At 37.1% G+C, this 129,978-nt stretch overlaps 5 protein-coding genes across 11 annotated transcripts; 4 read left to right on the forward strand and 1 right to left on the reverse strand.

Moving 5' to 3' along the window:
* Positions 1 to 3,047: 3,047 nt before the first annotated feature.
* Positions 3,048 to 45,701, reverse strand: kcnn2 (potassium calcium-activated channel subfamily N member 2). The gene is made up of 9 exons (XM_067399413.1): positions 44,901 to 45,701; positions 43,496 to 43,591; positions 25,289 to 25,707; positions 23,835 to 23,976; positions 23,651 to 23,761; positions 21,227 to 21,354; positions 11,426 to 11,434; positions 5,868 to 5,937; positions 3,048 to 3,390 (listed from the first exon to the last, which is right to left on the reverse strand). Exons 1-9 carry the CDS (start codon positions 45,684 to 45,686, stop codon positions 3,115 to 3,117), a joined length of 2,037 nt encoding a protein of 678 aa, XP_067255514.1. The 5' UTR covers positions 45,687 to 45,701; the 3' UTR covers positions 3,048 to 3,114.
* A 3,294-nt stretch (positions 45,702 to 48,995) lies between these two features.
* Positions 48,996 to 73,882, forward strand: smarcad1b (SWI/SNF-related, matrix-associated actin-dependent regulator of chromatin, subfamily a, containing DEAD/H box 1 b). Of its 3 annotated transcripts, XM_067399415.1 has the most exons (23): positions 49,394 to 49,844; positions 51,543 to 51,660; positions 58,195 to 58,354; positions 58,453 to 58,501; positions 58,672 to 58,769; positions 60,039 to 60,137; positions 60,234 to 60,312; positions 62,068 to 62,486; positions 62,579 to 62,775; positions 62,885 to 62,975; positions 63,092 to 63,191; positions 63,278 to 63,337; positions 63,541 to 63,616; positions 63,994 to 64,129; positions 64,326 to 64,457; positions 66,016 to 66,111; positions 66,315 to 66,432; positions 66,517 to 66,632; positions 69,447 to 69,635; positions 69,975 to 70,093; positions 73,225 to 73,407; positions 73,487 to 73,602; positions 73,686 to 73,882. In XM_067399415.1, exons 1-23 carry the CDS (start codon positions 49,796 to 49,798, stop codon positions 73,745 to 73,747), a joined length of 2,862 nt encoding a protein of 953 aa, XP_067255516.1. In that variant the 5' UTR covers positions 49,394 to 49,795; the 3' UTR covers positions 73,748 to 73,882. The 3 variants fall into 3 exon arrangements, 2 of the variants coding, with proteins under 2 accessions (XP_067255515.1, XP_067255516.1); XR_010896323.1 differs by lacking the exons at positions 73,225 to 73,407; positions 73,487 to 73,602; positions 73,686 to 73,882 and having other exon boundaries at positions 69,447 to 69,781; positions 69,975 to 70,072; XM_067399414.1 differs by lacking the exons at positions 49,394 to 49,844; positions 69,975 to 70,093; positions 73,225 to 73,407; positions 73,487 to 73,602; positions 73,686 to 73,882 and adding an exon at positions 48,996 to 49,066 and having other exon boundaries at positions 69,447 to 69,919.
* A 774-nt stretch (positions 73,883 to 74,656) lies between these two features.
* ska1 (spindle and kinetochore associated complex subunit 1) lies at positions 74,657 to 80,945 on the forward strand. Of its 3 annotated transcripts, none has more exons than XM_067399420.1 (7): positions 74,657 to 74,747; positions 75,450 to 75,539; positions 76,383 to 76,507; positions 76,729 to 76,832; positions 77,002 to 77,142; positions 80,345 to 80,514; positions 80,786 to 80,945. In XM_067399420.1, the coding sequence occupies exons 2-7, from the start codon at positions 75,452 to 75,454 to the stop codon at positions 80,932 to 80,934; spliced, it is 777 nt and encodes a 258-aa protein (XP_067255521.1). In that variant the 5' UTR covers positions 74,657 to 74,747; positions 75,450 to 75,451; the 3' UTR covers positions 80,935 to 80,945. The 3 variants fall into 3 exon arrangements, with proteins under 3 accessions (XP_067255521.1, XP_067255523.1, XP_067255522.1); XM_067399422.1 differs by lacking the exon at positions 74,657 to 74,747 and adding an exon at positions 75,142 to 75,221; XM_067399421.1 differs by lacking the exon at positions 74,657 to 74,747 and adding an exon at positions 75,143 to 75,363.
* A 671-nt stretch (positions 80,946 to 81,616) lies between these two features.
* Positions 81,617 to 90,195, forward strand: slc2a11l (solute carrier family 2 member 11, like). Of its 3 annotated transcripts, none has more exons than XM_067399418.1 (12): positions 81,617 to 81,704; positions 81,902 to 82,000; positions 82,252 to 82,412; positions 84,353 to 84,477; positions 84,566 to 84,695; positions 84,881 to 85,020; positions 87,019 to 87,209; positions 87,472 to 87,582; positions 87,714 to 87,815; positions 88,863 to 88,938; positions 89,048 to 89,175; positions 89,568 to 90,195. In XM_067399418.1, exons 1-12 carry the CDS (start codon positions 81,624 to 81,626, stop codon positions 89,784 to 89,786), a joined length of 1,563 nt encoding a protein of 520 aa, XP_067255519.1. In that variant the 5' UTR covers positions 81,617 to 81,623; the 3' UTR covers positions 89,787 to 90,195. The 3 variants fall into 3 exon arrangements, with proteins under 3 accessions (XP_067255519.1, XP_067255518.1, XP_067255520.1); XM_067399417.1 differs by having other exon boundaries at positions 84,881 to 85,029; positions 89,568 to 90,190; XM_067399419.1 differs by lacking the exon at positions 81,617 to 81,704 and adding an exon at positions 81,736 to 81,826 and having other exon boundaries at positions 84,881 to 85,029; positions 89,568 to 90,186.
* Positions 90,196 to 93,049: 2,854 nt separating this feature from the next.
* Positions 93,050 to 112,982, forward strand: nt5c2l1 (5'-nucleotidase, cytosolic II, like 1). Its single transcript, XM_067398107.1, has 19 exons — positions 93,050 to 93,192; positions 96,683 to 96,756; positions 96,843 to 96,960; positions 99,843 to 99,938; positions 102,035 to 102,126; positions 102,211 to 102,268; positions 103,154 to 103,247; positions 105,471 to 105,524; positions 105,642 to 105,725; positions 105,854 to 105,895; positions 106,031 to 106,132; positions 107,276 to 107,342; positions 107,441 to 107,611; positions 107,700 to 107,751; positions 108,915 to 108,980; positions 109,354 to 109,414; positions 109,569 to 109,745; positions 110,906 to 110,992; positions 111,198 to 112,982. Exons 1-19 carry the CDS (start codon positions 93,155 to 93,157, stop codon positions 111,279 to 111,281), a joined length of 1,617 nt encoding a protein of 538 aa, XP_067254208.1. The 5' UTR covers positions 93,050 to 93,154; the 3' UTR covers positions 111,282 to 112,982.
* Positions 112,983 to 129,978: the final 16,996 nt, after the last annotated feature.

The following is a 129,978-nucleotide window of genomic DNA, read 5'->3' on the forward strand; positions in this document are numbered from 1 at the left end:
TGCACATGAACTTTAATGACATCCCATTTTTAATCCGTAGGGTTTAATATGGAGTTGGCCCACCCTTTGCAGCTATAACAGCCTGTATTCTCTTGGGAAGTTTATGGGAATTTTTGACCATTCTTCTAGAAGCGCATTTGTGAGGTCAGGCAGTGATGTTGGTGAGAAGGCCTGGCTCGCAGTCTCCGCTCTAATTCATCCCAAAGGGGTTCTATCGGGTTGAGGTCAGGACTCTGTGCAGGCCAGTCAAGTTCCTCCACACCAAACTCGCTCATCCATGTCTTTATGGTCCTTGCTTTGTGCACTGGTGCGCAGCCATGTTGGAACAGGAAGGGGTCATCCCCAAACTGTTCCCACAAAGTTAGGAGCATGAAATTGTCCAAAATGTCTTGGTATGCTGAAGCATTAAGAGTTCCTTTCACTGGAACTAAGGGTTCAAGCCCAACCCCTGAAAATAACCCCACACCATATTCCCCCCTCCACCAAACTTTACACTTGGAACAATGCAGTCAGGAAAGTACTGTTCTCCTGGCAACCACCAAACCCAGACTCGTCCATCGGATTGCCAGACAGAGAAGTGTGATTCGTCACTCCAGAGAACACATCTTCACTGCTCTAGAGTCCAGTGGCGACGTGCTTTACACCAGTGGTTCCCAAACCTGTCCTGGAGGACCCCCAGCCCTGCACATTTTGGATGCCTCTCTCATCTAACACACCTGATTCAACTCATCAGCTCATTAGTAGAGACTGCAAGACCTGAAGTAGGTGTGACAAATAAGGGCAACATACTGCTGGGGGTCCTTCAGGACAGATTGGGAACCACTGCTTTACACCACTGCATCCGACGCTTTGCATTGCACTTGGTGATGTAAGGCTTGGATGCAGCTGCTCGGCCATGGAAACCCATTCCATGAAACTCCCTACGCGCTGTTCTTGAGCTAATCTGAAGGCCACACGAAGTTTGGAGGTCTGTAGCTACTGACTCTGCAGAAAGTTGGCGACTTCTGCACACTGTGCACCTCAGCATGCGCTGACTCCGCTCTGTGAATTTACGTGGCCTACCACTTTGTTATATTCTCATTCTAGAAAGTAATTGATTGAGAGGGAAAACTGTATACGCCCCTGAGTACAAGATGAGTAGTCAGTATTTTGTGTTCTGTTTTCAGAAGAGAAGGACATTTTACAGCCTATATCTGCTAACCATTATATATCACATAGACAGCTTCAAAGCTTAGCTAACTTAGCGACATAGCCAAGGGACTACGTCATGAAACATATAAAACATCAATGCTCAAACACACACTTTTCTGTTAAATAGTTTTGTTTTATTGTTTATATTCATTTTGCATACAGTATTTAATCACTCATAGTTTCTATGTTGGTGAAATTGCTGGATCCACCATCATTTCGTTAGGTTCTCTAACCCCTTAATGACATTACACTCTGGGATGTGTTGTTGCTGGGCCAGGTTATGAAATGCACCAATATATCCAACATGAACCCATCATATATCTTTAGAATCTAAAGTGCACAGATCTATCAATAACATGCTATCAATAAATGATAGTAAAGTACGGTGAACCGGTCATATTCTCTTCTACAATAAAGTCTTGCAGTAATCAATTCTTTGCATCAGACAGACATTTGTGTTCACATTCAGAGTGGTGTGAGACTGATTTACTGGAAAATAAGCATGAAAGTCCTTTATTTTGATTTGTGCTGTGGATTTGTTTAACCTTTAACACAAGTCTGAAAAAACAGAGGCTGAATTCACAGGATATGAATCCAGAGTCCAGACATCCCAGAGAAATCCATTACAGTACTGTGGTACGGTTCAGCTTACTGGGAAATCATAAGGTTTTCCAGAGGACCATCCATTTCCCTACTTTCTGCCCATTTTGAAAGCTTTGGTTCTACATTCCACTTACACACTCAAACACAGTTCTTTACTACACATCCTTCGAGAAAGACATATGCATTTGGAGGTGTGCTTGTCCTCATTAATATACAAAAATAGGCATTTCCAAACATATACAAGATAGTTGCTGCTCTTAAACAGATCTACAAATAGATCTATAAATAGCATCCAGTAGATCTCTTCTCGTTTTGAAGACTGCTTAAGTGTAGAGCACACAGTGAACCGAGAGAGTTTCCTCTCAGCTATTCCATAGAGATACGTCAATTGCCATTGGTACTAATGGAGAGTTTGAAACGTTGGTGCAATAACAGCAGCGATCTAACAACTACATTGTAAGCACAGTCATTTCAGTTGAGGTCTCGTTGCTGCCCTTGCCGTAGCCTACACAATCATTATCGTTGTACATTCTGGCCATTATCTTATGACTAAAGGTGTCTTTTTATTTGAATGAGCAACATAAATTCATATTATAGTCAGTAAGCATTGAAGTGCAATGATAAAAAGTGCAAGTATAGATTCAGATGCATTCATTTCGAGAGGAGTAAATTGTTCGCAACATGGCCCCTGGAATAGTCACTTTTAGAGGCCTAACAACAGAAGAACACTACAGCTGATGCCGTTTCTAACCTAAAAGATATATGCTTTCCTTTGAGAGTGTAAATCTAGGGTTTTCGCTATTTGGACAGGAAGGGGAAGCATTCCTCATCTGCCCATCTTGGGAGCAGACATGCTATTAGTTCCTCAATAAAGAGTTATTAATGCCTGTTGATTCAAGGAACAGGTCAGGTCTCATTCACATACGCAGAGACAGACAATTCGGTAGGAAGCACTAGTCGGGCACCATTCAGTGCCTTTTGAGGTCATCACATTGCTTTCCTGAATTAAGTCCCCCGGAAGGACTTGCTCACCTGATCTTTCCATCATTAGTTACTGAGAAAAGTCTCTCTGTGATCCTGTCAACAGAGAAACAGCATCATTTATTGATGTAAAAAAAAAACAAACAAACAAAAAAAAAACAAATAGACAAGATATGTGTGGAAGTTATCCATTTCAAACGCATTATCCCCCGTAACCTCTGATGGAGTCATCAGAATTTGGATAATACTTTATTGAAACCATAAGGCTTTACAGTAAAATGCAACTTGGCCATATGATGGCGAAAGTCTTCTCCGAAGATGCCGGCTGGGCTGGCAGCTCTAGCTGCTCTCGGAAGAAGTGGGCGGCGCGGTGGAAGACGATCGGCGCCGGGAGACGGACTGCGAGCGCTCGTTGCTGTGTTTGTCGTATGGCTGGAGTTGCACCTCCAGGAAGTCCCGGTGTTGCTGGCTGATCACCTGACTGATGAGGCCTGGAAGCGCCTGTAAGTTGCTGAGCAATGTCTCCAGTTTGGTCTCCAGCAACGCAATCCTCTTTTCCATGTCCTCGCCTCGCTCGTTCAGGTCCGAGACCAGGTCGTACATGATGTTTTGAGTCTGAGATGAAGCCAGGAAAATGTTATAATTAACAGAGATTCATAAATCATTGGTCGAATAGCCTGGTGTTATAAGACTAGAGTTGTGTGGTCTGTATTTTCAATTGATAACAATGCTAAAATACAACTTTCAATGGGATAGTTCATCCAAAAATGAAAATTCTGTCTTCATTTACTCACTCTCAAGTTGTACCAAACGTTTCTTTGTTTTTCTGTTGAAAACAAAGGAAGATATTTTGAAGAAAGTTTGTAACCAGGCCACTTTGGGGTACCTTTGACTTCCATAGTAGACTAAATGAATACTATGGAAGTCAATGGTGCCCCAGAACTGTTCAGTTTCCAACATTCTTCAAAATATCTAAGGTACAAACTCATACAGGTTTGCAACAACTTGAAGGTGAGTAAATGATGACAGAATTTTCCTTTTCGGGTGAACTATCCCTTTAACTGCGAGGAAATGCTTGCTATTTGCTCACACGAAGGTGTGGAGAATGCCGATGATCATATTGACAGATATTTTTTAAAGATTTTCACTCTTTTGCCAATATTTTTTCAAAATCGATACTCAGACAATAATCGGTCTGACCAATGTTTACCAATATGCACAAAAGCTTAAATATCATTAAAAAAAGTGCAAATATCAATCAAACCCATTATCGGCCTCTGCACCTTAACAATGCATACTGCGTAAAAATATTGGGTCAGAAGATAAATGGCAACGTTTGGTGTGTGTGTGTGTACATTACAAAATAATGTATTTAATGTGGGGTTTTTTGGATAATTACACATCTTTTTTTTCTAATAGCCATTTTGTCTCAAATTATAAATGTGTAACAGTAATTAATAATTAGCAATTATTTAAAATGCATATTATGTCTGTTGTAGTCTCATTTAGCTCATTTAATTATGTCAAAAAGCAAAAATAAAACAATAATAAAAACCCAGCACACCGGTTTTCATACACTTAAAAAATAAATCGCTATCAGTCATAAAAAAGCCATATCTCTACTAAGGTGGTCTCTCTATTTTTAGCACATTATTATGTGGTTGCTAGGGAGTTTTTTTGTAGTTGCTAGTAAAGTATTCTGGGTGGATGCTAACTGACATAAATTAAAAGAGTATAAAACTGATGATCTGGTCTCTAGATATGGCTCAGCTCTTCTTTACTTTAATTCAGTGTGTTTTTTTTCTCCCGTTTTATTGTCCACCAGGTAAAACTCATAAGGCTGATGGCTTAGAAAAATAACAGCACACCTTTTCTCAAAAAGCCACATGATTTGAATCACTAATCATGTCTGTAGTACAGACAGTGTGTGACAGTTATGCAATGAAGTTTAATACTTAGGCTTAGAGGTTTGTTCAAATCCCTCACCCTAAGTATGTGCAACAGTGACACTTGCCTTAGCAAACACCACTAAATATGAAGAAACTGTCTTAATAATTTCTTTTTAAAAGTGCTAAAGAAGATGAAATGGAGGAACATGAAAAATCAGAAACGGGTCACAGAAATTGCAGACATGCCGTATCAGGGCCTGCGGGCTGTCTGAAGGTTGCAGAAGCACTGCAGCTGCTTAAGTTATTTTAAGCTGCATTATAGGATTCATTGCCACTGCTTGCAGCTGCTGCCATGATTAATGTTATACCGCCCTCTGATGGTGAGAGGCAATTACGGCAATGATAAAAGGAGGCAGAAACCAGTATGAGTCATATCACATCACGCTCCGCCTCAATGTCACCCTCTCCGGTTTCTTTAGGAGGTGCGGGACAGGAGGGTAATTGGGTAACACTAACTAATGACTCTCATGACAAAACCCAGACAGAGGTTGCTGGGATATGACCACTGCGGATGTTTGAATGTCACAGCTTCGGCGTGCAAGCGTGCGTGCGCTCATGCGAAAGGCTGTTCAAGCTGACTCATCAGATCTCAAGTGTATCCCTTTCCCAGGTTGTGTGGGTTTTGCAGAGTCAGGCTGGCAGCATGCCTGGTGTTCCCCAAGGCTCGCTCTTAAGTCCGACTAAAAAATGGGCATAAGGGAAGTGCAAATGCAGCGCTTCAAATTTATCAGGCTATTTTAACATCTCAGGTATCCCATCAGTTTTGTTTTTTTTTTCCTCAGGAGATGAAAGCTTTTCCAGGCCATTAAGCAGCATGATGAATTGTGCATAGCAAGAGGGAAATAAATAACAAAAGCGAACGTGAAAACATTTCGTAAAGGAAAAATAATAAATTAACTAACATCAACCATATGCTTAGTTGCTCTTTGTAAGAAGACAAATAATCTGTACCATATACAAAAACCATATTGTAGACAAAACATAAAGAAACATACAAGCAAATCACATTTTGAAATCTCGTCTGTTCATTTGACACCTGTAGACTTACAACACATGTGAGCTTTAGAATTTGTACCTAAACACAAACTGACCTCCTGTTTTTCCATCATGCATTAGTCAAACATTCACTCAAAGGTATCTTACCTTTGCAAGGTCCACTAGAGAGTTTGCTTGGTCATTCAGCTTGCGTTGCTCCATTTTTACACTTCTTAATCTGAACACAAGACCATTCAGAGCCCAATAGTGGCAAGCGGTCAGTATAAAAATCTTTTGACAGGTTCTCCATTCACAAGCCACACATTTCGGAAGCACTCCTAGGACATGCACAAGACATGAGGAGAGAATGCAGGGATTGAAGGAGGACTGAGGCGCATGCAAGTAAAAACTTCAGTGGGAAGAGGTTGTGGGCGAGGAAGGTCTCTTCATTTTTGAGGGATATTCTTTTCCACACCTCTTTACAGGAACAAAGCAATGCTGTTACAACATCCAATGGAAATTATGAAAATATAATGACCTTATTTTTGCATACAAAATACACCAGGGGCTCTGATGAGAGACTTTTTGGTTAGTGAGGTAGGGATGAATTATAGATTAGAAACCTTTAAAAAAAAAAAAAAAAGTACAGAATTGACTTACATTTCTTACAAAATATTTACAAAACTTGACAAAATTGACAAACCAGTCACTTCTAGTCTAAAAAGATATTTAGAGTTTAGTTTGAAATTTAAGGGGGGGGGGGGGATGGTGAAAATCATGTTTACCGTAATAAACTTATGGTAGAAGTCTATGGGGCCAGGCAATAAATGTTAAAATATGTACCCCCGGTTTCACAGACAAGTCTTAAATCTAATCCCTATACTAAAATGCATGTTTGAGCGGTTTTAACTGAAAGTAAATTGCACTGACATATCTTATAATATTTTAGTGCCACTGTTTTGTCTCAAGATACGCACCAGTAAGCCCTGTGAAATCGGGCCACAGTGTATTAAACTTTAAACAAGTTAAAACAACTCAAAAATTGCTTACTAACCTTGTTTATACATAGTTTTATCCATTATTTAATGACAATTTACAACCAGTGAACCTGGTAACGTTCAAATTATATGTGTAAGGGTATGAAACAACATTCAAACATATTTACATTTATTTATTAAAGGGGTCATGACATGGATTTGTTTTATTATTTTCATTTGTTCCTTGAGGTTGCCTTATAAGGTTGATTACGTTTTTTTTCGCACAAAAAATTCAATATACTGTTTTTAAGGGGCAGATGCTTTAAGTAGTAAACTGCTACTGTTATGATTGAAGTGTTTTGAAAACATTACCCATATAAACCGCCATTTACAGACAAAACATCGTAAAATCATTTGGTTACTGTTTAAGATGCAGCTGCTGTCAGATCTAATACAGTTGGCTGCTTCATCTTTCAACAATTTTTGTGTGAACTCTCCATTGCTGTGCCTTGTTTACAAAACAATCTGCAGTCAAATGTTCTGATCAAACACCCGAGATCCGGGACGGAATTAAAATAAACCATCCACATGTTTTGATGCTGGGATCCTTCTGCAGTCTGTACAGAGATGCAAAAGAGCCGTTTAAACTGGACGCGTCAAAGCAAACGTTTTTTTTTTACTCCTAAATTTGTCCTGTTGCAACAGCACATGGAGTAGATCAGAAACTGAAAGCGTATCTGTATACTGTATCTAGTGTGGACAGTGATTATAATGGGTTGAGTAGGCAAATGTCAGCCGTTAAGCGACTGAATGCCAGTGGGCGGGGCCTATGGTGCGATGACTATTTGTCGATGTCCTGCTGTGCAGCCAATCATATGCAAATGTATTTGCCTGTGTGACATCACAGATCCCGTAATATGAAAATGAGCCGTTTTTGGAGCTTGATTAAAGAAATGCTTTGTTTATAACAATGACGTTTTAAGCTATGAAATTTGCAGGATGTTTTAATGATACAAAGACCTCTTTTATGTCCAAAAATGCAATGGAAATTTAATTTCTCATGTCAAGACCCCTTTAAGGCGTGCTTACAAACAATGAATGTCATTTCATGTTAAATTGCTTATAAGAGAAATGAACTAGTACTTTGCTAAAAGGATGATTTATGAACTTTGTAGTTAAAATAACATTTTTTTGCAGTGCTTTAACAAAAATTTGAGCTTCACATTCTGCTTTTAAACCCTTCTGAATACCTTGCCCCATATACTTCAATTGTAAGTGCATTGCTGTAAATGCAGTATTTTTCATTTATTTTTTTTTACAAACTGAAGAACAGTTTAAATTATTTTTTGAGATACTCGACTGCATGTCCATAGAGTGTCATTTGTTTTGAACCTGGAACATTCCTTTAAAATAACGACCAAGAATCCTGATGAATATTGGTTTTGTTATATTTTAAACTGATCACTGCGTACTGTACGGAAGTGGAGATAAACAGCCTTTAAGAACTGAATACTACATCACACAGCTTTGTAAACCAACCCTCTCACTCAAATCCATACTACTAGCATTAATTATTCATCTCCATTTAATTAGGTTTCATAGGAACTACTTATCTTCACTATACATTAAGTGCTTTCTTCTCTCGTTCTCAAGGGCACTGCAAACAGCACTCTTGCGAGACGTGTGCAAGTAACACACACAAATTGCGGTTTGCAGTATGTTTCCAAACTCACAAGGGAGAAACACAAGAAAGCGGAACTCTGTTTTGGGGATTGAATCACAGCTGGAGATATTTGTAATCATTGCCGAGAAAGAGCAACAATTAGCAATTCATTGTGGAGACTGACTGACGCATTAAGCTCTGAGTAAAACTCTCTAATTAAACTGTGAGAGTTTGATGACACAGATCAGAGAGGAGAGAATATGGGCGGCCTCTGGGGACTGGATGGTGATTGGCCCAGATGTAGCAATTTCCGTCCCGGAGAACTGCATTAAGAGTGTAGTATAATGATACAAAGGCTGCAATTCTGCTGCCAACCACTGGAGGGCGCAAAAAAGCACCACATGTCTAAGTCTGTCCAAAGATTACTGAATGAATCAAACAAAAACAAGGCCAGATCAGATTATTTACCACTTATTCAAAAAAATAAACAAGGAATTATATTTTGTATATAGAAAATTAAACCTGCTTTTAGGACCATTAACATTGATTGGATTGACATTTTTATCACTTTTTGCCCTCAAGTTAATCATCAACTTACATTTATGTATATATAATATAAATATTTTTTAAATATTTATATTAATTAGAATGTTATAGTAAAAGTTATTCAAGTAAACAAAAGTTACAGTAATTACGGCAATAATAGATTTTGTTTTTTATATAACATATATTTATTCTTTTAACTTATATTTAAATATATTATAATATAAAATAGCTTGTCAACAAAACAAAATTTACAATTATACAATGATTATTTTCAGTTTAAATCAGCATAAAGGCAGTAATATATTTTCTGTTAAATTTACTGCACATTAAAACATTTTTATAATTGATTTTGTGTGAATTTTTTTTTATTTGAATCAGCATAAATTAAAGCCAATAAACTAATATATATATATATATATATATATATATATATATATATATATATATATATATATATATATATATATATATATATATATATATATATATATATATATATATATATATATATATATATTGTCCCATTATAGAAGTAAGAAGAAACTGTCATGAAAATAATGTTAATTAATGGTCCTAAAATAATTAGAATTTTCTTTAAGTAAAACATAAATCATTCATTTATTTTTTTGTGGTGAAATATGACTGGAACATTCCCACAGCAATGGGGAACTAGGCACTTCATGTACTCAAAAATAATTGTTTTTATTTTTTAAATTCGTATTGTTGAAATACTGCTGTACAATAAATATGTCTAAAGAAAATGGCTCCATTAAGGTTCATTTTACAGTTGGATGACCGATAGCGTTTAGAGAGAGAGAGAGACGAACTACATGTCATCGTTAAAGACATGAAAAGCTTTTCAAAGCAAATATAACTAAATCTAATTTATTTGGAGGGCCTTGCACCACATTTCTATGTCTATTGTACTAATGCATTTGGCAAGCGTCCGGTTTTGACATCACGGGTACATTAGAGAAAAGCGGCAGCCTACATGCTGTACACGAACCAAGTTTCATTCATGAGGCTCTTTCTGTTCAGTGAGACGGGTGTGTGGTGAACATAAGCTCCTGCTGGGGCAAAGGGAGCAGTGCATTTTGGGATAAAAGTCGTCCAGAGGCTCCCTCGGGCACCTGCTGACCTTCGCGTCTGAGAGCTCTTGTTTGCTCGTACGATCCCACACCGAGACATTGAGCTGTTTCTGTTTCTTTCTCCCTGTGTGCATTTTCTTGCAGTCAGTCTGATTCACCACATGCTGGTCTGGGCTGCAGTGAAAAATTGAAATCATTCATAGCAGTGCTGTGGAGCTGAAGCAAACTTCATGCACGTTTGCCTCGCTGCATAGGCTTCGTGAAATAATTCAGCATTTGAAAATGCCACAGCTGACTGCGGCCGGAGGAGATGTGAGGACACGTCCATTAGGACTGGCAATATTCAGAAGCTGATTTATCCATATTATGACTAAGGACTTGGTCGTTGCCTTGGCTAACATCTGCACAGTTACCGGTCATCCAACTGGGAAATGAAGGGGTGGTGGCAGGGTGTCTGAAGGGAGGAGGGTGGGATATGCGGAGACAAATGTTTTTTCAGGAGCAACTAGGATTCCATGAGCCCAAAGATGCTTACGGCCGTACGAAACAGATTTGAGAAACAGGACATAAATTAAACATTTCAGGAAAAGTCATTCTTCGACTCATGGAAGCAAAGTAAAGTTTTTAATCAGTGTCTGTCTGATTAAACGTCCCAAATAATCACATTCATGCAACAATGGAAAGAAAACACCCTCTATTATTGATAACTGGAATTCACTAAATAAAATGCTAATGTATAGCTGGTTTAGTTTGTCTGTGGCAGTGCTGGTTTTAGGACAGAGCAGCTAAGGAAATGCCGAAAATGCTTATTGAGTGAATTTCACAAAATCTCCAGGTCACATTTCGGCTCAAAATCAAAAGAAAAAATACATAATTTTGTAACATAATTCAGAAATTTGGCATTGTAACATTATTTTCATGATATTCATTTAAATCAAGTTAGTACAACAAATACTATCATAATATATATATATATATATATATATATATATACTTGACACTATAGTAATGCAAATTATATACTTTAATGCCATGAAAATACTTAAAAAAACACTTTAAAAAGTCCTAAAAATAGGCAGTGTTAGCAATATATAAATTTTTCTTTCTTTCTTTTGATTTTAGAGCAAAAACCTGGACATATTCTTGACAATTTCTACCAATTAACAATTGTGCTAAATGGTCAAAAAGTTGTCCTTAATTGATTCTAATACTCTTCTTGTTGAAAAAAGTTTTTTTTTTTTTTTTTTTTTTTTTTTTAAATATGTGTAAGTAAAACATTTAATAATGCCTGATACACTTCAAAAATATTTGTAATTTTTTTTTAAAGAATGAATTTCACTTATCAAATGAGGGCGCGTACATTTTTTTCTTCTAAGGTCATTAGATAGAAATACAAGCTCTCATTTGCATGCACACAACAAATCTGTATCTAAAGGTGAGGCGAAGACTTACTTTCGAGCTCTATTGCATTGTGTTGACACAAACAGGAAAAAAAGGAAACATAAAATAGACAAATGAATTATCACAACAACAGTTAAAATGTGGCATGATTATTGTGTTCAGATCTCCCTGCAACCTCCATCGACACAGACAGTAATCAGGTGAACATCAGGTGAACATTGACGTCCCCAAAATCCCAACAAGTCCTTTCAGCACAACATCCGCAATCGTCCATCCTATTTGCCCTTTTCTGCATTACCATTTTCTAGATTAGCAAAATTAGAGTGTTTCCGACCAAAAACATTCCCTTTTGCTATGCCTCATGACTGCTGTTGTTAAACTTACCAAACTTCTAAGCTAAACTTTTAAAACAAGTAGTTAGCTACTAAAATTTACTTTCACCCATGAAACCACATTAAATTGCAGTAAAATTGCTAGATTAACTTTTTTTAGTAAATTTACCATATTTTCATTCACACATGCAGCAATTTTCTATCTTTTATCCGTATGGCTGTTAAAACTCAGATGTCATGAACAAACAAATTTACTCTAAAAAAAAAAACTCAGAATCTATATAAGAGGCTGTTTACACAACACCGTTTTCAACTAAAACGGAAAACTTTTTTTGTGTTTTGGCCGTGTATTTACACGACAAAGGCCTTTTGGGGGCTTGAAAATGCAAACTTTTGAAAACAGGTTTCAAAGTGCAAGTTTTTGGAAACAATTTCGTTATGATCTCCATGTAAACTATAAAAATGTGAGTTTGTGAAAAAGGACATGCACATGCATATTATGTGTTCAGTCTATAGGCGCATAGTGTTTCTTTGCAAAGTGACATTGCCAACTACTGGCCTGGCATGAATAATACAGCGTTTTTAGTCATTTTCACGGATCCGCATTACACAAAAAACGTGAAGGAAAAACATCCGTTTATAGTACATTGTTGTCATGTAAATATGCCCTAAGGGATTCATAACAAAGCAATTAACTAAATATTAAAAGAAAGACATCATAAAATGACAAAAACAGCAATAGGCTATAGCTTTTAATAGCTGTAACGAAGGCGGGACTCAGAGTAAGATCCACATGCGAAGCTTTATTAAATGTTGAGCGTGGTCGTACAGGCATGGTCAAACGGGGTAAACAGGAACATCAGAGACAGGCAGGATCGTAGTCAGAGAACAGGCAGTGGTCAAAAGGCAGGCAGCTATCAATCACAGGACAGGAGAACCAGACAGGGATCAGAAACAGGAACCGGAACAGACAGGATAAACAAGACAAACGCTTGGAAATGTTACACTGGGAAAACAAGACCTAGCAGTGAGGTGATGTGTGTAAGAGTCTTTTATTGTCCTGGTAATGAGCTGCAGCTGGGTGTGGTGATTAGTGATTAGTGTTAAGTGTGTGCAGGTGAGTGGCAGAGAGGATGATGGGAGATGTAGTCCGGGAACTGACAGGAACAGACGGTGATCATGACATAACGCCCCCCTCCCGGAAGGCGCGTCCTCGCGACGTGAAGGAACAGCTGGGGGGGGGGGGGGTGCATTGGAGATCTAGTAGCAGCCAGGAACGGGATCTCCAATGCAGCCCCTGGAACTCGGGCAGCCACGGCGGGTCAGGTGGCTCGGGCGGCCACGGCAGGTCAGGTGGCCTGGGCGGCCATGGTAGGTCGGGTGGTTCAGGCAACCACGGCAGGTCAGGCGGCTTAGGCGGCCACGGCAGGTCAGGCGGCTTGGGCAGCCACGGCAGGTCAGGCGGCTTGAGCAGCCACGGCAGGTCGGAGTCCATACATGGCCTTAGTGGCCTACAGTCCATTAATGGCCATGACAGCAGTGGTTGAGCAGGGTCCCCACCCACCAGCTCCCCACCCCTAGGTATACTGCCCCCCCCAAAAAAGTTCTTGGGGATTTCAGCGGGGCCCGTCACAGGTTCATGGGCAAGGAGTTCGGGTGGCGCCAGCAGGGCAAGGCGTGTGGGTGAAGCTGGCAGGGCAAGACACCTGAGTGGCGCTGGCAGCGCAAGGCGTTTGAGCGGCGCCGGCAGGGCTGGAAGCTTGGATGGCGCCGGCAGAGCGAGGAGCTCGGTAGATGCCGGTAGGGCGAGAAGCACAGGTGGCGCCGGCAGGGCTAGGAGCACAGGTGGCGCCGGCAGGGCGAGGAGCACAGGTGGCGCCGGCAGGGCGAGGAGCTCAGGTGGCGCCGGCAGGGCGAGGAGCTCAGGTGGCGCCGGCAGGGCGAGGAGCTCAGGTGGCGCCGGCAGAGCGAGACACCTGGGCGGAGTGGGAGAGACCTCTGGAGTAGTCTCTGGACCCCCAGCGGCCTCTTGAAAGGCTTCTGAGCCTTGAGGAATTAAAGAAGCCTTCTTCCTCCTTCTCCTCCTCTTCCTAGGGTGAGGTGAGGGTTCACCGGTTGGAGTGGGTTCTGGAGCAGACTCACTGGCTGAAGCAGGTTCTGGAGCGGACTCAATGGCTGGAACACCCCCTACATCTTTCAGCACTGCAGGGGCGGCCATCTTGCCCGTGGGCACTGGCAAAGCAGCCATCTTGTCCATCGCATCCAGGGCGCTTGAGAGCGTTGCAACCGACGGACTTGAGAGCGTTGCAACCGACGAACTTGAGAGCGTAGCGTCCGACGAGTTTGAGTGCGACGCGGCCGGCTGGCTTGAGTGCGACGCGGCCGGCGGAGGCTTAGGAATGCCAGCCGCTCGTGCTGAAATCAGCGGTGAATCAGTCACACTGGAACGCAACCCTCTCCGCTCCAGAACTGATCTAGAGACGTGACGTTGCTCTGGGCGATCAGCGGAGACGTGACGTGACTCTGGGCAATCAGCGGAGACGTGACGTGACTCTGGGCGATCAGCAGAGACGTGACGTTACTCTGGGCGATCAGCGGAGACGTGACGTGACTCTGGGCGATCAGCGGAGACGTGACGTGACTCTGGGCGATCAGCGGAGACGTGACGTGACTCTGGGCGATCAGCTGGGACATAGACTGGTGTTGTTGTAATGGTGGCCGCCATTTTGTGAATGTTCTTTGATGCGGCGTCCATTACGTGATTTACTATGGTGTCGCATTTCCCCGCGACACCCACAGTAAAACGTGAACCAACGGTAAGCAGGGCAAAGTCCAAGAATTCCATAAACGTCCCTCGGGGACCATTGGCGATTAAATAACCCTTAAGAGGTTCATTTAGTCCATAAGCAAAAAAGTCAATGAGGGCACAGTCCGGTAAATCAGAAAAATGGGCAATGTCCAGGAATTTCTGGATATGAACCTCCAGGGTGCAGTTACCTTGACGAAGGCTGACCAGATGTGTTGCGGGATCCATACTGGGACTAGGACGCCCAACAAAGCTGCTGGATCTGGGTGTGGCTAGGTCTTCTGTAACGAAGGCGGGACTCAGAGTAAGATCCACATGCGAAGCTTTATTAAATGTTGAGCGTGGTCGTACAGGCATGGTCAAACGGGGTAAACAGGAACATCAGAGACAGGCAGGATCGTAGTCAGAGAACAGGCAGTGGTCAAAAGGCAGGCAGCTATCAATCACAGGACAGGAGAACCAGACAGGGATCAGAAACAGGAACCGGAACAGACAGGATAAACAGGACAAACGCTTGGAAATGTTACACTGGGAAAACAAGACCTAGCAGTGAGGTGATGTGTGTAAGAGTCTTTTATTGTCCTGGTAATGAGCTGCAGCTGGGTGTGGTGATTAGTGATTAGTGTTAAGTGTGTGCAGGTGAGTGGCAGAGAGGATGATGGGAGATGTAGTCCGGGAACTGACAGGAACAGACGGTGATCATGACAATAGCATTACACTATAAAAAAAAGTAGCTTGTAACTAGAAAAGCTAAACTATTTTGAAAATTGACTTTCAAAAAATACTACTGAAAAAAGGAGTTTAGCTAGTGGCTAATTAAAAGTAGCGATTGCACTGCACGACTTTTCCATTGTTTTTCTATGTAAACATGTACTAGACGGACATGTTTGAAGGTTGCGCTCATATCCTTTTCAGTGTCTCGTTGCGCTGAAGTTCAACTTTCTGTCTCTAGACCTTTTTTTTTTTTCCATTTCACTGCCCTGCATGTTTTTTAAGACAAAAACGCATTCCGATTTACCCCTTACTTTTCAACACAAGTAGCTCCGCCCCAAACTCACAGCATTGGTTGAGGCAGATGTTGACATACTGGTTTTGAAAGCACCACAAATCCATAATGTTTGTACTCTTTGGATACTCAACCTTTATCTTAAACCATAAAGTAAATATTTTAATATAATCACACTTAAAAAAACTTTAAAAGTCACATTATAAAATTTTAAAATTTAAAACTTTAAAAACACCTTAAAAAACAGCAGCTTATTACTGGAGCGTGTCAGATTGTGTCTGATCTTCATTAACGCGGCAGATGCGCTGTGTGTCAGTCTTGTGCCGCTCATTTAGCTAACGACTTCCTGGCCAAGTGTGCTGATCCTATGGACCCCATTGAAGAATAAAGCAGGGGCTTGGTGGCACAGCAGGTGGTGCATGGGATGCCGCACACACAGGCTTGAGTTACAGCTGGCACCACCCACGCAACCACCTTCCCCTCTCCTCACGCTCTGCACACGCATACCATGGACGTTCTTTCCTCGTCCCCAAAGCCACCACTCGTAACCTTCATCGTGATCCCCATCATCATTGCCCTGTCAACAGCGCATTTGCTTATCGCAGCCCGGCACCTGTTTCCACATCAAAGGACAAACAGACCTCCAAAAGCATGATGTGTTCCTTATTTCCTGTGTGGTTTCAGCATGTGTAGGACATCTAAAGCGTACCTTGGCCTGAAGATGGCCTGAAGATAATTTCAGCGTTATACTAGACTTGCTATCCTAGAACTAATGCATGATAAGAACGGCTTCGTTCAGTGGAAATCGATCCTAGTCGTCCTCATTATGCAAAACGGCATGTTTTCTGTGTTAAAGGACAAACGCCGTAGCCATTAGGGAAGATGGAGCCAACTGGGAAGTTTTACATTAGGCCTGCGACGGCAGTTTCCTGTCTTTATGGGTTTGGAACTGGGCCAGGCGCTCTTAAAACATAAAGGACACTGAAAAGAAACAAGGAAAACGAATTAAAGAAGAAGATAGAAAACCACAAATGTCTGTTAAGACTGGCGCGCGCACACCTGACCAGCTGTATTGATGCTCGCATATAGTCTAAATGAAGGCATGTGAACACATATACAACCATAAAAACACAAGAGCACACACTAATGGTTTTTCAAGAGCTGGAAGCAATTTGACCATTAATCTGTGGTGTCGTCATGTGTGAGCAGTAGCTTGTGGTTTATGTGCCCTGACTGAACATTAGCCGCTCGCCTGTATTCCCTAAAACTCTGCTCCAAGCAATCTCAGACTGTTTTCTTTCAGCTATGCATGCACCTATAAAAAGAGTCAGGACATTGTGTGAAGTTTCCCTCGGCGTTATTAGTTGTGATGTATCACGCAAACCACAGCCCGACAGCATCTAATTCCATCTTGTGGCAAGAGTGAAACAGAGCAGACTGAATCACAAGTTTGAATACATTGTTTCTATCATTAGCAACTTTACATTATGAATCAAGGTGATTGAGTTATAGAGGAAAAACAGATTTGTTATTTTTCTGAAGAAAATTTTCACTGCCATGATGCAAGGGTGAGTTGTTCTAAGTATCTTGATTAATCATTCTGTTTTCAAGTCTAAGGTCTAAGGTTTGCAAAGGTCTAAATGGTGGTTGCTAGGGGTTCTGGGTGGTTGCATGGTTGTTCCACGTGGTTGCTAGTTCTAGGGGTTGCTATAATGGATGGTAGCTTGGGAATTCTGATAGATAGATAGATAGATAGATAGATAGATAGATAGATAGATAGATAGATAGATAGATAGATAGATAGATAGATAGATTTTAGCAGCCATTGTGCAGTTAAACTCTGCATTTCATAATACTGCAGCTGTCTACATGCACAAGAGGCAAGCTATTATTAGAGCAAGTGGCAACTGTTTACACTTGTACAAGCATGCCAAGTGTGCATGAGTGGTCATGTGACATGGGTTTTCAGTCGTGTAGTGTCGACGGAGATCGTTTCTGAAACGCAGTGGAAACGCCAGTATAGACAAAGATTGTTTCATTTTAAAACGCTGTAAAAACGAAAACACACTAGTGTGAAAAAGGCTTTATGTTATGTTCTTGCTATGCCCATTTTATATGAAGATACATATTCTTGAAGATACATTAAACTCCCCGTAATTAGTTGCCTGGCAAGTCCAGAATGATATATTTTCTACAAGATACAATCAGATTTGTTTATTTCAGTGACGCAAACAGCGTCACTCTAGTGCAGCAAAAGTCCCTTCAATATCCGTTGGTAATAACACCACGTATTCTCAAATTCTTACCGCAACAACGACACAAGTCATTAACATCGCTCTCTCTAGCGCTAGCCATGTTAAACTACTCTCTGTTCTTGCCAAAAAACTATTGTGCTTGCCCGGGGCCGTTTATTTACTTTTGTCTGTTGACTCTCTTGTCGCTTTGCTAACGTCATATCCGCCTTTCTCTGATTGGTTTACTCCGCTTCCTGTTTGCTCGGATTTGCTCCGCCCTAGAAATCGAATTGATTCAATGGCGACCACACTCATCCGCTGGATTTTCCAGGCAACGTAATTAGCACCTTGATTGCACGCAAATATTTCAGCCCATTTTCGCTTGTGATTAGGGCTGGCCGATATGGCCAAAAAATTATCACGATAAAATGTTTTATATTAGTCTATATCGATAATTATCATGATAAATATCAAATCTTATAAATGGTCGGATAAATGGTCCGTGTGGCACAGTTAAAATAAGTAGTTCCGCTTTTGGTGCGTAACATTTATCGAACTCTAGTTATCATTCAATCATCAAAAATTATATCGCGATAATTATCGTTATCATTTTATTGCCCAGCCCTACTTGTGATACAGACTGAAGTGCCTCGTGAGCATATAACACACATTCTACAGCCCTTAATCTAACTTCTCCACATACAGCACACCTCATATGGTTTTTAATCAATGCATGAATAGTAAAAACAGAACATTATCTGTGCCTAAACTCTGACTGGGTGGGCAAGACAGACGTTAAGTGGGCTCAGCCAACCCCTGCCCATGCCTAGATCTGGCCCCTTTCTAGGTGGTTGCTGGGTTGTTCTATGTATTAGCTAGGGTCTACCTGGTGGTTGCCAGGGTGTTCCATGTGGTTGCTAGTGAATCTGAAAGCTTTCTAGCTTGTTAGAAATCTAGGTCCGTTCTGGTGAGTATGGAGTTGCAATGTGATTGCCATTAAATTCTAGGTGGCTGCTATGAGACTAAAGGGACATTACTAAGTGGTTGCAAGGAGGAGTGTTCTGAATGGTTGCTAGGATGCTGCCGAGTAGAAGGATGGATGTTGCTAAGGTGTTCTGCATTGTTGCTACAAAGATAAGGTGGTTGCTTAGTGGTTTGTTTTAGTAAACACTGATGTAACAGAGGCAGAACAAATGAAGGGAATAAGAAATTACAAATGAGATGAATGTTTTCTGCAAATATTGGTGGAAATTTTTATCAATGTTTTTCATTTTTCCGATTTAGCTAATTATGCGTAAAGAACATCTTTCAATAATGAATATTTGTCTTCATGGGCATGGTTGATTTAGCTAATTATAAAGACCAATGCGAGACAAAATAAACAGAAGGGATTCAATACTCTCATCTAAATGCATGAAACGTGTCCCCTCAAGCTCAAAACTGCGACCATACATTTCAAAGCTTAACAGCACAAATAAATCTTATCGCTGAAAAATGATTTAATGTTTACTTTATAGCTAGCGTTAAAATGGTCACAACACTAATGTTATAGAGCAGATGAAAAGTGGACAGAGTGATGAATAAAGTTTAAATGAGGAGAGAAAACAGAGAAAGGAAGAGAGAGTCTGACAGAACCCTAAAATGAAAGGCGGTGAAACTCGTCCCTTGACACCTTCATGAATAGTGAAACAGGAGTAAAGGACGATAGGATGTGCTCTCCACATTCGTCATGGTTTCCAGTTGCTTTAGAGATGCTCCTTATTCAATATAAGCTTACATGGCCCACAATTACAGCGTCAGCCATGGACTTCAAAGCCGTTTCACTGCTTTGATATTGTTACTTTGAGATATACACCTAAATTCAGCTCAGTTCAATTACAGTATTTCCTTAGGTCTTGTTGAAGAGTGTCTCCTGATCATTTTAACCTTTTCAAACATTTTGGCAGAGCACTTTTGGAAATAAGATTTTTGTACCTTGCATGAGCAGTTTAAACAGGCATTAGTAAAAACAATTGTAAGCATGAGATACAGAAATTCTGTCTAATATAGCGAAGGTGATAATCATGCTCGATAGTTAATACATGGCTGATATTAGATTACACGCTATTTTGACTAAATAAATTAAACAAAACACTAAAAGTTAATATCAATTGTTTTATACAATTTAGGCATCACAACATTATAATATACAACATAAAAACCATAGATATTCATTCTGAGATTTGCTAAAGGTTAAATTATTAGTGTTTTTAAAGATTACCTTTAGAGTAAGGATTTTTCACTAAATTTAAAACTATCTCCAATAAAAGCTGATGACCTTTTAAAACTTTGGGGTCAGTAAGATTAAAAATAATACTTCTACTACTACTAATAATAATTTTAATTCAGCAAATTGATCAAAAGTGACAGTAAAGACTTGACATTACAAAAGACTGCTATTTCAAATAGTTCTGTTCTTTTGAGTAATGATGCTGAAAATTCAGCTTTGATGACAGGAATAAGTATAATTTTTAAAGGGTAATATTTCAAAATGTTACTGTATTTACTGTTTTTTTTTTTGACCAAATAAATTCAGCCTTTGTGATCATAAGAGACTTCTTTCAAAAAACCTCAAACTTTTGAAAGGTATTGTGAATTTTGACCCATTATTTTGATACACTAATATGCTTTACATACATAAAAGATTGTTTTATATAGTTTAGAAGTTTAATATAAACTACTCTCATTAAAAGACAAAGATAGTAGAAGATTAGTGTTAGGTGTAAAAAAAAAACTATATGTAAATGTACTGTAAATGATAAAAGTCAATTCAGAATGATTAAGTCTCTTTTACTATTAAAGGGCATCTCAGCTGTTTGGTTTGTCTTGTGTCCTGAGAAAAGAGTGTTGCTGTGGTAAAGACTCATGGTACAGTGCTTTATAACCCAACATTAAAGGCCACAATTTCAAGCCAGTATCTCTGGGAGTGGCTGAAAATAAAACATAGTGAAGAAACTACAATCCAGAAGGTTTCAGATGAAATGAGGTGGGTTTATATTCCCATTTTCCCTTTTGGGTATCCCAAATAATCAGTCACTGGATGAATGTGACATTTACAGGGCACTTATGTCCACTTTTAGATGGCTCGTAAATACCAAAAGCAAGTGTCCTCACTAGTGCCTTACTGAGGGCTGAATTAACTCTATAATGGAAGAACAGAGCATCAATACAACGAGCGATACTAAATATCTCAGATCAGCAAATAAAAAAAAAAAAAAAAAAAAATTGGTACAAACAGATTTACCCATTCAAACATGACAAAAATGAATCCATCATCAGCGGCTCCTACACTGGGCTACAGGTGTCAAACAATTCAGAGCTCAAACCGGTTAACTCGCACTGAAAAACAGACACACACACACACACACACACACACACACACACACACACAAAGGGCGCTAGAAGTCCTCAAGGGTCTCCAGAGGTCTGACTTACTGGTGAATGGCTTGAAGGAACTTGCGTTGATGTTTCCTGACTTTGGCGTGGTCCATCTTCCTCACCAGCTTGGTGTTTTTATAAATGAGCCACGTCTCCCTGAGAACATTAGCAGCTGTGTTTTTCACCTGTGGGAGAGTTAGCATTGTAGCATTCAGCACAAGGTTCTGCTGAGGCATCCTGGGCCCCAATGTCTGAACGTGGCTTACTTGGTTTGCAAAATATATTTTAGGATAGTGTAAACCTGGGATTTCTACTTGAATAGTTAGCTTGCTAGCAATCAAACAACATGATTTAGCCAACTAGCTACACCTTTTTTTTTTAATGCAACAAAAGTGAATGGGACAGGAGCTGCAAAAATGGCAAAACAACATATAACAGATAAGAGACTGCTTAGGAAACCTGTTTGAAAACAATCCTTTTGGTAAGACTTTAGAGTGAAACTGTCAGATTCCAGAAGTAAAAATCTCATTAATTTTTTTTCCCCACAAGGAACTGATTTTTAACAATAACTTATAAACAATTAAAAAGACAGATCTAATGTGATCTGCAAAGTTTTTTTTTTTTTTTTTTTTGATAATTGTGTTCATTGTGAAAACTACATTACCCATGATTCTGCAAAAACCTCCACCAATCAGAGAATCACGATGAACAAACTCTCTTTAAAGAACTTTTAAAGAACTCTTTAGCATCCACCCACTCCCATGAGGCACTGCAAATGACACGTCAGTAGTTGTGTTTGACATCGACTGCGGCTGAATGTAAACAATCGGCGAGAGTAGCTGCGTGCAGGCGGGGAGGAGCTTAAAACGGAGACGTGAAGTCGGACACTTTCTGCTTCCTGTAGTGACGCTCGTGCTGCGTTTCCATGCTTTTTATCACAGTTAAATAAATTCAATATTTGACTAATACACCAATGTTTCAGAGACATTTTCATTCAATACTTTATGTACTGCTTACAGCATCTGTTTGTACAAGAATAAAGTTCAATATAAGCATATACTATATAAAAACTAATGTAACATTGCAACTACATGAAAAGTACATAAAAATACAGATTTGTGAGCATTAGTGAAACTAAAGGCGTGAAAAAAAAACACGAAACACACGTGATCGTTGTCATGCGGTGAACCCGGCCAATCATGAAACAGCTGTGTCGTCATCAGCGCTCATGCAGCTCCTCTTGAGAAACTGCGCTGGCTGACTTAGGTGGCTGATCTCGAATCGCTCTTGCGGTACTTTGAAGCCATACGTCACAGTCACATGGCATTTGCACTGTCTCAAGTCAGACAAAATTTCTCACCGGCATGCACTACTTCAAGTCAGCCACCGATCGGTCTGTGCAGCGCTGCATCAAATCGAACAAGCCTAGTTTCTCTTTATTTCCCTAGATTTGCAATGCTTCATGGGATTGTAGTCCTTTCCCATCATTAAAGCTGTTAATTACAAAGTCTTGTTCCTTTGTCTTTTTTGCTTCAAATCAAAGTTTGAAACACCTCATTGCTGGTTGGTTTGGTTCATGGCTTATAACTTTTATAACTTTACCAATTATTTTTATTATTATTATTTAATCCCTATGGGAAATATACTTCCGGAAGCAAGGCGGCTCAAAAAGTGGACAACCACTGTGTCCTCTATTAGAAAGATTAGCGTAAGTGACTAATCTTTAAAGGGATAGTTCAACCAAAAATGAAAGTTCTGTCATCATTTACTCACCCTTATGTCATTCCAAACCTGTATGAGTTTCTGTCTTCTGTTGAACACAAAAGAAGATATTTTGAAGAATGTTGGTAACCAGACAGTAGACGGTTGCCACTGACTTCCACATTAGGGGGAAAAAAAACTATGGAAGTCAATGGCTGTCGTCAACTGTCTGGTTACCAACATTTTTCAAAATATCTTCTTTTGTGTTCAACAGAAGAAAAAATCTCATACAGGTTTGGAATGATATAAGGGTGAGTAAATGATAACAGAATTTAAATTTTTGGGTGAACTATCCCTTTAAATTTGGTCCAAAGAACTCAAAACTTTGGTTTATACCTAGTTTCTGTTAAGAAGCTTATCTGGCTAACCAAGTAAGCCATGTTTGAAAAATGAAACCCTGAATACTTAGCCTATTTCTTGACATGGCCAGCGAATTTCTCACATTTCTGTCAGGCCAAACATTATTACTGATGATTTTCTTCTCAAAAAGCTTATAAATCAGCTACTAAGGTGAATTTTGTTTATTTTAAAATTTTGTATCAAAATACTGTTCTGTAAGAAGAGTGTCACATTAAATTAATTCACACATTTTGTTTATATTTAATAAATGCATCTTATTTTCCCCTTTGCATAAGCTGGATATTATTTTCACAGGTTTGCAGGGATTAAGAATAATCTGTGACATAAGATGCCACAAGGCTAAAATTCTTTCAGACTTACCCTTTTTGTCAGCTGGGTGTCCATCATAAAGTTATGTACATGTTTTTCGGCTTTGGTTAATTCCAGTTTTTTTGCGACCACAGCGACTACCAAAGCAGTGCATCCGGCACCCTGACAAAACAAACACAAGCCTTAAGCACTCAGTCAAAAACAAATGTATGGTACACAAAGATACAGCATTTACCATGATGCCGGTTAGGAGACAGACCCCTTTCCCACAGTATGTATTAGGAACCATATCTCCATATCCAATTGTTAGAAAAGTTATTGAGATCAACCACATGGCTCCAAGGAAATTGCTGGTTACATCCATGTTGTCATGGTATCTAGTAAATGTAAAATGACATATTAAAAAAAACAACTACAATATACAGTGACTGACTTAATTGTAAGTTAATCAATCAGCCATGAAAATTGTGGTAATTTGTCTCACATTATACATTTAAGTAGTGCTCACGCCACTGCAGAGTATTGGACATACTGTTGTTGTTGTAAGCTAATACTTAATTGGCTAATTGAGGGATCTACCTGAGTTGGGACACAATTGACTCAGTTTCCAAACCTATTTAACTGTTGTTTAAAAGGTTACGCAACACACAGGTCTGCGATGTGAGAGATTTGATACTCCATAGGGTTTAACAGGTTGAGAGAAAGGCACAGTATCTTTTTTCTCTGAAATGATACATTTTGATACTTTAAACTAGTGACCTAGTAACTGAGAATTACTATATAATGTAACAAAAAAAATTATAATTGTGTGTATGAGTATATATTAATTCAGTGTCATTTTCTAAAAAAAGGCCACCTATGTAATTCACAACACAAATTCATAATTCATAATAATTGTATAGTTATATATATATACATACATACACACACACACAAATCTCACTATATATATATTATATATATATATATATATATATATATATATATACACAGTCAAACCAAAATTTCTTCAGACACCTTGAACATTTCATTAATTAATACAGTTTATTCACTATAGTTTTAAAAAATGGTAATAAAATATTACAAGATCTCAGAGTAAAACTGTGTCAGAAAAATTAATCTTAATTATGTCAGATAACACTTAAGCAAAACATGGTCAGGTCAAAGTGTCTGAATAATTTTTGGTTCCAAATGTTTTATCAATTTTACTGGTAGTCCATTGTATGAAGATTTTTTGGGTATAATGTGTCACAGTTTACTCTATTTTGCTATCCTCACTTGCATAACGTCCTGCACCCACTAGTAAAAATATATAAAAAATGTGAGTAATTTTTGGTTTGACTGTATATATGTGTGTGTGTGTGTGTGTGTGTGTGTGTGTGTGTGTGTGTGTGTGTGTGTGTGTATGTATACAAAAATCTCACTGGATTATAACAATTAATGGTAAAAGTAATGTTTGGAAATGTAAACTGATATTTCCTACTGACACACTATGGCAAAAGACATAAATAACTGGCTTAAAACCAACTTTTTTGTGAGAAAATACTAATGTGCCTAAGACTTTTGCACAGTACTGTATATAATCAAATTATTTTCATACAATTTAAAGTCTGACTTTAAGATCTTATAAAAATCTTCCCATCAATATTGACTTCCATTTACTACTGTCAGAGCAACAAAGCGGGCCACCTTTCGCAGGCCCTCACAGTCCAGGCAGCGATGATCCACAGAGAAATGGTGAACACCAGCAGCACTGTGCCGGGACAGATAGTCATGAGGGTCTTCATAACAAAGCGTGTGTTGAAGTTTATCTTGTTGAGGGCACCGATACTGCGTGATGAAGCATCAGTAAAGAGTTTGCTATGCAGCAGCATGACGCGAGCAATGAGGTACAGACGGAGAAACATGGGAATGGACAGGATGATATCCACATCGGCATCAGTCTTGGAAGGGGCGTAAGAAAAGGCTAGCCGCGCTGTCCACGTGAAGGTGTAGTTGCCTGGGATGGGATGTATGGCGCACACTAAGATCTCCAGGCAGATGAAGAAGATGCGCTCATAGGTCATGGCTATCCTCCAGTCGTCTGCGGCGTTGTCCACCATGAATAGCTATTTGGAGAAACAAAATGTAAAAATAAAGCTGCAGAAGCATGAAAAAAAAAAAAATTCATGTTCCTCCAGAAACGGGAAAAAAATAAATAAATACATTCAAAGAATAAAACAGTATATGGTAAGAAACTTGATTCAAGATTTATTTTTAATTTTTAAATAATAATTATATAATAAATATAAAATAAAAAAATAATTCTATGAAAATTCTATCAAAATATCTTAACTATTTTTGCACCTCAAGCTAGTATTTCTTTAGCAGCGAGGATTTATTCAGTGCACCTCATTTTTCCCAAATTTTCAACCTCGGCCTGTCAGCTTCTGCCAAGGTGCATTGCTCAACGGCTTCTCTCATGTACCAGATACCGCCAGGATTCTCTCCACTTGACCAGCGGCTCTGAGCCACACTGCTTTTTTCTACTCTTGCTTCATAGAAAAATCTCCCTCTTTCCCCTTCTCACCAATTCCATAAATATTTCTGGCCTGTATGGATTTGGTTTGCTTCTCAACAGCACAAACGTTACTGTTCACATTTTTAGCAGCCTTGGTTCCACAAGTATTTTCCCATTCAATTTCTTAATAGGTATTTAAAATAATAATAAAAAATAAAAAAATTCCCCTCACTCTTGCAGCAACATCTCTTCTCTTCTCTAATGACGTATTTACTGGCATGAGGGCGGGAAAACCTGTCACTCACACCATAGGCGCCGATTTATGTTTCTGCCGGTGGGTGCCCAGTGCCTCACATCATCACCCCCCCCCCCCCCCCAATTACATCCATATTATAGATAAATCCGCACTTATTTTTCGTATTCCCTAATGGGCTCATGGTAGTATTTTTGTAAACAGAGTCAGAGGTTCAGCCGTGCTCTAACTATCTGTGGTTCGAATCTGCCCTCATATAATTTTTTTCTCATTAAGTTCAAATAAGTTCCTTAATGTTTGTATATCAAGAGCAGGGACATGTTTGTGTGCATTTTGTTAGTGATTTCCCTGGAAAGTAGAGTCAGGCGATAGATTGACACGCATGTCTGAAGACTCAACACAACGTTCCTCGGTATGATTTCAAAAACAACACGTTTCAGCGCTAGGTTGCTTAACTCAAATTAACGTCAACTGGATGTTTCATTTGTATTATATCCGTGCATTGTTGCGACTCACGAGTCATGCTCTCGCTGATATCTGATGCAAGGAGAGTTTGAGCCATAGACTGTAAAAAAATGGTTTGAGCGCATCTAAACGAGAGCAAGGCCATTTGTGCTCGCGCATCACTTGGATGCTCTCTTGAAGTTTACCATTAAAATATCGCCATAGAAACGGCCTTAAATAAACTATAAAAAAGGGTTAAGATTGTGTCTGAAAGCTCCAATCGAATTTTTATTGGTTAAAATCAATGGAGAATATCTCGTATTTTTCCGTGGGTGCTCGACCATTTCGGGGGCTGGAGCACCAACGGGATTGGCGCCTATGACTCACACGAGATCCACCAATAGCAAACCACAACCATCCAATCAATTCCCCATGAACAAAATCAAGTCTCGCCCTACATTTGTTCTTGTTCGAGAAGCTGTTTCACTTAGATATAAGTTACAACAGGGAAGAAAAGACTATTCCAACTTTCATTTCATGCTGACTTTAAGATTCAATATTGGTTTGTTAAAATTAAGATAGATTGGGTTTCAACACAGTCCTAGAATGAACTACTCATCCAATAAGTCACTGAAAAATGATGTAATGAATCAAAAACAATGGTAAAACACCATTCACTTGTAGTTACTGATTTTTTACTCTAGGTTAAAACAATATATTTGAAGTTTATTGCAAAATATTCAGATATATATAATTAGGTTTTAAGTTCAAAGGCCTGTTCACACTAACACTAATGCTCAGCATGAAAAATTTCGAATTTTCGAAAACGCAATTATATTCTCTGACAGTTTTTGAGTCATATTTTATTAAAGGGTTAGTTCACCCAAAAATGAAAAAAAAAAATTCTGTCATTAATTACTCACCCTCATGTCGTTCCACACCCATAAGACCTTCATTCATCTTCGGAACACAAATTAAGATATTTTTCATAAAATTGAATGGCTCAGTAAGGCCTGCATTGCCAGCAAGACAATTAACACTTTCAATGCCCAGAAATCTACTAAAGAAGTATTAAAAACAGATCATGTGACTACAGTGGTTCAACCTTAATGTTATGAAGCGACGAGAATACTTTTTGTGCACCAAAAACAAAAACAAAAACAAATAACGACTTTATTCAACAATATCTAGTGATGGGCGATTTCAAAACACTGCTTCATGAAGCTTCATCGCTTCATAACATTATGGTTGAACCACTGTAGTCACATGAGCTGTTTTAAATACGTATTTAGTAGCTTTCTGGGAATTTGAACGTGCTAATTATCTTGCTGGAAATGCAGGCCTCACTGAGCCATCCGATTTTATGAAAAATATATCTTAATTTGTGCTCAGGAGATCAATGAAGGCCTTAGTGTCTGGAACGACATGAGGGTGAGTAATTAATGACAGAATTTTCATTTTTGGGTGAACTAACCCTTTAATATTTTTACGTTTGTCCAGTATTTGAACTGCTATGACTGATATCTGTCATAATTATGTGTTGTTATTAGGCTAATTAGGTGTACTGCAATAAAAAAAACACACACAAGGGCAACGCTGATCAACTTTCCATTTCTGACACCAGCTTCATATGGAGAAAAAACAAAGTCACACAGTATTTTCATGTTTTCAAACTGCCATTCAGATTTTTGTATTCGCTATGGTGTTTATCATAATACCAAATACAAGAGTACAGAGACAAGAGAGCCGGATTCTTCCTCTGCTATTCACTATCGCTTAGGAAAATACTTTGTTTGTAAATGCCACCACGTCCTAGTTTTATGTAACAGCAGTGTCTCCAGATACATAACCAAAAGCACAACTCAGTTTAGTCACAGTGCAATGAAAAAAAAGGGAAAATGGAAAATAGAGATTAGAACTGCTTTTTTACAGAAAATTCATGAAAAAAAGAGAAAGAAAAAGGTTTGGACAAAGTCATGCTATGCTTCCGTCTTCCATCGGCTCACTTTCTAATTAAGTATTGTTTCGATCAATTTCCAGAGTGCATGTGCCTTTGTCCTCGGGGATCCCCCTACACAACAGGATTTCTGATCATAAATATTCAACATGTTGGATATTTACGATTTGAGATCGGTCTGGCCCCGACATTCTTGTGAGCAGATTCAATCTCTCTTAACACATTTCACACAGGACTGCCAACTTTTGAGTTCAGCTTAGAGTAAGAACTATTGGAGTGAGGTTGGGGATCACAAGAAGTGTATTTTGACTGTCAAACATTTGGTGAATGAAACATTTTTTATTAGTTTTATTAACTAGCGGGTGTACGAATATATCGTGTCACAATATACCACAATACAAAAAGGCAACAATATCATATTGTGGATAGTGACAATATGTGTTGTGCATAATTCACCCAAAATGAAAATAACTGTGTGAGAAAAAATTCAACTTTGCAGAGTTTTAGTGTCAGTACCATATTAAACTACTATATATGATATATCATGTACAATTATGCAATGGGGGAATATTTGTGGGTTCTTAAAATGCCAAATGTCTTATGTTACCAGTAAAAAGTGGTCTACATTATTTTAAATATATCTAGTCAGTGAGAGAGTGCAAACATATTCATCTAAAAGAAATTTAGGTGTCAGAATAATGAATATTTTTATTCTGGTGTTACCATTAGTATTACCAAAGTATTACCATTACTAGCACCAAGTCCAAGCCTATTCATTTCCACCCCCAATGCAATACCAAATTTAGCATTTTAATCAACAGTACTTTTTTTGTTATCCTTTTACCTTATCGTATTGTGAGTTAGTATAGTTCATCAGTATGGTGATATGTATTGAATCGTGAAATGAGGGTATCATTAGTGACAATGTTACAATGTTTACAATGACTGGTACTGTGTTTTTATTAGGGCTGTGTATTGACACCGATCTAGATTCAATTAGATTCAGTATCGATTCATTGGGATGTATTAGATACAGTACATGTTCATTTTTCTCTAATGCTGTAAACTATACAGGGAACCCTGTCAGCCAGTACTAGAATATTAAAAAGGTGAAAATTAGCAACTGATTTGAATACAATTGCATATAATGCAGTTTTTAATATAATAATAATAATAATAATAATAATAATAATGATAAAACACTATAATAAGTTAAAAATATTATAAAAACTAAAAATATAATGAATATGTAATATACTGCATATTTTTGCAAACTCTGGAGTTTATTCTTCTAGTTAACTACTGAGTTTATGGTCATTGAATGGCTTTTCTGAGGTAAATGTGACGTTACATGACATATTGTTTAAAAGCTGATGTTTTTCCGTGGTTGAGACACTGATTGAGCGATTACATGAGACATGATACATAAGTTGTACTGTATCTTTCAGCATACCTTCTGATGTTCATTCATGTTTATTTTGTGCTATAACTAGTAAAGAGGAACAGATGATCAGTTCAAGTGCCTGTCAAGCCAGATTAAAGAGAGCCAAAATTTGTTTCGAATTTCAAAATAAAACTAAACGACTAATAAAATGTTGGTCGACTAAGCCTCTTCTTGTCGACTAACGGTTACACTCTAAAAAATACTGGGTTAAAAACAACCCAAGTTGGGTCGAAAATGGACAAACCCAGCAATTGGGTTGTTTTAACCCAGTGGTTGGGTTAAATGTTTGCCCAACGTGCTGGGTAGTTTTATTTAACTCAACTGTTGTATAAAAATTACTGTATTGCTTGCTTGAAATGAACCCAAAATATGCTGGAAATGAACATTTATTAATATGTTTAATAAATGAGCATTTATCAATAAGATAATGAATAATAAACAATAAACATTTATTAAATTGCTTATTAATAAATGTACACCTTTTGATTATTATTGTTGCCTCTAGTAATTATGTGTCTGATTTTTAATTTCTCACCTATTTTGGATTAATTTTAAGCCAGCCATATAGTCATTTTTGATCAGTAGTTGGGTTAAATAAAACTACCCAGCAGGTTGGGCAAACATTTAACCCAACCACTGGGTTAAAACAACCCAATTGCTGGGTTTGTCCATTTTCAACCCAACTTGGGTTGTTTTTAACCAAACATTTTTTAGAGTGTAGTCAACTATTAGGGGGCAGCCCTAATTTTTACTGCGTGAGGATATGGACGAGTGGCGTGAGAGAAAAGTGTCAATTGAGTGAGTCTAGCTCTGAATGTGTGAGAGTTGGCAGCCCTGCCTCACACCACAGGAAAATCTGATAAGATAATCTGGACTTTACCTAGGATTGTCAGAACGGTGGGAATTGGGCCCAAAATCGGCCCGATTATCTAGTGTGCGGGTGCCTTAATTGGTTGAGGTCTTTTCAGCATTATGGGAAGTGTAGATCTTCACTAGGAATTCTTCAAAAAAAATGAAATTGAAATCACACTGATCTTGATACAGAAGGTCTGTCTTGAGGCTTGAAAGGTTTACATATTATTGTTAAAAATCTACTTCCCTTTTGAGATAATGAGTGGAATTTTGCTTCCAGAAGCGGTCTGTTGCGCTCAATTGTCAGATCCCTGCCCTCCCTGATGTTCTGTGCAGATCATTTGCGGTTTCTTCCTGTGCATTCAATCATCTCAAGGTACCCGACAGCCAACATCAGCGAGAGATATTTCACCAGAGTGGTGCAGTCAGCACAATTCAAAGGCTTCGGCTGACAGACTTTATCCAACGAGACTGTGGATATCTGATATGAGAAAAGGCGCAAGTGATGAACCCCTGATCCAATATGTGCAAACGGGTTTCCTGCCTCCTCACAGCACCAGGCTATTTCACGAGTAATGGGTTTATGCGGTGCGTAACTGAATTATACTTTAATATGACTCTTGCTTGAGGCGTTGAGAGCTTGCTTCAGTGCTGTCCTGTGGTTTTCCCCTCACGTATGGTAGCACACGTATAAAACCTTAATGTTCGGACAGTTTAATCACATTTATGGTCAGTTATTTACTCAGCCTGGTTCACTGGATCTACAGTATCTGGATCATATGGGTGATGTTTGAATAAATCAAATAAAACCTGGCAAAAGATAAATGAAAATTTTATAATATAAACTGACACTTATAATATAACACCGTGCCAAATAACCTTGATTTAGACTGATTTCCTAATCTCTAAATTCCTTATTAAGAAAAACAGCTCCACTTCTGGAGGCAAATGAGATTAATAACGCAGATCATATATTCAGTGATAATACATTAAGACATTAAGTGAATCTGAGTGGTGCTTGACCGTACAAAAGGGTGTTGGAGTGACTGCCAGTGCATTGCTGTCGCTAATAACGTCTGAGTTATCGCCACATTGCTATGCTAGGATGTTCTGGCTGGTTGCTAGGTGGTTGCTAGGGCAGTCTGTGTGGGTTTCTAGGTTACTGATTCTAGCTAGCTTTACTCTCTTCAAAAAAACTGCATGATTTGAGGTATTTATGCATTTATTTTAGCAATGATTTTGCTGCAAATATAAAACTAAGTAAGTTTAATTCATTTCCATGAATCAGTTCAAACTGTCCATTTCAGCCAATTGATTGAAAATTGTTCATTTTTATTTAGCCCCTTTACACTCTAATATGAGAATACATAAAAAAACAGCAATATTTACCTATTATATACTTACTAAAGTATTTTGAAAGCCAAATTTATTTATTTTATTTTTTTGTATTGTCATATTAGTGCATAAAGGGCATAAATGAAAATGATTATCATTCTTCATTATTCTTCATTCTTCTTTTTTATTTTTACTGTATTTTACTTTTACATTAAATGTAGTTGGCTACAAGTTGAAATGATGGTTTACCTGATAAAATAAAAAATATATATATTTTATATTTGATATTATTTGATATTGACATATCAAAAAAAGGCTGAAAAATATTGAGATTTAAAAACATTTAAAAAACTTTTTCCCAGCCTTAGTATGATCAATAATAATTAATGGTAATAGTAACTCTTGCTTTAGCAGTCATTTCTAAAAAATCTTGAATCATTCACACAGAAAATAAATCCTTCATGTCTCAAAGCTTTTAGTGTGTATGTGTTTTTTTTAGCCAAAAGACTAAAATGAACATCTCCATTTTAGACCCTTGTAGTACCACCTACACATGTTAGTCACATGAATCATACAGCCTCAAAATATGACACTAATCCCCCGTATTCATACGACACACATGCAAACATAAAACACACACACTCCTACAACATATTCTGATTCCAAAGTATCAAAATAACATCAAAAACATGGGATGCTCCTAAACATAAAAATAGCCCTGGGCAAAATGATCAAGACTAATCATGTTTTGGACATTCTCATCTACACTGACTCATGACAGAAATCGTAAGGCCAGAAGAAAGGGAGATTTTAGACCAGATAAGACACATCAACTGTCTTAAAAGGCCTGACAATGGCCAGAGATGCTGTAACATTAACCAGCCTGTCTGTTAGTTTAGGCTGTTGTTCGACTTTCCGTGCGAGTGTAACTTAGACAGCGAAACACAAGCTGCCTTTCCGAATGGTGACAGACGCTATCTTACTCAAAGCTTAGCAACAACAACAACAACCAACAAACCACATAGCCTGCACTAAGGATGATAAGCGTGAAGCTTTAATTTTGTTTATATGGGCAAAACACGACACTAAGACACCACTTTTAACTTACTAACTTCAAAACGGAGCAATTAAACATTTAAAATGGGTTATGTAAGGAAACCTACTTGGTCGGTAAAACCAATTATGGTAATGGATGACCTGCAATACAATACTCAAGGGTGCTTCACCTTCAAGCATCCAATATTCTAACCGAGTGGCTGAGTAGGTAGTTATGGAAAAATGCTGAATTTGACAACAGAGGGGAAGGTGCACGTGTAATGGCCTGGTTACAACAGCTAAGGGTCGACCAGATAACCTCAACAAGTCCGAGAGCACGACTGCGGCGAATAACTCAACCAAGACAAAGCAGAAGCGCAAAATATAGAAAAATATTCATAAAAATAATAACTGAGTAAAAAATGAACAATTGTACATTTATTCCTTTCTGTTAAATAATTATGAGGAATTTTAGTAAAATGGACTGGTATTTTTATAGGGCTTTTGAAACACAATTTCTTCAATGACAATTATTTTAGTTTGAAAATTGCTGTTTTTTTTGTAAATAGTAATGTTTGCTTTAGAAATCATCACTAAAAATCTTGATTCATTTGCACAGAAAAAAAAAATCCTTCATGTATCAAAGCTTTTAAAAAAAATAATCATAAAAATAATAATTGAGCAAAAAACGGCCAATTGTAGATTCTGTTAAAGCATGACAAAGAATTTTAGTAAAATGGACTGGTATGTTGTAGGGATTTTGAAAAAAAGTTTCCTTCTGACAATTATTTTAAGGTATGAAAATTGGTGAAAACATTTTTTATAAAGTTTTGAACTTAACGTTTTAAACTTAACATTAATAATATATTTTATTTTATAAAATTATATTTATGTACACTGTAAAAAATGAATGTGATTTTAACGGTAAAATATTGTAAAAACGCTTTGGAAAAAAATTGTAAATAGGTTAACAGTAAGTTCCCGTACTATATACAGGGAAAACTGTAAAAGCTCTTACCAGACATTTTATGTAATTTTCACAGTAAAATGCTATCAATTTTACAATTTTTAGAAGTAAAAAAAAAAAAATCGATGTATAATTTACAGTCAAAAACTGTAAACTGATATTCCCACAATTCCCTGTGTGACACTCCACATTTTAAAGTATTTTGTTTAAAAAATCATGTTTCTTAATGGTTTTTGTTATCAGTAATGTACATTAGGGTTTCGTGTTACATCTTCTGTTGTTTAATGAATGTTTATTATTGCATTCTGTAAGTATTGTAGGTTACCATGATGGTGTATCGTGTTTGCGTGAATGACTCTTTGCACCTTCTTTATATTAGTTTATACTTCAGCTCGTGGAAAAACTATTTGTGATGAACCGATTCTTCATGTGGCTTTCTCTTTTACCACCTGCATTATTATGGTGGTTGTCAGTATATGTTAAAGTTACGAAACAGATTTTAGTAGTACTGTGCATTGTTGAATTTACTGGTTTACATTCAAATTTTCTTGTTTGTAAATTACAGTTTTATACTGTAAGATTTACAGTTTGTTCTGTAAATGTGTTTACAGTTTTTCTGTATTTTTTTTACAAAATTATTCTGGCAACCACAGCTGCCAAAATTATTATTTTCTAAAAACTACAGAATATTTTTTTACAGTGTAGTAAAAACAGTATATATATATATATATATATATATATATATATATATATATATATATATATATATATATATATATATATATATATATACACACACACACATACATATTGAAAAATATGCCTTGATTATTTTAAATAACTTTTATTGTAATTTCTCATTGTAATGTTCTTTGAATCACCCTTTTAAGTAATTTCAGAAAAAAATACATGAATACTAATATACATTATATAATATATCTATAATATGTGTTACATATATATTTGGGTTAAAAGTTAGACTGAACTGAACAATTTAATTATACATTATAAAATGTATAATTAAATAATTTAAAAATACATTATAAAAGTATTTAGTTGAAGACTCTTCAATATTCAGCATTTATACAATTTTTAAGTCAAGTCTATTAATGTTAGATTTATTTTTGACACATTTATATTCTTGTATCAGAGAAGACTACAGGTAGATTTGTAGCTCCATCACCCCTGGTCTCCTCTAATACAGATGCAGTAAGTCCTATGAGATACAGCGCTCGGCTGAATGATGGATGCAAGGCTGACTTTGGCAGAGCATGTGGATTAATGAAAACCGCAATAAAAAAAATGGCCTAAACTGATCAGCGCAGCACAAGGTCGATGGCTCTTCTGAAGCAGCAGCACTCACTGTTGCCTTACCAGACCTGAACTCTGTTAAAACACAGAGACAACAAAATAATCTATTAAACGCGTGTCCATACAGGGGGCTTGGTGCTTTGTGCTCCTGCTGACATTTCGCCTTGCGTTGCCTTGACAAGGGCATGGACAAAAGGTCGTCTTCCTCCGTGCTATCCGTCTGTCTACTAGGCAGCAGGGGTTGGTTACTGGTTTTAGAAGAGCTCAATATAACTAATGGAGCATGGCTCAATATTTAATCTGTGTAATGTAGAGAATGGGAACATATATCTTGTCGCTAAGAAAAGAAATCGCTCAATCTCATTAGAGAATTAGGTAGAGAGGTTCAGCCCAATTACAAATTAATGCAATGGTTAATTTATGATATCAAAGTGGGTCCTAAGAGGCCACTTTGCTAAGTAAATCCTCAGTTGTAGGTTGCTTTTAGCTTTCAAGTTTCTTTGAAGAAAGAACCGAATGCTTTCAGTGTTTGCATTTGTGTAATTGAACGCTGTCAGGAAAATATGACAGCTGTTGGTATTATTAAGCTAACAGTAACCCAATTGAACTCTCTGTGTCTAGTGATTTAAATTCAAAATATATAGAATAAAATAATACAGTATCAAAGCCACTGGTTGTCTCAAAATTGTTTCATCTTAAAACATCTATACTGTAACTTAGCTCAGAAAACACATGGGTCACTGGTAGTTTCTTATTTTAATAAGCTGTAACCTATTTTAACTCTCTTTAACATTTTAAATAAAATATGTGAAACTGTATATCCTATTCCTTCTACTTAAACTTTTTTGCACACTGAATTCAGATATGACGATTCATTTTCTATAACATTAAAATGATAATACCTTACAATTGTCTCTGAGCTAAGTTACAGTATATATATATATGCTCTACTATTTTAAATAAAACAATTAAATTAAATTAAATCAGCAGTTGTCTCAAATTAATTTCATTTAAAAAAATACTATTTAAATTAAATCAGCTGTTGTCTCACATTAATTTAATCTAAAAGAAAAAAACTTCTGATTTAATCTCATAATATCTATACTGTAGTCCAGCTCAGTGAAAACTCAGGGGTCAGTGGTGAAGGATGGATACGTGACACTCGGCAGTCGTCTCAGGTAGAGTTAGTTGTCACAGAAAAAGGTAGTGCACATCCTCTATAGTGCATCAGCGCTGCTCACGTTTCTGCCCTATACGTTGTGCACGGACAATACAAGTGTTAAACACACTGGAAAACAAATGATTTGTGGTTCAATTGCAGCTAGCAACCATGTATCGTTAAAAAACTCCTGCTGCAAATGAAAGTTATTGGTTAAAAGAATGAAATACCAATATTTCGTATCAAATATAGCAATGATGTGCATGTACTTCTAATGGGTATAGGCCCCGGCTGGTCCTTTCAGAAAGGCACATATTTCTGGTAAAGCATTCCCATGATTGATGTCCCTCAGAGATTTGTGGGCCCTAAATATTACAGAGCGCAACTGGCTCATGAATACACACCGTTATAATTCAACAGTGTGAAAAGTAATAAAACTGCTCAGGCATTTATGGTTGCAGAGCCAGGGCTCTTAATGGATTTTGGGGGGGGAAATTTGCATGCATATTACAAAACAGTGATTTTGTTTCATGTACACGTCACGCAGACATGTACAAACATGCCCATATATGTTTCTATATACTGTGACAAATTTATGTGTGAGATTTTAAAACATTTGTACGCAGAGCACAAACATTATTGTATTAAAGGAACAGTACAACCCAAAATTACATTTTTCACATTTATGCTGTTTCAAACCCATATATACATGGATTTGTCAAAGATATATATATATTTGAAGACTTCAGATGCAGTTGAAGCATCTGAAATTTTCTTATAAAATGAGCATTTTTATCAAGCTTGTATGTTTATGTTCAGTTATTTCACTTTAAATTGCACTTAGAGGCTTAGAGGCTTCTTTTTATCTATGCGTGCATTTTCTGGGAATTGAACCAATGAACTTGGTGTTACAGCCAGCATGTACTACTTTTCGAGCTTTTTGATGAGACACAAAAGTTCTTTTCGGAGTTTGGCACATGTCGGCAGTATAAATCAATCATCATCTAAATCCATTGTATGGAAGCAGCTTAAACATTGTGCCAAACATCTCCTTTTGTGTTTCACAGAAAGACATAAAATAACGTGGGGGCAGATGATTTTTATTTCTGTGGACTATTCTTTTTTAACACTAGTTCTATGAGAATACTATGGAAACTTGTTTCCACCACAAAAAAAAAAAAAAAAAGCAGAGCAATAAAATCAGAATTGTGTGATAAAAACATCGCAATCCTGACTTTTTTCTCACAATTACGAGTTTATATCTTGTAATTCTTTTCTCAGAATTGTGAGATACAAACTCAGAATTGCAAGTTATGAAGTCCAGTTCTGAGGGAAAAAGACTGACTTATCAACCCTCTATGGACACACTGCAGCTCGAATTGCCATTGGCTAGTAAATTTTTTATTTTACTCGCTAGACTTTTTACATGGAATACAAGAACAATGCAAATGAAAAAATTCTACATAAATATAATATACAATATAAATATAAAATATCATTTTCAAACACTATTAAAGACAAGTAACAGTCTGTAATAAAATAAGAACAAATAATAAAACTACAAGCAATAGCACAAATAAACAATAGAATAAACACAATAGATGCAAATGTAAAATAACACTGCATAGCTTTCACTGTATAAATTAAATATAGATTAATCCTTATTAAAGTTACAAAAGAGCAGTGAGTGATTTTTTTGCAGTGAGTCTGTTGTTTGATTAACCCTTAAATGCATACCTCGGGTCTTTAGTGACCCGGGACGTCATTCACTACCCTCCTCCTCATTCATTTTTTAAAGTTAGACACGAACATTCTTGGTATTCCTCAATCAATTTATTATAAAGAATATAACAAGAAAAAAAATCATAAAATTATAAAAGAATGCCTATTTTTGAATTCATTTTTTGTAAAAATTGTATAGGGTCACTAACGACCCGAAGTGTGTATCAGTGTATGTATATATTTTTTTTTTGCACAACAATAATTGAATCTTAGATGATGGAATAAGCGCAATTCACCTTTATTCCACAAGGTGGCAATGTCTGATACACAATGCTGAAGTGACGACTCATTCAGACAGAAAACGAAAAAATAAGAAAAACATTAAAATGGCTCAGCGATTTACTGCAAGTACTGAACGCAATCAAATATGACTGTAACTGTTACAGGATGAATCTGGTGAAGCGGTTAGCGAACGAAATATTGATTTTGAAGATGTTAAAAATTATATAGTTTTGAGAATACGTTTGAGATCGTGAATAGGCTCATATTTGTGACCTCAAACATAAAAATAGCCCATTATTTGCTGAATTTACTGGGAAATGAGCTCTGACGAGGACAGTGATGATGGCATAAAACATCTGCTCAAACGGAGCCCTTTCAAGCTCCAAAAGGTAACAAAATATGCTTTATTTTATTCTTCTGTAATTGTTACCCTAATATCAGAGGAGTTTTATATTATCGCGACAGGTAGAGATCCATCTGTGTTAGATAAGACCTGAATATGTAAGAATGATTGTCGAAACAGTCATACATTTAAGGGTTAACATTAAAAATCAGACAGCAGCAGGAATATTAGGCTGCTGTCACTTTAAGACATAATGCACCGATATACTGATACTGTTACACATGCGTTTTCTTGTGTTAACGTTCACTTATGATAACAGACTATGTTTACCAGGATACTCGTGAAGTCGAACATTTTGACATAATTGTGTGAAATCAAGCACAAGACATGAAAGAGCTCAATTCAAAGGCCGCTCTCAGCCAAGCGACGTTGCATATACCTCAGCAGCCAATACAGTTATCGCCGTTGCATGTTGTAAAGTCAGAACTGTGAGATATAAACTCACAATTCTGAGAAAAAAGTCAGAATTGCGAGTTTATATCTCTCAATCCTGACTTTATAACTCGCAATTGTGAGTTGATATCATGCAATTCTGAGAAAAAAAGTAACAATTTCAAGATGTAAACTCGCAATTGCAAGAAAAAAAGTCAGAGTTGTGAGATAAAAAGTCGCAATTACTTCTTTTATTGTTTTATTCAGTAGTGGAAACAAGCTTCCATAAAATACAAGATCCTATCCAGTAAGTTTAAAAGGTCCACTTTCTACAGCCTGCATTCTCTTCATCAGTGCGACAGAGGTCATCGGCCACCAGAATCTTTTATGCCTAAGTTAGATCGCCTGGTTTTGTTGTCATCAGATTGCATGGTTTCTCATTCCTCTGCTATGCCCAACAACACCTAATTGTCTCAACATGGCTCTTTGACATCTCAGGTGAATGGCTATTCATCACCTGCGGTCTTGAAAAATTCCACGTTTTTCCATCCCTGTTGAAGGTCAATGTATTTTCGTCTTGTTTTGTCTCTCAGCGTATCAAAAATCCTGAAGTCATGCTGGATCACACTACAGAAACCGTCTGACTGAGCAACTTCACAACTTCAGCAACTTCACATTTTATCATTCATACGGCGTTCTCCGGCTTAAGTCATTGTCAACTACATTACAGCAAATGACTCACTACTGGTTTGACTTTACCAGCAATGTGACCTTTTACAGGAATAAATCACTCGAAACTGAAAATTCCATCTCATCCTTATGTTGTTCCAAACCTGTGAGACTTTCTTTCTTCTGTGGAACACACAAGATGTTTTGAAGAATGCTCATGCTGTTCTTTTACAATTACAAGTGAATGGGGATGGATACTGTGAAGCACAAAAAATGACGAGCAACATAAAACAACATAAAAGTTGTCCATATGATGTATATTCTCAATATTTTTATGACTTCTCATCAAACATATAATATCAACCCTGGTGTGATTTGTTTTGATGCACAGTTTTCCAATATATATACACACAACTAAGATTTGATTGCAGTTGTATGCACATTAATGGTATTTTGTGAGTTATACTGTATGTAAAGGAGTAGCGTCCACATTCTTCAAAACATCTTTTATGTTTTACAGAATAGAAAAAGTCATACAGGTTTGGAATTATATTAAGATGTGTAAATAATGATGATTTTTTTTTTTGAATTGTCCAAAATGCATACAGGGGACCCTAAACACACACACACACACACACACACACACACACACACACGTGTTTGTTTTTGTGAATTGTGGGGACTTTCCATAGGCTGCAATGCATTTTATACTGTACAAACCATACTTTCTATCCCCCTACCCCTAACCCTAAACCTAACCATCACAGGAAACTGTGCACATCTTTATTTTCTCACAAAAACATCATTTAGTATTTTTATTAATTAATTTACATTGTGGGGACCGGTGGCTGGTCCCTACGACGTAGGTGAACTCAGGTTTATATTACATCGTGGGGACATTTGGTCCCCACAATGTAATATAAACAAAAGCACACACACACACACACACACACACACACACACACACACACTCACTCACACTATTAACTAATAACACTTTCTCCGTTCTGCCAATAGCACTACAATCTTGTTGGCACTATGTACTTACTGGCAGTACAAGCTTATTGGCGCTCTTTGGCCTTATCTAAGTTCTTGATTTATATATTTTGCCATTAACGCAAGTAACAGTCAAAACCAATATATCCATTACGGTATGACAGATTCAACCAAAATAATAAATAAATAAATAAATAGCATTCTCATTAGCTAGTCCTTTGCTGTCTTGTTGTACTACCCATAGTTGTGCAAAACAAGGTGTTTAACTGACAAGGTGAGAAATTTAGATTTTTCATTTAGACAAAATTGAAATATAAATGGGGAATACCTCCCCTCAAAAAAAAAACTAGGACACAATTTATTTAAATATCTGTGTGTAAAATATGCAAACATTTATATATAATAATTAAGTAAAAGAAAAAGAAAAAAAAGGTGAAATTACACTCTAAAAAATGCTGAGTTAAAAACAACCCAAGTTGGGTTGAAAATGGACAAACCCAGAGATTGGGTTGTTTTAACCCAGCAGTTGGGTTAAATGTTTGCCCAACCTGCTGGGTAGTTTTACTTAACTCAACTATTGTTTAAAAATTACAGTATTGCTTACTTAAAATGAACCCAAAATATCTTGAAAATGAACATTTATTAATGTTTAATAAATGAACATTTTAATTTCATTTTAGATTAATTTTAAGTCAGCCATATAGTCATTTTCAAACAATAGTTGGGTTAAATAAAACTACCCAGCAGGTTGGGCAAAAATTTAACCCAACAATTGGGTTAAAACAACCCAATCGCTGGGTTTGTCCATTTTCAACCCGACTTGGGTTGTTTTTAACCCAGCATTTTTTAGAGTGTAGGCTTTTACGGACATGAAATTCAAACCCCAGGCAATAAACTGTGTAAATCAATGTGAAATTGACAAGGCCGTCTGTGATTAAATCCTTTTGACTAATCTGTTCATCCCACAAGAAATTAACAGTGATATTTCCCTACTGGAAAAGCCACACATGGTTTCACTTCATAATAAGTCTGTCCTATTCAACTTGAATGAGATATTTGTGTCTGTTTGCAAGTTGAATTAAATAATAATGAATAAATCATTCCTACAGGGTTCCCACAATTTTGACAACTGGATAAGTTTTTTTTAAAAATCATTTTATAATGCACATAAGTTCATTTATAATTTAAGTCATTTTAATTTAGTTTTCTTATTCATTAATTAACTGTATTAATTTCCCAGGCCTGAAAAACAGTTTTAAAATTCACTCAAATTTCCTGGTTTTATATGACCATAGGAACTCTAAAAGCATAAATATGAAAGGAAGAAAAAGAAAGAAGTGGAATAAATCAAATAAATCTTTGATGCAACATTTCTCTGGCTGCAGAGTATTTTAAGAAACATCATCATGGAGACTGTTGAGAAATTTACAGTATTTCATTCTCGTCAGCAGAAGCTAAAAGGCATCTTTTGTTGTTAATGCATTACTTAATGCAAAGAAATGCATTACAATGGAGATATGGATGCCGAATTGCATAAAATTCACCGGTAATACAGCAATTCACTGATGCAAGGTCAAAAGACTGAGTGTTTTCCAAGTACTACAACCATCAAGTGAAGTTCTTTCTCTCAACAAATATGGGCAAAAAACTGCCTGAAGTGCAGATTTGGACCTTTACTAATAACAATATGGAGACATTGTACTGAAAGCCTCCATACCTAATCAATAAACTACATTTCTGTTGAGAAAGCACAAGTCCATATTCAACACAGGTAATAGATTATGAATCTCATGTTATGCTCTGGTAGAGCATATCTATAATGATTCTATGAAGATTAATAACTACTCAACATACTTTACGAGGAATTCAACCTGGTCTTGTCTATTCAACTAGCTAATAAACTGTGAACAGCTACTGTTAAGCAAGGTCAACAAGTCACTGACAGGATTTCATGGCATGATTTGATTAAGCCAGTGGGAAATGGAGAGGATGCAGTGCTATTGAAGATAATCCGATTGTAATTCTATGGTAATGGATATCATTTCAAGAGCAATGTGTTGAGCATTAGTCTGAATGTGTTAAGAAACTCCCTGATTCATATGACAGCAGAACCTTCTGCAAAAAGCAAAAACAAACAAACAAACAAACAAAAAAAAACACAGTAAACATCTCTTTCTTATTTTTGAGTAGGTTACCTGGATTTCCCTGGCATGATATATGATAATCAACCCAAGAAGAATGATTGTAGAAAGGCTTATCAGGCATTTTAGGGCTAAAGAATACAGTGACTCCTGGAAAAAAGAAGAAGAAAAAGACAAATTCAACTCATTTGGATTAGTCAGTTTAAACATACACTATGATTGCATACTGATTCAACGGCAAGCTGTAAAATTATGAGACTTTGAACACTTATGTGAGTGCTTGGATTAAGTTACACCTTAAAATAAGAACTAATGCATGTGCATTTGACACCATTATAATTTAAGTGAAATTTGACTTGTCACCATGTGGCAACACATTTTCCTTCAATTTCTCACTATTCAAAACCACAACACTGCAAGGCAAAACAATAATAATTCTGTTTTTCATATGTTCCTGGGGTTTCCCTTACAGGGGAGACATAAGAATATATGCTCCTCAGATTGCACTATTAAACTTATTCTGTACATTTCTTTCAGGTGTCGCATTTTTCTGATGTAGTTATTAAATAGCTGTTTTTGTATCTAACATTGTTTTACAATAAACTAAGAATATATAAATGTTGTCATTTGGCAACTATGTGCCAAATTTAATTTCAGTAATGCATATCCTCTTTGGGACCTTTATAGATGCATATATAATTATATATTTATAGTAATATAAATGCATTTACAAATAAATAATAATAAAAAAAAAATTCAGTAATATTGTACAGAAAGTCCAAGAAGGGTGCGCAACTGACTCTAACTTAAGTTATTACTTACTTACTTAAGTAAGAATTTGAGTTTCAACTTGATAAATGTACAAGAGTTAGTTCCTGTAATTTGATTGGTTGAGCTTCCAGAGTGCTGTTATTTACTATAACAACATTAGGACATTTCACTTGTTTGTCTTTGCGACATTCCAGTGGTTTCTTTCAAAAAGATTTGGAGTTGTGTAAATTTTTGTTTATTGGGCTGTTGTTTAAATGCAATTTTACCAACGGCCAAATCACAGCCATGCTGATATAGGCAACCGAACGACAGCACTCTTGCCTGGGTAATAACTAGGCTATAGCTTAAATGTGTAATTCATAAAAGAATCGTGAATTTAAGGAGGAGAATTAGAAAAAAAATGTTTCTAGTTATTTTCCATTTCGATATGGCATAAGAGATTTTTTTTTTGTGTAAAGTATAAAAACTCTTCCATAGAGATAAAATGCCAAAGCAAAGCAAAACGTTTTTTTTTTTTTTTCCAGAAAACGTGACCTTGCCACAGTTCTTCATTCATCTATCCATCCATCCGCACCGCACACTTTCCAAACTTGTAGTTTTTCCTCGCTCGCCAGCAGGCAGACTCGACTTAATGAATTCTGACCTAGATGGGGGACCTGCAGGATTTGGGGACTATTAAGTTACGCACCTTTCCGTAGGCTCCCCACGAGAGTTCAGTTTCAATGACCATCACCACGATCCCAAACATCCCAAAGATGAGCGCGTAATCGCTCAGACGCTTTCTTTTCTCAAACAAGGCCCTCCTGTGCCCGAGCTTCTGTCCGATGTTCTGGTTCTTTTTTTTGCCCGATTTGCTGCTGCTGTGGCTACATCCACCCCCTCCTCCTCCTCCTCCTCCTCCGCCGCCGCCTCCTCCTCCGTCCCCCGTAGCGTAAGGCATGAGGGTGGTGGAGTTGTTCTCCGGCTTGGAGGCGAGCGTGTCGGACGCGTCCACCGCAGAGACTGGCTGCAGTGGCTGGGACTCCGAATCAAACTCGTGCAGGTTTCTGCGGGACGAGCTCAAGTTGCTGAGCGGCCGCATCACGCCGCCGTTGTATCTGCAGCTGCTCATGGCTATTTGGGTGTAAGAGTTACTCTCTCTGTGGCTGCTGGCCGGACTGCCCCGAATTTGCTGCCGGTTGTGATCGCGATGAGGATGGTGATGATGATGATGATGTCTGGATGAACTACCATGACTAGAAGGCGTGAACTCGCTGTACTGAGCGCCTTGCCTGGTTGAAGATGAAACGGACGGTGTCCTTAAAGTTCCCAGCGGCGTCCCGTGGAAATGCTGGCTTTTTCTCGCATCCTCGCAGGTGGAGGAGTTGTTGCAGGTGCAGTGCCTGATGGAGCGCTCTTCCTCCCGTCCGCAGTAGTGCTGGTGCTGGTGCTGCTCTGGATAGAAATCGTTCTGCAACTGCAATGGGGTTTCCATGTCAGAGCTGCTGTTTAAAGCAGAGCCCCGTGCATGCACCCTACCGAGGGGGCGTTGTGATGAGTAACGGAGGATAAAAGCTGGCGCGAGGATGGACCCACGTCGGCTTCTGTAGAAGTGCGAGCGCGCTTCCGATTGGCCGAACGACCCAAAACAACTGGACTGACGTCACGCAAGGAAGGTGGCAACACGCGGTTCAAATGTGCAGATACAAAACTCACTGCTACTCAAAATCTTTGGAAAGATATTGTCTTGATAGATCATAATGATTTGCAGACGTATTCTTTGACTTAGATGTAAAAAAAAATCTGTTAGCCTATACGTTCATGTTTTATTATGAATTTCACTTTTAAATGTAAACAGTAAAAGTTTTTTTTAAGAAAGATTAAGCATTATGTTGATGCAATATCAAAAGGTCTGTCAATAATCAAAAATTCACCACAATGATCTCTAATGTGACATTTGCATACCCTCTTTTGTGTTTTTTTTTTTTTTTTTTTTTTTAATAATTTCTTTATAGGTCTAACATTAATCAGAACTTGGTTTGCTTTAAATATGCAGTTTATATAGTCAAATTGGTGCATATTCAAAAATTCAGTGACTGTGAACTACATTTACAATAAAGATCATGCATATAAGCACATAGCACTTGCATACATCCGTTAGAAGAGTCTGAATGAAACATGTCAGTCTTGTTCACAAGGAGAGAAAGAGAGCAATAAATCTGTTAAATAACTTTTTTCTCTATAGCTTGATAAAGGTCATGACCAAAATGGAGGAATAATTTAAATATCTCTCTAGTTGTCATTTGTGGAGAAGATGCTTAAATTTTTCCTGGAGCATGTTAGATCTGTAGGCATGAACATTTTTAATAAAGGATAAAATAAAAAGAAAATGATTCAATAACTCACTCATAATTCACAAAGGACTTTGGGCTGCATCCGAAATCACATTCTTTTGAATAATTACTTTGCGGCTGCTAAAAGTATGTTTTGTGTGTGAACATAATCTGGACGAACTACATTCGCCATGTTGTAATGATCACATGACCTACCAGCATCAGTTGCGTTGCTTCACTGCCATTGATAAATCACCTCCACTTGTTTCCTTACTGGCTTTTTGTGTACTGTTTATAACTCTATTATTGTTGTTAAATTCTTTGAGTTGTAACATTTGCTTTTATATATGTCAATTAAAAAAAAAAAAAAAAATCACCTCCAATGGCCTCATGGGATAGTAAAGTGTTCAGCGAATGTGCACTTCAGAATCTCGCTGGAAGAAGGCCCTGTCCCAAATGGCACACTTCATGTGCACTTTCGGTCTTGTTGTGGACTTACAATGGCTGATGAGTGTGCGTGTCCGTTAAGTCCACAAGACCGTAGGGTGTCCCATTCATCATTTAAAGGATTAGTCCACTTTCAAATAAAATTTCCCTGATAATTTACTCACCCCCATGTCATCCAAGATGTTCATGACTTTCTTTCTTCAGTCAAAAAGAAATGAAAGTTTTTGATGAAAACATTCCAGGATTATTCTCCTTATAGTGGACTTCAATGGCCTCCAGACGGTTGAAGGTCAAAATTGCAGTTTCAGTGCAGCTTCAAAGGGCTTTAAATGATACCAGACGAGGAATAAGGGTCTTATCTAGAGAAACGATCTGTCATTTTCGAAAAAAATACAACTGTATATGCTTTATAAACACAAATTATCACCTTGCACGTGCTTCCCCTTTCAGCATTCTTCAAAACGCTTACGCCGTATGTCCTACGCCTTCCCTATTCTACTTACGGAACGAACGCGGCATCGGTTTCATTTTTTTCCGTAAGACTGAAGAAAGACTTGAACATTTTGGATGACATGGGGGTGAGTAAATTATCAGGAAATTTTTATTTAAAAGTGGACTAATCCTTTAAGTTTAAGTGCTCGTGAGCGCCCCCTTTGCGGCTGCTATGTGCCGTTGATGCGCACTTCTGCTGAGCCCGCAAGACTGTGAGCTATGCATAGTGCTTTACCCGGCAGTCGAAGCGGCATTACGTCATGAAAGTGCGGACTCAGATTAAGACCGTGAGGGTTTAGGGTGCCATTTGGGACAGGGCCGTTGTAGGTCATCCGGGTATTTTTTAAAATGAAATTGACGTGAGGTGTAGCCAAGTATAGTGTCCCATACTCTGAATTTGTGCTCTGCATAGAGTACCTCAGGGATGATATGTTTTTGTAGGCCAACCCGGAAGTTAGCGGCACACGGTTCCCTCGATCGAAAGCCTCTGCATTTTCCCCATAGACTTTTGGAAAATCACAAAAAATAAGCTCTGTGTTTAACAAAGGGTTATGAAACTTACATGTTTTGTCTATCAAGATAATCTTTACAAGTTAACACAACATTTATACATTTTGAAGCCTAAATAAAGTCGTCAGATATAAAAAGCTACCAGTAGGCTATAAACCGACTACAGCACACCAGCACATCATTTCAGGAGATTTAGCAAAAACCCATAGACTTCAGGGTGATGGAACCGGAAGTCCTAAAATACTAACTCACTTTTGCCTACAAAGACACGTCATCCCTGAGGTACTCTATTTCACCCATCCAAGTGCACACACACATACACACCTGAAGCAGTGGGCAACTATTTTTGCTGAGGCGCCAGGGGATGTAATCTTTTATGACTGTGAATTCGGAAATTCTTCTTTTGTCACATACTCTTTTTTTTTTTTTTTGCCTACTATATAGTAGGGAAGTATGTGATTTCGGATGCAGCCATTCACTAATGATGTTACCTGCAGAAAGTATCTGAATGAATTGTTTTAGTGAACCGATTCAAAAGATCCGATTCACTGTGATGAATCAAAATCGCCACTAGTCACAGACAGTACACGTGCACCTGACTATGTTCTTAAACCTGGTTTACTCACGAGACGGACCTTAGAACACCACAAAATTAGTAAAAAAAAAATAAACAGGTTAATTTCTACACTTTCCCGAGAAACCCAAACCTGGGGTAATTCCCAGTATGGTTCCTTTTCAATGAATGTAGTCTATCATTCAGATCGTTTTATTATATCATCCGTCAGCTCAACACAACGGTGTCTATATAGTTCCACTGAGAATCGGTCCGCTTATGTAAAGCCATAATATGAAGAGCAGCACGTGTGAAACAGTCGCTGCAGTATTACCGCAGTCACAGCACGTCACCTCGCAGCGTCAGCAGCCTCTGAAAACCCTTTGTTATTGTTGTCTCGCCTCTTGCCGACTTGCATCCTTAGGAAGCAAGATAAGCGCTCCGGTGCACAGGACTGCTGTCAATCATATAACCAACTGCTCACAGTCGGGCATCTCATTACTATCACGGAGTCAGGATTTGAATGAAAGGAAAATGACTGTATGTATGATTAGCAAACTAGTCTGATTTACTTGTAAACTGCAGGTTTCAACTCAGTCGTTCAAAGACATGTGATGATGGCTGTATGGCTACTGCTGTATTCTCCCTTAGGAAACGAGTTATCCGTTTAATTCAGTTATGTCTCGTGTTTTTAATTTATTTTTATTTTATTCATCAAAAAATAGACTAATTTTGGGTTAACTATTCCCTTTCTTTTACTACACTATATCAATACATTTATTGTTATAATACATAATTAAATACAGACATATAATAACTAAGATCCAATAAAATTGTAATATATTAAAGTTCATACTCTTTCTTGGTTCCCTGACTACACGTGCGTACCTTCACGGCCACCGTAGTTACAGATGTTACAACCGGTTAGCGTGTGATTATACTGTGTTCATTCATTAAATACATTATAGACACAATACAACCGGTGCCAAAGACTCATAACGTGCAGGAATGGTCCTAGTTAAGCAGTGTTATCTGGTCATTACCGATGACCGAAGCCGATGCGAGGCTGTTTATTGACAAAGCAATAATTTATTAGCTCGCCGTTGAGCGAATGCTTTGTTAGAGAGAAATGCTATTCTTGTTCAAAAACCAGCTCATTACAGGTGATAGATAGTGAATTTGGGGTACGACGAATGATTGTATCGATTGAGTTGCATGGCATTATGCGTGAACCTGGATTCAGCTGATGTTAACGCATAAGAGTGAACAATGAGGAGAAAGAAAGGACCAGCATCCTCAAATCATGTGGATCCCTCGGGTAGGCTGTGTTAAGGTTTACAGTATGAACTTAAGATAAGACCCTTTTCTTTGGCTACCATAATGAATAATGATTTAAAAAGTTTTATTTAATGTAACTGTTCATCCTACAATGCCTACTTATAAAAGGGCATTAATTTATTTGAATGTGCTATATATATATATATATATATATATATATATATATATATATATATATATATATATATATATATAATATACAGTGCCCTCCACAAATATTGGCACCCTTAGTAAATATGAGCAAGGGCGGCTGTGAAAATAAATCTGCATTGTTTATCCTTTTGATCTTTCATAAAAATAAAAAAAAAAATTAAAAAAAAATCACAAAATTCTAACATTTTATTGAAGTAAAACAATTGAAAGTGGGGGGAAACTCACATTATGAAATAAATGTTTTTCTCCAAAACATGTTGGCCACAATTATTGGCACCCCTAGAAATTCTTATGAGTAAAATATAAAGTATATTCCCATTCATATTTACATTTTTTTTAGCACACCAGGGTGATCATGAACATGAAATTGTCCAGCCATGACTTCCTGTTCGACAGGAGTATAAACGTGAGGAAACACAAAGGCCAAATTCCCTTAATCATTCTTCACAATGAGGAAAACCAAAGAATATAGTTCTGATGTGCAGCAAAAGTTTGTTGAACTTCACAAAATAGAAAGTGGCTGTTAGAAAATACCTAAAACATTGAAAATCCCCATTTCCACTAGCAGGGAAATAATTAAGAAGTTCCAATTAACTAAAGATGTTACAAATCTGCCTGGAAGAGGACGTGTGTCTAAATCGTCCTAATGTGAAGTGAGGAGGAGAGTTTGAGTGGCCAAAGACTCTCCAAGGATCACAGCTGGAGAAACTAGTTGAGTCTTGGGGTCAGAAAGCCTAAAATTGAATCAAACAGCACCTACATCACCACAAGTTGTTTGGAAGAGTTTCAAGGAAAATCCTCCTCGCTCATCCATAAACAATCTCCAGCATATTCAGTTGTCAGACAAGACTGGAACTTCAAACGGGACCGGCTTCTATGGTCAGATGAAACAAAGAAAAAAAAAAGAGCTTTTTGGCAGCAAACCCACCAGATGGGATTGGTGCACACATGGATAAAAAGTACCCCATGCCCACGGTTAAATATATTGCTGGCCATCCCAGTTCCCTGACCTGAACCCTAAAGAAAATGAGTGGAGTGAACTGAAGAGAAGAAGCACCAACATGGATCTGGGAATTTGAAGGATCTGGAGAGATTCTGTATGAAGGAATGGTCTCTGATATCTAGTCAGGTGTTTTCCAAACTCATCAGGCATTATAGAAGAAGACTCAGAGCTGTTATCTTGGGAAAAGGACGTTGCAATAATTGGGTGCCAATAACTGTGGCCAACGTGATCTAGAGAAAAACATGTATTTCATAATGAGCTTTTCCCCACATTTTCAGTTGTTTTACTTCAATGAAAGGTTAGAAATTTGTAATTTTTTAAAAAATGTTAAGGATAAACAATGCAGATTTATTTTCACAGCCACCTTTGCTCTTATTTACCAAGGGGTGCCAATATAAGTGTATATATATATATATATATATATATATATATATATATATATATATATATATATATATATATATATATATGGGCATGCATTGAGATTCTGCCACCTTTTAAGGAAATGCTCAATTTCAACAGAGCCAGAGACTATCATTCCAGAGACCCCTGAAACCAAACGTCCATCAGGATCATCTTTCTCCACTGCCCTTTCTGACTCTGACATTGAGATATCAGGCAGTTCCATGATGCCAATTAGGTCAGTAATCAACTTCAGTATTTGTGCTTGAGGCCGAGGCATTGTAAATATAAAAATGACATAATATAAAGCACTCTCTCACTGTAAAAATAATTTTTACAGACACAGTATGCTGCAGTAATATCTTGTTAAAGTCAGCATGAAACGAAAGTTGCGATAGACTTTTCTAGAAAAGGCTTCTCAAACAAGAAAAATGTGGTGCAGGAATTGTTTTTGTCCTTGGGAAATTGATTTGATGGTTGTGGTTTGCTATTGGTCCATCTCATGCGATTGACAGGTTGTCCCACCATTGCATCACTAAACACTTCATCAGAGAATAGATGTCACTGCAAGAGGGAGTGATTATATTTTGATTAAAGATTACAAGGGCACAAGAATAAAAAAAATATGAGCATGAATACATTATTTATAATAAATATCTCAATATTCCATAAAATAAGAATTGTCATTGTCAAGAATTGTAACTTTACCATATATGGTGAAAAACGTACTCGGTTACTAACGTAACCTCGGTTCCCTGAGATACGGAACGAGTACTGCGTATGGGGAAAGGTCTCCCTTTTTCCCCGCTGCTGAAGCCTTTTTCAATAACGCAGTGTAACTGCACCGTCATTGGTTCACTCATAGACAAGTTGTTGAACCAATGGCGGCGCGGCATAGCTGCGCGGCCTATGGCGACAAAGCGCGCGAATATTCCCGCCGAAATGGGCGGGGTATAGGGCTATATAAGCAGGCGTTTCGCCATAGGATTTCAGTGTCAATCGACTGAAGCGACGACCCTGAGCCGCAGCCTCGTGGCACGGCAAGTGACGCAGTACTCGTTCCGTATCTCAGGGAACCGAGGTTACGTTAGTAACCGAGTACGTTCCCTTTCGATACTTCACTCGTACTGCGTATGGGGAACGAATTCAACCACGCCGTGCCACGGCTGGGAACGATATAGCTTGCATTTGGCCACCCAGAGGGGGGCAAAAAGGACAAGCGGAGGCAAAGCCTAACCGAACCCATGGTTACACTGAAGGAAGATACTTCCTATGGTGGCGTGAAGCGGGACCTGTTGGAAGCCGCTAATCACACCGACAGGACCCGAGCTTGTAAGGTCGGGACATCGAGGTGATAGAACCTGACAAAGGTGGACGGCGAAGACCAGCCGGCCGCCTCACAGATGTCTTGGATGGAAACTCCGTTGGACCAAGCCCACGAGGAAGCCATTCCTCTAGTGGGAGTGGGCCCTGACTCCTATGGGGCAATTAGTGCCCAGTGAGGAGTAGCACAGGTTAATAGCATCCACTATCCAACGGGAAATGCGTTGTTTCGAGACCGGAGACCCTTTGGTGCGGCCGCCAAAACAAACAAAGAGCTGATCTGACTGTCTGAAAGACTGTGATCGGTCTATGTAGGTCCTCAATGCCCTGACTGGGCAGAGTAGCTGCAGCTCTGGTTCGTCCGCCGAGGGAGGAAGAGCAGAGAGCGAGATGACCTGAGCTCTAAACGGAGTTGAGAGCACTTTAGGGACGTAGCCATGCCTAGGTTTCAGAACGACCTTAGAGTCACCAGGCCCGAATTCGAGGCACGCAGGGTTCACGGAGAGGGCCTGCAAATCGCCAACACGCTTTACCGATGCTAGTGCTAGTAGCAGAGCGGTTTTTAGCGTTAGGGGCCTGAGGTCGGCTGAACCCATTGGTTCAAATGGGGCTCCTTTCAAGGCCCTGAGGACCAACGAGAGGTCCCAGGAGGGAATAGTGAGAGGGCGAGGAGGATTCAAACGCCTAGCACCTCTCAAAAACGGATCACGAGCCCGTTTCGTCCCACCGATTGGCCAGCAATAGGAGCGTGGAACGCTGCAATGGCTGCTACGTAAACCTTAAGCGTGGAAGGGGAGCGCCCCATTTCCAAGCGTTCTTGGAGGAAAGACAGTATGGAAGATACGTCACTCTCCACAGGGTCTATGTTGCGTGTTGAACACCAATCAACAAAGACTGACCACTTCTGGTCGTAGAGGCGCCTCGTAGATGGGGCTCTAGCCTGAGAAATGGTATTTAGGACGTCCTCGGGGAGGCTAGTCGGCTCCCATCGAGGGACCAGAGGTGCAGAGCCCAGAGCTGCGGCTGTGGGTGCCAGATTGTTCTGTTTGCCTGAGAGAGGAGGTCCCGTCTCAGGGGAATCGGCCACGGGGCTCTTAGAGAGAGCCTGAATAGCTCTGAGGACCAAACCTGGTTCCTCCAGAGCGGGGCCACCAGAAGGACTCTGTGCTGGTCTTCTCTGATACGCCTGATGACCTGGGGGATCAGTGCGATCGGAGGGAAAGCATAAAGGAGCGTGCTGGGCCATGTGTGGGCCAGAGCATCTACTTCCTTCGAGAAAATGTTGGGCAATGAGAGTTGTCTTCTGAGGCGAAGAGGTCTACCTCTGCCTTCCCGAAGAACTCCCAGATCGTGAGGACCACTTGGGGGTAGAGCATCCACTCGTCGGAGGGGATGTTGCTCCGTGACAACATGTCCGCACCCAGATTGTTCCTGCCAGGAACATGAGTCGCTCTGAGCGACTGAAGCCTCGGAAGAGCCCATTCCAGCAGACGTTTCGCCAGAGCGCATAAGCGGCTGGACGAAAGACCGCCTTGGTGGTTCAGGTATGACACCACCGTCATACTGTCTGACCGAACTAGAACATGACGTCCCGTCAAGTAAGCCTGAAAGAACTGAAGGGCTTTCATCACTGCTAGCATCTCTAGACAGTTGATGTGTAAATGGCTTTCCTCGTGGCTCCACGAGCCGAAGGCCGGTCTGCCCTCGCACACAGCGCCCCAGCCCAAGTTGGAGGCGTCTGTTGAGAGCACCGTCCTCCGTGAGACCGCCTGTAAGGGGACTCCGCGTTGGAACCATACTGGATCCATCCAAGGTTTCAGGGCTAGAAGACAGGCCCGATTGACCTTGAGACATAGGCGGCCGTGCCGCCATGCGCTGGGAGGAACCCGGAACTTCAACCAGTACTGAAGAGGCCGCATCCGAAGAAGGCCTAGCTGCAGCACCGGGGAGGCGGAAGCCATCAGCCCTAGCAGCCTCTGGAAAAACTTCAGAGGGAGATAGGCTTTGTTCGTGACAGATGCCGTGAGCTGCTGAATTGCCAGGGCGCGCTCTGGCGAGACTACTGCCGTCATACGGACCGAGTCGAAAACTGCTCCCAGAAACGAGATTCGTTGAGTGGGGCATAGCGAGCTCTTGGCTAAGTTGACCCTGAGACCCAGGCATTGTAGATGGCTGAGGAGCACGGATCTGTGGCGTTCCAGCTCGTCTCGTGAACGGGCTAAGATGAGCCAGTCGTCGAGATAATTCAGAACCCGGATTCCCATCTGTCTCAGAGGGGAAAGCGCCGCGTCCATGCACTTGGTGAAAGTGCGGGGAGCCAGAGACAGCCCGAAGGGCAGGACCGTATATTGGTATGCCACCCCTTCGTATGCGAATCTCAAGAATCGTCTGTGACGGGGGCTATCTGGATGTGAAAATACGCATCCTTCAGGTCCAGCGAGCAGAACCAGTCCTCGGGGCAAATGTGCGCGAGGATCTGCTTCAGCGTCAGCATTTTGAACTTCCGTCTCGTGAGGGAGTGATTCAAAAGCCTGAGGTCTAGGATGGGTCTGAGACCGCCATCCTTTTTGGGGACCAGAAAGTAGCGGCTGTAAAAGCCTGTCTCGCTCTCTGACGGAGGAACCATTTCCACAGCTCCTTTTTCCAGCAACGACATGACTTCGGCCCGGAGGACATGAGCGTCGTCCGGATTGACCGATGTTTGAAGCACCCCGGCGAAGCGGGGGGCCGTCGTGCAAACTGGAGCGAGTAGCCCTGGTTTACGATCCCCATGACCCATTCTGACACATCGGGGATGGCCTGCCAGGCCTCGGCCCGAGTGGCTAGGGGTTGAATAATGTTGGGTGACAGACCGCCGTTGAGAGGGTCGTACACCGCGAGGGGTGGAAGAGGAAATTTGCTCTTTTTGTGATGAGGTAAAAATTTGTCCGCCGTGAAAACGGCGTTTGGAGTGGGCGCAACAGGTGTGGGCCCAGCTGTCACTTGGAGTATGTTTCCACGCCCGGAAATAAACGAGGCGGAGGGGGAAATTACCCGTGGGAGCTTTTGGGGTGGTCCGGTCGTAACGGGACGGTCCCCCATCCTCTTCCTGTCCGACGAATCAGGACGACTTCGGAGGCACCGGGTCCAGCACAATCCTGGGCCGGGGTCCCTGGCGCCTCGGGAAGGGAGGGCGCTTCGCAGGGCGCGAGCGCTGGCGATGCTCCTGGGGCGGCGCTGCCTGTGTTGCAGGTGGGGCTGGTTTGTTCTGCTGAGCCGGCGCAGTCCTGGGGCGGCTAGACGCAGAAGCGGAGCTGGAGCGCTTAGGCAAGAAATGCCTCATAGCCTGAGACGATTTCTGCGCGGCAGTAAAGCGCTCAGTGAAGCCATCCACTGCAGGCCCGAAGAGACCAGAAGGCGAGACCGGGGCGTCTAAGAAGGCCGTCTTGTCTAGGTCTTTGATCTCCGTTAGGTTGAGCCACAGGTGGCGCTCCAACACGACCAGGCTGGCCATGGAACGACCGATGGCCTGGGCCGTAGCCTTCGTAGCTCGCAGGGCAAGATCCGTGGCGCTGCGGAGATCTTTGAAGGCTGGCGCGTCGATTCCAGACTCATCCAGAGAGCGGAGGAGTTTGGCCTGGAATGCTTGAAATATGGCCATGGTGTGGAGCGCAGAGGCAGCTTGGCCCGCCGAGGTGTAAGCCCGTCCAGCCAGAGTAGAGGTGGTCCGACAGGGCTTGGAAGGAAGGGCCCTCTTCGTCTTCCAACCCACAGCCGCGGGAGGACAGAGGTGAGCAGCCACCGCTTCATCTAGGGGTGGCAAGCGCTCGTATCCCTTCTCCTCGGCGCCGTCGGACGGCGGTGAGGGCGGAGCGGTGCGTAGTGTGGAGGCGGGCAGAGTAAGGAGCGCGCCACGACTTCGTCAGCTCTTCGTGGACCTCAGGAAAGAAGGGCGCTGAACGCTGGCGAGGTGCTTGGCGGCGGCCTGGCAGAAACCATTCGTCCAGGCGGCTGCGAGACGGCTCCTCTGGAGGGGCCCACTCGAGGTCCAGCTCTTCAACGGCTCTAGACAGGATGCGGAAGAGCTCGGCATCCATGCCCTGGCCATGCTCGATGGGTTCCAAGGGAGGCGGTGGAGCGGGGTCTTCCGGCTCGCCAGCCCATCCTTCCGCTTCGGAAGCCGCAAGAGACATGGAGTCGTCTTGTTCGTCGTCTGTTCCCCCGAATGAGACGAGGTCACTCGCTTCTGCGGAGGGACGCTGCTCAGGGCGAGAGAACAGAACTGGAGAGAGTTCCCTGGGAGGAGAGGGCGAGGCACGCGGGGGCTGGGCCGGCGTGAGCTCGCTCAACTCCTGGCGCTGAGTCGCTCTACCCCGCTGTCTTTTCCTCGCCGGACCGCGGGAGGAAGGAGACGGGAGGGCGCGAGCGGCGAGATCGCCCTCAGTGAAGAAGGCGACCCGCGAGCGCAGGGAAGCGAGAGACTGCATACACTCGCAGTGCGGGCATGAGTCTCCAGCGGCGCGCCGTCTGCGTGGGGCTTGCCCAGGCAAGCGACACCCTCGCTGTGTCCATCGTCGTCGTGCAGGGGGCCCTGCAAGGACCACATGAGTGGCGGGGCATCGTGAGACGCCGCTGCCGTGAAAACGGCAATTGGGTGGCTCTTTTAGAGCGGCGAGGGCCGCGGAAGCTCTTAAAGCGGTGAAAACCGCTGGAAATCGCTCTTTTAGAGCGGCGTTTAAGCCGCGGATGAAGCTCTCAGGCGGCGCGCCGGATGGCGGCAGGGGACGCACAGGAAGCGGCCGGAAGCGGGGAAGCGGGGAGGCGGCGGCTCGGCGACGGCGCTAGAAGCTGCAGTCCGCGAGGGCGCCGGCGCTTTCTTCCACCGGCGAGTCCAGGCGAGTCCGCTGCGGGAGCCTCTTCAGACGGCGGCGAGAGCAGAAGGCGGCGAGCTTCTTCGGCTTCAGGCGGAGATCAGCGAAGAGAAGTAGATGTCGTCGCTGAAGGAGAAAACACTGAAATCCTATGGCGAAACGCCTGCTTATATAGCCCTATACCCCGCCCATTTCGGCGGGAATATTCGCGCGCTTTGTCGCCATAGGCCGCGCAGCTATGCCGCGCCGCCATTGGTTCAACAACTTGTCTATGAGTGAACCAATGACGGTGCAGTTACACTGCGTTATTGAAAAAGGCTTCAGCAGCGGGGAAAAAGGGAGACCTTTCCCCATACGCAGTACGAGTGAAGTATCGAAAGGGAACTGTAGATCGTTTAATCAAATTTATGGTTTTTGAAAGGAAAATCTATGAATTGTGATCATTTATGGTGAAAAACCATAAAAGGACATTCAAATCCTCGTGTAATCACATGATTATATTTGATATAAGTTTTTGTTATCAGTAATTGGGGTAAAATTAGGGTGTTTTGCAGCCCTACAAAATTGTAAAACGATATTCTTTGTACTTTGATATCAAGGCAAGTAGAGCCTAAGAAAAAAGCGGCATCATCCGAGGATGAGATATCACCATCTGACGAGGAGGAAGTAACTGTGGTGAAGATTGAGAGAAGGCTGAAGCACAAAAGAACAAGATCTACCTCACAAGCTCTACAAACACAACAGAAGGGGTCACAAATGGTAAAAACATCCATTTTCTAGACCCAGTGTGACAATTTTGGTGGCATTCCAGCCATCGTTTAAGTTGCATGGCAGTAATCATGTCATTGACGTTTTAGGTGACGAATAGCACGCACCCCTTGCTCCTGAAGACGTCTGGGACAGCAGGTACAGATGAGCAGATTAACTCCATCAATCTAAACTGCTCCCATGATAAAAGCTCATTGATCGCTTGGATGGCTTCAGTATTGCTGAATCCAGCTGAGTATGAGGTGAAGATGCATTTGCTGCATTGATTCATGTTTTGCTGAGCCTTGTTGACATGCTCTCCTTTTCAGCCTCTGATTCGGTCCATGAGAGGAGACAGCAGCAGATGTGTGGCACTTCCCAGGAGAGTGACAGCTCCTATCATAGCAGAAAGAGGCGGACTTCTGAGGTGAGCTCAGACACAGTCATTGGATTAACGTGGGAAACGTTCCCTTTCTGATCCTCTCAATACTGACAGCAAGGAATTTTGTGCCGCTGCAAATCCACCGAGGCTAAATTGAAAAGAGTGTCCCGATCAAGGACACCAACAGTATGTCTTTCTACCTGTGATATCAACTGCCAGGTTACGGTTAATGCCTTTTCAAGATGATTTATTAGTCTATTCGTCATTTCTCATTGGCAAGCCTCTTCCACTCTCATTACGCACAACTGAGGTGCCCTTGAGCAAGGCACCTAACCTCCAATCGCTCCCCGGATGCCTCAGCAAAAATGACTGCCCGGTGTTCTGGGTGTGTGTTCACGGTGTGTGTGCATTTGGTTGGGTGAAATGCAGAGCACAAATTCAGAGTATGAGTTACAATACTTGGCTACTCGTCACATCACTAGACACTTATTAGCAAGTAAAAAGCTTTATAAAAGAGAAGTCAAGTAAAAGCTTTAAAAACATCACAAGGGAATTACTGATGTATTTTAAAGGGTAAGTTCACCCCAAAATTAAAATAATGTAATTTATTACTTACCCTCATGTCGTTCTACACCCGTAAGACCTTCATTCATCTTCGGAATGCAAATTAAGATATTTTGATTAAATCCGATGGCTCAGTGAGGCCTGCATTCCAAGCAATGACACTTCCTCTCTCAAGATAAAAAACAGTTCATGTGAGTTCAGTAGTTCTACCTTAATATTAAAAAGCGACGAGATCCAAGTCACTGATTTGATTCGCAAAGCTCCGAAGCAGTGTTTTGAAATCTCCAATCGCTATTGTTGAAAAGTCGTTATTTTGTTTTTTTGGCGCACAAAAAGTATTCTCGTCGCTTTATAATATGCATCTGCCTTTATGCATCTTGAGAGAGGAAATGTCATTGCTTTTAATGCAGGCCTCACTGATCCATCGGATTTAATCAAAAATATCTTAATTTGTTTTCCGAAGATGAATGAAGGCCTTACGGGTGTAGAACGACGTGATTAATAAATTACATTTTTTTTCATTTTTGGGTGAACTAACCCTTTAAGTTGTAGAATAAAACATGAATATATCTTCAGCTTGTGTTAATCACAGACCTTATTACAGAAATGAACCAAAAATTTGTTCATTAAACCAACTGACTTCAGGATAATGGCAACGGCAGTGCTAAAATGGGAACTTGAGGTTTGGCCTACAAAAATACACCATCCCTGCAGTATTTTAGACCACAACAGTGTTTTATGTCTCATTAGATGGATGATTCAGAGGAAGAGGGGCCTGAGCCAAGATCTAAAGATCAGGAACGTATGCTGAGAAAACTTCAGAGGAAGTTCCCTCATCTAAACAAGAATGTGAGTCATCACTGTCAGAAGTTAGCCATTTTGGTATGTAAATCAGGTATTTGTTTGAGCTTGAGGGCTAAAGTTGAAGTGTGTGTCTTTCCACAGGAACTCAGGGATGTGCTTAAGGAACACGGCTGGGTTATTGAAGATGCCTTGGAAACACTACGAATGTTCTCTGATCTTGGTGAGGTTTGATGTGAGATTAATTTTGTAAAGCACATTAGACACGTCTGAATATGTCTACTTCACTATAGTATGTCAAAAGCAGTATGCCAGTTGTAAACACAGTTCTCATGAAACAGTAGGCAGTAGCCAGTGGACACTTTACTATCCTATGAGGCCGCTGTAGAGGAGTCTTGATAGTTCATAGAGAATGGTGTTATGTCTGACATTGTAGATCACCACAAAGACGACATTGTGGATGTAGTGTGTTCGGATAGTATATACATACTTTTTAAACATACTTTATTAATAAACAGTTACAGAAACAGATAATTGGGTTTGAGAACTGACATTTTGGTGCCCCAAAGTGCTGGTATATGATGGTAAAACATTTTTTAAGTGCTGTCAATATTAACAAGTTCAATTTTTCAGTTTAACGCGTTAAAAATATTTAATGCAATTAACGCAGCATCCGTTTTTTCCATCATAATTTGGCTAGCATTACATTATGTGATCTGTGTGACACACACTCGACTCGTGCGCACAGAAAGACGCTTGCCAGTATTTAGTTCTCTTTCGCGCTTGAACAAACAGTAACACAGAATTATGCCAAAATGCCCGTTTTGTTGATTATCCTCATAAAAGCATTCTTAAATGAGTTAAATAAGGTCTTAAATTTAATTTAAAGAGTTGTGAGAAAATGAGATGCGCGTCAGATCCATTGCATGTTCGGCAGCGGCAGGTCTTAAAATCACAGCAGCCTAATAAACCAGTTACTGTGATGTCTGTCATTAATGTTAATCAAATAACAAAGGTAACAGAGAAGTTTTAATAAGGATGAATCTGTATTTAATTTATAATTTATGTGTTTGATAAGTGTTTGATAACTTGGCCACAGGTAAATATGACATTTATTATAATGGGTTTATGTGAAGATTGTTTTAAGTTCACTTAAATAAAAACATATTTTTTTAAAGTGTAATAAATGTTGAAATTGATAGCTTTATATTATACTGTAATGTTGAATTTCTATAATTAATGTTTAAGAAAAAATACATTTCATAGAGACATCAGTACTAGTATTAGTATCAGTGATATTGGCCTTCATTCATAAAAAGATGCCATTAAAAAAAATATTTAAAATATATAAAGTCTTTAATTTGTTTCTACATTAATTTGTAGAGTAACTGTGAAATTATTACATATAAAAATATATATATAATAAAAATAAATAGTAAAAATATTAAAAACTCTGATGTTAACTCCGATGACAACATTTTTGTGCCACTATTGACATCAAATTGAATTGCAATATATAAATATTTATTCAAATGTATTTATTTATTAAACATGTTGATTTATGAATTATTTATAAACTATTACATTAAATGTTTTTATTTATTGTACAGTCTGTTTCTGGCAGTTTTTTTCTTCTTCCTAAACAATGGCCATAACAGTAGTCTTGAACTCTGTACTGACATGTTTTGTGGCAGTAGCATCACAGAAAAAAATTAATTAAATTAAATATTTAAGATTTTACCTAAAATGTCAACTTATGGCCACGTTTTTTTTTTTTCCCATCCAGAAAAAGATTCTCATGTAACATTTTAAGTCTCGGCTAGACTGATGTTTTTAACAGCATAAATTTAATTGCTAGTTGCTTGACAATTACACAATTCTATTGAATTTTGGATAAAAACATGACAGCATATGAGAACAAAGATTCAATGTAAGTGTCATAATTGTCCTAAAGCTTATATTATTTCTGTACATTTAGTGGTCGAGTCTGAGGATGACGCCTCTCAAATTTCCACTGCTGCCAAACGCACCAGACGGGTCGCAAATACCCGCCAACAAGCTCAGGTTGTCCAACTTCCCAGCCCACCCCAACCGAAACCACGCAAACCTCTTGACAGGACCAAAACACCTCAAAGGAGTGCAAAGCAGTCGGCAGTGACAAAAAACGTATACGTGAGCTCATCGGAGGAGTGTAGTGACTCTGAAGCCTCTATGGTGAACGTATTACTGGACTCTGACTCTGACCAATCAGATGAGACTCTATCCAAACTCAAATCTGAGATCCTCAGCTTCTTTCAGACCGCTTCTGCAGATGAGCTCACACTCATTGCAGGATGCTCTTTGAAGAAGGCTCAGAAAATCACCGAGCTGAGACCCTTTAAAAAGTGGGAGGACCTGGTGAGAGCACTGTGCATTTTGCTTTCTGTTATAACTGCCAGAACATTTAGGTCATGATCAAAGAGCAACACTTTTGCACATCTCTTTCACAGGATGATGCCATGCACAGAGGAAATGGTCTTTCCACTGAGCTGCTGGCAGGATGTCGGGAGGTTCTGAAGGAAAGGCAAGTTGTTAAAGGTCTCATGAGCAAATGTGAGGAGATATCGGTAAAACTGATCCAAGACGTGACCCAAATGATGAACAATGGCCCGGGCTCTATGAGCCAGCCCCAGATCCTCACTAGCACGTAAGATTTAACTTCATAGATTGTGGAAATATTGGCATTTCCGTTGTGGATAGATAGTTTTTTTTTAATATTTCTGTGGGTTAAATCAATTTTTTATGTTTTTGTCTAGATTCCAGTTGAAACCGTACCAGCTGATTGGACTCAACTGGCTGGCTTTATTACATCAGAACAAACTTAGTGGAATCCTGGCAGATGAGATGGTAATGGAATAATAGTCCGTTTATAAATCTTTAGTGATATTTTTAATATGATCTGAATTTTCATTACATGATAAGGACTCCACATTTAATCACTAGGATATGCTTTCTTATTTTAGGGTCTGGGGAAGACCATCCAGGCCATCTCGTTCCTGGCCTACCTCTATCAGGAAGGGAACCAAGGGCCTCATCTGATCACTGTTCCTGCTTCTACACTTGGTGAACAGAGCAATGTGCATCTAAATAACCATCAGCATATAACATCAAACCATCTGAATCATTTTAATTTGTTGTTACTTTTACAGATAATTGGGTTCGGGAACTGAAACTTTGGTGCCCCAGTTTCAAAGTGCTGGTATATTATGGTAATATAGCATATATATAAATATATTAGTTTGGTTGAGTCGATGCTGCTGTGTTTGGCTCATTAGGATGCTGAGATAAACCAAGGATTTGATAGCACTAGAGTGTTTTCACTTTTTGGCAAGAAAACAACCTGTAAAATGCTTTTTTAATGCAACATATCAAAGAAAATGTTGATGTCAATCTAACTGATTTATTTCGGTAGGGTCTGCTGAGGATCGCAAGTATATGCGCTATGAGATTCTGAATAAAATAGTGGATTACAACATCATTGTCTCCACGTGAGTATCAAAGTTCAAGCTCTCAAATGCACCCGTGGTTCTTGTCTTGAACCCTCAAAGAAAGTGTCAAGGTGTCATATCCTTCATAGACCACCTGCATGAAAATCCGAGAAGGGTACCAAGCACGAGGTGCCTGGGGAAATATGTATCTTTTGAACTTTGTCATACACACGGAGCCACAAGCCGTGAAGCTAGCATAGAAAAAAGCACCCTTGTTAAAGACATAATAATGATGAAATACTCAGCGTTTGAGTGAACGTGAAAAGGTCCAAGTAAAATGACCCTGTCCCATTCATTATTTATGGTAATGAAACATGGCTGTGCCTCATGTCCTGCCCCTTAATACCTCAGCTCATTAAATGGTCTCTTGTGCACAGTTACAACCTGGCTATTGGAAATAGCAGTGACCGCAGCCTGTTCTGCAAGCTCAGGCTGGAGTATGCCGTGTTCGACGAAGGCCATTTGCTGAAGAACATGAACTCGCTGCGCTACCGACACCTCATGGCCATCAACGTAAGATCACTATAAGTTGCATGTATAGCTGTTGTCCGTAGCAACGTGTCAGTGGTCATTAAGAATAAATGCCTTGAGCTCTGTTACAGTCACACATCTGTTTTTGTAAAAGCAGGACTGTATGCTGCCCAGATGGGGTTAAACTGCTTTTGCCCCCTCAGGCACTCAGGTTTCTCCTCCATTTGTGTCCCCCCAGGCCAAATATCGTCTGCTGCTCACTGGAACGCCACTGCAAAACAACCTACTTGAGCTCATGTCCCTGCTCAACTTCATCATGCCCAGCATGTTCTCCAGCAGCACCTCACAGATCTCCAAAATGTTCTCTATGGTAGAATTTTTTTTATTCTTTTATCCACCTTATTTTCAACGTAAGAGCAGACATGGCCAGTTGCACTTGATTTTGAATGTGTCTGGCTTCCGGTTGTCATCTGCTTCTGGATACTTATAAAACAGCTTGTTATGCTGCTTGATATTGCAAACTGGTATTTCTTATCATATTATTTTAATGTATTGTCGTAGTTATAAACTCAATGGTTTGTAGTGCAAATAGTTCTACCGTTCTACTGCACTTTGTTATTATTCTATTTATTTATATATTCTAAATATTCATTTTGAGATTTTCTAAAGATTAACAATTAAATGTAAAAAAGGGAAATGAGCATGCAAACTGAAATATCCAATATCTCCCAGTTTCAATTCAATATTTATCAATATACAGATAAATGTAAAATCTCTAATATCCGCTGATAATTGATATTGCCCTTTTTTTTCCGCATCTTTATCACTATTGCTCATACTTAGTGACAACATAAATCTGGGCTCACACTGTTCAATGTTTGGCACAATTTTGCCATTCGAGTTGAATTTCTGAGAAGATTTATTTTGTCATAGAGATTTATTTTTTGTTTTTCTTTTCCTTTTCCTTTTTTCTTAAGGTTTAGTACAAGGGCTTACTTGAGTTTCATGGTATCACTTCAGTCAATCAACCACCTAACAATCTCCTAAAAATCAACCAGCAACACCCTTAGTAACACCCTAGCAACTGCCTAGCCATGCCCTAGAAAAAACCCAGAACACCTTAGCAACACCCTAGCTGTCTCTAGACAAAGCACCCTAGCAACGCCCTAGCCATTCTCTAGGGAAAGCACCCAGAACACCTTAGCAACCACCTAGTCATGCCCTAGAGAAAGCACTCAGAATACCTTAGCAACACCCTAGCCATTCTCTAGTGAAGGCACACAGAACACCCTAGCAACAACCTAGCAGCCACCTGTTTCTAGACAAAGCACCCTAGCAACGCCCTAGCCATTCTCTAGGGAAAGCATCCAGAACACCCTAGTAACCACCTCGCCATGCCCTAGAGAATGCACCCAGAACACCTTAGCAACACCCTAGCAACCACCTAGTCATGCAGAGCACCCTAGCAACCAGGTAGCCTTGCCCTAGAAAGCACACAGAACACCTTAGCAACAACCTAGCAGCCACCTGTCCCTAGACAAAGCACCCTAGCAATGCCCTAGCCATTCTCTAGGGAAAGCATCCAGAACACCCTAGCAACCACCTATCCATGCCCTAGAGAAAGCACCCAGAACACCTTAGCAACACCCTAGCAACCACCTAGTCATGCCCTAGAGAAAACATTTTAGAAACTAAACAAAACGCCCTAGCAACCATCTTGCTATTCCCTATAAATCACGTAAAACACCTCAGCAACACCCCAGCAATCACCTAGCCATGACCCAGAAAGCATCCAGAACACATTAGCAATTTTTCCCAGAATGCCCTAGCAACCACTTTGCCATGCCCTAGAGACACCCTAGCATCCAGTTTTCTTCAGTAAATGTAAAACTGTACTTCCAGATATTTCTTTGATCTGTCTCCACCAGAAATCTTCAGAGGAGCAGAGCAGTTTTGAGAGGGACAGGATCACCCATGCCAAACTCATCATGAAACCCTTCATCCTCAGACGTGTGAAGAGCGAGGTGCATCAGCATGCATAGTCCATAAGCATTTTGCATAATGCATGTGCCCTCGGATTGCATGCCAATGTGGAAATATGTTGGACAACATCTCAAATGCATTATTCAGTCACACGAGCAGATGAGGCACTTTGCTTGTCATGTCGACCCTCTGTGACTCTAGGGCACTCCAGTGGTTCACTGACAGATGATGATGTGCCCGACAGGTCCTGAAGCAGCTGCCTGCCAAAGAGGAGCAGGTTGAATTTTGTGCCATGTCCGAGAGGCAGCAGGAACTCTACAATGCTCTTTTCCACAAACTGAAGCGATCCAGTAATGGGGAAAGTATGTATTTGAGGTAGATAGTGTTAGAAATGTTCTGGCTTCAGAATATGTGAACCATAGTTTATTAACCGTGTCTTTCTGCAGAACGTGAGCTGACCAATGTGATGATGCAGCTGAGAAAGATGTCCAACCATCCGCTTCTTCACCGGCAGTATTATACCACAGAAAAACTCAAAGCCATGAGCAAACTCATGCTCAAGGTCTGAGATATTTGCATATGAAGTTTTACATTTTGATGAACCCCACATTAGGTTTAGATCTTATCAGGTCCAGATGGAATCAGTGGAATTCTTACATTTTCTGGCTGATTTTAAGTAGGTCAACATTGCTCACTATCGTTTTCAGCTTAGTCTGTCCAAGAACCATCCATTTATTAGGATTATTTATGAATATGAATAAAAAACAATTATTGAACAAAAATATAAAAATATATTTTGTTTGAATATTTTACTATTATTATTTTTATTGATAAAGTATTATTATTATTATTATTATTTGGCTGCTGTGGAAAGTATACATTTAAAGGTGACCTATTATGAAAAATCTCAACATAACACTGACTGTTACGTAACAGTCGGGGTGTACGCCCCCAATATTTGCATATGCCAGCCCATGTTCCCAACATTATGAAAGGCATTAGAAAAGGGCAGAACGTCTGGATGTGCACAGCTGAACCAACGGATTAGGTAAGCAAGCAAGGACAATAGCAAAAAATGGCAGATGGAGCAATAATAACTGACATGATTCATGATAACATTATATTTTTAGTGATATTTGTAAATTGTCTTTCTAAATGTTTCATTAGCATGTTGCTAATGTACTGTTAAATGTGGTTAAAGTTACCATTGTTTCTTACTGTATTCACGGAGAAAAGAGCCGTCACTATTTTCATTTTTAAACACTTGAAGTCTGTATAATTCATAAACACAACTTCATTCTTTATAAATCTCTCCAGCAGTGTAGCATTAGCTGTTAGCCACGGAGCACAGCCTCAAACTCATTCAGAATCAATGTAAACATCAAAATAAACACTGTACTTACGCGATTAGACATGCTGCATGACGAACACTTTGTAAAGATCCATTTTGAGGGTTATATTAGCTGTTTGAACTTTTTTTATGTTGTTTAAGGCAAGCGCGAGCTCTTAGGGTGTGGAGCACGAGATTTAAAGGGCCACACACCCTGAATCGGCTCATTTCTAATTATGCCCAAAATAGGCAGTTAAAAAAATGATTAAAAAAAAAAACTATGGGGTATTTTGAGCTGAAACTTCACAGACACATTCAGGGGACACCTTAGACTTATATTACATCTTTTAAAAAAAAGTTCTAGGGCAACTTAATTGCTCACCCTCATGTCGTTCCAAACCCATAAGACTTTCGTTTGTCTTTGGAACACAAATAAAGGTAAGAGCTTTCGGCCCTTCCATAGAAAGCCTACGTAATTGCACCTTTGACGCTTCAAAAAGTTCATAAAGACATTGGAAAATCCATATTGAGCAGTTTAGTCCAATTTTTCTGAAGAGACTCGATCACTTTATATGATGAACAGATTTAATTTAGGCTTTTACTCACATATAAACATTGATCAGTGAATATAAACAGAAGCTCAGTCGAACCTGAATGACACTCGAGAACAAACCTCTTCCAGAAGCTCAAACGTACTGCGTAACCAATAAGTGTTACACTGCACGTTTGAGCTTCTGGAAGAGGTTTGTTCTCGAGTGTCATTCAGGCGCCATTATACAAATATTTAAAATATACTGTCTTTTAAGTTGTTTTTACATTAATTTGGAGATTAACTGTGAAATTATTACATTATATAAATATTAAAAACTGTCATAAGTAATTACAGAAAAAAAATTGTGATTAATTGGTTCATTTTTTTAATCGATTTGACAGTGCTAGTATGAATGTACAATACCATTCAAAAGTTTGGGATCTGTAAGATTTTATTTATTTAAATTAAAAATACAGTAAAAACAGTAATATTGTGATATATTATTACACATATTATTATTATTAAGCTGAATTTTCAGCATCATTACTTCAGTCTTTAGTGCCACATGATCTTCAGAAATCACTCTAATATACCGATTTGCTGCTCAAGAAATATTTCTTATTATTATCAATGTTGAAAACAGTTGTGTCCTTTTTTTTTTTTAGGATTCATTCATTTTTTTCATTTGATGCAAAAGTGATCAAAAGTGACAGTAAAGACATTTATAATGTTACAAAAGCTGTTCTTTTGAACTTTCTATTCATCAAAGAATCTTGAAAAAAAATATTATACACAAATATTTTGTAAAAATTTTACACAATAAATTTATTTCTTTCTTGAGCATCAAATCGTTATATTAGAATGATTTCTGAAGGATCACATGACACTGAAGACTGCGTAATGATGCTGAAAATTTAGCTTTGCAAACACCAGAATAAATTACATTTTAAAATATTTCCGAATAGAAAACAGTTTAAATTGTAATAATATTTCACTATACTTTTTTTTAATCAAATAAATAAAGCCTTGATGAGCATAAGAGATTTCTTTTAAAAACATTAAAAATCTTACTGATCCCAAAATTATGAACGGCTGTGTATTATTATTATTATTATTATTATTATTATTATTATTATTGGTCACAAACAGCTGTGCAGACAAAAATAATAATAAATATTAATATAAATTAAATTAGATTAATTCTTATTATTAACCATAATATTAAAAAAATCTTAAAGATATCATTTCTATTGTTGTATAATGATGATTTAGTTTATTAAAAACATTGGATTTGCATTTTGGTCGTTCATTTAAACATAAAAATAATCTTTATTAGTATAGGTCATAAATCTTGACTTATTGGGAAGGGAATTAGCACAATTAGGGCAGATATTTATTGTGACTGTAGTTTTTAAGTTGCCATCTATAACTGTATATAACATCTTGTATTGTTACCTGTGTATCTTATCTGAAGAGTCTGTGTGTTTTACCCTTAATTGGCTGAAACATTCCAGGAGCCGAGTCACCGTGATGCAGATCCCGCTCTCATCAAAGAGGACATGGAGGTGCTCTCAGACTTTGAGTTACACCACCTCTGTCAGCAGTATTCTGCACTGCAGGAATACCAACTCGACACAGACATACTGCTGGACTCGGGAAAGCTCAGCCTCCTCGCACAGCTGCTGAACTCCCTAAAGGAGAAGGTTGGGGGAAAACAGATTCCTGTTATGTTCCACAGACCAAATTACATTTTCAACAACCCCTCAGAGTATAATGAAAGTTATTTACCTGTGTAGAGAAATGCACTGTGTTCCAAATTACACCATACTGCATACTGTCAACTATAGAAGTAAGTATAAACTTGGTTTTCAGTACAGCACACAGTAGACATCATCATATTCCAAACGCATATAACTTACTTTCTTCTGTGGAAGACAATAGCAAACATTTAGCAGAATGTTCGTGCTGCTTTTTTCCATACAATGAATTTGTCTTCATCCTCTCGTTTCCGTCAGTGTGGTCACTTTCTCTCTTTCTCGCAGGGTGATCGAGTGGTGCTGTTTAGCCAGTTCACAATGATGCTTGACATTTTGGAGGTGTTCCTGAGACACCATAAGCACAGATACAAACGACTGGACGGTTCAACCCCCATGAGTGACAGGTAAACACACTTATATGTCCAATGTTGTTGCGTATAGGAGTTGAGAGAATCCGCCCTTCCTCCCTTCGGATCATCATCATATATGTCCTTCTGGCATTGGCTCAAGACCAGGCTTATGACAGGAATGAGTGACAGTGGTAATGTTGGCACTTTGTGATGAGGTGGTCCACTTGTTTATTGTGTCTCGTCACAGCTGTCGTAAATCAAGGATGGTGTCTCCTTCACTGACACAGTGTTCTCCATCTGTGTCCTTGAAGACTTTGTCTGTCGTATTTTTGTGGAAACAGACTATTAGCTCCTTATTCAGGCCAAGAACCACACATTTTAGACAGAAATAGACCATATGTTTTGTTCTGTAAAAATTATGTTTGAGCCATCTTGTTTTGTGTTCTACTTGTGCCGTTATTGTTTTGGCAGGTGTGGATGACTTTTTGTTTTGGGTTTTCTTTGCAAGTAGCTGTTTTGTTCGATAATTTGATCTTTAGACAACCTGATGTTATAATAATATAACCCATTTAAAGGTGCCATTGAACGTTTTTTTTTACAAGATGTAATATAAGTCTAAGGTGTCCCCTGAACGTGTTTGTGAAGTTTCAGCTCAAAATACCCCATAGATTTTTTTTAATTAATTTTTTTAACTGCCTATTTTGAGGCATAATTAGAAATGTGCCGATTCAGGGCTGCGGCCCCTTTAATTGCTCGCACTCTCCGCCCCCTCCTGAGCTCTCGAGTCTATCATTGCATAAAGTTCACACAGCTAATATAACCCTCAAAATGGATCTTTACAAAGTGTCCATCATGCAGCATGTCTAATCGCGTAAGTATGGTACTTATTTGGATGTTTACATTTGATTCTGAATGAGTTTGATAGTGCTCCGTGGCTAAAGCTAACATTACACACTGCTGGAGAGATTTATAAAGAATGAAAATAGCGACGACTCTTGTCTCCGTGAATATAGTAAGAAATGATGGTAACTTTAATCACATTTAACAGTACATTAGCAACATACTAACAAAACATTTAGAAAGACAATTTACAAATATCACTAAAAATATCATGATATCATGGATCATGTCAGTTATTATTGCTCCATCTGCCATTTTTCGCTGTTGTCCTTGCTTGCTTACCTAGTCTGATGATTCAGCTGTGCATAAATCCAGACGTTAATACTGGCTGCCCTTGTGTAATGCCTTGAACATGGGCTGGCATATGCAAATATTGGGGGCGTACATATTAATGATCCCGACTGTTACATAACAGTCGGTGTTATGTTGAGATTCGCCTGTTCTTCGGAGGTCTTTTAAACAAATGAGATTTATATAAGGAGGAGGAAACAATGGAGTTTGAGACTCACTGTATGTCATTTCCATGTACTGAACTTTTGTTATTCAACTATGCCGAGGTAAATTACATTTTCAATTCGATGGCACCTTTAATGGAAAAAATAACGCTATTATAAATTTATACTACTTTCATATTTATTCTAAGATTTTTATTATAATATTTCATTTATTTATTGTGCCTACAGGGGCTGCATTCATTTGTTCAAAAATACAGTAAAAACAGTAATATTGAAAATTATTACTACCAATTTTAAATAACTATTTTCCAATTTAATATATTTTCAAATGTAATTTATTCCTGTGATATCAAAGCTGAATTTTAATCATCATTACGCCAGTCTTCATTGTCACATAATATGTGTAATATACAGATTTGCTGCTTAAGAAACATTTATTATCATTATCGATGTTAAAAACTGTTGTGTTGCTTTATACTTCAGTGGAAACCATGATACATTTTTTTTCATTTTTAAATTTTTTTTTTTTATGAATAGACAGTTCAAACTGCATTTATTTGAAATACAAATCTTCTGTAACATTATAAATGTTTTTTACTGTACATTTGATCAATTTAATGCATCTTTTAATGCTAAATAAAAGTATTAATATCTTACAAAAAACTGACCTCAAACTTAAACGGTAGTGTACATGTGTTCTTTAAGATATTGTGCTCTTAAAGGGTTAACTCTTTTTTATAATCTACTGCTATCCATTCAAGATAGTAGATGTTGAACTATTTCTTAAAATAGATTAAATATCCAATATTGATACTAATGAATTAAAGTGCCCCCATTATGCTTTTTCGGATATTACTTTTCATGTAGTGTGTATTTTGCTGTTTGTGAATGTAAAAGGTCTGCAAAGTTTCAAAGATAGTGCAGGATAAATGGAGTTATTATTTCCCAAAAGAAAGAAGTGATTCTGAACTGTCCGAAACAAGTTATCAGTAATACCAGTCTTACTTTCTGCTTGAACCTATGTAGGTTTGTAACAAATTTGCATAATGCCAGCCTATTGTCTACCTGTGAACGACATCTACTTTGACCATCAACTGTAGTTGTAGCTGAGGCCTGGAAGAGTTTAGTTTTGTGTATGCTGTTATAAAAATAAAATCCACTTTGCATGCACTTCCAAAGGATATTTATTAATTCGAGCTTACGCCATCGTTACTGTTGCACTGTGTATACAGTTGCTGAGGAAGCCTCCGGAGCTGAAATTCACATATGGTAATTGGTGTTTTGTTTCCGTCAGGCACTGTACGAGGTAGACCAATCACAACAGACTGGGTCATCTGAACAGTCAGAGCAGAGCCATCAAACTGTTTCAGACACTGTGAGAAAAGAGGCTATGTTGCAACATATATAACGACAAAAGTGTTTTTGGACCGTGGATGCATGTAGACCTATTGCAGGAGACCTCAAAAACAAAATTAAGAATTTAAAATAGCATAACAGGGGCACTTGTTAAAAAAAAAAAAAAAAAAAAAAATTGTGCATACTGTGCAAGTTAGATGTCCACCTTAATTGAATTATTCTGGTAATGACCTACAGGGGAAATACTTCCCAGTACCAAAATGTGTGACCAACCACACTTCATTTTGTTGTATTCATATAGATCACCGTCTTGTTCCGCCACCATTGTTTACTTGGCAAAAGCACTTAACCCTATGATCCACGGGAACTTTTGCTACTGTTAGCACACTGTAAATAACTTCAAATGTCAAGTGTCTTCTAAATGCCAATTAAGTAAATGCACAGTAACAGTAAATCTCATTGGGCTTTTTACAGAATTGGGCTGATTGACCAATTCAACACAGACCAGGATATTTTTGTGTTCCTGCTGTCCACCAGAGCCGGAGGGCTGGGCATTAACCTGACTTCAGCCAATGTGGTCATTCTTCACGATATCGACTGCAACCCTTACAACGACAAACAGGCAGAGGGCCGCTGCCACCGGCTGGGACAGACCAGGTAAGAAACATTGCAAATGTTTGTCCAACAGTATTTTTTTCTGTAGTTTTACTATCTGAGTGCATTTGTCCCGTTAAAGGACGGTGAAGGTGATCAAGCTGATAAGCAAGGACTCCATAGAGGACGCCATGCTTCGAATTGGAGAACGAAAACTCAAACTAGAGCAGGACATGACCGCAACTGCAACTGAGGAGGGTGAGAACAGTTTAATGAAACTCACAGGAATTTTCACCTTTGTTTTTTTGCAAAATGAATACGAATATGCTTGGCTCTTTCAGATGAAGATGACACATTACCTGATGATATGACCTCGCTGCTCAGAGCTTCTCTTGGACTCTAAAATCTGGCCCAGGCACCAAAAGTACTGTGATATTGTGATACTTGACTGAATCCAAAATAAAAGAAGTACCGTTTTTCCTAGAACACCTGCAAAAATGCGAGGTTCAAATGAGCAGATGTTTACATTTCTACTGTACTTGGCAAAACTACTGTAATGTTGTGGTGTTTGTTTAACTGTTTTTGTTTATGACGGTTTAAATATGTAGTTGTTTGATTAAAAAAGTGAATGTTGATGAATGATTTTTTGTTATGCAAATAAATATTTGTTTATTTGCTCATTTTTGATGATTGAGTTTCCGGGTGATAATTACCTAAATCATGGATGGACACAGTATCGTCATCTGCACATCAATTAATTAAGCATTTTCTCTATTTCAGTTTATTAAAATAGACAACATTGGACTTGGCTGCAAAAACCCTATAAAAACGCATAATTACTCACCATTTAATAATGGTGAGTATATGAATAAATAAATAAATAATGAATAAATAAGAACGCTGTAAAACATACCACAGCATGTGTGAAGGGAAGAAGATCTTCAGGTAAGTTATATGAAAAAAAAAGCGCTAAGCCTAAATTAATCCATTTTTTTACAATGCACATTTCAGTTATTTAATTAACAGTAATATAAAGACATATTTGATGAAGTTCAGAAAACCCTTAACTTTTATACAGATATTTATTGCACAGCATTGACAAAATCGGAGAAAGAAGACTTAATAATTAGATATTAAATCAAGATTGAGCCAGTGTTAGAAAAAATACAATAAAAATAATTAAAATAACATCGAATTTAAAATAGTCTAATCAGAAATTACAAGTTTTTGCCGTGAATTTGTGAGAAATGCTGAAGAGTTTCTCTCTCTGCCGAAAGTGTGTGGACGAATCACAAACTAGTGCCGTCTGCGCGTGCGTGAGTTTAAACGTTGGCGCGATCTGACTTCATATCCCTTTCTGAAATATATATTGATCAATCCCATAAAAAAAACAGGTTTGACAGGTAAGTATCATTAATTTTACTTATATTTTCTTCGTAAACTGATAATGTTGTCGATTTATCCACATCCATATCGTTAGATTGAGACCAATACAAAACGCGACTGTCCTTCTAGTTTCTTTAATGTTAAGTTACACTGATGAAGAAGAAGTGTTTGTGAGCCATGTTTATGTCTGTAACAGATCATTTAGACAGAAGAAAAACTGCGTTATCGGTGTGCAGCACGGGCTGTCAGTCACTAGGTTTGTTGTTGTTGTTGTTGTTGTGCTGTTCATCCTGCGCGATATGCGTCAAGTCACGTCATATGTGAGTTCATCAAGACAAACAAAAATAAATGAGGGCGAAAAAATGATAAAGCCTTCCATGAAAGCTTTAATTGTAAACATTTCGGCCTTATCAAGAGTTGATATAATTTGAATTGTGACATGCCTTGTGTAACTTACTTGCGTTCTGCAGGGTTGTTAAGACGATGCTAAGGTTTTATCAGTGTTTGTTAATGTTCTTTGTTAATGAACTTGCTGGGTTATTTGTGTTTAGAGTGGTGGCTGTTGCTAAGGTGTTCTAGGTGGTTTCTAGGCCGTTGCTACGAATATCTGTCTTGTTCTTAGTGTGTTGCTAGGTAGAGGAGTCACACAGTCCTAAGCATGGTCTGTCTTTGAATATATGCTCTTGTTGACCTCTAATCTTTTTATCTCCTTTTTAAAGAAATGAATCACTGTGAGCTTGAAGAAGTGACACAACATATTAACAACAAAATTTCCATGATTAAAAGACTCCTGGAGCTTCGAGCTGTTGGTAAGCTGCATTTACTGTACCTGATACTAGTGATGCACTGAAATATATTTTATTTTACAAAAAAAAAAATTACTTTTAATTTAGCTGAAAAATGAAAATAAAGCATTGCTTATTAAATTGGGGTACCTGAACTCCCTATGCTGTTCAGTGTCATGTTCTCAGGTGATAAATTTAACCAGTCATAATAAAGTTATTCAGCAATGAGCTGCCTCTCAAATATTTTAGCCAAACACGTTTTAACTTTTACATCATTTTCATTCATGGTGAAGTGTGTCCAGACTGCTGACAGTCAAAACATGCCAGCAGAGAAACGCTAACCGTCTATAGACCCTTTTCACATTTCCATGTTTCCAAGTCTTCTCTGAATGAGAGACTTCATTAAATCTATTTTTTTTGTTTCCGTTTGCACAAGTAGCAAAAGAAAAATTCCACAATATTGTTTTCACAACTTTCAAAAAGAGGAAAAAAATAGAGAGCGCTGGATAACTGCAGTCAGAAGAGAAAAAAGATGTCAATTTTCACGTCACTCCATATAGCCGCTGTATCAGAAACACCCTCACAGCAGCGTTAACTATTTTTTTTGTAATATGATGAAAAGGTAATAGAGTGTTATAAATGTACATAGTCTGTGAAAAGGGTCTATTAAACATCACTATTTAGGCCCTCCAAAATTGAAAATGATTTTCTTTTGCTGTTTTGGGTGCTGAAATTTCGGTGCATCTCTTCGCGTTAATCTTATGTAATGAATGAGTTCGCAACCTGACTTATATTTTGTAATTTTAGATTATGTTCCTTGTTGGCGGAATGATTTGTTATGGTATGTCTCATGTGAATTTTCTTTAGCAAAAGATCCAGACAAACGGGGGACCCTTCTCAAAATCGAGCAAGAAGTCACTGCCATCAATGAGCTTCTTGATCGCTTTGAGAGATATGTGGGCCAGCAGAGAGACTTGCTGAAGCATTTGAAGGTGTCTGTGATATTTTCATTAATATTTATTTTATTTTGTAGATAACATCTGTAATTGTAACATTTAGTGATGTTACTGAACTTTTTCTGAATCAATTGAACCAAATTTTGAAAGTGCATACGTTCAAAGCTATATATATATATATATATATATATATATATATATATATATATATATATTGTTCTCTTTTTTTATGAATCTTTTAATAATTTTTCTAACAGGATCTAGAAGGGTTTTTCCAGGAGGACGTACAGGATGCCCATCATCTCAAGAACAACACCCCTCCGCACATGCCCAAAAGAGGCCAACAAGCAGCTCCGCAAGGGTATTTCCTATTTTTGTGTCTTTTTCCTAGCTATCCCACAGTGGGATGGTGTCTTATTCAGTTTGCTTCATCATTAGGAAGCACCACAAAAATCTCAAAAAGATAAAGCCTCAGCCAGCTTCTGTTTGACTGAAACTGATAAATTTGGCTTTTTTTTTTTTGTCTTCAGAGGAGGACAGGTGGCAGTTCAGAGCAGGCAGACAGATGCGCCCCCCGCCCCTCAGGAACAGGTGCCACCCAGGAAACCTCAGCGCAACCAGATCAAAGAGATGGAGTTCATTACCATCCCAGAGTTTGACAGCATACCACCGTGAGTCCTTCCACAAATGTCTAAACAAACTCTGTGAGCAAATACAGTAAAGAACAGTAAACAATAACTGTGTTCCAAAACACCAGTGAGCCGCCTACCTAGACAGCATAGCGAAATCCTGATGTGAAGTTTGTTCCGAAAGGTAGGCTACCTTCTGAGATGCTAGGCTTGTTCGACTTCATGCGGTGCCGCGAAGATCGGCTGCCGCCTGACAAAAGCAATGCATTCTGGTTAGAAAATATGTCCAACTTTGATCGGTGCTGCAGTCGCCTTAAAATTACACGTGCCATCAAAATACCGTGAGAGCAAAACGAGACGTTAGGTCAGCATAGGTCAGGTGCTGCAGTTGCTCAAAATCGGCTGCGAAAGCCTTGATGACGACACACTTTATTCTCACTGGTCAGATTCTGTGAGGACAAGGACAATGTGTGTTGCTTGTTTTTTCTTAGACAAGTTCCTGTATTTAACCAATCTTGATATTAAATATCTGATATTCAAAACATGGGAATTTCAATCGCATCCACTTCTTCGGGTACAATCAATGCAAAAATCATGTGGTCTGCCATGAATGACGTTGTTTCAGCACACTACGGAAAGTACAAAGTGTCCGACCTGACAGCCGTCTCTGTACTCCTTCCCCACCTGCAGCTGGCAGATCTCACCAGCCTGTGGCAGGCTAGTGTAGTTCATCTCGAACAAGCCTATTGTCTGTTGACAATCCCAGGATGCACTGAGTTTTTTTGTTCAGTTCCAAAAACATATGAAAAATCTATTGACAAATGGACTATTTTACCAAACATTTATGCGTCCTATACAATTTTATGCTGATTATGGGGCCGTTCACATATTGCATGCTTAAATTCGCATTGTGGTCGCAACACGCATGTGGTGTGTTTTCCAGGCGCATCGAGATGAAAAATTTCAACTTTTCAGAATATCCTTTGCTGAAACTTCATACTCCTCGTGGAGAGCGCAGTTCATGGTTGCATAGCAACGACAGATGCCACTGGAGCGCAAGCGCTTTTTCCACACGTTTTTATATGCGATATGTAAATGGCCCTTATAGCATGCTGTTAGCTTAGCAACATGCTACCCCTAAACTCTATCAAGGGCAACAGTGGCCGTCCATTTACTCTGCGGACTTGGTTCTGAAAGTATGTTTCCCATAGGGATTTTTAAAAGTCTTTGTTGAAGAGTTATAAGCCATGATGATGACAATTCCATTTTGGCTAGAAAAGTATTTGAAAGTAGTTACCTAATACATCTACTTTAAGGGTTAGTTCACCCAAAAATGAAAATTATGTCATTAATTACTCGCCCTCAAGTTGTTCCAAACCAGTAAGACCTTCGTTCATCTTCGGAACACAAATTATGATATTTTTGATGAAATCCGAGAGGTATATGACTCATCCATAGACAGCAATATAATCACCACTTTCAAGGTTCAAAAAGGTACTAAAGAATTTTTGTGGTCAAAAACAAAACAAAAATAAAGATTTTATTCAACAATACCTTCTCTTCTGTGTCATTCTCATACGCTGTACACGTTGAAAATGCTGGCTCAGTGTTGGCCGACACCTGTTCGCGTGAGCAGCACAATGCATGCATGCGATGCTGACGCAGGAGATGGCCAATACTGAGCCAGCATTTTGAACATAAACAGCATATGAGAATGACAGAAGAGAAGGTATTGTTAAATGAAGTTGTTATTTTTGTCTTGTTTTTGCACAAAAAAAGTATTCTCATCACTTCATAAGTATTCTCATCGCTTCATTAAGGTTGAACCACAGCAGTCATGTCAACTGTTTTAATGATGTCTTTAGTACCTTTCTGGAACTTGAAAGTGGTGGTTAAATTGCTGTCTATGGAGGAGTCATATACCTCTTGGATTTCATCAAAAATATCTTAATTTGTGTTCCGAAGATGAACGAAGGTCTTACTGGTTTGGAAAAACTTGAGGGTGAGTAATTAATGCCAGAATTTTCATTTTTGGGTGAACTAACCCTTTAATCTAGATAACAGAGAAAACATATTTTTCTCTACTTTTCTACTTCTGTCCACACTGAGACGATGTTTTTGTCCTGGGAAATCTGAGTGTTTTTTTTAAAGATGCTGTCCCAAGTGGGTAAATTTAAAGATGATGATGCATGCTTAGTCATGTAATGCATATTGTACCAATATATATCTATGTTTATACTGGTATGTGCCTGCTATGTGCTATTCACTTTCAGTGTTGCTAATAGGGATGTCATGATACCAAATAGTAGTCTGTACTGATACCACCAAAAGTACATGATACTTGATACCAAAGTCGATACCACGGTAAAAAAAAAAAAGAACAATAATACTTAAACATTTAACTCCTTTATTTATACAGTAGCATAAATAAATACAATAGAATAAAGATACAAATTAAACAATGCTGTATATTTTTCAGGTAGGACTAACAGTAGTATTAAAGTAAAAATACCACAGAAATTGAATAATCAAATCTAAAATAATAGCATAGCCATAACTGTGTATAAGTTAATTATATCAATTTAGAATCCTTATTAAAGCTTTTCTTTTGTTGTTTGATTATCATTACCAGCCAATACTACAAAGTAGCAGGTTTTAAATGCTGCTGTCACTAAGACCTAATGGACAGAGACAATATGCTGTTACACATGCTGTTCACATTCACATAACCAACTGTGCTTATGTGAATATTCACCAAGATTGGCATTTTGACATAACTGTGTGTATTTGAACGTTTATGTGTAATAAGTAATGTTCGGTACCATCGGTACTTATGGTACTGTTGAAAAACAAGTACCATCAGGAATTTAAATTGTTGATACCAACTTGGTACTGAAGTATTGGTTCTGTAGTTTCTAAAGATAAATGTTACATTGTACAATCTTCATATTCCATATTCCTACTTCGTCTTCCATTACACACAGAAAATATAAAAATAAAAAATAAGACATTTTTGCAAAACAGTTAAAACCATTATTGTGGAGGGAGAGCGTTTTGAAACTAAAATGCAATTTTCAAATGTATCCAGATAATGTAGACGTACCCAATGTAGGGGGTAAAACGGAAGAGAGTTCACTTGGTTTTGGAACAAGAATGCCACGATTGACCAGAGAACAGCTGTTATGCGGTTCTGTTTTGATTCTACATCTTTCAAATTTCTTCAACTTCACTTTTGCTGTCACAGGTACATGAAAGGCCGTGTGACGTATGACCAGCTGAACGCAGCAGTGCAAAGCATCAACACAACTGTGACTGCAAAATATAAGATCCTCCATCAGTCAATCAAAACCATGAACAACGTGTCCCGCGCCCTCCATCAGCGCTTTAAAGACCAAGAGACAAAGGACACCAAGGGTATCACAGTTTGTCTGTCTGTTGTCTCTGTTCTGGAGCCACAGCTCACAGTCTTATTTGACCTCATTTAGCTCTGCAGTCCATCATGTATTAACAGTCTTGTCATATTGAGAACTGAGAGTCAGCTGTTTGCTCCAAAAAACTATTAACTCCACGGGTACATGAACTGGTATAACTGCTCTGATAACTAGGTCATTTATCCTGGTCTGGTGTTTAAAAAGCTCTTATGGGCTGAAAGAGGTCATCCATCAATGCTTTTTGTGTCCCTCAGGTCAGTTTTTCATCGTTGAGCAAGACATCAGAGAGTTCGCCCAGTTGAAGGTGGACAAACGGTTTGTGGGCATGTTGAATATGCTACGCCACTGCCAGCGTCTGAAGGAGGTCCGAGGCGGTGGTCTCACACGTTTCATCCTGCTCTGAGGGTCATAGATGGCCACATCTCCATCACATCACTTTGAATGGAGTTTTAAAAGGCACCGTGCACTAAAGGATATGTTTGTTTGAGAGCTGTTTGCTGTGGAATAATTTTCAGCATCCAAATTGTTTGTCAAATCATTATTATGTACATTAAAACCTGACAGAGAGATGGATTTATGTGTAAAATACATTCTGTTATTAACTTACCTAAAGAAACGTTCACATTTTTATCTACAACATAAATTACACACAGTTAAACATTAAATGTTGAAACCGTTGTGTGCTCAAATCTAACACAAAAACTCATTATTTTGCTGAACAAATGTCTCTTCATTTAATGTCAACAGACTTAATTTACTCATAAATCCTGTTCTAAAAAACCATTAGATATTCCCAGGAGCACCGCATGACAAATTTGCATTCCAGGTCGGCCTACAAATTGACATTGTGAATACACAGTTGATATTGTACATGGGTCACTTTATCTGTGATGATGAAATTATAAGTTGATTGCTGTATTATTTATATTGGTGGAAAGAAGAAAAATATTGGAGCTCAAATAAAATTGTAGTATTTGTAACCACATCTGAAATGTCAGTATCATTAAAAAAAATTGGCGAGAGTGCTGTTTTGACATTTTAGTATTATTAATTTTTGAGACACTGCTTCAGTTAACAGTACCTGACGGACATATGAAGATGAATCCGACTCATCAACTTTACCCCATTTTCACACCAAAAACTCAACCAAGCATGAAAAGTTACACATCAACAGTAAGTTAGACATTTCTGTTCTTGCTTTGTCATCTTCATGCGCTTCTTAAAAAGACATCAAGACTCCATGTAGAGGACACACTGCATTTGCACATACCATGACAGGTGCTTTAAAACAACTGGTATGCTAACTGTTAAATTACATGATTGTTTGATTGTCCAGTTCATTTTCATCAAAAATCGTAAATTTTTTGCAGGGAAGAAGTCCTGTGCTCGTTGCAGCCATTTTCATATCAGGAATAGGAGGGACCTTCCAGTATGGCTTCAATATCTCTGTCCTGAACTCGCCATCACTTGTAAGTACCTGTGTTGTTTGGTTATAAAGTGTCCTAGGGGGATTTACTGTCTCTCTTGAGCTGCAAATAGGGGGGTTGGAGGTAATCAGTATTAATCACATGCATTTATGCCGCTGTCTTAAGATGAGACATTCCCAAAGGATCAAAGAATCAATACATATCAGAGCTTATGTGTTGGTGCTAACCTGTGAAACGTTGTGGTTCAATAAAATGAAATGAATGACATAATCAGCTTGTGCTTACATTGCAAGTTTATTAAAGAGCTGGTGAACAGCACCTGCCAGCAGCGTTATGGCCACTCTCTTGAGCCCTGGGAGCTGTCGCTCATCTGGTCCTTTATTGTGTCCATATACTGCATCGGAGGACTGGCTGGAACCCTGTATGCTGGACGTCTGGCAGGCATGTATGGAAGGTAATGGAAGTGTGTCCATATAGCAGACATCCCAGTCAGGTCATTGTCTGATGCTGAATTAAGTCATCCTAAAATGAAAAGATAAAAAGATATTTTTGTATTTTGTCCATATAATGAAAGCCAATAGGGTTCAGTTTTGTTTTGCATGATATGGATAAAAACATGCAAAAGAAACGTTTAAAAGCATTTATTTGATATAGAATCTATTGAAACATTATAAATGTCTTCACTTATGATCAATTTAATGCATCCTTGCTGAATAAATTATTATTTTTTTTAATTAACAGGTTAATTTTTAGTTGTTAACACGGATCCTTCCACAGCCCATTATTCGGCATTTTCACTAGCATCTTTGGTATTGAACATTCTTAGCATGTGAATAAATAACCAAATGTGAGCACTTCAATGAGTGACATGGGCTTTTAATTCCAGAACTGACCTGATATAATGCTAAGGGGGGAACATGCAGCCATTGATATTTCTTTAATGCAGTCTATCCTAGATTAAGCCTCTTCAGGTTATGTTCTGTTCCTGTAACCGAGCTGGCAGTGCAAAAAATTTAAAATGTTAACGCTCTGTCATTTTAAAATTCCTAAAATGGATAGTCTACCCAAAAATGATAATTCCCTGATCATTTAGGACCTGTTTACACTAGTGCATTTTTGTTTGAAAAAAAGAAAAACATAACTTTTGCTATGGTTACGCCTGTCGTTTGCACTACTTTTTGAAGATGTTGGGGTTGCGTTTCAGCGTGTAAATAATAACATAGAGACTGAACTGCAATCTTTGCTGGCTTTGTTGTCATTTTTAGCAGCCATTGTGTAGTTAAACTCTGCATTTTTTTTATACCACAGCTACCTACATGCGCAAGAGGCAACCGTTTACACTTGCACCCATATGCCCAGTGTGCATGAGCGGTGTGCGATGTGACATGCGTTTTTGGTCATGTAGTGTAGATGGAGATTGGATGGAGAACGCTGTTTTAAAGTGAAAACGCACTAGAGTAAACAAGGCCTAAGTCAAATTTATGTTACAAACCTGTATGAATTTCTTTTTCTTCTATAGGAAAAAATATATATATATATTTAGCAGAATGTTCATGCTGCTTTTTTTTCCCGCATACAATGAAAGTGAAAAGTGACCAGGAGATGTCAAGCTCTAAAAATGACAAAATGCACCATAAAATTATTTAATTATATAACTTGTGCACTGTATTTTTAATGCATGGTGTAAAGTATTTGTACAGGTATTTAATCAATTTATGCGTGAAATATATGAATATAATAAATCATAAAGCCTTATGATTAATTATGATGCATATATCGACCCAAGGGGAATTATGCACATATATGTGAATCAGTTACAACGAATTATAATCAATCAGTTCTAGCTTAATAGTTGTTTAGAGAAACTATCCCAGTTTATCCGGCAAGCTGTTAGTTTTCACAGACTATTATGAAAAGAAGGTTATTCTCTGGCCACGAGAATGAACTTCCTATTATAGCATCAAAGCGTAAAGCATTGGTGCTGGATCGAAAAAAACGTTAAAGTGACCTGGTTTTTGTTGAATGAGCAGCAGAACAATCGAGCATGAATAATGTGTTTAATATATGAAAACTACTAATATAGAGGTTATACATCTAAATATATACTGGATAGGTTATACATATATACAAGAGCAAAACTAAAGGCAGGAAAAGAGAGAAGACAAGTGGCAAAACGGGATCGACCTTAGCCACCCCTGCTATAGAAGCTTACATGGTGTTAAAAAAGAAAGAAAAAGAAAAAAATTACACAATTAAACAACATAAGAGTGCGTAAATGACAATTTTCATTTTTGGTAACCATTACATTTTTGGTCAATTTTAAGTATTTAAATTCTTATACAAAGAGCAGCGATTAAGTGTGTTTTGTACAATGTGTGTTTTAACCCTTCATAGGAAGACAACTCTGCTTTTGAACAATGTGGTGGCAATCTGTGGAGCTGTCCTGATGTTGTTGAGTAAAACCGCCCTCTCGTTTGAGATGATCATGGTGGCACGTGTCCTATACGGCCTCAATGCTGGTGCGTTGGAAAAATCTGTACATGTATTTTCTTGATTTTTATGTTTTCTTTCTATATAAACTACTTGAGTGATGTCTGTGCACTGCAGGTGTGTGTTTGACTGTCCACACCATGTATATATTGGAGTGCGCCCCCAAGAGGCTGCGTGGGATGATTGGTGTGTCTGTGGCCTCTTTTGTCTCATTGGGGAAGTTCTTCGGTCAGCTGCTTGGGATTAGGTGGGAAATTAACAGCAGGTTCAACTTGTAACATTTTCTGTTACTTTGGCTGTCCATGTGATAACCAAAAGAATTGTATGTATATGTCTTCATGTATATGTATATGTCTTCTTCATACTTTTTTTTTTTTTTTTTTAAGATTTAAACTTTAAAACAGTTTTGAGTGTGACTTGTGTGTGTGTCAGCGAGGTGTTAGGCACTGAGGAGCGCTGGATCTGGCTGCTGGCCTTCAGTGGGGTGGCTGGTCTCCTGCAGCTGCTAACTCTGCCCTTTCTCCCAGAGTCCCCGTGGTACCTCCTTCTAGAAAAGGCAGACAAACACGGCTGTGAGATGGGTCAGAACCACAGACACCTTCTTTGACATTTAAACATACACTACCAGTAAAATGTTTGGAATATTTACAATTATTAATGTCCTTGAAAGAAGTCTCTTATGTTCACAATAATATAAGGCTATGAAATACAGTAAAAACAGTAATATTGTGAAATATTACAATTTAAAATAACAGTTTTCTATTTGAATATATTTTAAAATGTTATTTATTCCTGTAATTCATTTTCAGCATCATTACTCCAGTCTTTAGTGTCACATGATCCTTTAGAAGTCATTCTAATATGCTGATTTTCTGCTTCTTTATCAATTATTATCAGTCTTCAGTTATTAATAATGTCACTTGATCAAAGTGTTTAAGTCTTCTTCTTTAATCTTAATTTCCCCAAACTTTTGAATATTGGGGTTTCCACAAACATTAAAGGTGCCCTAGAACTTTTTTTAAAAAGATGTAATATAAGTCTAAGGTGTCCCCTGAATGTGTCTGTGAAGTTTCAGCTCAAAATACCCATAGATTTTTTTCTCTTTTTTTTTTCTGCCTATTTTGGGGCATAATTAGAAATGAGCCGATTCAGGGTGTGTGGCCCTTTAAATCTGGTGCTCCACGCCCCAAGAGCTTACGCTTGCCTTAAACAACATAAAAAAAGTTCAAACAGCTAATATAACCCTCAAAATGGATCTTTACAAAGTGTTCGTCATGCAGCATGTCTAATCGCGTAAGTACAGTGTTTATTTTGATGTTTACATTGATTCTGAATGAGTTTGAGGCTGTGCTCCGTGGCTAACAGCTAATGCTACACTGCTGGAGAGATTTATAAAGAATGAAGTTGTGTTTATGAATTATACAGACTGCAAGTGTTTAAAAATGAAAATATCGACGGCTCTTGTCTCCGTGAATACAGTAAGAAACAATGGTAACTTTAACCGAATTTATGCTAACAAAACATTTAGAAAGACAATTTACAAATATCACCAAAAATATCATGTTATCATGGATCATGTCAGTTATTATTGCTCCATCTGCCATTTTTCGCTATTGTCCTTGTTTGCTCACCTAGTCTGTTGATTCAGCTGTGCACAGATCCAGACGTTAATACTGGTTGCCCTTGTGTAGTGCCTCGATCATGGGCTGACATATGCAAATATTGGGGCGTACACCCCGACTGTTACGTAACAGTCGGTGTTATGTTGAGATTCTCCTGTTCTTCTGAGGTCTTTTAAACAAATGATATTTATATATGAAGGAGGAAACAATGGAGTTTGAGACTCAATGTATGTCTTTTCCATGTACTGAACTCTTGTTATTCAACTATGCTGAGGTAAATTCAATTTTTGAATCTAGGGCACCTTTAAAGGGATAGTTCACCCAAAAATTACAATTCTGTCATCATTTACTCACCACTTACTCAAGTTGTTACAAACTGGTATAAGTTTCTTTGTTCTGCTGAACAAAAGGAAGATATTTTGAAGAATGTTTGTAATCAAACAGTTGTGGGGCACCATTGAATTCCATAATATGGGGAAAAAACTGTTCCTTAGGTCTTACTTCAAACATGCATGAAATTCACCTAAATTTAAATGCTCTTATCAATGTGGCTATTGTGGTGCGCGGTCATATTCGCACCAGTTGGCTGCAGTAAATGTGGTGTATTCAAACAACTTTGACATAGTCTTTTTACATTTACCCGCTTTAAATGCATATTGCCAGTCGTGCTCTTTAGGTTGCGCTGGGGCTTGTGCCCGCCATCGCTGCTTGCAGCAATATTTTTAAATTGTAATATTATTTCACAATATTACTGTTTTACTGAATTTTTGATCAAAATAAATGCAGCCTTGGTGAGCATGAGAGACTTATTTCAAAAACATTTAAAAAATCTTTCCGACCCCAAACTTTGTGTGTCAAAACAGTATTTGTAGCTCGACACATCACATTCTCTTTAATTGTCCAGTGTGTATTCTGACAAGTTGTGTGACAATGTTTTTTACGGCTCAGCTCTGCGTAGGCTTTGGGGTGCTAAAAAGGACCCAGGACCAGAGATGGAGGAAATGTTGGCTGAACACGCCACCCTGAAGGGAGTGAAAATCCAGGGGCTCATGGACCTCTTCCTCGACCACAACGTCCGCTGGCAGCTCCTCACCATCCTCGTCACGTTCGTCACTCTGCAGCTCTGCGGCATCAATGCCGTGAGTCACAAAAAAAGACGTGTTGCCACCCGCACCTGCTCAATCTAAAAATGATTGAATCGAGAATGCTTATTTTGACAAAACACAGAGCCATATGCCACAGTCTGCTCAGGAAACTGATTTCACGCAGCACAGAGATCACATTATGAGAACTTTCTTTTTGAAGAAAGCCAATGTAATTATTTTCATTCAGTTTTCAAGGATGAATAATAGAACTTAAAGATATTGGTATTCAAATGGCCTGTAATTTGTGTCTTTGCAGGTCTATCTCTATTCGTTTGATGTGTTTCAAGCTGCTGGTATTGCCAAGGAGAACCTGCGGTATGCCGCCCTGGGGACAGGCCTGTGTGAAGTCTCCACCTCCATTGCTTGTGTGAGCCACACTTTACCACCTCAATCCAGAGACCAAATATTTCATCTAAGCTCAAAATATGATGTGACCTGGTTTAAAGGAATCTTCTGTTGGTTTTGTGTGGTTGTTTACAGTGTTATTTTTTTATCCAGGTGCTGATTATTGAGTGTACAGGGAAGAGAGTGCTTCTCTTTAGGGGTTACCTGTGCATGGCGGCCTCGCTTGCCCTGCTTACGGTCACACTTTACCTTCAGGTCTGGTTATTTTTTAAGTCTCAAGTTTCATTGCCATTATATGCGTTGTGTGGTTAATTATTGAGTGAGAATACAAGTTATAGTTTGTGTATGGCTAATAATTTAGTTATTAACAAGAAGAGTGCTGTTTGTGATGTGATTTAAATTGCAGCTACATTTAAAGGGATAGTTCACCAATAAAATTTAACAAGTCAGCATTTATTTAATCTCATTCCAAACCCATTTGAGTAAGAAATTTGAGTCATCTCATCAAAAATGACAAAAAGCATCATTAAAGTACGGTATAAGTGGTCCGTATACTGTAACTCATGCGCTGTATGATCCATGTCATATTACAGATTTGTGTGAGGAACGGACTGAAATGTAAGTCCTTATTCATAGGAAATCTTTGCTACAGCTTTGAAATCTCAGTTTGCTCTTTTTCATTTAATGAAAGTGAATGGGAGCTGGACTGTATTCCATGTCTTTTGAGTTTTTATATCATTATGCACAGAAAACCTTCACCAGAGCTCTCAAATGCCAAGTTGCTGATTGTATGGAAGTAAATGGGGGTTGCAGATGTCAAGCTTTAAAAATGATAAAAAAGTACATATATTGATATACCTTATTCAATGTCTTTTTAAATCATATGTTTTGAGTGAGGAACAGGCTGAGATTTAAGGCTGATATTCACAGAAAACCACCAAATTTCTGCTTGCTCTTTTAATATAATAAAAGTTAATGGGGTCTGGAGCTGTCAATCTCCAAAATGACTAAAACGTCTCATAAAAGTACAATGTTATTCCATGTATTCTGTGATCACATGATTGTTCTGTGTGAGGAACAATCACAATTGAATTATTCACAGAAAACTGTATACATATTTATAGTTTCATTAAAGTAAGAATGTCATATGGGTATTGAACAGTCATTTTTATTGGATTATTTCTGATGACTTACACATCAAAGAAAAACAAATGAATGAGCATTAAATGAAATGATATTTTATGACTAACAAGCCACTGTTTATATTACATGAAACTGTTCATGAGATTGGCTTTGTTACAGGACTTTGTATCCTGGATGCCATATTGCAGCATGGTCCTTATTTTCAGCTACATTTTCTTCTTCTCTAGCGGGCCAGGTACATCCACACATTTTTCTCTTCTTGTGTAATGTTCAGAATACATTTCAGACTCTTGTTTGTGGCTCTGTTGTCTCAGAAATCCTCTTGTGAATTCTCTCTTCCACAGCCGGTGTGACAGCACCACTTCCTGGTGAGATTTTCACACAGTCTTATAAACCTCCAGCGTTCATGGTGGCTTGCATCCTCAACTGGGTCGGACTCTTCCTAGTGGGCATGTTGTTTCCTCTTATAGTGGTGAGCTGGTCCACTTTAATCATTTTAATAGTTTTATGACCTATTTTTGATAAGCATTTTTAATCTCACATGAGATAAAGTCTCTACTCGTGTTAGTAGCCTTATAAAACATGAAGTGGGTTTCCTTATGAATGCTGCCATTTTTAGATCACATGACCATTTGAATACTATTTTTCACTATTTGGTTACTCCTCTTGTTATCCAACACTTTCACTTATCATGGCTTAATGTGAACAGTGCATTTCAACAGTAGAATCTGTAACTGAAAAATGGTGCCTTTACATACATCCACACCACTAGGTGTCAGTATAAGTGTAAGATGACTTAAAAATATAGAGTGCACCTTTGAAAAGTTATTTAGTTGTTTTTTTACTAATGTATTTCCATTGCAGGAGCATTTGGATTATTTCTGCTTCCTCATATTTTTTGTGTTCTGCTTCCTCTCTGGTGTTTTTGTGTGGTTCCACGTGCCTGAGACAAAGAATAAAACTGTTCTTGAGATCACAGAAGACTTTAAGAGAATGCACCAGAAACGCAGACACTCACTACAGTCCAAACTGAGCTCAATACACATCAACGATATCCAGACCACCATATCTACCAAGCTTTAGCGCCAGAATCAGTCATGTAGTCAGATCAAAAGCTGACCAATAAAAAGTTATTTCACACCCAATATTCATTCTTTGTTTTGATGGCTGATGACAAGGGCATAGATTTGGTTTCAACTTTGAATGTTGGTATGCTGCCTGTTATTATTTTTTTAAATTAAAAATAATAGTAATCTGTTTTATAGCATTATTGGATCATTTATTTCTTCTTTATCTATCTATCTATACTTCATAACTTTATGCAATTTATGTATAATCATTCATCAAATTCTAACATAACAGTGATTCTAGCGCATTGGTTGGGCGTTACCAATCGGTTCAATGGAGGGGAAGTATTTTTTGTATAATTATGACAAAATCATATTTGATTAGAAACAAAATTATTGTTACAAAATAAATGACTTCTACATCATTTTCATTTGATCTTCTGTGATTTTCATGTTGAAATATTGGGAGGGGTTGTAACTGATGGATTTGAATATTGGGGGGGTTACCTCCCCCCACCCCCCCCACAAACTACGCCCCTGGCTGATGATCTGTTTGTCTATTCTGTTGGTGATATCAAGTGTGTTAAACTGTAAGCCACATCCCATTTGTAAACTCAAAATCTAATTTCAATTAGAGGCGTACTGAATGTTGAATCAATATATTCGTACTTTGTCATGGCAAGAGACACCAATTCAGGTTTGGCCTGATACAGTTGTTGTGGTGCAATGGCTTTATTGACATTGTTCCTTGGATGGTTCAGAAGAGTGATTAGTACGCCTTGAGTATCTGTTGAGTCCTCAGAGGTGTGTTGACCTCTTACCACACCATACAACTCAAATATGGGCTCCACCAAAATGACTATATAATGTGTCATCTCACATAACCTCCTGAGACCCATGCATAGACTTTTGTCCACTGTAGTGGACGTTATATTTTAGCAAATTTCTCTGACACTGTATGTGTCACAGTTTTAACTCAGGAGTCCTGTAAAAAGCAGAGATTTCAAATGTTTGGAAGTTTCACTGACAACTCTCTCTCTCTCTCTCTCTCTCTCTCTCCTTGGTCTTTAATTATTATGACTGATATTGATTGAATGATCAAATTAAGCACTCTCATGGAAATATATTTTGTAATTATCATTTAAATCTGACAAATTTTCAAATAGTTTGTCATAAATCAATATATCTGGAAATGTTATGAGGTTTTAAATCAGAATATGACTTTCTGTTACCAAAAAGGACATGCGGACGTCCACTGTAGAGGACATCAGACATTTTGGGAGACGCAACAAGTGAATAGGGAAATAAATTATACATCAGTATTCCAATAAAATATTAGATATTCTTATGAAAATGTTGCCAATTATTACTCTCATTATTAAACTTCTTTTATCATTACATGTTGCTTCAAGAACACATGAATATGCAAATTAGATACAGTGTATCAATGCATTGTATAGAATGGGAAAACCCGCTTATGACTATTTTACACACGTATCACATGAAGTAAAATAGTATACCAAATCATTCTGGTATCTTTCCTAACAGTTGAGAATCGTCTTTATACAATGTTTGGTTAAAGAGAAGTTTGAAACCTAAAAAAAATGATTGGTGAATAAACAAAATAAATAAATAAAAATCCTTTGTTTTTGCCTATACTCCTTTATTCATGCCTTGTTATTTTTTGAATAATGAAGTCCTGATGTCCACTACAGTGGCCATTGCATAACATATTCTGCATGTCTTTTTTCAAAAATGCCCCCCCCCCCCCCCTATTTGTTTCTTATGCTCCAAGCAATTTAATGACAATAACAATAATAATAATAAACTAAATTGGTTCTCCTGGAGGATAAATCATCCATTCTTATGAGGCTTACCCAAAATAGTCAGAAAATTGCTTTAATATTTATATCAAGTGGTTGTTGTATCCTTAAATATTAAACGATTTATTTGGATTACATATTTTCTAAAATATATCACATTATTTACTCAAAAACAAATGTTTAAAATGTGGGTTAAAGGTATATACTTCACTAGGACATTGAAGGTAACCATTCAATGTCCTACACTTTAATATGGATTGAATATATGATTGAGAATGTGTCATATGAAAAAAATTGTTAGCTTAATTGAATGGAAATCACACAGATGTTTACGTGGTGTTGGTGTTTTTTCATTAGTTTTTTTCTTTTTTTTTTCTCCGATTTGTATGTTTTATTTATTGTTTGAACTGGTATGTTATATATAAGGAAAATCAATAAAAATTTAATTTAAAGAATGTTGGTAACCAAAGAGGTGGTTACAATTAACCTCCTTTATGGACATTAATCTGAAAAAACAACAACAACAAAAAACACTTGAATCAACACTTGTTTTCGTTAACTGAAGTAAGGCTGAACTAAAATAAAATGCAAATATTAGGTAAAAACTTAGAAAATTAGAAATGTTGTCTAAGCAACTAAATACACAAGTACTAAAATAAACTGAAATAAAAATAAATTAAGCTAAATAATATATATATATATATATATATATATATATATATATATATATATAATATAAACTAATAAAATTGGCTACAGGCACATTACAAAATTATCTAACCAAAATTAAAATGATAACTAAAAATATAAAAATAAAAGCTCATTCAAAATATTCCTGAGATTTGGATTTTTCTCTATTATGTAGATGTCATATTGCAGCATGATGTAGGCTAAGGAAGGTATATGGGCACCCAAAAAAGACATTCTTTCAAAATATCTTCTTTTATGTTCCACAGAAGAATGAAATACAGTTTTTAATTTGTATATATTGACGGAGTTTGAAATTTAATTACTATTATTAATAAAGTAACATTTGAAACACGTGACAAGATTGTCTTTCAGTTACCGAGTGTAGTTAGTTACAGCCACTGTGACAACTTGCCCCGGCGCGCTCTCGTCGCGAATGTGAATGAAGGGAGGCACACTGCGCTAAATGAAATATTGATGCGCGGTTAATTGTAAATGATCAGGAATGTAGTCAGCTCGGTGGCGCAGTGTCGATTGTCAAGTGTTTGGGCGCTGAACGGGACCTTTGCGTTCTGAGGCGAGTGCGTGTGCCTGTCTGATAACACAATCTACGTGCTCGAGCTGCGCACTGTAGCCTGTCGACAGCGACCGATTTCAAACTTCACAAATGTTCGCGTGCACCCCACATACGCCCAAACTACGTACACAGGGTTCCTGTTTACAAGCCAAACCCAAGGTATATTCACACTGATGATGTCAACATCGTGGTACAATTTAAAGCGCAAAAAGGATACCGTGCCAGTTCTGACTGCTGGTGATAGAGTAGGCTAGTGATTCGTGGAGCGCGAGCGAGCAGACAGACCGAACGCTAGCGATGGAGCTGCGCAACGCCAAAAAAGAAATCCATCACAGGTAAGAACAGGTACATTTACACAGTCATACAGGTGAAAATACCAGCCTTTAAACAGCTTACATGTTCTTGAGAAACATGGGTCTTAGTATGCTGTTATTTATTTATATTTTCAGTTTATGTGTTTGTGCTTTTATTTAAATGATGTTGTTATACCACTACAATATATATATTATACTACACTACAATTTTCTGTCGTCGTTGCAGTAATTCTTAGCAGTTTTCTTTAATCAGTATTATTCTTAGAGTTGTCATGGGACATTTTTTTTTAATTTGATAACAATAAGGTGATGATAAATCCACTGACAGGCTTTGTTTCTTGCCTCTCGTCGATTTACTTAAAGCATCATACACATAGGCTTATACCTGAGCCAATGCTACAGGTAATATATAAACTAAATGTAACTAAAAACAGTCATATCAAATTAGTACATCTTACTGGGACGAAACTGTAAAACAATTTCTCAGTTTAGATTTTTGGTTTGTTTTGCTTTATTTTGTTTATTTGGCTACACTTCATTTTAAGGTGTCCTCGTTACAGTGTAATTACACAATTAAGTTCTGAGTAATAGCTAATAATACTATGCGTAATGGACTGCTAAGTACATGTAACGTGTAACAAGGACATAAAGTGTTATATTTATTTATTTATAGCCTACATTCATTAATTTATTCAATAATTGGTTTATTTATTAATTCAGTTAGTTGGTCCTGGATACATATTCTTATCTATTCAAAGATAAAGACTGATTGTTTCTTTACTCGCTGAATAGTTTGAATAGTTAGTCACAGATGACAATTCACTCATCTATTTTAGATAATTACCTGTGTTTTTTTTATCATCAGAACTTGAGACATAGACTTGAAGGAACAGTTCACCCAGAAATTAAAATTCTTTGCATGTTGTTCCAAACCAATCATGTTGTTGTCAACTATGACAAAAAAAGGTTGCATATGACATTGCAAATATATAACTATCACAACCTGTTTTATGTCTTCAATTCAGCCTGAGTGAGTCAATGAGACAATTATACTCACTGTAAAGAAAAAAATAATAACTGTTGCGAGAACTTAAAAATTCAACGCAACCTGATGCATGCACAATTTTAGCTTCTCTCCACGGTAAAAAAAATATTGTGACATGATTTATATTTAACTTTTTTCTTATTTTTAATATTCATTAATGTTGTCCAAAATATTTTGAGTTTCTCCTTCATTGTATTAGCTCATTTATTTTAGTTTCAATGAACTCAAAATTTTAAGGCAACCAGGTTACTTGATTTTATATATATATATATATATATATATATATATATATATATATATATATATAATATATACACACACACATACACACACACACACACACACAGACAAACCAAAATTAATCAGATATTTTTGATATAGTTTTTACTAGTGGGTGCAGGACACTATAGTTCATTTATGTAAGTGAGGATAGCAAAATAAATTAATCTGTGACATATTATACCCAAAAATTCTTCATACAGTGGACTACCAGTAAAATTGATAAAAAATTTGGGACCAAAAATTCTTCTGACACAGTTTAACTCTGAGATCTTGATGTATATATATATATATATATATATATATATATATATATATATATATATATATATATATATATATATATATGTATATATGTATAGACTTACACACATCTCACATATGTGTATATACAAATTTGTTGAAAAAGACATCTTTTGCAATATATATTTGATTTATATGTATTGTTTTAAAGTACATGGAAAGTGAACAATGCTATCTTTGCTTCTGAAAGCACAATCATCTTGTAAAACTAAGGCATCTGGGATATAGTTTTAGAAGGTTTTACATAGACCTCAACACTTGACACACAAACCTCAAGAACAGACAATCAACATGTATAAATTGCCTTAACATCACAACAAATAACTAACAATAATGACAAAACAACAACCAAAAAAAGATGGTCAGCAAACAGTGAAACAATAGTCATTTAATAGTAACCATATAATTTATTCCGGCTGCAATGCATGCTGAGAAATCACAAACCTTTAACATTTCAGCAGCATTGTTCAATTTGAAATTCTTTGTTTAGACAACTGTCTGGAGCAAAATTTGGGGGAATTGTTGGTCTAACATGGGTTTTTATGCAGTTTCAAGAAATTCACATTTTATAGTAACTATCTGAGACTGAGATTGCTCAGTCAGTATACTCTCCATCATAAATATAAAAACGTGACTGGTTTATATTTTTAAAAAAATTGCCAAGAAGAAAGAGTGCCAGTTGGCTGTTCCTTCACCCTACGTCTTTACGTCTTTTGAACGGCAGTTACCTCATACCAGCTGGACTGATGTCATATGCCAGGGACCTGATAAGAACAGACCTAAACTGTGCTGACTTGATATATAGGACAGTGTGATAAGCACTGTGTATGCTTGAATACAAACACTATGTAAATGACCACATTTTGGCTGTATATTGTGTTCTTGTTGCTCAGCTGATAGAGCATGGCACTAAAGTCTAGTCAGGTTATCTATATTTCTATAGCGCTAGACTGTTTTAAAGCAGTTTCACAGTAATAAACGATCAGTGATGCAAACTTCATAAAATATAAAACAAAATCAGTTCTGCTGTAAAGCAGCTCTAAAAAAACAATGTTGTCATTATTCAGCTCAGTTCAGTGTTGATTCAGTTCAGTTCAATAACTGTGTTCATCAGTTATGAAATAAGTTCAATTCAGCTGGAGTCAATGTTGATTTGTTTGAGTTCATAAGTGTCTATGCTACAAAGTTCAGAAGTTACAATCAACACTGTAAAACTACACTTAAAAGTGTCATTTTGCTGTTTGAGCTTGAAAAACTTCTGCAAAGTTAAAAAGCACAAAGTCTCTCCAAAGGGAGCTATTCTCTATATTAGTAAGTGCTGTTCCTGAACTCCTGAAACGCCTCGATTGTAGTCTTGAGTTTTCTTTCGGGAACAAACATGTCAAAATATCCCTAATTTAAATAATTCCCATCCAGTGCATGTGCAAAATAAAGGGACGAGGTCTGGTTGAGTTAGTGTGTTGAAACTCACCGTTATAGTAAGGGGAGTGACATTTCCCAAAGCGGTTGATCAATCACAACACACTGGTCCAGCCGACCAATCAGAGCACATTGAGCTTTTCAGAAGGAGGGGCTTCTCATAGAGATAGGAAATAAATAGAGCGTTACTGACAGACTGGGAAGAGAGGTGCTGCAACAATGTTAAATATGTGAAAAATAATGTGTATGTGTATGTGTTTTTTTTTTTTTTTTTGTTTGTTTTGTTTTTTGAACATTCAAGCATGAAAAGCTATTCTAGTAGACCCTTTAAAACAAAACAAGAAGGGCATAACAGGTCTTCTTTAATGCAGTGTAAGTCTTCTGTGGATGAAAGTATGTGGCAAATTGATAACTGTAAGAAAGGACCTACCAATCAAATAAATAACCTCCTGTCTTTCCCTTCAGGGTGTTTGTGAACCGGAGTTTGACACTTGAAAACATCAAGTGCTATGGCTTTGACATGGATTACACTCTGGCAGGTGAGTGTTTTTATAGTGCCTTTGGGACAAGTTGTCAGACTATGTGTGAAGTGCTTCTTTCACATCAACTCTCTTATTTTCAACAGTGTATAAGTCTCCAGAGTATGAGAGTCTGGGCTTTGAGCTGCTCAGGGACAGGCTGGTGTCAATCGGATATCCACATGAGCTGCTGGGCTATTCATACGACCCCACCTTCCCCACACGGTAAGCGTTGCCCCATTAATGGGTCTGGATTAGGCTATATTGGGTCACTGAGCTCATGGGAAAGGCTTTTGAGGGTTTCTGTGTGTGGCGGTGCAAGCAAAACATTGACTGTGTTTACATGTACATCATCTTCTTAATATCCAATTCTGGTTAAGGCCACTAGAGTTTATGTTTGATCCATTGATTTCATTGGTTTTGATGGGAATGTAGTGGGAAAATAGAAATGTAACAGTATAGAAGAAATGAAATTTCCAAACGTAGGTCAGTGGAATCTTTACTGCAAAAAAAATATTTCCTTAAACTTCCTTAAATCAAACACTGTATATATATATATATATATATATATATATATATATATATATATATATATATATATATATATATATATATATATATATATATATAATATATAAAAATTACCAGGATATTATCTTATCCAGTAATTTTATAATTTAATTTTATTTTAAGTACAGGTAAAGCACCTCTAAAAAATATGTTCTGTCAAATTAATGCAGTACATTCTGCCATATTTGTATGGATTTACAATGACAAAATGACAACAGATAACAGGTGTTGTTTTCTGTGTTTTTGTTGTTTTGACTTTACGCTTAAAAAAAATTCTAAGCAAAATAAAATTGTTTACCCTTTAAAAACAATTTCCAGTTTTGATACATTTTATTTATTTTTAAACCTTTTAAGTAAATGTATCTTGACTTAAGAATTTTTAGATATTTGTAAAGGATTACAAGACAAAAATACTGTGGAAGAAAATCATTTTTTGCAGTGTACAGTTTCAATATTTGTACTGATTTATGTTAATTTGCTTTCAAGTCGATGTGAAAGGCCATTCATAACTTCCAAATTCAGTAATTTCAATCAAGAATTGACTGGATTTTGAAAAATAGGCATTAGTTGAAAGGGAGGGACTGATAAGAGGGATTTGTGATATAAATTTGTTCAGATGTGGTGAAAGTCATTACATTTAGATAGAAGACTATGAATACATGGATTTTTAAGTAAGGAATGACTGACTCCATGTCATTGAATTCTTAGAAAATAATGCACACCCGAGGTTGTAACGCGGCCATGATGCGAAGCGGTTACACCCCGGGTGTGCATTATTGTCTAAGAATTCAACGACACAGAGTCAATTATTCTGCTTATACTACGGTAACCACACCTCAAGACACTATTCCGATGTAGTATTTCAAGACATTTGTCTGGTTTTTGTCCTTAAAACACTCGTGTGTGGGACTAATTTCTCTACTAATAGCGAGACTTTACATTTATCTGCCTCAAGAACCACAGAGTTATTACCTCGCTGGTGAGAAATGTCATGTAGCTTTTAAGTTGCTAAACTATTTTACTGATAAATTCATCAGAGCAGCGCTGACAAAACGTTTCTGTGCGAGTGTGTGTCCGTACTATACAGTACGTGACGTGTGTACGTTTGAAAGAGATAGAGTATGCGCTTTCAGGACACACTAAAACGTATTTTGTGGCAAAAATCATGACAATAATTTGTTGTTTTCATCCTATTATTTACTATATTTATTTGCTTGGTCGGTGTCGTTGTGGGTTTTTTTTTTTTTTTTTTTTTTGCGGTTGTAGGATGTAAGGACCTTTTGAAATAACATTTGGCAAAGTGATATGGAACTGCAATATGGTCAAGACCTACTAGAACTACTTTAGCCGTGCCTTTCCCTTAATATAATTGCATGCCTTTTGTCAACCAATCACATTCGAGCATTCAACAGCCATATCTAAACAGTGTCTTGAGGTGTGGTAACTGTAGTATAAGCAGAATAATTGACTCTGTGTCGTTGAATTCTTAGACAATAATGCACACCCAGGGTGTAACCGCTTCGCGTCATGGCCGCATTTCCACTTTGGGTGTGCATTATTTTCTAAGAATTCAACAGCCTGGAGTCAATTATTCCTTACATATTATTCATATTATGATTAAGAATTTTTAATTGGTAAAAAAAAAAAAAAAAAAAAGAGCTTAATAAAACTTTTTGTAAAAATCTTAATAGGAAATTGACCATTTAGTTTATGTGATTCGTATTAATAAATTTAAACATATTTTCTTTTTTTTTTTTTAATGTTTGAATACGAATAACATAAACGAAATGGTCCTTGTTTCATTAAGATTTATACAAAATGTTTTATTAAGCTTTACTGTCACTTTGGATCAATTTAATGACTTCCATGCAGAATAAAAGTCAATTTATAATAAAAATGATAAAAAATAAAATTGATCTTACTAATATAAGATTGAGTACACTTAATTTTCATTCTGAATGTTTGTAGTCATTATTACCGAGCCCCGCACATGACACGCAAGAAAAAAAAATGTAATCATATGCACGATTTACTAATTCGTTCCTTCGATTTACTAAATCGTGCGCACAATTTACTATTTTGTTCCCTTGATTTATAAATCATGCCCATGATTTCTAAATCGAAGGAGCGGAATATTAAATTGTGCGCACTAGCTAGTAAATCGAAGGAACGAATTAGTAAATTGTGCGCACAATTACATTTCTTTTCTTGCATGTCATGTCCGGGGCTCTGTATATTATAAACCATTCATGCGAGACTTTGTGGGTAACCACACAAATAGAAATGTCCTGCGTTACACCAGTCTCAAGGGTCTCATAAAAGCAAGGTAGCTTGAGGTCATTTTTAAAATGCTCTGAATACCAAATGCAGACAGTGTAACTCTCTGCTCAGTGACACTGCTGGGGGAAATATACATATGAATGAACTTGTTTTAACTCCTAAGAGGGCCATAATTTGCTATAAATTATTCACTTGTCTGAATGCTCCCAGACTCTTGTTCTTTCAAACATTCCCTCTCTTTCTCCTTTCCTCTCCAGAGGCCTGGTGTACGATACTATGTACGGTAACCTGTTGAAAATAGACTCCAATGGAAACATCCTGGTGTGCACTCACGGCTTTGAGTACCTGAGAGGGTGAGTGAGATGATTCATTGTGGCGCGAGTCAATGGTGTATTGAGTGAGAGTTTGCTCGCAAATGCCCCCTCAACCTTTCTCTGACAACAGAAGATTCCAACAAAGTAGAATGCTGCGTGGGACAAAACATTCAAGGGAGGCAGGTTGAAAACCAATAAACCGAATGTGAAGGAACGACGGGGTTGAGAGCTGATAAAAAGAGATAAAGAAGTACAAGGATCTTTGTAGAGAGACTAGCACAGCAGAGCAAGGCAATTTTGTGTTTAACAATGAAAGGAAATACACATTAGCAGGGAAGGGGCTTCACAAAAAATGAATATAGCAATAGTTAGCCTAAACTTAACATCTTCATTTTGTAGGTTTACAGTTTATGTCAAGTTTAGGCTTACAACCAGGTTAAGGTGCTTCTACATCAGTGTTATTCAGCATAATTTCCCTCTGATTTTAGGGATAACTTTTGGGTAGGGTTAGGTTTGGGGTAGGGATATGGTTACGACAAAATTTTTGGACCAGAATGTTGTTCCATGATCAACAAAATATGTCTAACTCAGCAAATCCAGTCTGTCTGTTTATCTATCTATCTATCTATCTATCTATCTATCTATCTATCTATCTATCTATCTATCTATCTATCTATCTATCTATCTATCTATCTATCTATCTATCTATCTATCTATCTATCTATCTATCTATCTATCTATCTATCTATCTATCTATCTATCTATCTATCTATCTATCTATCTATCTGTATACTACCATTCAAAAATTTGGGGTCAGTAAGATTGTTTAGGATAGAAATTAGTGCTTTTATTCTGCAAGGAAGCATTAAATTGATCAAAAGTGACAGTAAAGACATTTATAATGTTACAAAAGGTTTTGGTTCCAAATAAATGCTGTTCTTTTGAACTTTCTATTCATCAAAGAATCCTAAAAAATCTATCACCTGTTTTCCACATTGATAATAATAATCATAAATGTTTCTTGAGCAACAAATCAGCATATTAGAATGATTTCTGAAGGATCATGTGACACTGAAGACTGGAGTAATGATGCTGAAAGTTCAGCTTGGACATCACAGGAATAAATTACATTTTAAAACATATTACAATATAAAACTTAGTAATAATATTTCACAATATTACATTTTTTACTGTATTTCGGACAAATAAATACAGCCTCGGTGGTTTCTTTCAAAAACATTAAAAAAATTTACTCAGCTACTAAATGCTGGGTTGTTTCAACCCATGTTTGGGTCAAATATGGACAAACCCAACCATTGGTTTAATTTTTAAACTAAGCAGTTGGGTTTGTCCATATTTGAACCAAACATGAGTTGAAACAACCCAGCATTTTTTTTAGTGTATAATAAAATATTTTTGTCATAAAAAAATTAGTTTGACCTCCTAAGGTGGATGAACAACAGGGTTAAGAAGTTTTTGAAAAAAAAAAAAAAAGAAAGGGTTTAGTTCCATTTTTTGGAAAATGTCTAGTTTGGGACCCAACCACTCTGAGACACAGATGAAGTAATGAACTAATTTTAGTAGTATATTTATATCCAACACCTGGCATAGAAGAGTGGTGTATGAATCTTGTTAATGAGGTTGTTGGTTTCCTGGTACAGCTTTTTTTTAGATAGATGAAAGAGTTTGAGGTTTAGAATAGGCATAACTAGCTCATTGACTTCTGGTTTGTACCTCTCCTTTTACAACATGCCACCAGAATTACATGTTCATCTCTGAAAAGATTTGAGAACAGTGGCAGCATCAGGATGGAAAATCGTTTTTGTTATTCACAAACTTCTAGAAAAACAGAGCATGTGAGTATCCTCACGCATGATAAAGGGTGTTTCATCAGACATGGGGTATTTTGGGAATGGTTTTATTTAGCAGGGATCAGTTGTTTAAGAACAGAGTTAGCGGTCTCTCAACACTGGCTGCTGTGACACATTAGCTGGACAGATCAGTGACAGACTGTTATTGTTTCGTCGCAAGCTTTCCGATATGTGAATGTATTTCTGATGCTTTTGTAATACATGGTTTGTCAGGAAGCTTATTTGTCTGCTAGTATTCTCATTAAGATATGTGTCTGTTTGCAGTGATCAGGTTGATGAGTATTATCCAAACAAGTTCATCCAGAGGGACGACACTGACCGCTTTTACGTCCTCAACACTCTCTTCAACCTTTCAGGTATTATAACACTGACACATTTAAATGGTCGAGCGAAAGGATAATCGATTCTGTTTACGTGATTTGTCCCTCTCCTGTTCTCAGAGACATATCTTTATGCATGCCTGGTTGACTTCTTCACCAGAACCTCCAGATACAAAAAGTGAGTGAATCATTCTTAACTGCAACAGTTATGGCTCTTTTACAGCTTCACTGTCTCTTAGTCATGAGAATGATATTTATAATTTATAGTATTTGCCAAGGCAAGCATCACTATTACTTTTGCTTATGCTTAAGGCTAGAGTTTTCAAACCATTATCATTTTCAGACTGTTCACATGGCAGTCATTAACACCCAGAACACCCTAGCAACCACTTTGAATACCTTGGCAACTGTATAGCAAAGCCCTTAAAACCCAAAAATATAAAAAAAAAATATATATATAAAAAAACATCTTACTAAAAAACTTGCCATCCCTGTTGAGTATATACCAAAATGGAAACTTAAAGTGCCCGTATTATGATTTTCCGAGTTTTTCCTTTCATGCAGCGTGTAATTGAGCTGTTTCTGAATATAAAAGGTCTGCAAAGTTTCAAAGATCAAAGTTGCAGGATTAATGGAGTTTATCAAATGAAAGAAAAGACGCTGTAGGTCACATGACAATAACAACATGGCGGATGTAGTATGTCCAAATTTCATTCATAGACACATTCATATTATTTAGGATATACTTTTTTTTAACTGTCACGAAGTAAGATTCAAACCAAATGTAGGATCTACTATATAGTATGCGATTTTGGACACAACTGCTGATTTCTGTGCTGTGAAAGTAAATCCAGTTCACATTCACTTCCAAAGGATGAGGACTCATGCTCAAATTGATACGGTAAAACCGACGCCATTGTTACTGTTTGTATCACAAGTGCTTGGATGGATGTAAACCTGTTGTAAGAGACCTTCAAAACTAAATTAGGTACATTTAAAATGGCATAATGGGGGCACTTTAAAAGATACCCAACAGATTTCTTACTGTTCCTCTCTCATTTAGTGCGCTGAAAGGGTTCAAACACGGTGACTTGTTCATGTCACACAGAAGCATGTTTCAGGACGTGAGGGACGCCATGGATCACCTTCACGATACGGTAAACTTGACCATTTTCACTTACATTTTTGTGTAGATCCGATCAAGCCAAGGATGATAACTACAACTATGAAGTTTGTAAAGTTTTAAGAATCATTCTAATTCTTTGAGAATAGAATTCCACACTACAACATTAACAGTACTTTTAGAAGAATGTTTCTCAATTGATGAACAGTAAAATCATTGACAGTCAACCAGAATGCATCAGGTGACAGGTGTGCTTCTAATAAACAGAATGTTATCATTTATGAGTGTGAATGCTTATATGGTTATCATCATAGTTTATCTTTATAGTTATTGTTCTTGGTGAGAACAGGCCTTAATTGAATGATTTTACTTTCATTCTTATCCTCAAATGAATGGAATATATAGTTAGAAAGAAAGAAATTACTTCAAGACTACAATATAATAATTTCCCCTCTCTCTCTCTCTCTATATATATATATATATTTCAGAACAAAAATTGTGTTATTTAAAAAAGGAAATATTATCATTGTGTTTATTAGGGGTGTCGCAATATTGGTGATAACCGTAATATTTAAAAATGAACAGTACACATGAAAATATGACATAAATATTCCTGCGCCAGTATCTGGTGGACATCCCAACGTACAGTAGGTGGCGATATTGCGCCTTAAAGCTGGTTAACACCTGTCATAAAAAAACTGTCATAAAACACAAGCAGACACCTTGCTACTGCTGCAAATAAGCATGTCGTTGGATGTGATAGACGAGACACTCTATACCTGTACACCAAGAAAGTTAGCTCATCAAGTTTTTTGGATTCTACAAAATGACTCGTTCATCACCCCAGTCTGCAGGACTTATCGATCAACAGTGAGCCATAAGGGAGCAATCTTATCTTGTAGATTTGACCCCTGTACAGAGAGTAAATTGCAACGGGAAATCTGTTACCTGCTTATGCTTTTCTATATTTTATTATATTTACATCCCTTGGGGCATTTAGTCCAAAAGTGTGTTCATTCTGATAAAATCTTATGGATTATCGTGTGCTCACTTCAAATATCTTTTTTTTCTTCTACATTTACCCAAAAAAGGGTAATGTGAGCATTGTAGAATGCTAAATGTAATTTACGTTTCATTCATAGTTGACGTCAAAGGGTGTCCTAGCACAGAAAGTTAAGATTAACACATTGCAACAGTATGTGTTTATCTGTGTTCTTCAAACCATCTCAGGTATTTTCAAGGATAATACACAGTGCTCAGAGTAAATGAGTACACCCCCTTTGAAAAGAAACATTTTAAACAATATCTCAATGAACACTAAAATAACATCTGTTTAACTTGAAAGTAAGGTTAATAATATAACTTGGAGAACAAAATTTTCAGTTTTACTCAAATTAGGGTGATGCAAAAATGTGTTCAAACTGGTTGCCATTGAATGTAATTGTTCCTTTTGTATGCAATGGTGTGATTCTTCCAAAAAAGAAAACATGAATTTGACTGATAGCATTATTTATTTATTTTTAATTTTTTCAAGTTTTCTATAGGTATCGCAATATATCGTTATCGTGAATACTATTGGTTCATTACAATCTTGTAGTGAACAATCTGATATTGTTACAGCCCTAATGTGTTTGTGTGTGTATATACACTGCCCTCCAAAAGTGGGGTTTTAGACAATATTGGCATGAATCCTTTTTAATTTGTGATAATTTTGCACTGATAAGGGACAACACAAACTACGAAAACATATTACATAAACAGTTTATACATAGAAAAAACTTACATTTTTGATTCCTTAGAATATCCACCATTAGCAGCTATCTGACTTAAACTGGGTTCTGATTGGTTCATTGTATTCTAAACTTAATTGGCAATCATTTGTTGAAGCTATTAAGGTGTGCTGACCCAAACATCTTTTACAAACTTGGGCCAAGGTTAAACCAGTAACCAGGCATCACAGCTGGCAAAGGGGCATGTCTGACTCTGACATGTATTTATTGATATTATTATGTAATCAAAATGAATATTATTATTGCTAGTCTTCAATGATAATGTCAAGTTACTTTAATGTATTTGCACTAAAAAATGATAAGGATTTATGCTAATACCTTCCAAAACCACACTTTGCCAGGGGTGTTTCCAAACTTTTGGAGGGCAGTATATATATATATATATATATATATATATATATATATATATATATATATATATATATATATATATATATATATATATAGTCATTATTTTTGTTCTTCAGGGCACTCTGAAGGAACGAACACTGAAGAACTTGGAGAAGTATGTGATTAAAGATGTAAGTAATAATTATTACAATATTTTTTTTCTCATTTTGTATGCTACATCATTATAGATTATGTTATAGATTTGTATGTGCCAAAAGACTCACCATCATTCATATGATTTTGTTTAGCCTCGTCTTCCTGTGTTACTGAGCCGCATCAAAGAGGTCGCCAAAGTGTTCCTGGCCACCAACAGCAACTTCAATTACACTGAGGTAAGGAGAGCGCCAGCTCCCTAGAAATTATTTAAACTGCCACGGACAGGCTGCATATCATTGCACTCTATCATTAAAATTCATAATTGGATTTTAATCACACTGTATTATATCTTTTCTCAAATTAGGCTATTATGAAGTACTTACTGGAGTCCCCTGCTGGCTTAAAGGTGAGCAGCATGACTATTCTCTGACTGACACAAAAACTACTACTTAGTATCATTTACTCTAAATATATTGTTTGTGACTAATCTTGATTGCACACATAAAGATATTAAAATCCTGAAATGATTCATGTTTTCTAGAGCCCCAAGAAACCCTGGCGCTCCTACTTTGACCTGGTGGTGGTGGACACTAAGAAGCCCTTGTTCTTCGCAGGAGGGACAGTATTACGACAAGTCGACACGGTGGGTTCCTCACGCCTGGTGCGGTGTGCACTGCTACTATACATATAGAAATAAAAAGCTTTACTCTCTTGTAAATTAACCATTTATTTAGGCAAATATAATGAGTTTTTGATCACTTTTGATGTAAAAGTTAGTTGTTATGCCCAATTATTTAATAACATTGAGAATATGGGTGAATCCTAAGCCTGTCAAGAATGAGAATGTCTAGCTCCTATTTTACTCCAAAACCAGAAGAAAACTGTGAACAAATACAAACACAAAGAAAGAACATTTCCATACCCCCACCCCCCCCCCCCCTTCATTTTTTTCTTTGTAGTGAATTGAAAATGTCCTCAGTAACAAAATAATGTCGTAACACTTTATTTTTGAGTGGCCTTGTTACATGTAATTACTATAGTAATAACTATAAATTATCCATAATTACATGAAACTAACCCTAAACCAAACCCTAACATGTTAATTAATGTTATACTTAGTACTTTAATATATATTTACATTGTAACAAGGACACCTTAATGTAAAGTGTAACCTAATGTGCGTACCATTATGGTGGGATTTACCTTTATATATGATGATTTTAACAAATTTATGTCCAAGACAAGATGATTCTTACTGTATAGTACATTTTCCAATATAGCTTTGCACATTTGTCATAAATATTATATGGAATAATTATAACATCTAAATTAAAATCATCTAAAGATGTTCTTAAAAAATGTATCATAGTTTCCGCAAAAATATCAACATTGATCATTTTAAAGAATTTTTTTCTTGAGCAGCAAATGATTTCTGAAGGATCATGTGACACTGAAGACTGGAGTAATGATGCTCCAAAATTCAGCTTTGACTCACAGGAATAAATAACTTTTTAAAATATATTCATATTCAAAATTGTAATCATAATTTCACCATTTTTACTGTATTTTAAATCAAATAAATAAGAGACTTCTTTCAAAAACGTTACAAAATTCTTACAGACCCCAAACATTTGAATGGCAGTAAATAAATAACATTGTACACTGTATAGTTTTATTAACATTTAGTCACTTGTGTTTGTGTTTGCATTTGTCTTTAATGAAATATCAGGAACCATCATGTTTGAGCTTGGATTATACTAAACTTCTCATCATTCCCCTGATGTAGGACACCGGTAAGCTGCGTATTGGTACATACACTGGGGACCTCCAGCATGGGACAGTGTATTCTGGAGGTAATACCAGAGGAGTATTTACATGATCTGTTTGCTAGGCTTGCATGAAGGCACTCCTTTTCCTTATGTCAGTTATTCTTGTTCAACCCCTTTCTTAGGATCTTCTGATATTGTCTGTGATTTGCTGGATGTTAGGGGCAAAGACATCCTCTATGTGGGGGATCACATCTTTGGAGATATTCTCAAGTCAAAGAAACGTCAGGGCTGGAAGACTTTCCTGGTGGTTCCCGAGCTTGTGAAGGAGTTACATGTGTGGACAGACAAAAGCAGTAAATAACACCTTTTCATTTTTATTTGATAAAGAATGGATTTGAAGCATAAAGAATATAATATCCTCTTAAAAATACTTCTCTATAGGTATGTTTGAGGAGTTAAGACATCTTGATATCTTCCTTGCAGAGTTATATCAGTAAGTATGGATTTTTCTCTGCCAGAATGCAATACTAGACATGATGGATAGATGGCAGTACAGTACTCCACATACTTGCATTTCTGTGTATGCTAAAATCTATTGTTGTTAGTTGAAATTAATTAGGTTAATCATTAATTATATTATATTTAGGCTTTTATTGCATAAATAGATTTTTTTTTTTTTTTTTTTAAATTGCAAGGGACATTTTTTGGGGTACTTAGAGACAGCAAAACCTGAAATCCACACAAACAAACATTAATCTGGAGCTCCTCATTTAGGGTTCAAAAGTAGGCAGAACCCCTTATATGTTTGTTTGTTTTGTTTTTTTTCTCAGTAAAATCAATGTAATGTTTTATTCAGTAATATTTTTTATTTAATATTTTGAGGTAATATTTATGCAATAATTACTCTCCATTTGTTTCCACAGTTTTATTTACAATACAATTAATTTATCTATACATTTTTTTTTTTTTTTTTCAATTATTGTTATGTACCCTTCAAGGGTTATTTCACCCAAAAATGAAAATTCTGTAATTAATTACTTGCCCTCATGTCTTGACTTTCGTTCATCTTTGAAACTCAAAGGAAGATATTTTAATGAAATCTGAGAGATTTCTGTCCCTCTATTGACAGTCTATGCAACCACCACTTTGACGCTTCAAAACGTTCATACAGAGATCGTAAAATGAATCCATATGAATTGAGTGGTTTAATCCAAATTTTCGGACGAGACACGCTTTCTATGATGAACAGGTTAAATTTAGGCTTTTATTCACATATATAAATTCATCAACGCACACACCAGTCGTGGTAAACGGAAGCTCAAGCATGCTTGCTTGATGTGTGAGAACCAGTGAGGTTCATTCTTGCATGTTTAAGCTCATACCATTCAAGTGTTAGCGGTGACACATTACAAGTGATGCCAGCTATGTAATCAGATTACTTTTTTCAAGTAACTAGTAAAGTGACACATTTTCCCATTTATTGACTAACAGCTCTCCTGTCCTCATGTTGAGAGAAATCAGGAGTAAGTGCAAAGGCATTATGTGTGCCGTGTCTTTGCTGCTGACCTCTGACGATCCAATTCAACCATAATAATAAGCAAAAATGACTAGATAAACATCAAATATGTGTTTCTTTTTTATGTTGTTGTTTTTAAGTAAGATTGATGAACATTCTTCTCCTGCATCCTATTCAACAACCCAGAATGGCAGCACAGCTGAAAGGTTTGTTTGAGCTGCGCCTTCTACTGTACAGGCGTGAATTTGCATTTCCTTCAGCCTGAGGCTTATTTGTTTTTTCTTTGTTATTAAAAACAAACAAGCAAGCCCTGCCCAGATGACAAAAAGAAATGCATAGTTGACATAACGCATTACTTTTCCATAAAAAGTAACTAATGCAATTAGTCACTTTTTAAAGGAGTAACCCAAAATTGTACCATTCTGATGAAGTAAAACATTTTAAAAAATAAAACCTGAAATTTTAAATTTAAAATACATCATTTTTTTTTGTTCGAAAGTGAACCAAAGTGCACCAGAGGGTTAACACTGAATGATACTGAATGAACTTTTCAGCTGACCTCTCATTTTATCCCATCAGGCATTTGGACAGTGGAAGTCAAGAGTGTCTGGATATTAGTGCAATTCAGAGCAGGATAAAGGTGAGATCTCAGACTCATTGCAGTAGGTTTGCCACACATAATTTAGCTTAATGTTTTCACATTTAACCTGTTTTGTGGATTTTCTTCATGTAAAAAAATGTGTTATGCGTTTATCAAAATGTTATCGTTTTTTTCCCCCCGATATGCTTTACAGATGGTGACATACGGCATGGATCTGTGCTATGGGAAAATGGGCAGTCTTTTACGCTGTGGTTCCACAAAAACCCTCTTTGCCAGTCAGTTACTGCGCTATGCGGATATATACTCCACCACCTGCCTCAACCTCTTAAACTACCCCTTCAGCTACCTCTTCAGAGCCCCCCACGTCCTGGTACACTTTCCAATATAGTTATTGAAATAATTATACATAAGATTTTCTTACAATCTGTTATAAAATTATAAATAAAATAATTGTAATAAAAATAATTATAATAAATATGATTTTTTTTTTAAATATATACACTACCGGTCAAAAGTTTGGAAACATTACTGTTTTTAATGTTTTTGAATGAAGCCTCTTATGCCCATTAAGGCTGCATTTATTTCAGAATAAATACAGAAAAAAAACATAATATTGTGAAATATTATTACAATCTAAAATTATGGTTTTCTATTTTAATATACTTTAAAATATAATTTATTTCTGTGATGCAAAGCTGAATTTTCAGCATCTTTACTCCAGTCTTCAGTGTCACATGATCCTTCAGAAATTATTCTAACATGCTGATTTGATACTCAGTTATTATCAATGTTGAAAACAGATATTTTTTTTGGGACCTGTGATACTTTTTTCCAGTATTCATTGATGAATAAAGATTAAAAAGGACAGCATTTATTCAAAGTGTAAATCTTTTCTAACAATATAAATCTTTACTATCACTTTTTTATCAATTCAACACATCTGTGCTAATTTAAAAGTATTAATTTCTTTGAGAAAAAAAATTACTGACCCCACACTTTTGAACGGTTATATATATTGTTACAAAATATTTCTATTTTAAATAAATGCTGATATTTTTTTACATTTTATTCATCAAAGAATCCTGAAAATGTATCACAGGTTATAAAATAATATTAAGCAGCACAACTGTTTCCAACATTTATAATAAATCAGTATATTACAATGATTTCTGAAGGATCATGTGACCCTGAAGACTGAAGTAATGATGCATCACAGAAATAAATTATATTTTAAAGTATATTAAAATAGAAAAACCATAATTTTAAGTTGTAATATTTCACAATATTGTTGTTTTTTTCAGTATTTATTATAATATAAATGCAGCCTTAATGAGTATAAGAGACTTCGTTCAAAAACATTAAAAATAGTAATGTTTCCAAACTTTTGACTGGTAGTGTAAATAAACTATTCATAGTACTATTTTAAGGTTACTGCTCTCAAAAAAAAAAAAAAAAAATTATTTATATTGATATTCTTATGACAAAATTTCCAGTGTATGTGTTGAATGAATGTTGTTTCACCCATAACAGTTGCCACACGAGGCCGCTGTGGAGTCTCAGACCAAGGAGCAGATCACAGAGCTGTCAGAGCACATGCTCAAAAACACAATCATAAAGGTTTGAATGGCACTCTCACTTTCAGTTTTCCTTTTATATCTTATAATTATTAATGTTTTGTTATATTCCTAAAATGTATTACGCTCAAACATCACAATTTGCATTAATCTTTTAAATGTAATGATATTGTTTTCTCATGTTTTTGTTCTAAAATGATGCCTTTTCTTTGCTAAGTGATTTACATCAATACATCTTTTGCACACAGCGGCAGTGTGAGTGCGACGATGGCGACTGTGGACAAGATGATAACTGTGCCCGAAATAACCCAGCTTCATCCACAGAGACATAAGGACTGATGATCTTTTTTTTTTATTGCTGTAAATATGGACTTTTTATTTAATGTGCATGTTGTACTTTCACAGTTTCCATTCCTGCCTTAAAACTGTGTATTGATACACAGCACTTGTGTGGTTGGTTTGCAGTTTAGCTTGAGTATGATTCTGGCAGAAATTTGTGATTAAAAGGAATTTGCTACGTTTGCATGTCATATGGTTTAAGTTAACAGCTGTTGTTTGTAAAGCAAGTGTAAAATCCTTATTTAACTATTTTATAAAACTTTTATATTCTGTGTTTTTAATCAAGAGATTTGATAAAAGTATCAAGTCTTTTGTATGTCAGTCATAAAGACATGAAAACTAAAGAAAAGGGTTGCAGGATTTTGAGTTCTCATTAGTCAAATGTTTATTTTTGTTTATCATATCATAGCACATTATACAATAATAATAATGCAGAGACTGACATAATTTAAAGTAGAAAGTAACTTTAAAACTGTTCATTCTGCTTCTATGACTGATTAAAATATATATTTGTTTGTTTTTAGGCTAGTTTTTCATAAGCATAATGAATTGACAATTAAAGAGCTTTATTTTAGACATTCTGTTGTCATATTTATTTCTAATTTGATTTACCTTAAATATTGTTGAGGACAGAGACATGTGAAAGTTCCTGTTATGAGTTAACTAGAGTTGTCTCTATATAAGAGCCTTTTGAACGATGAATTAGATTTTTTTTTTATAGACCATACAGTCAAGTTCATGAAAACAGTTGATTAAATGCATTTTAAAAACGCTGAATCTATGAGGAGTAAACGGAGTAAACTAATTAACACACGGACATCTTCAGGAAAATCTCTGTTGGTGTCCGTAAGATGGCGGCAAACACTAGTCAGTGCGCGCGACTTGAATGGAGAACTTTAATTTTATTATAACCAGCTTTTGTTAGAGCCTGATTATTAAATTAGACAGTATGCCTTGCCTTTGTATAAACAGCTCAGTTATAACACACACCGCTACCGTGTTCATAAAGCAAGATATCGCGCTATTTTGTCTTGATTTCCGCTGCGACGACCAATTTTAGCCTGAGAGAACTATAACCTGGCGAACAATAGAGGCCTACCTTCAGATACCTGCAGATATTTACTGCTACAGGTACAGATTAAAATATATAAAATGATTATCATAAAAATGTAGCATATGTAAAGGTATGTGTAAAATTTACAGTGTAAATGAATCATACTTACGATAAAACTCAAAGAATATAGCGTATCATTGGAAACAAAGTATTTTAATTCACATGAACGCCTGTAGTCCGATCCCAGCCAGATAAATGCTCCCCACGAAAACAAACGCCTGGGCTTGCCTTTCCGTTAGTAGGCCTACACTAGGTGTCCCATGCATGTTAATGAATGTCATGTGACTTTTTCTCAAAAGTATTAGAGGCAGTAATCGCGTTTTTCTGGTGATGACTATTATAGACTAAATTATTGTTTAACTTGAACCTTCTCTTGACCTTCATGACGGAATCTAACACTTGCAACAAACATTATTTTGACACTGAATTCATTAATATACACTTTTACTGAACAGATTTTATTTTCTAAAAACAAAAAAACAATTTAGCATTCGACCCTGTTACTGCATTTTATTTCTATTACAAAATAACATTCCTTACAACGAAGTAACATCATGAAGCAAATTAATATCATCTCATGATCTGTTCTACTCACAGTTCTAACCTTTTTAGTTGTCTTTACTTAATGTGCAACAATTTGTTGAATTGTAAAAATCTAGTAATCTGTACTATTCACATGCTATGTCTTCGTTGCTCAGAAAAAACAAGTTAAGATTACTTGATTGGTTTGAGTATACAAGTTTGTAAAGCCTTTGCTCATTTTCCATAGTCATCTTGAATGTTGAATTGTCAATACATCTGAAAATTTTGAGAGAACATCAAATAAGCTGACTTCATAAATTTCTTAAAATGGTGTTGTTATCGTTGTGATTTGTGTTACCTTTGGTTGGGCACTTGGAACTTAATTTATATAATTCTCTGATGCAGACAAGAAATATTTGTGGTTTCAAAGGAAGAGAAATAATGAATAGGTTGCTTTTAAATGATTGACTAACTTCTCACTAAAACTAACTAATCAACATTCCATGTTGAATTATTAAAATCATATTGCTAACACCTATATCATAAACACCATATTGTGAAACATCAAACATCACCCTCTAGTTGTGCCAATATAACAATCAACCTTGCACGAGTCACACAGACATTAGCATTCAACATGCAAACAATGATAACCATTACATTATTTTAAATGAATAAGACTCTGACCATTACAAAACAATTTTATTTTCTGTCTTTATTGTGCTAATACTGACACCAGACAGCAAATAAAATAGTCAAATAAAGCCAAAAAGATCTAATTTATTCATGCTGCAATGCATTCTGGGAGTGCACTTTTCCTCCGATCACAAATACAACTTAGTTAACAACATGAGGCTCAAAATAAATAAGGAACACTTTTAATAGGTTAGTAAATAAGACTTAAATTATACTTGATACAGTTAAGTTAAGCTTGCTTAATTGAATTAAGGCAACCAGTGTTCACAATTGAATTAAGTAAACTGAACAAAAATTTTTTTACATGTAAAATGAGTGAAAATTATATTAAGAATTGCCCTGCTTCAAAAACTATTTTGCTTGACAAACTGGTACTCAAACCAATCGAGTAAAATTAACTTGGGTTTTCTGAGTAACAAAGGCATGTGAATATTACAGATTTTTACATTTAAGGTTAACAAATTATTAAGTAAAGTTAACTAAAATGGGTTAGTCAGAACAACTGTTCTGGATTTACAATGACTGCATTTGTCAATCATTCAACCCTGTTATTACAAGAAAAATTATCAAACAAATATTTTTCATTAACTTACGGGAACACAAGTCTGTCATTACCTACAAACCAGCACATAGCAGATAATAAAAATGTATAAAAAAATTGCAAAACCACACAAATCAGGGTTTTTAACTGCCCCAAATGTGGGTAACAGGGTTGCATAAATAGCAAAAACAATATAAAATGAACATAAAATTAAAATTTAGCATGACCTAGCTAATGACCAACATTTGTACTTAATGTTTTAAGAATTTCTGACACTACCATTTTCCTGAAAAGTGTCCTGAATGCAATTAGATAAAATATAAGGTCTCCAACAGACAACTTTAAATGATTTGATCAATAATAATGATGGATAAAATGGTTTTTCTGTAAATAAATCTCAGTGTGTTGATCAGGAAGTCTTGTGTACACTTGCTATTACTGTGCTAAACCCAATTATTATGGATTGATTGATCTTTGAAGGTAATGGGATCTAATGTCACAAAGACTCAATTTCAAACAGATCTAACCACATTTGAGTGTTCTGTAAAATTAAGTTACTACATCACGAATTATATAGTGGCCTTAAGACACCAGACTGCCTATGGACAGTTTCATGTCCACATTCTGGCGGCTTGGCAATCCAGGCCTATTAGATGAGGCGAGTTAATTAACCATTAATATCACATTAAATTGTTTAACTCAAGTGGTCTTTGACCCTTTTTGAGTGACCTTCAAATGAAACTCGATAAGCACAAACACTAGAGTGCAATTCAGCAGTAATTAACTTGTTACATCATGTCTAACACAGTTCAAACATCAGGTCGAAACAAGGCGTAACTGGTATTAAAACCAAACACACTCAAAATGATACGTTTTTTCTCTATATTAAAAAAGCGGTTGTGACATCAGATTGAAGTATACAGACAAGCAGATTATTGAGCAACCTGCTTGTGAGAAGCAACAGCACCCCGTGATGATGTGTCCTGTGCAAAATAGCACCACAGACACATATCATATCCCATTCCTCACATTCCACTATTTCCCAGCAACCTTTGCAAACGTGCCCCGACAAGTCACATTCGTTACTGAAATATTTGAGGTGCTCCAGTCGCTGAGTTTCCCACCCCGATGGATAAACAGGGTTAACATTTAACCCAAGGCGTATTCTTGTGCTACTGCCTTGGTGTAAAACCTTTGAGGAAGATTTGTTTTATCACTTAAGAGCTGATAACACGTTTATAGCCTTAACATAGAGTTTCTTGTGAATTTATGATAATAACCTATGCTTTAGTATTCTTCACTTCAAGTCAACAACAGCATATTAGTATAGATAATGGGGCAAGTACAGACACCTTGTGTAGCGACTCGCCTCTCGCATATAGGCCCGCTATGCATGATTCAGAGCCTATAGGGTTGATTCACTCAGTTATGTTAAGGACTGTCTCAGAAATGCCGAGAGACACGTTTAGCAGTCCTGGGCCCCTCTCCTGACCATCCCCCACCCCTATACTCACAACTGGACTTGCCTCCCTGCATTCCACTGAAAACATTCCCTTCCCCCTGCTAACCTGCGACAAGGGAGGGTCCGACCCGTGCACCTTTATTTTGGCCCTTTAGCTCCAAACTAAGCCTGTCACATGGCACGCTAACCGAGCCAAAATGGTGTTGTCATCAAAACAAATGACGCCTGAACTCAGCTTTAAGTCCAAAAAGAACCGATTTTATTTATCAAACATGTGCGTTACACCAGTTACAGTTGCAGGATAACGTAAAGGGACAACCTAAGCAATTCGGCACTTGTTTCACAGCGTCCCATGACCGGTGAGCATATCAGAGGCTAAATGCTATGACAATACTATTGCACTGCTAGAATGGATGGTACAGTAGTGCAACATCGTCAGAGCAGCTGACCTCAGCACATCAGCATGTGGACAGGGGACAGCCATCTTCTCTGGCCAATGACTGTTTGCCCTCCACTCATTTTAGTATAGTATAGTATAGTATAGTATAGTATAGTATAGTATAGTATAATTTTTATTTAATGCCATGTCAGCATCTGAGGCTATTTTCATGGCAAAAACTTGATTACAAAAATACAAATATCACATAAATACAATAAAAACCAAGCAAACAAACACAGCAAGTAATAGGATACAAGATTTTTTAAATTAACATTTGATAAAATTGTAAAACCTTTTCACTCAAAATTTTACTAAATAAGTCCTTAAGTGAACTAACTTTATAAAAGAGCTTTCTACTTGCATTAAAACCGGGACAGTCCAATAGAATATGTTTAATAGAAAGGAGAGTCTTGTAGAACATGCATAGAGTTGGGTTTTAATCCACTCATTTTAAGTTTTACTTCTGTATATATGTGTGTGTGTGTATATATATATATATATATATATATATATATATATATATATATATATATATATATATATATATATATATATATATATATAAGCAAAAGTACTTTCATGAAACTTATATATGAACAAAAAATTATTCTCAAGTTACTTTAATTTACATTCTTAATAGGCCTTTTGCAATATATATATTATATATATATTACACTAATAATACAATAATAATATTTATAAAGTAATGTAATATAATAATATTATATATATATATATATATATATATATATATATATATATATATATATATATAATATTATATATATATATATATATATATATATATATATATAATATATATATATATATATATATATATATATATATATATATATATATATATATATATATATATATATATAGTTGTGATATGCAATAAGCAAAAATAGTATTTTCATGAAACTGATTCAAAGAAAGTTTGTCAAACATTTACAGTTTGGAATAAATTTGCAGTTTATCAGCTTTCATGTTTTTACAGATTTCCAGGCCTGTGCACTGACTGTAGCTCCACATGTTAAATAATGTCAAACCACGAGAGGGGTGAGAGGTGAAGGAAATAGAGGGAGGTGGAGGTCTCTGTTCTATCAGCCAATGCCCTTTTAATATTGCACTGCTCTTCTGATTGGCCAGTAGTACAACAGAAAAAGGGCAATGGTCAAAACATGGTCAATATCACCATATAATCCTTCTCTCATCATGTTCAATCAATTCTTTTGCATTCAGATTTCTTGTACTTCAATTCTATACATTTCATGCACTTTGGTTAGAAAATTAAAGGAAAAAGCAGTGAGCTCTGAGCAGATTCCTGATTCATCAAAGTATTAATCGTAATAACCAAATTAATCTACAAAACTGGCACTAAATGATAGCAACATCAGTTAAACAATTAAAATAACAAATTTACAGTAACATTTTACCACTGAAAGCACATTTTTTCCACATCTGTTTCCTTTATGATTTGTCTCTGTGGGCTCTGCTTTACAATGAAAACAATTTATTGCTTTAGTTTTGTTTTAAAGGGTATCTTTTTAAAAATGACGTCTCTGATCCTCCGGGAGTGTCTTGGGAATATGTAAGGACTTCTGACACTCTCAGTTTAGAACAGAGAGAATCATAGTATTCCTGAAACAACTGCAATGTGTTTAAAAAACGTTGAGACACTGATAGTTGTGCAAGATAGTGAATTCGAAACAAGGTTTAAAAAAGAAAACAAAAACAGAGAGAGCCACTTTAGTTTTTTTTTGTTGTTGTTGTTGTTTTTAATGGTGATTTTAATTCAGGTTTCCCACACTTTCCTTGTTAATTTCCATAATACATCCATGTCTTTTCCAACCTTTTATAAAAACTGAATTAGGATTAAAATAAAAATAATAATAATGCAGATACAACAAAGTGTTTCTCTGGCTTAAAATTGCGTTTTATAACTAGGCATAATCAAGCTTTATATTGACTACAGAAATTTCCACGACTTTTCCAGGCCTGGAAATCACTTTTCCCTGATATTTGGTTTTCCAGGACAGTGGGAACCCTGTAAGGTTTAAGAAATGATTCGACTTTATAAACTTTTTTTTAAAAACAAAACAAAAACATATTTAAACGTTTAGCTTTACAGTGGTGAGAGCTATAAAAGTGAGAAAACACTTTAACAGGTTGCTTAATTTGCATTAACATTTTCAAAGACTTGTTGAAAACCGTAACAAATTTTCCGAATTAATATCCAACCTTCATTAATCGCACAACAATTTATATTCTCATTAGCAGCATTCTGAGCCAGTTAATAATAAATATCAAGTCGAATTAAGCGCCCTTTGACACTTTCTCATGTTTGTTTTGATTCGGATTAAATGTAAAGCATCACCAGACAAACTAAACTTCAGCAGACAAACGAATTTACATTTAATAACGGCGGTGTTTACATAACCTCACATTCATACCGTTTAAAAGGGTAATTCGTACCTGATCACACTATCAGCGCGTGCAATTAAATAGTGGCAATTCATTCAGCCTTCTCTGTTTTCTCAGACAGCAAACATTGCGCGCAGAAAACGCAGCATACTACAGGAAAGATATCGTACCCAGGGTTTGAAGGCACACGGTCCTGATGCGCATGAAAATGAGGCGAGTGGATTGGTCCCATCCATCCAAACTCTCCTTTACGCCCTACAGCTCCCGCCATTTCCGCCCAATCATCCCAAATGCATGAAGAACACATAGTGAACCCCAAATTCATGAATGGCAGCGAACCAAGGGAGGGACACTCCGTCAGAGAAAAAAAAAAAAAAAAAATGAGGAGGGAGAGTGAGAGAAGAGGAAAAGTTGAGTAAAAGGTGCAAAACCTGAACGTCTTCTTCTTCAGTCCTTTTTCAAACGGTAAATGTATAAATACTCTCCGTTCTCGAGAGCTCAAAGTTAAAATCTTATCGCGCGGTTCAGCGAAATAAATGAGCAAATATAAAGACGCGCGGCCTCACGGCCATCCAGCGTCAGACTCCATCTTTGACTAGTTGACATTCAGATCCAGCCGAAGCAAATGCCTCATTTGCATGCGCGGCGCTGATTGGTCAGCTGCTGCGCTAGTCTCTGCCGTGCGATGAGCCATTGGTTGAATTCTCAGCTCCTCGGCGCGCTGACTCGTGCTGTGATTGGACGCAAAACGGATACCGTCGCTGCATAATTTAATTGAACAACAAATACGCGACGCACTGTCTCTCATTCACAAATTTGCCATCGCCGCGGTCCGCTTATTCGGGATGATAATACTGCTCAAATACATACATTACTTATAACTATCTATGAAGACAATTACTTCTAATTTCCATTTTCCATTAAAATCCAAAAGTTTTAATGCAAAATAATACTTTTGAGTTTGACGGGTTTAAAGAGTTGTTTTTGTACTAGGCCTATTTTACACAGAGCTGTGAACTCTATAAATGAAAGTTCAGACCGTCTTGATTTCATGTGAATAGCTGGTGTAAATAATCACAAGACCAGAGCTGTGTAATTCCATTTTACCCTTTAAAAAATAAGAGAGATACATTGATGAACTAGGCCACACAATATTTGTCTTATGTATTATTAAAGAGTATAATCACATGTAAACATTGCAGTGGTCAACACAGACCCTCATTTCGAATACGTGGCTGATTCACATTATAAAATTGTAGATTTTAAAGTATTACATTAAATGAATCAAAGTATAATAACAAGAAAATAGCCTAAATGTATGCATTGGCTCGGTATGTTTCGTATTGGCTATAACTGTGATCGGGAATCAAAAATTAGAAAAGGTATGCTGAAAATGTATTTTATTCACATAGACCTAGTATATTTCCATATGTAAATATTTATTTAAAAAAAAAAACTATTAATTATTTTATTTGGAGGTTTACAGAAGAAAACATTTCACTTGAGGCAACCATTAGATTATAGAAGAAGGATCATAGGAAGCAGGTCCATTCAGATTTTGTGGGCGGGGCCACAGTACAGGGTTAGTCCTGGGAGGAGCTTGAGTCACCAGTGAGCTTTGATTGACATCTGGAGGAGGGTAGTGGGCTGTGAAATGTGGCATTCTTGGCCAAGGGAGCTGAAATAATGGTATTGTTTGGTGAGAAAGGGCCCATTTTACCCCCCTTCCCCTCTCTCTGTCCCCCAATCTGAAGGGATCTGATTGTGCGCTTACTCTGTTTAAAGTGTTTGATGTGGGCAATGCATTCAACAGGCTGCAAGGAAAACTAGAAGGGATGTTCTGCCTCTGTCTTTCAGTTGGCCATTTGAACTAACAGAGATACACCTCGCCTTTTTGTTTTACCACACATTATCAGTAGCTTTTCAACAAGGCACACTATTTGACATGCTTTTAATCAAAATGTTGGCATTAATAAATAATTGTATTTTAAACCATTAATGACTAATTTTTGCTGTTACATGTTGCATTCTGTAAATCATCTGAATTCATATATACACTAGTTTCGACAGAAAATGCATGTTCTGTAGGCGGTTTCTCTTTAAAGGCTATAAGGTTATCATGTCATGCTGTTCAAGGGTTGATGTGCAACTGAAAAACATACACATGAAACGTCAACAGTCACGTGCATCTGATGCTTCTTTTCTAACATTTTACCAATACATTAATCGAAAAAAAAAAAAAAAAAAAAAAATCAGTGCTTATTAAAAGTACCAATTTGTTATTAAAAATGTAAGTGGAAATGTATTTTGTATTTGTAATTATTTTGAAAAGCACAAAAAACTTAAAAGAAATTATTCTAATTCAAGGATCATGTCAACTGTTCCTTATATATTTGTATTCAATAACAACATGTTTGAAAACATAATCAAATTAATAGTAAAGGAAAATAAATCCTGTGGGGGAAATAAAGCTGTCTACAATACTTTATTAAACTTATAGATGTTATTTAGAAGTAAAATATTCTGAGAATTAACAACAAAATTGCAGCTGACATAATTCTCAAGGAATGATTTAGAAACGTGTGTTTAAATGATTCAGATATCTAATTCTTTTTAATGGATTTCATCAGTCTCGCCTTTGTCTTCACAGTACGAAAGACAGGCTTTTTTGAGAACAAATTTACAATAACTATATTATTTGTGAAATTATAATTATAAAGTGAAATTTGTAACAACAACAAACAACAAAAAAAAAAAAACCCAAACAGATTAACACAGAAACAAATTCACATATAATACATTTGTATGAACCATGATTCAAATTAAAATAGTAAATACAGACATTTATATTTAAAGAAATTACATAGTTTTAAAAAGATTTCCTTGGGTAGAGAAGCTATTTTACATTTCCCTGGAGTCAAACTGTAATTTTCCATTTGTCATCATATATCTGTCTCTCATCAGGGGTTTGATTTAATAAATACAAGCTGAGGAAATTAATTTGAAAACATGTACTCTAGTTGTGTTTTATAATTAGTTTTTTTTTTTCATGATATCAATTGAATTTTAAATTGTTGCTAGATCATCAAAAAGCACAAAAACGTATATATATATATATATATATATATATATATATATATATATATATATATATATATATATATATATATATTATATATATATATAATTTAAACTTGTTCTGTGAATTGTCTACGTGTTAAGCTCTGATAAAAGTCTGAGTTTTAGTTTAGAAAGAAATTTAAATACACTAAAAGTCACACACATTTTTAAAAACATTTCCCACATTTAAAAAAAAAAAAAAGGTAATTCTTGTTTTAAATAATGTTAACAGAAACTGTTACGATTCAATTGTTAAAGCAACATTTTGACTGTTGAACACAATTCTCATAATGCACCTGGTTCATCTGCAGCAGTCAGACAGAGAATACAAGACCTTTCCGACCTGGGAGGTAAAGTTTTGTTATTGTTCTTTTCTTTTCCCCAATTCCCTTCCTCCAAAAAATGTTCCTCCCTTCTTCCTCTGCCCTTTAACCTTTCCCTGCTTACCCGCTTCTTCTCCATCCCATGCTTCTCTCCCTCTCTCCCAAACAGGGAAAAACAGCGGTGATAGATAGTCATTGATAATTTCCCTGAGCCCAACAGAAGGTTAATGGATTAGCTTCTTCTATCGCCATCACAGTGGGTGGTGACATGGACGATGGGATGCGAATCCCTTTGAGATTCACCACTCTTTTTGGAGTTGAGACCCCACCTCCAGTAGCCTATACTGAGACGTTTCTCCCCCCACCCGTTTCGCCTTAAGAAGTGTTCGCTACCCTTTCCACCCCGAAGCGGGTGTGCTGAGCGCATGCCCCGCATTCCAGCTGTGTGGGTGGCGGTCCAGAGCAGGGTGAGGAGTTTTCAAGCTGAACGTGACACCAAACAAAATCACTGCGCTTTCTATAGGGGGATTCCAGACGCACTCTGAGCTTACATGCTTGAGGTGTGCACATTCATAGAAAGGAAGTTTACCTTCCACTATACCTCTACACACTGTCCCTTATTCCCAAAACCATTCACAATGGTTGATAATATTTCAGTACTAAACAAGAAATTGTGAGGAAAATCAATAGAATAATTGGATGTTTGTAGCATTACAACCAACATTTATTTATTCAGAAATCAACTATGATGCTTCCAAGTGACAGTAATCTAAACTCTTTTGGGAAGTTGACATTCTCTGACGTGTGACATACTATTTTAAAGCTATTTTAAACAGCATTTTGCTCATTCTTTTGATATGCTCATATATTATTCACTGATGGCATTCAAAAGTTTGGGGTCAGTAAGATTTGATAATGTTTTTGAAGAGAGTGTTTTTGTAAAGTTTCTTCTGCTCCCCAAGTCTTCATTTATTTGATCAGTAAAAACAGTAATATTGTGAAATATAATTACAATTAAAAATGACTGTTTTCTATTTTAAAATGTAATTTATTCTTGTGATGGTAAGGCAGAATTTTCAGCATCATTATTCCAGTCTTCAGTGTCACATGATCCTTCAGAAATCATTCTAATATGATGATTTGATGCTCAAAAAACATTAATTATTATTATCAATGTTGAAAAGTTTTTGTTGCTTAATACCTTTGAGGAAACCATGATATTTTTTCCCCCCAGGATTCTTTGATTAATATAAAGTTTGAAAGAACAGCATTTATGAAATATAAATCTTCTGTAACATTATAAATGTCTTCACTGTCACTTTTGATCAATTTAATGTATCCTTGCTGAATACAATTATTTATTTTTGACAAAAAAATCATAACCTTTTAACAGCAGTTCATCTTAAAGTTGGAAATTATTAAATTGTTAAATTATTAAATAATGTCTTTTTCAGGTTCTCTCATATTTCTTAATAATTCTTTTACCTTATAACTAGTTCATTTTAACTGGTTGTGCAGTGTAAATATATGTTGCGTTCTTATATTATATTATATTATACAGGGGCGTGTTTAGGTTATTGGGGGCCTTAAGCAAATCTCCAGGAGGGAGGCTGGGGGTATTTTTCCCACCCAGCCTCATACTCGCCCATCACAGGTTGGGACCCCATAAGCATCACCACACTTACTAATGCATAGTATGCATCTGATCTAGACATGTAATTGAGAGCATTCTGAAACAGTGCTTATGTGTGTGTTATCAACATGTCAATTTATTATAAGTCATTAAAAAGACTTAAGCAGCCAATGACATTTAATGCTGGAGAGACTGGACTGATTTTCTACAGTTTAGTGTCAATCACCATCTAACTCAGCCAGTTAAGATCTACATTTAGCCTTAGATGTTATATGAATATGGTCCCTGGATGATATGTTTTATCAGCTGGCAATTTTCAACGCATATTTAAGAGTTAAAGTTGCAACTATTATTAACAATGGAAAGATGAGGCTTATCAGTATGTCACAAGATCACCCTGTTTGGACTCTGTTTTGCACCATTTCCTGCCAGTCTCTATAGTTATGCATTTGGATTCATAAGCTTGCAATCTGAGTCAACTTTTAGTTATTTTGGATATATGTATATCAGGTAGGCTACAGTACCTACATGGCAAATTTTCTCAAGAAAAAAAAATCTCTAATGCTAATTAACTAATGCTATAACATGGGAATCAGTTGGTACATTAATATTGAAGGTTAAACGAACCAATTTGTATACGAACTTAAATTACACTTTTATAATAAAGTTATAATAGGCCTAATAACTTTAAAATTATTTCTACTCTAATTAGTTTTTTTAAATATAAACATTTAAATGGTGGCTGTCAACTTGATAGATTTATTCAAACATGCATTTTAGGCTATTGAAGAACATTAAAAATTATAATTAATATGTAATATGGTGCATATATTTAGCTAAATGCTCCTCTCGAGAGTTCATTTTTCTAGCTGACTAACGTGTTTATGGTCACTGAATGTTTGTTCTGAGGTAGCCTAAATGTGACCATGTTTGTTTGTTTACTAGCTTTTTTATTACCGTCTTTCTGCGGTTGAACACGAGTAAGCGATTACACGAGACATGATAAGGATGTCGGTAAGTTGTTCTGTATCTTTTAACATACCTTAAGATGTTCATTCATGTTTATTTCGTGCTGTAACTGGTATTAAAGCGGAGGAGAGGATCAGTTCACGCGCACGTCAGGCTGCCGCTTCTTTTGAACTGAGGCACTGCGATCTGTCGCGTCACATTAACGAGCGCCAAATCCATATTCTTGCGCTTTTTTAAGAGGATATATGGAAATCCTTGACTTTCCCAGTGGGTAAAAAGCATATACCTGCATATCATGTAGACTACACCACTGGGGGATCCCCCTAGGAGGAACTCGCGGGGGCCCCACGCAATTGTGTGCTTTGCGTGGGTAAACATGCTACAGATATTATATTATTATGCATACCTGGAACATTGGTACTGAATATAAAACAATTATTAAACTGTATAATAATTAAAAATGTCAAAATTATTTTTCAAAAGGCTATTTTTTTTATTCATATAATGCTATAACCTTCCAAGAATGATTCTAATTGTGATTCTGTACAATGGTGACCTTACAACAACTAAATTATACATTTCCTATAAATTAGTCCATGTTCACATTATGCATCAATTACCCCCCAAAAAATTGGGTTTCTTACATCACTTTCAACACTGAGAGCCTGAGGATCACAGTACTTTCAAACCCATGTGTTCCTCAGTAGCTCCTCCAATCCATTAACTAAACTTCAGAGGAATTCCTTACTTCATTTCACAGAATACATGCGGAATGTACACACGGGTCAAAGGGCAACGGGCTAGAGGGAGCCGCTCCACCCCATGCAGGGGTGAGCAGACCTTATTCAAACAAGCCCTGAGGGTCGTTTGACGTTACTTTAAAGATAACCTATAACACCGCCCTGCTGAATCAAACTTGTTTCTTACTAATTTTTTGGTGCTGATTCCAAAAATAGTGTCTGTTTTGCAGTAGCACATCACACTTTCTCACAAAATATGATGTGCATTTTGAAGCATTTTTGCTTTTGACAACCATTTGTTAGGTGAAGAAGTCTTGTATTATTAGAAAAACTGACACAAAGACATGATTTATCTTACAACTATCTGTTTAATTCTCAGCCGATTTTCACATTATTTTAGCCTAAACCTGAATTATGGCCAGTGACAGAAGAAAATGCAAACATGACCCAGATGTTTTCTGTTTTACTACATCCAAAAAGTGACAGAAAATTACAGATTTTGTGAAAAAAGCTTTTGTTTAAACTTGTGTCTATGTAAAGTTCTTTGACATTAGTATTTGAACATTTGCAGATTGTAAGTTAAATGCATTTTGAATACTTCTTTTTATCATTAAAACTGAAACTTTGAATAACATTTGACTGCTTTTGTTATTTTTATAAGTGCATTAAAGCTTGTATACAGTACTGGGTAGTAACTGATTACATGTAATCTGGATTATGTAATCAGATAAAAAAAATAAAAAAAAGTACTTGTAATTGGATTATTTTACATTTTAAAATACCCATAATCAGATAGTTACTTTTTATTGATTACATGATTATGTTATTCTCACAATGGCAGCAAGTTAGAATTTGTCGATTCTCCCTATACTACTCCTGTTTGATCTTTAAAATTTTCCTTTCTGAAAAAGCTACATATATACGTTCAAAAGGTCTTCCAGGTTTGTGGAAATGCACGCACAGACCAGCTACTAGTCATGTGACTATCACTGAAAACTGAGACCCACACAGCATTTGAACAGGTGAACAAATAAAATTGTTTTGTTAAAACATGTTTTTTTTTATTTTGATTATTTTAATTTTAAATGTTTATGATTTAATTAATAGCTTTTCATTTAACTCACAAACCACCTGCTGTTCCTCCACGAACCCCAGTGGAAAAGCCTGATGTAATGTAATAGCCTATTTAATGCACTTCATGTTGTTGATAAAGAATGGAATATATTTTTTTTCTCTTTGTATTATTATATCAATATACAACATTATCCTATTCAAATCAATGTGATAAACGAGTTTAGTCAAAAGTAATCTAAAAGTAATCCAAAGTAGTCAGATTACATTACCTTAAATGTGAAATGTAATGGACTACGTTACAACTACATTTTTTGTAATTTGGTATCAGTAACGAACTACAGTCTGTAAGTAATTTAGCACTGCTGCTATACTGTATACTACATAAAATAAAAAAAAAACATTCTATATATGCAATGAAAAGTTTTGATATTTTTTATATTTGATATTTTAACTCCGCACCATCAAATTAGGTATTAGGCTTTTTTTTCTTGGGGGCAAATCATCAGAGATGTGTTTTTCAAGATGCAAGCCTGTGTAATCAATACAGCCGGCTTTCATCAGACCTGCACAGTAACTCTACACCCATTTTATGAAGTGCGCCACTTGTGTTGTAAAGCATGTACTTCTGTACCATAAGAAGAAAACAAACTGGCGCTTCTACAAATCTCAGGCTCTTTATCAGGGAACACCCTCATTGTCTTTCCTTTCATTTAATATTACACTTGCCCGTTTATATAAACGAGTAAGTGTGTGTAAATGACATCTGCTCTTTCCATTCAACACACTCCCCGTCTGCAGCGCAGCCATTTTTTCCCCACAGATAACATGCTACAATCCACACCATCCCAGTGGAATCCTGCACGGCCACGGGACTTTCGAGCCTTTGGGTGCTCTGGCCAATACGTGAACAGGGGTGGACCCTAGAAATTCCACAGCCCCAGCGTCTCTCTAACACTTGCTTGACCTTATCGACCCCCAATAACCCCCCTCACCCACAACCCTGATGCCCTGACTGAATTTTCAAAGGCAAGCTGATCAACCCTACAAAGACCGTATCATATCTGATACATTAATTTATAAGAACTAAATCTAAATCAACATGAGCAAAACTTTGTTGTAAAACACGCACATGTGTCGCCTGATCGATACTCTTTTAGTAAGTAAAAGGCATTTTAGTATAATTAAACGTCACCTTCAGGTTGTGGTTCACGTGTCTTTTTTCTATGAAATCTTTACTACTTTATCATCAAATAAACATAAGAATAACTTTCATATTGTTAGTGATATTTCAAGATAAACACTTACTGGACTGAAGCAACTTACAGTACAGATTTACTTGATTACATATATATATATATATATATATATATATATTTTTTTTTTTTCTTTTTAGAAAAATCATGTTAAAATGTGAGTATCAAATACAATACATCAGGCTTTTGAGGAACGCTTATTTCTCCATCATCAGTGCATTATATTATACATTTTGCCCACCACAATTAATACTACAGAGCTTTGATTATAAAACTAAGCATTTAAGACATTATTGGAAGATATAAAGTGACAACTCAATTTATATGTATTTTTTTATGTAAGTTGTCTGCTATACTGTTATAAAAATCTCATTTATTTACATTACAAGCTATAAGAATTTCATCTTACTTTTTAGTATAAATAATATTTGTATTAAATTGCATATTTTTGCTCAGTTTGGGTGTCTGAATAAAACTGATGTGTTTTTTCCTCCTCAAGTGTGAGCACATACTCTCACTATCGTACAAAACTAACCTTAAATGATAACATCTAAATTATCTGGAAGCCAAAAATATTATATAATGTTGCTGAATCAACCTATATTAAATTATACCAACTAAACTAGTTTTATGGGTTAAATCAGACAGAAATAGCTTTTTAAGGTGAAAGTTTTTTTGTTGTTGTTTTTACAGAGTATGAGATATAAAAGCCTTATGTATCAAATATAATACAAAAAAAAAAAAAAAACATCATATACACAAAATGTTTCACATTTTTACATGCACTTTTATATTCTGTGTTCATATTTTTGTGTGAATTCAGGGTGATTGGGACACTTTTCTTCCATTGATATGAATTGGAAAAAATGTCCTAATCAATCTGAATTCACCCCTACATGTTTAAAGGGTATTTTTTTTCCACATGTCTGTTTTTACAATGTTAGTATGAAACTTTATGTGTATGTGTATCTTACTATGCAGATACACGTTAAGACATTGATTCTTCTCAAAAAGTCAATCATATTAAAAGCACAATCAAAAACCTATTGGCCTGTTCCAAGTCTTTTTTAAAAGCCAAATATTAGATTTGAATTTAAACAAAAGCTGTATTAAGAAACTTTAGCCTAAGCACCGCTCACCTTCTTGTTAATCTTTTGACACGAGCACTAGTGTGTTAGAGAGAGGTCAGCAGAGCTCAGTAAGCCTCTCTTGTGTTTGCACTAGCTGATTCAGCGCTCATCACATGAATGGGCGGCCATTTTCCCTCGACGCGTCTCTGCAAGAGAAGTGACGTCACGATCCAGCGATCACGCGACAATCAATTAAACTGTTAATTATTAACGCCAGATAGGCATTTAATTCAGAAGCGTATTCTTAAAGAAGTTTTCGAATTAATTTAGTAATTTTATAGGTTATAATCTCAATATAAACGTACTGTTCATATTTTCCATATTTAAGTTTGATTCAATCTTATTTAATTATACTTATTCTACCATATATAATAAACATTAATATCCACAGAATCATAAAATAACGGCGCCAGCAGATGCATCTGTGGTTGTAACAGCTTCAGTGAGGTTACAGCGCCACCTTCTGGGCACAAAGTGAACGCCATAAAAGAGTCTACCAAATGCGTGACTATATATTCACAATAACATAAATGGCATATTTTAATGACTTCAAAACCATAATAATGAGCACTTTAGAGAGCTCGTTAAAAGGTTTAATTAATTACCTAAAAGACCATCATGGACTAGGAACAAATACCAGCTGTGGCCGGATGCATAAACTGATTAAGTTAGTCGTTTAATTTTGTGTATTTTCTTTTAACCGTTTAAGGCCATTTAATAAAAAGTTAGATCGGTCTAATTTAAATAGGAAAAGTAATACTGATTGCCCCTTGTTTAATTGCTAGTTAGTCGAACTAGTTCTTATACAGTCTTATAGTGGCTAAATTTAAGCAACTAACGACCAACTAAAAGAGACAATAGCAGTTTTTTTTTTCCGTCAGGACTGACTGTACTACAAGTGTCTTTATGTTCGGGAATAAAATTAAGACGACGACAATCATCCTAAAAATATATTATTTCTCTCCTCTTACTGGGAATTCATGACACATTCGTGGATTATGAAGATCTTTTAGCAGGCTTTTTTATTTCTTTTTTTAAAAAAAAAATGAAGATTATATTTGAATATATCTCAAACCATTAAATTTGTGATAATATGTCCCACAACTTCCGAACTCAGTTAAAGAACCAATAAGATTTATGTTACTTACCTCTGCATCATCCAAGTTACTAGTGATTTGAGCTCAGCCCTGTTATGTAGGTATGGGTCACGTGACGTCCCCTCTTTCCATGCACGTTTTTTTTTTTTT

This window comes from Chanodichthys erythropterus, chromosome 10, assembly GCF_024489055.1.
Source record: "Chanodichthys erythropterus isolate Z2021 chromosome 10, ASM2448905v1, whole genome shotgun sequence".
Lineage (NCBI taxonomy): Eukaryota > Metazoa > Chordata > Actinopteri > Cypriniformes > Xenocyprididae > Chanodichthys > Chanodichthys erythropterus.

What these genes read in the sequence shown, in the direction of transcription:
- smarcad1b (XM_067399415.1), top strand. Translation starts at nt 49,796, where the DNA reads ATGAGGAGAAAGAAAGGACCAGCATCCTCAAATCATGTGGATCCCTCG. An exon ending in ACGAATGTTCTCTGATCTTG is followed by an intron (nt 60,313 to 62,067) that starts GTGAGGTTTGAT and finishes CTGTACATTTAG; the next exon opens with TGGTCGAGTCTGAGGATGAC. An exon ending in TTAAAAAGTGGGAGGACCTG is followed by an intron (nt 62,487 to 62,578) that starts GTGAGAGCACTG and finishes TCTCTTTCACAG; the next exon opens with GATGATGCCATGCACAGAGG.
- slc2a11l (XM_067399417.1), top strand. Translation starts at nt 81,624, where the DNA reads ATGAAGATGAATCCGACTCATCAACTTTACCCCATTTTCACACCAAAA. An exon ending in TCCTGAACTCGCCATCACTT is followed by an intron (nt 82,001 to 82,251) that starts GTAAGTACCTGT and finishes TTACATTGCAAG; the next exon opens with TTTATTAAAGAGCTGGTGAA. An exon ending in AGCTCTGCGGCATCAATGCC is followed by an intron (nt 87,210 to 87,471) that starts GTGAGTCACAAA and finishes GTGTCTTTGCAG; the next exon opens with GTCTATCTCTATTCGTTTGA.
- kcnn2 (XM_067399413.1), bottom strand. Translation starts at nt 45,686, where the DNA reads ATGGAAACCCCATTGCAGTTGCAGAACGATTTCTATCCAGAGCAGCAC. An exon ending in CGTGGGGAGCCTACGGAAAG is followed by an intron (nt 43,592 to 44,900) that starts GTGCGTAACTTA and finishes TCTTTTTTCCAG; the next exon opens with GAGTCACTGTATTCTTTAGC. An exon ending in ATCATGCCAGGGAAATCCAG is followed by an intron (nt 25,708 to 43,495) that starts GTAACCTACTCA and finishes TTCTCCAAATAG; the next exon opens with CTATTCATGGTGGACAACGC.
- ska1 (XM_067399420.1), top strand. Translation starts at nt 75,452, where the DNA reads ATGAATCACTGTGAGCTTGAAGAAGTGACACAACATATTAACAACAAA. An exon ending in ACTTGCTGAAGCATTTGAAG is followed by an intron (nt 76,508 to 76,728) that starts GTGTCTGTGATA and finishes TTTTTCTAACAG; the next exon opens with GATCTAGAAGGGTTTTTCCA. An exon ending in CAACAAGCAGCTCCGCAAGG is followed by an intron (nt 76,833 to 77,001) that starts GTATTTCCTATT and finishes TTTTGTCTTCAG; the next exon opens with AGGAGGACAGGTGGCAGTTC.
- nt5c2l1 (XM_067398107.1), top strand. Translation starts at nt 93,155, where the DNA reads ATGGAGCTGCGCAACGCCAAAAAAGAAATCCATCACAG. An exon ending in CATGGATTACACTCTGGCAG is followed by an intron (nt 96,757 to 96,842) that starts GTGAGTGTTTTT and finishes TATTTTCAACAG; the next exon opens with TGTATAAGTCTCCAGAGTAT. An exon ending in AGAACCTCCAGATACAAAAA is followed by an intron (nt 102,269 to 103,153) that starts GTGAGTGAATCA and finishes TCTCTCATTTAG; the next exon opens with TGCGCTGAAAGGGTTCAAAC.